Source organism: Beta vulgaris, chromosome 7, assembly GCF_026745355.1.
Source record: "Beta vulgaris subsp. vulgaris cultivar EL10 chromosome 7, EL10.2, whole genome shotgun sequence".
NCBI lineage: Eukaryota > Viridiplantae > Streptophyta > Magnoliopsida > Caryophyllales > Amaranthaceae > Beta > Beta vulgaris.
In genome coordinates this window covers 43,111,907-43,248,914 of record NC_079208.1, presented here as the reverse complement: position 1 = coordinate 43,248,914, position 137,008 = coordinate 43,111,907, and the positions used below count along the sequence as shown (strand labels likewise).

The window sequence follows — 137,008 nt, the reverse complement described above, 5'->3', positions numbered from 1 at the left end:
TAGTGAACACAATTTTTTTTTTTTAAAAATTAATAATTAAAAACAATAACATGACATGTTTAGATGGAGCTCTCTATAATATTCTAAGTTTGTTTTTTAAAATCAAACTCTAATTTTTTCATCATCCAAAATTCTAATATATATGTAACTTTATCGCTATGGATTTTAGTTTTTGTTGTAAATATAATTCTACTTAATAAATTTTGATGTAATACTAAATTGTTTTGGTTTAGTGAAGCAATTAAGGCTGCAGTTTTGAAAGATAATATGTCTAATACTGTAAATTGAACCTATTATAAAATGCTATAATCACATGTTGTACACTATATTTATAGCTTTATGATTATTATATTTATCAAAAAAGAAACACTAAAAAATGTCTTACCATTCATTTAACTAAATATATTTCATGAGTTGTAAAACTATATTGTAGATGTTGCTCATTTTGAAGCAAATTTCAAGCACTCTCCAATGTTAAAAAATGATAATGTTTTTAATTAGGTAGCAAAAGTTATATTCAATTTACATAATATAATAATTTAGGTTGTTTATTCAAAACTAAACGTAAAATTCCTACTTATTCAAAACTCCTATTATATATATTTAAATATGTGTAGAACTCTTTTTTTTTATATTTAAAATAAAAATTAATGACATGACAATCCTACGCGTGGTACTCTCTATTCATGAGTTGTAGAACTATATTGTATATAGATCTTATTTCGAAGCATATTTCGAGCACTATCCAATAGTACAAAAATTATAATATTTCGAATTACGTAGCAAAAGTTATACACAAGTTATATAATACAATAATTTAAGTTGTCCATTCAACACAAAACTCTATTTCGCTTATTCAAAGCTCCTTATTATATGTATTTAAATCTCTGTATAACTCTATTTTTGTAAAAAAAAAAAAACAAAAAAAACTTATGACATGGCAATCCTATGTGGTGCTCTATTCATAAGTTGTAGAACTATATCGTATATGAATCTTATTTTGAAGCATATTTCGAGCACTATCCAATGGTACAAAAATTGTAATATTCTGAATTACGTAGCAAAAGTTATACACAAACTACATAATATAATAATTTAAGTTGTTCATTCAACACAAAACTCTAATTTTCGCTTATCCAAGCTCGTTATATGTATTTAAATCTATGAAGATTCTATTTTTGTAAAAAAGAAAAAAAAAATTGAGTACATGACAATCCAATGTGGCGCGCTCTATATATGCTCTCGAAAAGTTCCTCCTTTATATATATATATATATATATATAAATATATTATAATAATATAATTATATATATATATATAATATATATATATATATTGAGCCGCAAACACAATACTAATTATATACTAGTATGTATCATCTACGTGTTGGGTGTTAGCTTAATTTATATTGGCACACGACCTATGTCGAGGCATACTCATACATATAGGTGGCCATCGGTTTGTTCTTGTCGGATCACTTAAGATCGAGACTGTTTGGATCTTATTTTGAGTCGGGTTTAGGATGGATAAATTTTTGATACAACTTAGGTCTGTTTCATTTTTATGTAATCATGTTGGTTTCAAGATAGATCTGTTTGAGGTCAATTTACTATTTGAATTATACATACATAATGATAATAAAAATGAAATATATAAAGTCATACTTACAAATAGCATATACTTCCTCCATCCTAAAATATAGTTCATGTATTCTATTTTGCACAATACTCTTAATGTAACCGGGTCCACGCAAGTTGGATTGTCTATTTTGATGTCCAAATCGTTCTTCTCATTTACTTTATTTTCTTTTTAAAACATCACTTTTTTCTCTTTCCCTCCTCCTTTTCACATTGATTTTTAATGATCCCTCAATCTAATTGGTTATGTATGTGGGGTAGGTGTAGCATTATCCGTCTACCATGGTCAATCATAAATTCATTCCAAAAACCTTTACTGCGGAAAATGGGAATAACAGAGTAACACCTGTGTAAGTTACCCTTAACCGTCATTTGTTTTTGACATTGGGACTGGTTGTCGTAATTGTAATGTGTAAACTGTAAAGCATCCATCTTTTTACAAAAATCTACTCAATATAAGCTTTGATGGGTTTGAATTCTGATGCCTAGAAAGCATAAGAAAGGTAAAGGAAATTGAGGAATTATCAAGAAATGGGCGAGAGCTGCAAGGAGAATTCGGTCAAGTCAAACAACAAACGTCAAAGTAAGTTATCGCATTTTCTCTCTCCATAAACTATCCTATTCCTTTTTGGGTCCACTACTGATTCTTTCATATATACTCCCTCTGTCCCATAATATAGTATTGAAGTTCATCAACTGATCATAGTTTTGAACTTCATGTTAAAAGAATAAATTGATTTGTTTTCAGACATATTTGCATAAAATGGAAATATGAATGAAGGAGATTGAACATAGAGAGAGAAAGAGAATTGGACATTATGTAATATTTCTGAATAGTGAATTATTACATTATAAGGAACTATTTACACTGAGTAAACATTTCCTCTATTACAAGCTAGAAAGAGAGAAAACTGTTATAACAACCTCAACAAACTTTCTAACTAACCATGCTGAGCTGTAATAGTTTAGCTAAGCTGATCTTCATGTAGCTTGGGCCTCTTCTGTAACTTGCTGCTGACTTGGACCTGATGCTGAAGGTGAGTAAACACCAACACCCCCCGCAAGCCAGGAGGTGTCAAGTTTGACATGCCTAGCTTGGAAAGAATATAGTTATGTTGTGGAGAGGAAAGAGCTTTAGTGAACACATCTGCTAAATGTTGTGCAGTAGGTTTGTAAGTGAGTTTAATCAAAACTTCCAAGATTTTCTCCCTTGTAAAGTGACAATCAAGTTCTATATGTTTTGTCCTCTCATGGAAGACAGGATTCTTGCAGATTTGGATGGCACTTTGATCATCACAATTCAAGACAATGGGCTTAAGATTAGTGACATGAACATTAACAAGTAATCTAACCATCAAAGTGATTTCTGAGGCAGTGGCAACCATCACTCTGTATTCAGCTTCACTTGAAGCCTTGGAAATTGTACCTTGCTTTTAGATTTCCAAGAAACTAGAGAATTTCCTAGTAATAATACATAACCTGTAATTGATCTTTTGGTGTTGGGACAAGAACTCCAATCAGAATCAGAGTAGGCCTGAAGGATGAGAGTATCAGTAGCTTAAGAATGCCTTAACCATTAGTGTGAGCTATGTATCTTAGAACATGAATGAGAGCTTGTAAATGAGGGAGCCTGGGCTTGTGCATAAACAGACTCAAGGTTTGTGTAGTAAAAGAGATATCAGGTCTTGTATGGGTTAGGAAATTTTAGTTTGCCAATTAAACACCTATATTGAAATGGATTGGTGAACTCTCCCTCATTTGTGAGAAGTTTCTGATTGACATGTAAAGGAGTCTTAACAGACCTTGAAATATCTAGGCAATAATCTTGAATCAACTCCTTAGTAAACTTCTTTTGGGTTAAAATGATGCCTCCATTGATGTGTGTGACATCAATGCCGAAAAAATAGTTCAATGTCCCTAAGTCCTTAATACTGAACACAAGATGCAAGTGAAACTTGAGATGTTAAATAGTAGGAAGATCATGACCATCCAAAATAATATCATCCACATATATATATGGCTGCTATTGTAAGATGTAGAATAATCATGAGCAATCAATTCAACTTGCAGTCTAGCAAACCATTGTCTAGATGTTTGCTTGAGACCATAGAGGGATCTCTTAAGTCTGCAAACATAATTATCTGGATTGTGGTACCCTTCAGGAGCTTTCATATAGACTTCTTCCTCTAATGTGCCATGGAGGAAGACATTATTGATGTCAAGCTGATGGATGTACCATTTTCTTAATGCTGCAACAACTAGTAAGTACCTGACAATAACCATTTGCACTACCGGTGAAAATGTTACAGCATAGTCTATACCATACTTCTGTGTACAAACCCTTAGCCACCAGCCTTGCTTTTAATCTTTCTAAAGTACCATCAACCTTCAATTTAACCTTGAACACCCCATTTGCACCTAATAGCTTTCTTTCCTTTTGCATTGCTTGAACCTAACCAGCATCCTGAGAGGCTTCTAAGTAGCTAGCTTGTAGGTTCAACCAAAGAGCATGTTTTACTGATAAGAGCTTTAATGGATTGAGGAAGATGATCATACAGAACAATGTTGCACCAAGGAGAAGTGATATTTTGTGCTGCACAAACATATGAATCGAGATATTTTAGGAGTGTGTTTAGGTCTTGTAGAGATTCTTGTTAGTGGTGGAGGGTCAGGGGCAGGATCATTAGGTACAGTAGGAATAGATGTAGAAGATATGTTGTTATGTGAAGAAACAAAGGTAGGAATATGATCTGAAACAGAAGTAGAAGAAATAAAAGAAGATGTATTTGATGAAGTAGAGAGTATGAAAGGGTCGGGGATATCAAAGAATGCTTCCATTTCAAATGTTATGTTAGCAGGTAGGAAAATAGGTGGAGAAATAGGTTTGAAAGAGTGATCAAAATTTTGATAAGAAGGTGTAGAGAAAAAGTGATATGGAAGATGTTTCTCATGAAATATGACATCCTTAGAAGTGATAAATTTATGATTTTCTAAATCATATACCTCGTATGCTTTTTGTCCTGAAGGATATCCTAAAAATATACAAGATATGACCTTAGGTTCAAATTTGGATCTATGGGCTTTGATAGTGGAAACATAACAAAGGCAACCAAAGACTTTTAAATGGTTAAAAAAAGGTTTATGACCATGTAAAAGCTCATAGGGTGAATGGAAATGAACATTGTTGAGTCGCATCCTGTTTATGAGGTGTGCTGCACAAAGTAAACATTGTCCCCAAAACCTTGTAGGAACTCTTGACTGAAAAAACAATGCCCTTGCTGTCTCTAAAAGGTGTCTGTATTTTCTCTCCACAAAACCATTTTGTTGTGGGGGAGTCAGTACAACTCCTTTGATGTAGGATACCCTTAACTGTATAAAGCTGCAAAATATTCCCTTCACATAGCTCTTTAGCATTGTTAGTCCTTATGCAAAGAACATGAGCATTAAACTGAGTTTCAATGAGAGCAATAAGCATGGAAAGAATAGTAACTTAATCACTCTTTTGTTTCATTAGGAACACCCAAGTGTGTCTTGTAAAATCATCTACAATAGTTAAAAACATGTTATATCCATCATGAGTTTTGGCCTTAATTATAAGACCACCATACATCAACATGCAACAATTCAAATGGTTTAACAGTTGTAGAAGAAGAAGCTTTAGTAAAAGAAACTCTAGGTTGTCTACCTCTTGGACAGATTTGACAAATAGTGTCATAAGCAACATTATTTGCAAATAATCATTAACAAGATGAATTTTATTGAAAGGCATATGCCATAATCTCAAGTGCCACAACTTGGTATCTTCAAGAGCTGATGTACATGCTGCACCATCTTGAATATTACTCAGCTTAGAACACTTATTCTCCACTGCATACAAACCAGAATGTAGTTCACCAAGAACTTCGGAAGGACTCATGTTGGGACCTTGAATTATGCATTTATTGTGAGAAAATATAACTTCACATGATAAATCTTTGCATAAGTTGTGCGTGGATATAAGATTAAACTTAAATCCTGGAACATGGAGAACATAGTAAAGTTTAATGCCATTATCAAGAAGGACAATGCCAATATATTTAACTATTGATGTCTTGCTATCAGCTATACTAATAGTATTAGGTGTGGGTGAATATGTTTCAAATAGTTCTAGACTAGAACATATACGGTCACTAGGACCACTGTCAACTATTCATTTTGAATGAGAACAAGAAACTAAGCAAGTACTTGCTACATGAGCACTTGCACCTTGTAATTCATAAGTAGTTAAGTGTTGTCTCTAAACATCAGAGGCTTGTTTATTGATAAGCTGAAGCAGGTGATTATATTGACTGATAGAATAGGAGCATCTTCTTCATCATCAATGTTCTCGATTTCAGTATCACCATGAGCAACATCAGCTACTCTTTTCCTTTTACCTTTTTCTTAATAGCCCTTTCCTGAACCATAACCTGGTGGAAATCCTTGAAGCCTATAGCTTTTTTCTTTAGTATGTCCTGCCATATGACAGAAGTCACAAGAAAAACTTCAGTAGAAGAAAAACTCTTATTGTTTGATGAGAGTTTATGTGCTTTATGAGTTTGATTTCTTTCTTTCTATGATGTGAAAGCCATATGTCCTATGCTCTCAGAAGTTAATGCACTAGTGTGTCTTTGCTTCTCTTCTTGATTGAGTAGCCTGTAAGCCAGTTGAACATTAGGAAGTGGCTGCATCATTAAAAGACTACTTCTAACATTGTTGTATTGGCCATCAATTTTCATCAGCGATTGGATCAACCTCTCTTCTTGTTGTTGCTTTAAAATCTTCCTTGTGATTCCACATGTGCATCCAGTACATGTACAAATAGGAATAGGATTTGCAGCACTTAACTCATCCCAAATACTCTTAATCTTAATGAAGAATTCAGCTATTAAAGTAGATGGATCTTGAGTAACATCATGAAGACTTTGTTTGTAAAGAATACAATTGAGGACCTGAACTCTGAGAAAATCTTTCCTCTAAATCTTGCCAAATTTCTCTTGCAGTAGTACGGTATATGACACTTCTTGCAATACTAGTATCAAGAGACCTCAAAACGTATGATATTATAACATTGTTATATCTCTCCCAAGCACCTATCAGTTTCAAGTGGTTTTTCTAATGATCTATCAACAAATGCCATTTTATTCTTAGCAGAGAGAGCAATAATCATGCTTCTCTTCCATTCTTCATATCCTACTCCATTAAAATGTTCAGATACAAGAGGAACAATAGGATTTTCAGATGGATAAATGAAGTAAATGCTAGTTGAATCTTGTGTAGAAGATAAAGAAGAAGAGGTTGAATTGTTTGAAGAACTGTTTTCAGGAATGTCGATCATTTTTCAATTGAAATAATGAAGGTTGACAAAACCATTTCAAGAAAATTTGAACAATCTAACACAGAAATAATCAATTAAATGATCAATCAAAGAAAATCTGATTATCAAGTCAATACCACTTGATTTCCAAAATCTACAAAACTTTCAAGTCAATACCACTTGAAACAAGATTTAACAAACAATTTCAAGTCAATACCACTTGAAATTTAAAGAATTGGTTCAAGATACCTAGAACTTGAACAAAACAATAAGAATTTGCTAGATAATGAAGAAATTTAGAAGAAATTTGAGGTAAAAAAAAGGAAGAACAAACCTAAAATTGTGATCATAAATGATCTAATTTTGTCTGGAAACCTCAGGATGCAATTCAATCTTTCTACTGAAAATATATATGAAGAAAAATCAAAGAGTTTTACGCGAAATTTGCTATGATACCATATTGAAGTTCATTAACTGATCATAGTTTTGAACTTCATGTTCAAAGAATAAACTGATTTATTTTCAGACATATTTGCATAAAATGGAAATATGAATGAAGGAGATTGAATGTAGAGAGAGAGAATAGGATTTTGTGTAATATTTCTGAATAGTGAATTATAACATCATAAGGAACTGTTTATACTGAGTAAACATTTCCTCTATTACAAGCTAGAAAGAGTGAAAACTGTTATAACAATCTTAACAAACTTTCTAACTAACAACACTGAGCTGTAATTAATAGTTTAGCTGAGCTGATCTTTATGTAGCTTGGGCCTCTTCTGTAACTTGCTGCTAACTTGGGCCTTTTCTGTTACTTGCTGCTAACTTGGGCCTTTTCTGTAACTTGCTGCTAACTTGGGCTTGATGCTGAATGTGAGTAAACACCAACATATAACGCTCACTTATATATTTTCCACAAGAATTAAGAAAATGGAAGGAGTTTTAGGATTTCACAAAAACATATATTTAAGTAAATGTTTATTTCCTCTAAAAAAAAAAGTAATTATTTATTGGATATTTTTGTCTTGGAACTATTTTTTTCTTCTTTTTCCTTTAAAATAAAATGAAGAGCAATAAATGGTGTAAAATAATAAATAGGGCAAATATTTAAAAGAAAGGTAGGGTATTTCGGAAAGTTTTATGTAGAAATGAAGGATAATTTAGTCCAAACAAATTGATATAAAAGAAATAGGCACAACATTTTGAGATACCCAAAAAGGTATGCAAGGACTATATTACGGGACCGAAGTAGTACTCTTTAGACATCGTTTTTAGAAGCTTACAAGTTCTAGCAGTAGGTTGAGATTAATTGTGTTGTTCTCAAGCTGTTTTAAATAGTATTTGGTAGAGTGTAAAATGCTTTACATGAAAGTGAGTTTTTTTTTTAATCATATTCTGTTGTAAAACAAGTTTTTCATTAGGGTAAGAAAAGCTCGTGAAAATCATTTTCCTTTCAAAAAAAAGGACAAATCCATTTTTCTTTCTCCTCGTTAGGGACTTTTTACTCTCTGCTTATCCATCATATCCATTCCCCTTTCATTTCTCTTTTTCCGATACCTTTCTTTACATTGAACTAAACAAAGAAAAATTAGCTTTGTAATTGTATTTTTTATTATAAAATGTTTTATATAAAAAATTATTTTATATTAAAAGTATTTTATATCCAACCAAACGAAGCCTTAATATAGAGTATTTTAATAAATATTTGCTTATCTCAACTTATCTGATCTTATGCTTATCTTTATTGAACTGAATTTATTAGACTTTATTCAAACTTATTTTTTCTTATATAAAGAATGAAAATAAAGTGAATAGAAAGTTTTTATGTTGCCTTGTCAGCTTGTCTACAACAAGGTGGAGGATTGGACTTTGATTGTCGTGTTGGTAATTCTTTGCTGACAACCTTGTGCAACTTTTTCTAAGAACTTCTAGTTTTTTTTATTTTTCACTTGCATGTGACTAATTATTATAATTTAATTTTTTGAATTTATTTTTAACTTATTTAAACTTTAATGTAGTTCTAGAGTGATCAAATGGACTTGGGTAGTGCTTATTGCAAGTTTGCAACTTAATATGAACTTGTTGAACTTGAAATAAATATAAATTATATTTTGAGGTGAAGAACTGACAATAAACCATTTATGGTCGGATCTAAACAAAGTATTTGTGGGGGTACATCAAATAGGCCAATAGTAAATTTTACAAATAATTGTTAGGAACTCCTATAAGGAAATATTTGAAGACTGTAAAATTATTTATTAGTTGAAGTTCCCTCACCTTATGCTAAATCCGCCAGTGAATTCTTTGTTAAAGATTCTCAATCTATTAACTGGTTTGTTTTATCATGGATGCATACGGTTCTTTAGTTCAACTTTCTAGTGGTACACTGGACACTTGTTTTATAAGAAGTTACGTATATTTTTCCTTTTCCTCATTGTTAAGTTGGCAAAGACTATGCTTCACCTTATTGATGAAGGTGAAGCTGTTATGACTCTATATATGATATGTATTAGGAATAGGATTGCTATTCCTACTAGGACTCTTTTTAACTAAGTTGTATAAATATATCCTGATGATGAATGAGAAACGGGATGAGAATTGCAACCTCTTCCCTCGGCAAGAAGGCCTTGGGGAGTAAGTGGGTTTATATAGAAAAATATGATGGGTAGTAGAAATTGCAGAGATTGAAGGCCAGATTGGTTAAATCTGGTCATCATCAGGTGGAATGAATTGATTATAGTGAAACATTTTCTCTTGTAGCAAAAATGACTACCGTTCGCACTTTCCTGGCCGTTACAGCGGTGACATTCATCAGAAGGATGTCCATAAAGCCTTTTTACATGATGATTTGGAGGAGGAAGTGTATATGAAAATTCAGCCTGGTTTTCAGGGAGGAAATACTAATGTGGTGTGCAGGATGAAGAAATCATTGTATGGCTTGAAGCAAGCGCCTATATGTTAATTTGCTAAATTAGCCACTACGCTGAAAGCATGTGGTTTTAAGCAGTCGTATTATGATTATTCCTTGCTCACTTTGACTAGGAGGAACGTTCTTATTTATGTTGATGATATGATTATCGCAGGGAATGATCAGGAAGCTTTACTAAACTTCAAACCTTACCTTGAAAAATGTTTTAGAATGAAGGATTTGGGTGCTTTGAAGTATTTCCTAGGCCTTGAAATTGTCAGGGGCTGTAGGGAATTTTTATGTGTCGATGCAAATATGCCTTGGATATCATATCTAGGGGTGATAATGAGCCTAACAAGCTCGCAAGCAGATCGGGATCGGCTCGGTCAAAGCTCGGCTTGTTGAAGCTCGACTCGAGACTTAAACGAGGCGAGCCGAGCCGAGCTAGCTAGGCAAAGCTCGACTCGTAAAGCTCGTGAACAGCTCGATTATTATTTTATACTAAAAGAAATATTTTATATTAAAAAATTATTATATATTAAAAAATTGTTTATATATTAAAAAATTATTTTTATATATTAAAAATTATATTTAGTATTTCTTTTAAGATATTAACTAAGATATATAATAGAAGAAAGATAAAAAAAAGCTAAAAACAATTAAAAAGGGTATTTTCATTAAGGTGTTATTTTTTGATCATTCTCACACTTGAAATAGAAAGAGGGGAGAGAAAGAGAAAGTGGGAATAATCACTGAAGAGAATTCACGCATGGACAATGGGGAGCAATGTTGCAAGATGGAAGCAAGTGAGAAAGAAATTTGGCATTCTAGAGTCCCACATCGGTGGAATAGGATGAGGGTGTGAGTTAGAGGTTTTATAAAAGAAATATTTCACTCTCTAACTCTTTACCATTGGCCTGCTACTACTTGCTTGGGTATGCAATAACAAGTGTTAGTTATTGGGCCTTCGAACTACTAAACGTTCGGGCCTAATGGACCTATGACTTTAGACTTGCTTAGGGTTGAACCTTGAAGTTATATTCGAGCTCGAGCCGAGTTTTAAAAATTATATTAAGTATTTCTTTTAAGATATTAACTAAAGTATATAATAGAAGAAAGATAAAACGAAAAGGTAAAAATAATTAAAAAGGGTATTTTCATTAAGGTCTGATTGTTTGATCATTCTCACACTTGAAATAGAAAGAGGAGAGAGAAAGAGAAAGTGAAATAATTACCAAAGAGAATTCACGCATGGACAATGGGGAGCAATGTTGCAAGATGGAAGCAAGTGAGAAAGAAATTTGGCTTTCTAAAGTCCCACATCAGTGGAATTATAGGATGAGGGTGTGAGTTAGAGGCTTTATAAAAGAAACGTTTCACTCCCTAACTCTCTACCATAGGCCTGCTACTACTTACTTGGGTATGCAATAACAAGTGTTAGTTATTGGGCCTTCGAACTACTAAACGTTCGGGCCTATGAACTATGACCTTAGACTTGCTTAGGGTTGAACCTTGAAGTTATATTCGAATTCGAGCCGAGTTGCAATTTTTGGACTCGAGCTCGATCCTAGTTAAGTTCGGTTTCAATTTGGCTCGTTAACACCCCTAGCCGAGCCTAAACGAGCTCACGAGCCGAGCCTAAACGAGCGCACAAGCCGAGCCTAAACGAGCTCACGAGCTGAGCTCGAGTCGCAAGTTCTAATCACGAGCTCGAGCCAAGCTCGGCTCCCACATGCTCGACGAGCTAATGAGCCGAGCCGAGCCCATGAAAAGATCAAGGAGCTCGAGCCGAGCCCAGTGCTATTCGGGCTCGACTCGCTCAATAAGCACCCCTAATCATATCTAAGGTTGACCTATTGGGTGCCAAGCCGGTAGAATTTCCTATGGAGCAGCACCATCAGCTCGCTTTGGCTGATGGTCCTTTATTTGAGGATGCAGAAAAATTTCACAGATTGATGGGCCGCATTGATTTATCTAGCTGTTACTAGACCCGATTCGACATATTCTGTTGATATTTTGTCATAGTTTATGCAGGCTCCTAAAGTTGCCTATTGGGAGGCCTCTCTACGAGTGGTTCGATATTTGACGAAAAATTCAGCACATGGTGTATTATTTCGTTCTGATAGCGATCTCCGCCTGGAAGGGTGGTGTGATTCTGATTGGGCAAGTTGTCCTCTTACTAGGCACTCTTTGAGTGGTTGGTTCGTATTATTGTTCGGCTATTCTCCTGTTTCCTGGAAGACTATGAAGCAGCCTACAATGTCTCGTTATCGATCTATGGTTGCCATTGTTTGTGAATTAAAGTGGTTAAAGCAGCTCCTTGGTGATCTTGGAGTTCAGCATCCTGCAGGGATGCGATAATATTGCGACAATCAATCTACGTTGTATATTGCCAAGAATTTAGTGTTTCATGACATACTAAACACATTGAGGCTGATTGTCATTTTGTTCGTGATGCTATCACCGAAGGCTTAGTGAGTCCGTTATATGTTGCTACTAAGTTTCAGTTTGGTAGGACTCAGTTTCGAATTTTTGTTTTCCAAGTTGGGCGTACGCAATTTGCATGCTCCAACTTGAGGGAGGGTGTTAGGACTTTATATATGATACATATTAGGAATAGGATTGTTATTCCTAATAAGACTCTTTAACTAAGTTGTATAAATATATTTGGATGATAAATGAGAAAGGGGATGGTAATTAATCCTAATTTGACATAAGCTGATAACCTCAATAATTTTGAAGAATTGCGGTTTCACATACATGTAAGATCTTTTCATCTTACTATAATATCAAAAATTAGGAATGGTTTTACTTAGTTTATACACACAACTAATACTTTCTCTAGGGGCACAGAGAACACCTTGTGGGAAGCTTAATTGGTAGATTCACGAGGTGACTTGTAAGCATGCTCGTAGAAGGCAACGTTGCTGATTTTAAATATAAAATGAAGTCATTATTTCTCCGTCGCTCTAATTACCCTTGTTTGAATATAACATGGAGAAGGGAAGGGAATGACATGGGATGATTCATTTTCCTTCCCTTGTTGATAAACCAAATAGGCAAATACTTCAATGATGGAAAGCTTTCGTAAGAAAAAGGCAAACTCACTCTTCCCCTTCCCTCCCCTATCTTTTTCAACATGATTATTATTTTGCTATCTGAACTCTGAAGAAAGCATTTCAGCTCTTTTGCCTCTTATCTACCAACCATTGGTCACCTTTGACTTGTAAATTGGATTTGGCCCCCTCTGGCACCATAAAATATGAGACAAGTTGTTATTTATCCATAGAAACACCATAACTTTTGGCCGAAAACTGATCCTCATTCCCATATGGACATAACTGCAAGCTGTGAACTGGTTTCACTAGCTAGGAATCATAGTTGTCTCTCTCTTGCATGCAAACATAATTTCAAATTCTAGCAATACTAGTATGATGTTTTTCAAATGTTCCTTCCTAGCTAGTTTGATGCTTTGCTAACTCTTAGTATTTTTTTTATCTTTTCATCGAGACAGAAACTCGATTCAATGACTATGATTATTGTTTCGGTATCGAAAAAGGTGTTAGACTTTTAGGAGTGTCCGACAAGAGAGTGAATGTCCGTGAGGGATGATCTGCACAGATAACAAACGTGAGCTACCCTCGGGGGTGTTTCGAGGAAACCCCCTCCGACGCTCAAGTCAGCTAATGCACAGGAGGATTTTAGAGAGAGAGAGAAAGCTTAGAGAGAGAGAGATAAGCTATTTTTAGTATGAGAGAATGTACCTGCAGGAATAGTACTGATTGGCTATTTATTGGGGTACTATTCACCTGACAGGGTGCGTAATCCTGTGACACTTGTACTGCTGTGATTAACTGGTCAGAGGGAAGATTCTCTTTGCTTTGTCATTTTCTGAGGCCGCAACGGCAGTCTCGGCCAATGATCAGAAGGTATGTGCTTTGTCTTTTATGAGTTCACGTCTTCATAGTTTGCTTTCAGCCCGTATAGGTGTCCGCTAGCAAACTTTGGTAGGACCCATACAACTAGCCCCCCAACATTTTTGACGGTCGGGGCCGTCATGGATGTTGTGATGACGTGGACGAATTTGACATGCTCTCTGGTTGGGGTTTTATTGCCTCCACGTGTCAACCCGGGGAAAGTCCTTGATTTTCGAAAAGTGTAATCCGCTCGTTTTTTCTTATGTTTTTTTTAGGGTATGCTGTGCAGGTGATATTTGTCATCAATCTGTGAGAGTAGCTGGTTCGTTTTTAATCTCAACCTCTCGTTTTAGCATTTAAAAGCGAAATCCCTTTTTCTTCTCACTTTTCTCAACTTCTTCTCTTTCCCTCAGACTCTTTCTCTGGTTTTTTTCACTTTCCTACGAACTTCAAACTCGCTGTTCCTTGGTTCCAAATTATATCTTTTGCTTCAAAATTGCCAAAGCTTGTTACTTTTCTTCATCCCCTTCACAATATCCGAAAAAGTTCTTTCATCTTTTGGTGCTTTTTCTGGGTTTGCTTTTGGAAGTTTCTTCGGCTCTATTGCGACATTTTTTCCGACGAGCATTTGCTTGAAGGGCGCTTTTTGGGGCACTTTTTCGGGACTCTTAACTTTCGCATGTGTTTCCACTCAGGTACCCTTTCTCATAACTTTTAGTTTTTCTTGCCGTTTTTTTTCTTCCTTGAGATCATGTCGGACCAGTCAGATAGTCAAAACTCTCTAGGCACTAATTTCATGACTGAGAGTGAACCCTCTTCACCTTCTTTTCATGGCAGACCTAGTTCGTCGGATTCTAGCCCCCAGATGGGAGAACTCGCCTTTTAGCTGATCTTTCTCTTACCGCTGACAGGGATAGAGAACTTAGATCTAAATTTTTGAATGACCGTTCTTCCCCTGAGCGAGCCAACTTGACTACTCAGTTCTTGACCGCTAGGATGAGTGGGGATAATCAAACACTTAAGGAACTGAGACACCAAATTCTGGCCCGTAGGACCCTTAGGCACCCTTCCCCTGATGCTGTTCCCGGTCTGGATGTTCAACCCTTGAGAGAGCATGCATGGTTAGAAAGTTTGGCCGATGCTGGGGTCGTTACTGACCCTAGTGTTTTTGACCGTCTTGCCCGGGACTCAACTCCTTCTCACCCCTCTCACCCTCCTGTTGTCAATTTAGGTTCCGATAGTGACTCTATCGCCAGCATGGAGACTGATGCTTCCCCTTCATTCTCTGGCCGTGACCATGATTCCCGTCCCCGTCAAATTGACATAGGCGAGAGCTCTGCCATGCCTTCCTCTTCTCGGCCCGACGTCATCCCGGCCCGAACTGATGCTCTCCATTCTGGGAGATGGCTGCCCTTGGACTGTAGTGACGCCCCAAGAAGACCGTCATCTACAAAAACTGGCGGGCAGCAGCTTTGGAGCTGAACTATTGTGAGGTTGCTAGGAAGTTGTATGGGTTTCCGCCCGAGTATAGTCTAGTGATCCCGACTGAGGGAGCAAAGGTGATCGACTGTCCTGCCGGTCATGTAGCTGTGTATGCCCATCACTTTGAGTTTGGGCTACGATTTCCGCTAGACCTGGTGTTGGTGAAGATCCTTCAGGCCTTCAATGCCTGCCTTGCTCAGCTGACACCCTTGGCCGTGAGGAATATAGTTGCTTACGTCTGGGTTTGCCGCTATTTGGGCTTTCCTAAGACCTTGAACTTGTTCCGACATTTGCACTGGTTGAGGCGGAACAGCTCCGCCGAGAAAGGTTGGTGGTCTCTGATGACATACAAGGACAAAATGACTGTTTATCCGAAGATGAGTGGTCTAAAGAGTTGGCAGGGAGCTTTCTACTAGCTTAAGGTCCCGGATGATTTTCCTCTTCGCCACCACTTTACCAAGCCTTAACCAAGGATGGAGGATATTCCTAAGTATGATTTGTCTGAGGCCGAGAAAGAAGCTTTTAAATACTTTGGCTCAGTGGACGTGGCCGTGGAGGGGGAGGAGACTGAGATGAGAATTCCTTGTACTTGGCTTCCCCATGCCAAGTATATTCTTGGTAACGAGCCTTTGTCTGTCGTTTTTCTATGCCGGACTCATCCAGAAGGTGTGTAACATGAATTCTGGTCCGACAAGATCCTTTGGAATTTATGCATGTTTATAGATATATATTTTCTTGATACACTGACGTACTAATTGACTTGCGCTTCACTTGTGATTTCCTTTTCAGGTGACGTCAACTTGGATTTGGAAGATTTGGGCTTAGACGACCAATTGCATCCAATGACTCAAGCTCCAGAAGAGCCTATCTTTGACTACGACACCATCCATGGGCTTATTGGCGGCCCACGTGGTGCTGACCGGAATCCTGGTCGCGGTGGCCGAGCTGGGAGAACGGTTCGTCGTGCCGGACGAACTCAAGGTCGGGCTCCCGGTCGAGGGGAGCCAACTCCAACTTGCTCCACCATCCAAGTCCCTATTAACAGGGGTGGTGGTAGCACTTCCCGCCGGCGCGCCAGGGATCCTGAGGTTGAGACCCCTAACAAGCGTCAGTCCGTAGAAGTTGATTCTATGGACGTGACCATCAATGAAAATCAGGGGCTCTCTATCTCCCCTATCCGGGATCCTGTGCCGGAAGTTCAGCGGTCCTCGAATTCTTTGGCTCGCAGCAAGGAAGCTGCCTTGGGGTCTAGCTCTTCCATCCGTCAGAGGTTGTACGAGATGCTCAGCAGGCCAAGCTTTCTCTCGGACCTAGGTCCGGGAATTTACTGCCGGGCCCAGGAGTGGATTGAGATGAACATTGTCCCTCTTTGCGCCTCTGTCAAAGCTGCCCTCTTTCATCCTCCTTCTAGTGCCGGCCAGCCGTTCAGACCAGCTCTGGATGTGAGGGAAGATGAATCTATCTTCGTTGATATCCCTGCTAATGGCGGTACTCTGGGGTACCGTCTTCTAAAGGGGCTCCAGCTGCCATTCGACCGCCCTGCCGATAAGTTGGTGGCGCCTGCTACTCAATTGGCTCACGACCTTGTTGTGGTAAGTGCATATACATATATATATATATATATATATATATATATATATATATATATATATATATCGTTTTTTATTTAACCCTTTCTCTTGTTGTGTTTTATAGGCCGGGAACTCTACTGTTGAGCTTATAGCTCAGTACCTGGAGTACCAGCGCGTAGTTGAGAGCGCCAGTGGGGTCATCAAGGGCTTGGAGGCTGACCGGGACGATCTTCATTCTCAGATCACTCAGCTGAAGACCGACCTGGAGTCTGAAAAGCGGGCCAAAACTGAGGCCGACAAGGAGCTGGAGGGATTGCGGCAGAAGGCTAAGGACTTGGAGGATCTCAGAGTCAAGCATTCTAACTTGGAAACTGCTCTCCAAGCTGCCAAGGACGAGACAAATAGTGCAGTGGAGGCTGTTGTGGCTGAAGCCCGCCACACTGCTGTGGCCGGTTTCAAGAAGTCTGATGAATTCGTCGGACTTCTGGGCGAGCGATATGATTGCGGATGGGAGGCCGCCAAGAGGTGTGTCTGCCATTCTTATCCTGATTTCGATTGGGAGCGAATGGAGACCGCTTTTGGTGAAGGCGTCCATCAGCGTCCCTTGGTGGATGAGCCCTACATCTGCCCTAAAGACGTTATTGCCAACATCCTGCCTGCTATTGAAGATGAGGTGCCTCCTTCCTGAAGACTTTGGCGGTCATCTTCAACCTCTTCTGTAGCGTCCAATAGTTTGTAATAGTTTATAGCTGTCAGCCTTTAAATGGCATGTAAACTTTTGAACTAATTTTTGCTACTGAATTCATAAATGCCGTGTTTTGAGTGGCTGCCTAATTTTGTTTGTAGTTGGCCGCCATGCCAGTAATTTATGATTCACCTTTTGTGTTTGAAGTACATCGCCTTTTGACATTTATGAACTTGCTTAATTTCTTCAACTTTTTCTTGTTCAGGGCCTGTTATATGGCCATTAGTAATTATTTTGCTCTCGTTTGTTTTGCCTGTCATTTGACTGTTGATATTTGTTTTGCCTGTCATATGGCCGTTAACGATTATTTTGCCTGTCATATGGCCGTTAACGATTATTGCCTGTCATATGGCCGTTAACCTTTATTGCGCCTGTCATATGGCAGTTAACAATTATTTTGCCTGTCATATGGCCGTTAACGTTTATGTTGCCTATTATTTGGCCGTTAACAATTATTTAGCATGTCATATGGCTGTTAACAATTGTTATGCCTGTCATATGGCGTTGTTTGTTTTGCTTGTTATGTGGCCGTTAACCGATTACTATTTTTCAAATAAGATGTGGGGAACAATGGAAAGTAAAAAGCAAAATATATTAGAATGCTGACAGAGTCTTATTTATATATAATGCAATCAGAGGCTCTCGGCCCATTACATCATTTCTTGACTACACATAATACTTTTTAAGGACATCAGCATTCCAGCACTTCTCGAGTTCCTTCCCATCCATTCCCTTGAGGATGAAGGATCCGAGACCTATCTTCCGAGCTAGGATATATGGGCCCTCCCAGTTAGCAGTTAGCTTACGCTCAGCATGCGCTTTTCCGGTAGCAGCCGTCCTTTGCAGAACCAATTCACCCTCAGCTAGCGGCCTTTCCATGACCCTCTTGTTATATGCTTTGCTGATTCGGTCTTTGTACATTCCTGCTCTCAGTTCTGCCTTCAGTCTTATCTCGGGCAAGAAATCCGGGTCCTCCCTTAGTGCCTGATCATTCTTCTCTAAGACTTGATGCTTTACTCGGTAAGTGGGCAGACCTACCTCTACTAGCAGCACTGCTTCTGCCCCAAAGGCTAACCTAAAAGGACTTTCTCCTGTTGATTCTTTTTCAGTTGTCCTATTTGCCCATAAAAGGGCCGGCACCATTTCAGCCCACTTTTCTTTGAACTCATCTAACTTCTTCTTCAAGGCGTTCAGGATCTGTTTGTTCGCAGCCTCTGCTTGGCCATTGCTTTGGGGATGACATACTGCTGAGTATGCAAATTTGACCCTAAAGTCCGAGAGGAAAGCTTGGATGGGCCGGCAATCAAATTGAACTCCGTGATCAAACACGATTGCGGTCGGGATGCCAAACCTAGTCATGATATTCTGCCAGATAAATTTTTTTACTTGGTTTGCCTTTATCTTTGCGGTCGGCTCCGCTTCTATCCATTTTGTAAAATAATCGATTCCTACAATTAGGAAACGTCTTCCTCCTGATGCGGTAGTGAATGGTCCCAAGATATCCATCCCCCATTGTGCAACCGGTATCAGACACAGGATTGGCTGCAAATCATTTGCGGGCCTATTTATAACCGGAGCGAACCTCTGGCACTTATCGCATCTTTTCACATAATTCTGCGCATCTGCTAGCATACTAGGCCAATAGAATCCAGCTCTGAGTGCTTTTAAGGCCAATGCTTTCCCTCCAATGTGATTCCCACAAATTCCTTCGTGAATTTCTTCCATTATCTTCATGGCCTCAGCGGCCGTTGCGCATTTTAGTAACGGCAAACTGAACGACTTCTTGTACAGCTCATTTTGGTAAATTACATACCAACTAGCCTGTATTTGCAGTTTCTTAGCAGACATGGGATCCGCCGGGAGTGCTCCTGTCAGCTTGTAATCCACCATTTCTGTGAACCATTCTCCTTGCTGATCAATGTTGTTTATTACGGCCACCCTCCGAGCTATGCTCTTTTCTTTAAGTATGTCAATAACTACGATCCCCTCAATATGGACGGATTCTGAGCTGGCAAGCTTGGATAACGCATCCGCCTTCATATTCTTGGCCCTAGGGATTGCCTCAACCTCAAACTATTCCAGCTGGGCTATTACCTCTTTGGCTTTCTCTACATACTTGATCATATTGGCCTCTCGGACTTCGAACTCTCCTCTGAGTTGACCGCTGACTAGCTGTGAATCTGTTTTTAAGAGGACGTTCTTGGCTCCTGTCGCGATGCACATTCTCAGTCCGGCAACGGCCGCCTCATATTCTGATTCGTTGTTTGAGGCTGGGAATGCAAACTTAATCGCATATTCAAAGACATTTCCCTCTGGGCTGGTTATCACAATCCCGGCCCCTGCTCCACTCGCGGCAGAAGATCCATCGACTTCCAACAACCATGACTCCTCTTCTTTTACCTCATTCTCTTCGTATGCCTCGGTTATGAAGTCGGCTAATGCCTGGGCTTTTTTGGCTGTTCGCGACTTATACTGGATATCATATTCCGACAATTCCACGGCCACTTCAGCAGACGTCCGGAAGTGTCCATTCTTTGCAGTGCTTTTTCCAATGGCTGATTCGTTAACACTTGTATTGGATGACAATCGAAGTAAGGCATGAGCTTTCTGGCCGCTATGATGACTGCTAGGGCCATTTTTTCAATTAGCTGGTAACAGTTTTCAGGGCCGTTGAGGATGTGACTAACAAAATATACTGGATGCTGCTGCTTCTCCTTCTCTGTTACCAGTACCACGGCCACGGTTTTGGGAAAGGCCGAGATATACAATTGCAACGTATCTCCAGCTTCCGGCCTCGATATTGTTGGCAGTCTTGCAAGGTGCTCTTTAACGGCCGAGAAAGCCTTACTCTGTTCCTCTCCCCATTCAAATTTCTTGTTCCCTCTTAGCAGCGCAAAAAATAGAAGGGCCTTATCGACCGATTTTGAGATGAATCTTGTTAAGGCAGCCATCCTTCCTATCAATCTCTGGATGTCCTTGACTCCTCTCGGCTCGGGGAGGTTCAAAATTGCTTGGACTTTGTCCGGGTTCGCATCAATGCCTCTTTTACTCACCATAAATCCAAAGAATTTTCCTGCTCTCACGCAAAAGACACACTTTTTTGGGTTTAACTTCATGTTGTATTCTCTCAGCGTATTGAACGTTTCTTCCAAGTCCGCCAAGTGCTCCCGGTCAGTTTTACTTTTCACGATGGAGTCGTCCACATATACTTCTATATTGCGACCTTTCTAGTCCGCAAAGACTTTGTCGACCAACTTTTGATAGGTCGCGCCAGCGTTTCTCAAACCAAAAGGCATTGCCTTGTAGTTGTACACACCTCCATCCGTAATAAATGTTGTTTTCTTCCGGTCCTCTTTTAACAAACTGATATGATGATATCCCGAGAATGCGTCCATGAAACTCAGTAGAGCATGTCCACCAGTGGAGTCTACTAGCTGGTCTATCCTTGGCAGAGGATAGCAATCCTTAGGGCATGCCCTATTCAGATTTGTGAAGTCTACGCACATGCGCCATTGGCCATTAGCCTTCTTCAACATCACTACATTTGCTAGCCATTCTGGATAGTCACAAGGTTCGCTGAAATCGGCCGCTATTAGCTTTTCTACTTCCTCTTTGATGGCCTTATTCTTCTCGGCTGAAAAAGCCCTTTTCTTCTGCTTTACTGGCCGGACTGCGCTGTCGACGTTTAAACGATGGACCATCACGGCCGGGTCTATTCCCGACATCTCATCCGCCGAGAATGCAAATATGTCAGCATTTTCTCTTAGGAGAGTCACCAGGTTGACCCTGACCTCTGGGTCCATGTCCATCCCGACAGTGACCGACCTGGCAAGATCATCCGCTAATGCTTCTTGCCTGGTTTCTCTGTCTGGTTTTGGTCTCGGCTCATCCTCTGGCCGGGACTCTAATTCTTCCAGTGGTACTTCCTTACTCTTTCGGACAATATGTACCTCCTCTGCTTCATTATCCTCATTTCCTTCAATTTGGGCTCTCCTCTGGGCCCTCCTCTGCTTTCTTGATGGCGGGTCATGATTCTCTATTGGGAATCTTTTGGCAGGTTGCTTTAGTGTTGTCAAGCAACATGACCTTGCCATCTCTTGGTTACCCTTTAACCTTGATGTTGATCCGCCATTGGAAACATACAACATTGTCAGATGGTAAGTTGAGACGACACCTTGGGCGTCATGAATGAAAGAGCGTCCGATGATGGCGTTATATGCTCCCGGAACATCCACCACTAGGAACTCAGTCATGACATCTCTGGCTATATCATCTTCCCCTATACGCACTGGGAGGGAAATCACTCCTTCTGGTACCACTGATGCCCCCGTGAATCCGATGACAGGATATCTGACCGGCTTAAGGTACTCTCGGCCAATCATGAGTTTTTCAAATGTTGACAAGTATAGAATGTTTGCAAAACTGCCCCCATCCACTAAAATTCTGTGAACCAGGCAGTTTGAGATTTTCAGTGTTACTACCAATGGATCGTCATGAGGGTAAACGACATGTTTAGCGTCCTCAAGCGTGAATGACATCGCTGGCATTGCTGGCGGACTTTTCCATGACAGGCTTGCATTGAAATTGACATGATGCCTGAACTCCTTCAAGCTTGCCTTCGCACCATTAACACTTCCTCCGTGGATGGGACCTCCGCTAATAACATGAATCTCGCTGATCCGAAACTGATCATTTCGATTCGCTGGCTTTACCAAATCGCCCTCTTTGGTTTGAGCCTTATACTGACTGAAGTAACCCCTTCTTATCAAATCCTCCAGGTTATCCTTCAAGTGCCGGCAATCTTCAGTTAGATGGCCGTGATCCCCATGGAAATCACACCACTTGCTCTTGTCACGGTTTTTATGAAACATCTGCTTTGGACGCTGCCACTTGTCACTATCTTTGTTCATCAGAAAAATCTGGCTTCTTGAGGTGGTAAGCTAGATGTACGCATCAAATCTTTCCTTGCGTTCACCTCCCTCTCGGCTGCTTTTTTCACGATCTCTGCGGTCGCGATCATACTTCTCATTCTCCCTTTCCCCGTCATTTCCTATTTTGACCATGTTTGATTCTTGCTTTCTTTCATCTCGGACTCGATCCGTTTCACGGCCTTTCTCCTTTTTCTGCTTGTCATCCTTTCTTTCTGACTCTCGGCTGCTTACGGCCTTATCAAACTCTTCCCCTCTTATATAGTCATTGGCCTTGCCAAGGACGGGACCCAGAGATGTATAGGATTTTCGACCCAAGTAGTTCTGGAAGGGTGATCCCTCCTTCAGTCCTGTCATTAAAGCTAAAACGGCCACATCCTGCTGCAATCGAGGTATCAAGACCGCCTCGACATTGAAACGGCCAATATAATCCCTCAAGCTTTCATTGGCACCTTGCTTGACCGAGAGCAATTCCCCAGTAGTGCGCTCACGGCGCCTGTTACTTACAAAATATGTACTAAACATAAACTATAGCTGAGAGAAACTGGAGATGCTACCTGGTTTGAGGCTTTTAAACCACGTCTGAGCTATTCCCGTCAGAGTTGATGGAAAGACTTTGCACCATATGGCGTCCACCTGAGTATAAAGGAACATGTGTCCCTCATAGGCTGCAACATGATCGTCAGGGTCTGAAGTGCCATCGTACTTGGAGGACGGCATCTTGATCCTCATCATAGGATGATTTAGTATCTCCAAAGTGAAGGGGGAGAGCTTGGGCTTGATCAAGAGGTGACCCCCGGCCGAATAGTTACTAGCACCAGCGGTGCTGTACTCACGGCGAGAGTAACCCTGTGTTTCTTCTTCAGAGTGGTATAGCTCCTCCGTTTCTAGAACCTCTTCCTCATAGTCAGATCGATCTATCTTCCTCTCCATCTCACGCCCCTCCCTTCCCAAGGATTGCATCTTTCGAAGCGGGGTACCGTCCGCGTTCCTACCAGCCGTAGCCAGTGGTCGCTTACGGGTGCCGCCAGATGTTGGGAGGAGCATTTTGTTGAGGATTACCTTTCAGCATCTGGATGAATGACGCTACAGTTTGTAATTGTTCGGGAGAGAATTGACTTAACTGAGCCAGATTGAATGGCACATTGCTGTTTGGGGTTTGTTCTTCGTTTCCTGGTGTCCGGTAATGGAACTGTGGATGTCCTATCGCCCCAGTGATAACTGGCTGCGAGGAAGTCTGACCCTGCTCGGGCTCGGGCTGACCGTGGGTAGTATTGTTTGCATCCTCCATGACAGATACCTTAGAAGGGTGAAAGTCCCCCTCCTTCTAGCGCCAGTTGTTTCGGTATCGAAAACGGTGTCAGACTTTTAGGAGTGTCCGACAAGAGAGTGAATGTCCGTGAGGGATGATCTGCACAGATAACAAACGTGAGCTACTCTCGGGGGTGTTTCGAGGAAACCCCCTCTGACGCTGAAGTCAGCTAATGCCCAGGAGGATTTTAGAGAGAGAGAAAGCTTAGAGAGAGATAAGCTATTTTTAGTATGAGAGAATGTACCTGCAGGAATAGTACTGATTGGCTATTTATAGGCGTACTATTCACCTGACAGGGTGCGTAATCCTGTGACACTTGTACTGCTGTAATTAACTGGTCAGAGGGAAGATTCCCTTCGCTTTGTCGTTTTCTGAGGCCGCGACGGCAGTCTCGGCCAATGATCAGAAGGTATGTGCTTTGTCTTTTATGAGTTCACGTCTTCATAGTTTGCTTTCGGCTCGTATAGGTGTCCGCTAGCAAACTTTGGTAGGACCCATACAATTATGATCTGGTATAGCCAATCCCTTTAGGTCATAGTAATTCAGGCAATGAGAGGGATTCTCATGTTGGTGCCCAACCAATAAATCCATCTACTTCAAAGGCTGCCCTATGTGTTCACCAATCTTCCACCAAAGAGGATGAGTGTGCTCCTACATGTTCTAGACGTGTAAGTGGTCCTTGCGAGATTGATGAGATGCATGATAATGCTCCTAAGCGAGAGCAGATATATGTTCCTGATTGGAAAGTCTATGTTAGAAATTATGGGCGGATGTGTTTGATGAGTTTTGAGTAATATGATTATTGTAAGTAAATATAATGCTTGAATATGAGAGTTGAGGGAGAGAATATAGATTTGAGAAGTTGATTGCTTTTATTGATGATTTTGAGTAATATGATTATTGTAAGTAAATATAATGCTTGAATATGAGAGTTGAGGGAGAGAATATAGATTTGAGAAGTTGATTGCTTTTATTGATGATTTGGCTTGACACTCATCATGCATGCTTCATTACATATTTATACTTGGGTATGTCGGTGGTGTTGCAACTTGCAAACACATCAATACACTTGCATGTTCTAGAGTACTCTAGGCTAATTCCATAAGTGTCTTAGGTTAGATTTTTCTAGGTACTTACTTGTCTAGATATTTCTAGGATATTGTCACTTAGTATTTTCCTAGGATTAATCTAGAATACATAGATATGTAGAATTTTCTAGATTAATTATCTAATACTCCCCCTTAATCTGAAAATTCTTGTACTTTGAGTTGTCTTCTAAATTGGATAAACTTCTCAGTTGGAATTGCTTTTGTGAATATGTCTGCAAGCTGCTCCCCCGTTTTGCAGAATTGAAGCTCGATTTTGTTTGTCGACCAACTCTCGGATGAAATGATGTCGTATCTCGATGTGCTTCGTGCGACTGTGAAAGACTGGATTCTTTGTCATGGCTATTGCAGACATGTTGTCGCAGTAGATAGTTGTTGGTTCTTCTGATGTCTGTTGTAGATCATCGAGAATTCTTCTAAGCCATACTGCTTCACATGCTGCACTTGTTGCTGCTACATACTCTGCTTCCGCTGATGACAGAGCTATTGTAGCTTGTTTCTTTGATGACCAAGAAATAGTCTTGGTTCCCAACTGGAAGACGTATCCACTTGTACTCTTCCGATCGTCAATGCTTCCGGCCCATCGCTGTCTGTGTATCCTGTAAGCTTGTGATTCTCCTCTGTTTCGTACAGAATTCCATAACTTTTTGTTCCTTTGACATACCTGAGAATCCTTTTTGTTGCTGCTAAGTGAGCCTTACTTGGCTCACTCATAAATCTGGATACTATGCTGACAGCATTTACTATGTCGGGCCTAGTATGTGTGAGGTAGATGAGAGAGCCGACCAAACTTCGATATATTGATGCATCGACCTTCTCTTTGCCATCGTTTTTAGATAGCCTTTCATTAAGTGCCATTGGTGTAGCCAATGGCTTGCATTCACTCATGTTAAATTTCTTAAGAAGGTCGTCTGCATATTTCTCTTGTGAGAGAAATATTTTCCTGGGCTTTGCTTGACTTGCATGCCAAGGAATATTTCATGGCTCCAAGGTCGGTCATTTCATATTCCGACATCATTGCCTTCTTAAATTCCTTAATCATTTTTGAATTAGTGCCTGTGTAGATTAGATCATCTACATAAAGACACAATATGAGAAAATCTTGTGATCCTTGGGCCTTGATATATAGTGATGGCTCACTTGGGCTTTTTGTAAACCCATTTTGAAGTAGGTAGCCATCTATTTTGCTATTCCAGGCCCTAGGTGCTTGCTTAAGCCCATAAAGGGCTTTACGAAGGCGGTATACTTTGTCTTCTTTGCCTTCGATGAGATATCCTTGGTTGCTCAACATATACTTCTTCTTCAAGCTCCCCATTTAAAATGCTGACTTGACATCTAATTGAAAGACTGGTAATTTAAGTTGAGAGCAAGAGCAAGGACTGACCTGATAGTCTCCATGCGGACAACAGGAGCATATGTCTCGTTAAAGTCAATCCCTGGTTGTTGGGAGTAACCTTTTGCGACGAGACGAGCCTTGTATTTCTGGATGGAGCCATCTTCGTTATACTTGACCTTGTAGACCCATTTGAGACCGATGACTTCTTTGTCTTCAGGTTTCTCAACAAGCTCCCATGTGTTGTTTTTTCGATCATCTTGATTTCTTCATTCATGGCCTCGATCCATTTCTCTTCTGTATGCGTCTTGAAAGCTTTGTGGTTCGCTAGTGAAGAGAGCCATGATAGCTTGATTGCACTGGAAATCCTCCAAGTAGCTTGGTGGTCGCCGATCTCTTTGCGAACGTCGCACTACTGGAGCCGAGCTTTGAGAACTTGATCCTGATGTTGGACTCACCGATCTCGAGGATGTTGTTGGAGATCTCGGTGATGATGGACTGGAGGATGACTGTGTTGCTAGATGATTTGGGCCTTCATCTTCACTTGGGCTTGGTGGAAGAAAATCTCCTTCACGTGGCTGAGATTCATTCTCCATCCACGTCCATTGAGCTCCTTCATCGAATATGACATCTCTTGAGATTATTAGCTTCTTAGATTCGGGCTGATAGAGACGGTATCCTTTGGACTCGTCACTGTATCCAATGAAAATACATTTTTCTCCTTTTCCATCGAGTTTTTCCCGATTTTCTTTCGGGATGTGGGCATATGCGATGCACCCGAATACTTTGAGGTGCTCCACTCTTGGCTTTCTTTTATGCCAAGCTTCATAGGGTGTCATACCCATGACGACCTTCGTGGGAGATCGATTGAGAATGTAGATAGCCGTATGTACGGCTTCGGCCCAAAAACATTTGGGCAAGTTTTTGCCTTGCATCATGCTTCGGGCCATCTCAGCAATGGTCCGATTTCTTCTCTCCGCAACACCATTTTGCTGAGGTGTGCATCTGACAGTTAATTCTCTTTTGATACCATGCTCCTTACAGAAGCTGTTGAATTCTTTACTTGTAAATTCCCCCACGATCTGTTATTAGAATTTTTATTGAATGCCCACTTTGTTTTTCTGTGAGGGCTTTAAATTGCATGAAGTGGGAAAATGCTTCTGATTTTTGCTCCAAGAAATAAACCCACATCATGCGAGTGAAATCATCGACAAATAATGAAAATATCTTTTTCCGCCAAGAGACGGATTTCTGGTAGGGCCCCATATATCTGCATGAACAAGCTCTAATGGAACTCTGGCCCTCCAGGATGAAGTAGGGAATGACAATCTATGCATTTTGCCATATATACACCCCTCACATATTTTTCTTTCATTAGTTATAGGTGGAAGTCCTATCACCATTTCTTTTTGTTTTAACAGTTTTAAACTGTTAAAATTTAGATGCCCGAATCTTAAATGTCACAATGTGGACTCATCCAACATAGAACTTAAGGCAACATTATGCTTCAATTGCATTCTTAATGGAAATATTTTATTAGGAGCCATTTGAGTAATGGTAATTAATTGTCTTTTTTTCTTATCAAATATGAGGCATTTATTAGCATCAAATTTCACCATATAGCCTCTTTGAATTAGTTGGCCTACACTTAACAAATTTTGTGCAAGCCCGGGGACATAGAAAACATCATAAATAAATTTAGACGAGCCGTTTTTTGTTCTAACGGCTATTGTCCCCTTGCCAGCAACCTCTTGGTTGCTTCCATCACCAAGAGTAATTTGTGTTTTTATGTTTTCGTCCAGACTGACAAATGAATTTTTGTTGCCAGTCATGTGGTTAGAACAACCACTATCGATATACCATATATCATTTGACTCTTGGTGAGCATTTAAACATGTATAAAATAATTGATCTCTAGGCTCCTTATTTTCCATAAAATTGGCCTCTTCCTTTTGCCGGAACCAACAATCTTTTTCAAAATGAGCGTTGTTTTGCATTTTTACACTTATACCGGCAATCTTGTGTATTATGGCCTTTTTCTTACATAAATTGCAATAGGAGCCAGATTGGTTATTTTCTCGAGTTCCTTGATTTTTATAACTTCCTCTCCCCCTGCTACGGTTATATGAAGTACCCCCTTTTCGAAAATTTTTACCGTGGCCATTTTTATTTTATCCATTATTAGAGAATTTTAATTTAGCTTGAAATGCTTGTTCTAGTGGCTGCTCTATAAATCTCCGCATTCTATCTTCATGTGCTAGAAGGGAGCCCATTAATTCAGTTAAACTTAATTTAGATAAATCTTTGTTAGACTTTTCTATAGCAGCCACTATATGATCATAATTTTTGGGGAGACTTCTTAATATTTTCCGAACAACTTGGACATCTTCAATTTTATCTCCATTAGTTCGGATTTGATTTATAATATTTGTTACTCGACTAAAAAATTCTTCAATTGTTTCATTTTCCACCATTAATAAATTATCAAAGTCTCTCCACAAAGATTGGAGTTTGAAGAGTATTACCTTTTCGGAGCCCCTATATTTTGTCTCCAGGATACTCCAAGCCTCCTTGGCCGTTGTAGCAGCCATGATGGTAGGGAGAATAGTTTCATCTACTCCCCGATAGATCAAGGATAGGGCATAATTATCCCTTATCCGATTTTGTTTATATTGCTTGCGGCGTGCTTCATCCCAAGTAGCTTCTTGGGTAAAGTCATTTGGTTGTTCATAACCATTTTGTACTAACTCCCACAAATCTTGTGAGATAAATATGGATTTCATTTGGATAGACCATTGTTGATATTTTTCTTCCTTAAATGTGGGTACCCAATTAACTTGAGGGTAGTTAAATGTGTTTGAGGTTGAAGTGTTTGGGGAAGTCATTTTAATTTATGTGGTGTTTGGTTTTTTTAAGGGAGTTGGATTATTTTGTGGTTAATTGTTGAAGGCTTTGGATTATAGTGGCTCTGATACCAAATGTTAGAAATTATGGGCGGATGTGTTTGATGAGTTTTGAGTAATATGATTATTGTAAGTAAATATAATGCTTGAATATGAGAGTTGAGGGAGAGAATATAGATTTGAGAAGTTGATTGCTTTTATTGATGATTTGGCTTGACACTCATCATGCATGCTTCATTACATATTTATACTTGGGTATGTCGGTGGTGTTGCAACTTGCAAACACATCAATACACTTGCATGTTCTAGAGTACTCTAGGCTAATTCCTTAAGTGTCTTAGGTTAGATTTTTCTAGGTACTTACTTGTCTAGATATTTCTAGGATATTGTCACTTAGTATTTTCCTAGGATTAATCTAGAATACATAGGATTAATCTAGAATACATAGATATTTAGAATTTTCTAGATTAATTATCTAATAGTCTATAAATATGACTCACGTCGTAAACTCGGTCGACCAACTCTTGAGTCGGAGATGATCCGTGGTTTGGTGCTTCCCAAGGACCGAGAATATCTTAAGAGTTTATCTAGTGAAGCTTTGGTAGCTCTAATACCTCCTCTATATTCTTATAAATGCATGGTGATATATGATTTTGATGTGTCCATCATATGGCAGGTGCTGGAGCTGGATGAACAAGTTTCTCCTGCAATTCACGACTGTTCTGATAAGACTAATGAATTGTTTATTCCTAATTGGAAAATCAGTGTGAACGACTCGATTTATGGCCCGAACGCCTCTTTTGTTGCTGAAGAGTTGTCGCGCGGTTGGAGGCTCCCTGCAGATGCACCTTTTCGTGGTCGTCACTCTTTTGTGATTGTTGAAGAAGCAATAACTAATATTATGCGGGTGAGTTGCTTAGCACTTGGCGGTTAGCACCCGCCTTCATCTCCCTCGTTCTGTTCTTTCCGACTTCTGTTTATTATAGTGTCGCTTTTGTATTCCAGCTTAAATGTTACATCCACTTCTTATTAATGTATGCACCGACTGATGGAATATAATGAGGAAAGCAAGAGGTTCAACGTGATAAAGAGTGTTTTAGAGACGCGTATAGAAGATCTTGAACAGCAGATCAAGAGTAAGGATAACAAGCTGAAAGCCACTAAGAAGCGCAAAGCTAAATACAGAGATTAGAAGTACCAAGCTGAATGCAAATTGCAGATGACCCAAGATGAGTTAAATGGTTTAAAAGCTGATTTTGACAAGACTACAGGGTAAAATCTGAACAAAATCTTTCAGGAAAAGATCCCTGAAGCAGTCCAAAATGCTGTTAATAGTTACAAGTCATCTAAGGAGATCGCAGAAGGGCGCTTGGAGGATGCTTATGCCTGAGGCTTTGGAGTTTATCGTCAACACTCAACAGCTTAAGAACAAATTTCATGAACTTGATATAACTTTCTTGAACTTCAAGTTTGTTCCTCGTAATTATAATCATTCGGAGGCATTACAGGAGTACAACAAAACTCTTTGTCCAGCGACACAGATGACATTCGTGGAGGGAGACCTGATCTGGATGGCTCTTCTGCTGCTTCAATCTTATGCAGCTAGGCCATCAGTAGACCGTAGACAATCTCGATTGTGTGAGATCTGACCCTGTTGCCCACCTTATTGAAGTCATTGCTGAACCTTTTATGTTCAAGTGCAGATAAAGCTTTAGTTTCTAACCCAAATGAAATATATCGTGCAAACATATGTTATTAATATTTTGTGAGCTAGCGAAGTCACCAGTTGAACTATTTAAACCATTACCTAACATCAACGGACAGTGCATATTTTGCCTCATCAGTTTTTGTTCTATGTATTACCCTGTTTGTTTTTCTTCTGTCCTCTATTAAATGACTTTAAACCTATTTGACGGACATGTTGTGCGTGGAAGTTGGAAACTTGAAACTATGAAAGAATTGGCAAAGTTGAGGTCACTGCATTCATATGAGTTCCATTTCTCTTTCATCGCTCCCAATTTTTGGACTGTATGTGGTTAAGAAATGCTTCAAGTCCCAAATCCAACTTGTTATCCCCGTTTCCCTCAAAAAAAACTTGTTATCCCCGTTGCTTGCTTTTGAATCACTCCCTTTTTTAAATTAACGGGTGTTTTTTAAGATTATGCATAAAATTTGATGAGATACTAGATACTAATTAAGACGTTTACCTCAAAAAAATATTACTAAATTTTAGGCTCAAACAAGTTTAAATGAGTTTCATCATATTTTTGTAATATTCAATGAGTTCATATAAAATCTAATAATTTCTATTAGTTTTAAATAAGTGTAACTTTCAACGAGTTCCAGGTGAAGAGAATGAAACTTTGATTGCATGATTGCATCCATTTTTTAAAAATCACAATATAATTGTTTTGAACTAATTGATAGTTATGGAATGAGAAAAGTTAACCACTTGGTTAGGTATTAAGAGTCAGATAGAGTATGTCATAATTAGTTGTAACTTCTCTTTGGGTGATTGTCTTAGGTTTGTGTAACTAATATTTACGTATTTGTTTGGTTTACTGGAAAATGTTTAATAAAATAGAAGAATCTACAAAATAGAACTATGTGAAGTTATTTGACAGGAGAACTTACAGAAAATTCTACTTTGAACAAAATAAAGGAAGTTACTTACTTTAAGTCTTGTAGGTAAGCTGTCGAAGGTAAGTAAAATTATTACAAATCCTATGAAATGAACATAACATGAGAGAAACAAATTCAAAGGAAATTATTATTTCCATGCTAATGAATCAAACGATCACTGGCTACTTATTGAATGGTCAAATCTTGTCTATTTAAAGTGACACAATAATGTCATAGTAAAGAGGAGTATCTTAATTTTTTGTGTATCTTAATTTTCAAAAATAAAAATTACATAATTATGTTTTGCTTGTACAACAAGATATTTAGCTCATTAGAGCCTTGGATTTTTGTGTTTCGATACAAGATGATGATAATGTTCAAGGTTCACTCATGTCCTCTTGCTCTGATGGAATTCCTTGATGATGAGAGCGATATAGTAAATCCAGAACAATGTCCAGTTACTGTAGATGTAACCAGCTTCAAACCACAATACAACTAAGAACACGGCATAAATGCGGCAGAACCTTCGTTGGTCAGAAACCAGCATGTAATTCAAGTATCAGCCTATGATCATTAACGATTAAATTTAAATAGTAAGTTACACTAAGACCAATTTGCATAACCTATGAGACTTGACAAGCACTCCGTCGTAAGAACAAAATTGGCTACCTCTACTTACCTGTCATCTCTACACCAAAGATCAACATTGATTTAACAGATAATTTACAGAAAAAAGAAGTGAAAATCGTATAAAGACGAAGGACTAGTTCGTGGATCCTAATTATCTCAAGTAAAACTGCCAAACTACAGCAATTAAAGCTACCAATAAAACCTTGAAAATTAACTTAGTATTAGTTGTTGAAGAAGAGGAGGTTTGATGCTGCTCCAATGGTTTTCCCCTCAATCTAGCAAACAACATTTGCGACAGCTGATGCAGCCTGCTACTCTTTCTCTTGGCTGTGATCATGTTCAGAAAATGAAGGGGGGTATTGTTAATAGCAGGACAAGCAAATCTATATTACCGTACTATGGGAGTTCAAAAAAACATCTGTCAAAGATCATGCTTAACAATTGGTATCTAAAGTATTGCAAAACATAACGTCTGAGGGCAAAAAAAAGAAGTAACCGCAAAAAGTAACCATATTCATGCGGTCTAGAGGATTTTGCGTGTCTTCAAGGAGAAAAGAAAATTTGACACGGGGAAAGAAGTAGGCTGATCTCCGGATAATGAGCACGGCATCAATTATCCACAATGAATTTAGAAGCAGACAAATATGTTACAGCTTCAATCATCCATTTTCTTTGACTAGGTTGATTTTGCGGAGATAGAGAGGGGAGAAAACGGATTTCAATGTTCACTTTCCAATTTAAATGACAGGGACCAGAAACAGATTGATTCTGAATTTCTCATGACATTCAATTTGAGGGGAAGTAAGATGAGAATGATCTACAGAGATCCTGATTATATATAACACTATAACAGGACACCTTCATCAAGTGAAAAAACAAGAGTAAAATGTTGAAATTAAGAGCATGAAAGATGTAATCAAACTATATGGTTCATTCTAATTTTATGTTGAGATTCTCACCTTCTACGAGGCACTAGAACGTGCAAACTTTCTAAATACTTTCATTGTTCAGAGTGCCAGAGGGAGGATGGACCTCTTAGCAAATTTCTACCATTTAATTTTGAGTTTTACGTCACATATGCTGACAAGCCAGCCACATTTCATAAAGAAACTATGTTGATTTTGCTGTCTCAGAGATATGTCTATAAGCAAAAAAAAAAAGGAAAAAGGAAATTGCAAAGAGCCTTATGGGAAAATAGTGAAAGAAGTCAATTTGCAGCAGACAGCAACATACAGATAGATCAAGAGAGAGAATCAGCTTTCTTTATGTCAATCTTTATGTTTTCACTTCCCCAGAGAAAGGAAAAAAAAAAATTAAAACTGGGAATCGCTCTCGTGTCTTAAAGGAGGATAAGGTCTTCATTCGAAAGCGCTCGACCACTGAGCTAAGCTTCTTCTAAAGCATCAGATAGGCGCGAAATTCTTTTAAACTAAGTTGATTTGTGTGTTTTTTGCTAATTTTTCTATCTTTTTTTCCCAAAATCTTGTGGGTTCAGCTGAACCCACGCTAGATCCTCCCCTGGGGTAAGGTTATCTAAAAAGAAGTCTTAGCAACTGACAATTGCTTTTACATCACAGAAAATTACTTCATTATCTACAGAATAGTAAGAATGTATTTACCTCTTTCTTCCAATAGTCTTTCCTCCTCAGCAGCACGCTTTCTCAGTACATTAAGTAGCGACCCAAAATATAAAGCAAATACTGTACAAGTAATTGTGAGAACATTGTAAGGCATGCTGAAGTCTGGAGTAGTCAATGGCACGAGCAATACTTCTGTATAAGCCAGAGCAGGACTTCTCTTCTGCACTCAAAGAAAACCATCAGATGAAGCAACCAAAAAATGGAAAAAGGCATCCGAGTAAGAGAAGAGAGTACTAAAGAGATTAGTATTCCACATTACCTGGAATCTTGATAATATAGGAAACACATTTGAATCTTCTGCAAAGCTTAGACTTGAATGGAAATCAGGAAAGGTAATTAGAGCTGAAGGAATGTCGAAACCTTGATTGGCATCTGGCGGGTATTCATCTATGTGCAGGAAACCCTGGACACAAAGCATAGCATCATGAAGTATGCAACCATATATTTTAGTTATATAACAGAAGTACAGAACTGAGATGCCTAGATAACCAATACGGCACGTGCCACGCCCACAAACATTGCAACCTGTTGTTCATAAAATCTGACTTTTAATCCACTTTTTTTTTGGGGTGGGCGGGTTTGGGGTTGTTCTTTCTCATACCTAAAACTACAACACAGATATAGTGCCGCTTTAAAATGAAGAAACACATCTATGCCTCCATGGTAGTTTTATTGCTTTGTAACTATGTCACAGAAGCAAGAGATAGGTGAAAGACTTCACTTTATGACAGTGAGACATGAGAAACCTCCGTCACAAAATTTTTACATCAGAGAAGATGAGAGGGAAAAGTTTGAACAGTAGCCATTTCTGTGCTGCATGATGATGGATACTTAGTGAGCTTAAGTGTGCTGGAACACAACATGAATTCTTAAAAAAATCTCCATCTAAAGGCCATGTTGTTTCCCTTTTCAGAAGAAAATACAGGATTTGCATCATCAAGACACTAAGTAACCCCATCTTCTGGGACCAAATTCAGAGATTCAGTTCACTGCTTCTAGCCAAGCAAGAAGTCTAGCAAAGGTGATGCAATTTGGGTATTGCTACTTCACAATTAAGATAATGCTACAAGCCTACAAGTACTTTGAGTTCTATGCATCCCATAACTGTATGAAGGATCCATCCACAACTAGAAAACGAATTAAGCAAAGACATTATCCATTCACAGCAATTTCACCCCTCTGCTAAAGTGCCTCCAGAGGCTGAAAAAACTCAAGTCTTGATTTTATACCACAAGATACATATGAGTAGAGACTCCTTTTAGATTCCATGTATTAGTCTTGGTTCATGTAGATTATGATGTTTGCTTCAATTTGAATCAATAATAGAGTTGAGGCTATGCAAACTCTGTTTCAATTTACCCAGTAAAAATAGACTTATCAAAACAGAAACATATGTCAGGCATACCTTATCAAAGTCCAGAGAAAGCGCAGCTGACTTCATGCTGCAGGGAAATGTCAGCGCTAGCTCCAATGCTCCAGGTGAAACCTTGTCTTCAGAAGGAGAAACACGCATCTTTCTGGTGACATTAGTGGCAGGGTGAACTTCACCATTGATGTATATCTGTAATGTATGATAATACACCTTAACATACCAAGGGACAACCTGGAAAACATTAATGTGTAAAGAGCACCTCTCCCCAGAAACACCAGTGCCCAACAAATGCTGATGCTGACCAACCGCCTTTAAAGAAATAACTATAGCACCCCTTTCATTCCCACTTCCCATCAAGAATCTATTGGCAAGTAATGGTGCTTGAGAGCATGACCAAACGACAGGAAGTTTCCAAGTTAGTGCTAAATCAAATGGTTTAGAATCGGCATATTTCTCAATAATGAACAGATAAAGAATAGATGACTCCTCATCTTTTGACTTATCAACTTCCTTAATCACCTTATCAGGGGTAGGCGACAAGTCAAACACTGAATTAGTGATGGAACTTTCAGAAGTTGCAAAATCAGGGTCATTTCCGTTATTTTTCAGTTCAGCAACTAAACCTCTATCAAATTGAACGAACATATTGCTAGATTTGGCAAGAACACATTTTTTGTTGACCTTCCTTCCGAATATGGTGCTCAAGGACCAATTTGGTTGCATAGCAGAGCCACTGCTATAACTTTTGGCCCATCTTTGGCTTGTAGGCTGGAGAACAACAGTAAGGGTTTGCGCAAGTTTAATTTCTGAATCAGCAATATCTGAGCCAAAGCCAACGGAGACCAAGTGCAGCCTCTGAGAATGGTAAAATCCACGATAAACAGATGGCCTATCCATTAGTTCAGCAAGACCAGCCTTATCTCGACAAGGCAATAACTTTAGCCACGGAGTCAAGTTCTCAGTGCAAACAGCTTCACGAGGTAACGTACCATACCTCAAATTGCCTGGAGATGCCCGAAATCCCCAGTCAGGTGCAGAATAAGTAGTTGAAGACTCCAGGAAGTTGATAGAAGCACAAAACAGACCCGACAGAGTGTTAGTTAAATTTTTCCATAAAGTATCAACCTGAGATGGTGGAGCATCAAAATCCGCCCATAATTCAACTCCAGGAGGCTTTGCATTACTACTTGAAATAGGATCAAACCCACCCCAACGTTCATAATTCCACCGGCCCTGAGTGAAAGACAGTTCCATTTCCTTGATATGAAATTTGTGGACCTGGTCAAGCAGCTCAGATGTATCACTTAAGCAAATCATAAACATCAACAGATTATCCGCAAGGAACATATCATATATTCATAACAGTTTGATAATTCAAAGGACATCGCCACTAGAAGCACACTGCCAGATATATTAATTAGATGAAACACAAGCACTTAACTTCATAATACTATCCTTGTAGTTGTAACAATATGTGTTAAAAAATAGCTGAAACTGCCAACAAGAAACATCTATTGCTAAGTGAATCATCTCGCAACACCTCCATGAGCATAACTTCTACAAGAATTCGCATTATATTTGTGTATGCCATGTCATAGAGGTAGCCCAAACAACAGCATTCTCAGAGAGACACCTCTCTTGTAGAGAAGAGATAGAAAAGGATAAGATAGAGCTTTTCTATTTCAAGTAGGATTTCTGTCCAGCGGATGTAGATTACCAGGACACAATCATCTGGCAATGAAAGAAATATACCTGTACTAGTTTTGTTTAAATGCATGGATCATATATGAACAAACTCATTAAAGAGCACTATCTGAAGGACTCGAATATCATCATGCTACTAAGCAATACCTCAGTTGTGTCTAGTCTGAACATACAACATTATATCTGATAAATCACTCTTTGTCAAAACAATTTAAGGTGCTCAACCTCTCCAAACGACTATTATCAGCATAATTTTCCAAAACACTCTTGCATCAACCACTCAGTGCACCCTCCAAGAGGAAATAATGAATCTGCACTACCTTACTGATTTGACCCCATTCATAAAAGATATATACATGCGCACCAAGTCAATCATCACCTCTAGCAATCAGCCATTAGATATTTACAGATTCCTAACTCAAAATCTAGTGATACCTTTCAAGTTAACAGAATGCAAAATCTATACATACATTATAGATCGATATACAAATAACTTCACAGCTTTGATGAATTTCTGTTCACATTATAAAAGAACAGATTTGGAAACATACACATTAGCCATCCCAAACATGAAAAGTGAATCAACCCTTAAACCAAGAACAAGTAAACGACCCTCTCAGCGCCAATTAGCGATTGGATGATTCCCTAATAGACAATCTTTAGCATATGGCACAGTTGAGCTAATTGTGATGAATTAAAGTGATCTTATCAATAAGCCGACTGCAACTACATAGAACTACTTTCAATAGAAAGGTTACTAATTCATCGATAAACTTAGAATAATTTCACAACCAGCATTACAGTACTAGCTAATAATAATCACCAACCTTCATCTATATATACAGACAGATGCAATCATACAACAAATGGGACATTAAACATCAATGTTCATAAAATCATATATTTTCATAATTAAACACTTCACAAAAGTATAATTAAGTTGAAGCTATGATTATTTCTCTGAAAACCTAGAAAACACCAAAAGAAAAAGGTCATTTGAAAGGAGAGAATAAAGAAGAGCGAAGAAACATACGAGCTGATAAATAGCCTTAGGAAAGAGATGGAGATGATATCCGCCATTGTAGGAGGAAAAATTAGCTTTTGAATCGAAGTGAAAATGCGCTAGAACTTTCCGATCGGGCAACGGTTTCAGTAGCAGTTCTTCATTGAACTCTTCTTTTTGTGCTTGTTCACTGGCAGCAAAAAGTGAGGCGGGTGAGATGAAGAAGTAGAGTAATAGGAGAGAGAAAATCCATTTTGATTCCGCCATTGATGAGTTCTCGATAGGAGCTGTCAAGCGCAAGTAGAAGAAGACGACGATGAAGCCATCGAAGTTCTACTGCGATGCCGTCAACAGTGTGGAAATATTAAAAAATACCCCGTCCGTCCCAAAAATATAGTTCCTGATTTCTTTTTTTTTTTCACGGGAAATAAAATAAGTAGAATCTAAGAAGGATGGTACACCAGGGTGTACCATGCTCATGGTACACCCAGGGTTATTTTTGTAATAAATTAGAACTTCAGTGCTCATTTGACACCAAATTTGCTCATATGGACATTTTGATCATTTACTCATTTGCTCATTTTGTAATAAAAATGTTTGCTCATTTTCCTAAATGAATAGAAATGTTTGCTCATTTGCTAATTTGTTCATTTGTTCATTTTGCTCATTTGCTCATTCGCTCATTTTGCTCATTTTGCTCATTTAGTTTTGGTGTACTATGAGCATGGTACACCCAGGTATACTATAAATATTCTCCAGTAAAGATTTTTTGTTTATTTAAATAAATGTTGTATGGGAAAAGTTGGTTTTGGAGAGAAAATGGAGTTTAATTGGTAAAATAGCATTAATTGTAACACTTGGTTTGAATAAATAAAGCAAAAAAACTAATTTCAAGAAGCAAATAAATGATAGGGACACGGTTTTTTCTAGGCATATTACGGAAAAATGTGGAACTAGATATAGAAACAAAATCTATATTTTGGGACACCCAAAAGAAAATAGGAACTATATTTTGGAACAGAGTGAGTATTATTTTATAAGTTATTTGAATATAAAAATCTTACGTGCTCTATTTTTTTGAATTTTTTCCTTGAATAATGCAAAAGTGGGTTTTAATTCCCAAAATATGCCCAAAAAAATCAAAATTCCCTGCGTACCGTCCACGTAGGACGGCACGCGAGAAAATTCTTTGTTTTGTGTTTTAACCCACGAAAACCACTACTCAAAGTAGCGGTTTAATTTTAAAATAAACCGCTACTCTGAGTAGCAGTGTATAAATATAAACCGCTACTCTGAGTAGTGGTTTACCTGCGCAAAATATGGTCAGCACATATCAGTTTGCATAGTAAACCGCTACTCGGAGTAGCGGTTTACAAAAAAAAAAAAAAAATTTTTTTTTTTTATAAACCGCTAGTCCGAGTAGCGGTTTTACCTAAATTGAAAAAAAAAAATTCTCGGCACTTGTAAACCGCTACTGCAAGTACCGGTTTTACTAAAAAAAAAAATCTCGCGTGCCGTCCTATGTGGACGGTGCGCAGGGAATTTTAATTTTTTTGAACATATTTTGGGAATTAAAACCCACTTTTGCATTATCCAAGGAAAAAATTCCTATTTTTTTTTAATCTTGACATTATTCTAGAGAATGTTCTAAAAATTTCAGGGTCTTGTTTAATTCATCTCAATAAATAGTTAGAGGACGTTTGGTTTAGTGGCTTCAAGAAAGGGTAGGAGAATGAAAGGTCTTGATTCTATTTCATGGTGTTTGTTTAGTCACTTTAATAATTCCCTTTACCCCTTTCTTTTCCCCAAAGTCCTCTACATCCATTCCCTTCTCCCTCTAAAGTTTCACAAACCCTTTCCATCCTTTACTCCATGGTATCTTAGACCTATCATTGACCACCACATAGCCTATCGCACACTACCTAACACCACCAATGCTTCCCCATATCCCACCAACCATCTCATAAACCACCACCAACATCGCCCCATAGTGTATCAATTACCTAGAAAACCACCAACAACCACAAAAGCCACCCACCATCAACCTCAAAACCCAGCTACCACCCACGAAAAACTAGCCACCACCTCCGGAAATTAAACCATCCACCAACCCCGAAAAACTAGCCACCACCTTTGGAAACCATCCACCAACCTCTAAAACCCATCCACCACCCACGAAACATACTCTTCACCCTTAAAATACAACCACCACCAGCGAAAAACAACCAAACCACCCACAAAACCCTAAAATTTCATAAATAAGAAAAACAAGAGTAGGAAGGGGAAATACTTCTTCATTTAATCAATAATAGCTTTATATGGTCGAATCCAACCTTTAGAGCCTACTCGAATTCGATCGACAAATATGCGGCTCATGTGGAGGAAGTTGAAAGGCGAGGTCACAGGGATGGAGGAAGTGGAAAGGCGAGGGTCGGAAGCCATGGAGGAAGTAGAAAGGCGAGGGCGGCGTCGATGGAGGAAGTAGAGGGAGAAGCAGCTGCACATCTAGAGTGAGAAATAGTGGTGGAGCAATAGTAAGAGGTGGTTTGGGTTGGATTGGACTTTGTCAAATTCAAATCCAGGCCAAAGTTTTTTGGACTCGAGAAATTGAGTCCAAGTTCGATCCAAAAAATTTTTTAGTCCAGTCCAGTTCTGTCCGATTAATATATTTTTTTCTCCGATTTAGATGCAATGATTCACAATGTTTTCTCATAATTGAATTTGAAAAATTAAGCTCATTATATCCATTCCATAAAATACGTCACATACATCTTTTATATTACATATATAAATATTGAATATATAAATATTTTTGGACTGGACTGAACTTATTGGGTTCCAACGGGGTGAGTCCAAAATTCAGTCCGAAATATTTGGACACGAAAATTTGAGTCCGAGTCTAGTCCAAAAAAGTTTTGAGTTCAATCCAGTCTGACAAGTTTGGACTGGATTAGATTTAGACTATTGACTTTTCGCAGTCCGCTTACACCCCTAGGTGAATGGCTATATACCAACCAAACAACCCTTTTCATCTAAGGGTTTTAGTTTTCTTTCCCCCTCTACCCCTTTCTTGATTCTATTCCCTCTACCCCTTACTACTTTCTCTGTTTTATTAGTTGTTCCATTTGACATTATTCATCTAATGTATTTTGTCCATCTTTTGTTTTTTTATGAAGAAAGAAATAGTCAAGTGTGATCTTATTAGATTTATCTCACTATTTACTTCCCAAATATCAACTTTTTATAACTTTTACTTATGCATAATTAGAATACTACTAAAAGTACAAGTTGTGCGTTGGCTCGCGTGTAAAGGAGAAATGGAACAACTAATAAAAACGGAGGAAATAATATTCAATCGTTTCAAATTTTACGAATATGCAATGAAAGATATTTAATATCAAAGAAGTGCATTGACAAACACGCACAAAAGAGGTGGGTAAAGTAAAAACATACAAACGGAGTAATATTTACAAAACCCTAATTAACAATCGTGTTGTAGAGATTCGGCCTGTTTAATTCACTTTATCATAAACTCTTATAGAAAAAATAAGTTCAGATAAGGTCTAATAGCACTAATAAGTTCATATAAGTTCAACTGAACAAAATTAAGGTGTGACACTCTCACAAAATAAGTTCTGATAAGATCTAATAAACACTAATAAGGTTTAAGATTTCCAGATAAGTAAAAATAAGCTGAATCGAACGATATCATATGACTTTTTCTATGAATGAATTATAATCGGAAAAAAAATGCTTTTAATGCATGTCAAGGGTTAATTTTGAATGAGGGAGAGGTGGTAGCTTAGTGGAGTACCACCTCGAATTCCATGGCATTGTCCAGGTTTCGAATCCTTATCCCAACAATATGTTGGGCATTTAATTCTGGGTTGGTACCCAGCGTTTGAACTGGTGTGCCTGCAGGCTAGTAGCCTAATAGGGGTTGGTATTCGGATCAATTATCTTTCCTAATAAAAAAGGGATTATTTTTCAATTTTCAGATGGTTAATTTTTATTTTTATAGTAAAACCAATTTTTTTAATACAAAATCATATGAATCTAGAAGAGAATTTTGAACTAACAAATACATGAGATTATTGAAATAACTAAAGACTTTCTTAAACAAAGAACTAACAAATGCATGAGATTATTGAAATAACTAAAGACTTTTTCAATCAAAGTTACAATAGTTGAGTAGATCTTGCAAGACGATCTCTCGTATATATTGCTAGAGCATGCAACCTTTTCAAAGAGAAATTTTAACGATTTGTTTTAACAGCGAAGATAACTTTCATATGATTTTCCCAAAAGTTTCCAAAAGAAAGATTATTATTACTATCTAGGCCGACTATTAGCAGGAGCACCCTGAGCGACAGCTCAAGGCCCCTGAATTTATGGCCCCAAACTACTATAAAAAGATGTTGGAATATTTTTAGTAATTGTGGGGCGAGAGGATTTTTAAACATCACCTTGAAATTACTTAAAATTGCCCAAAATATATTTTTATAGACAATTTTATCCTTTTTTCTTTTCCACCACCCACCACCCCCACCACTATCCTTTTACCCTCTCCTCTTTTCTACGCCACCTACCACCCCAACCACCACCACCACCTACAACCACCCACGCAAAAGAAAACTGAATTTTTTTAAAAAAATGCGAACATCTGGGTCATTCTTATATAGCTTGTTATCTAATATTTTGAACATTCTTTTTGTTAAGCAATGTCTTTCACTACAGCCTCATCACCCTCAAGCTTTAATGAACCTTGGAAGCATTTATATGGAGTGGTAAATATTCAAGTCTATATTTTCCATTAATGAGTAAAATATGTCACTTTCTATGCTTGGATATGCGTGGTACTTTGCTTGAAAATATATCTTGTCGACATGCTCGTCATGGCAGTGGCAAGAAAACTGAAATCTTTTTAAAAGCGCAAACGTCTGGCCAGGACGTTCGCCCCATGGTTCGAACGTCCGGCCAGGACGATCGCCCCATGGTTCGAACGTATGGCCAGGACGTTCTGGCCATGGGGAGATCGTCCTGGCCGGACGTTCGAACCATGGGGCGAACGTCCTGGCCGGACGTTTGCGTTTTTAAAAAAATTTCAGTTTTCTGTGCAATGGTTCTGTGCGAAGGTGGTGGTGGTTCTGTGCGACGAAGGAAGTGGTGGAGTGAGAGTGGTTGGTGGAGTGAGGTGGTAATTTCAATGGAGGTCACATGCAGTCGTGGTTGTAGGAAGAGCTAGTTGGGTAATCTGAGAAGCAACAGACTCTAGAATATTTGAATTTAGACTTGGATTTGTGGCATCTCTTTCATCCTTATCCTCATCCACTGAATGTTTCGAGTTCGTAGCCCTTTCAAGGGCAACTGTCAAGGTTAATGATAACTAATTAACCTTCTAATAAAAATCAATACAGTGGCCTAGATGTTATACTTAGATGTCAGGACAATAATCACCCATAAACTACACTACAAAAAACTAACAAGTAATAACCAACAAATAGCATATACACGGTGAAGGTGGTGGCAGCCAGGCAAGGGAGGGGATGGTGGTGATTTAAGGAAAAAAAAAGAAAGGTTATAAATGTAATTTTAATTTTTTTGGGGGCGATTTTTAGTAATTGTGGAGCGATGTATTGAAGTTGAGTAAAATATTTAGCAGAGTTCTACAACGCAATGGCAGAAACAAGATCTCCTTGAGCAGAGGACCAAGGTTTGACTCTTGTGCTCTTTTTTATTTGAAACAAAATTGCTTGTATGTCAATACGATTTTCATTTACAAGAAGCATTCAATACTAAGCAAATTAATTTCAGCTATTGATATTCGGTAGTTTCAATTTTCAATGATTCAAATCCCTTTACTCTTTATTTCCATCTTCATTATTCATACCCTTTATTTACCTCTTTCTGTTAAGTCTTACCTTCAAGTAATCAATCACTAAGATTTCTCATCTCCGAAAAATACAGCTTTTAGATTTTCTTCTCTACATACTATGTAATTTGAAGATTGAGAAGTTGACAAATCTCCCTTGTTCCCTTAAAAATGGGGGATACTCCTCATTTAAACCCCTTTTATATTGAAGAATGAAGAATAGATAAATTTAAAAAGTTGGAGAAAATAAAAGGAAATCAGAGAGAGATAATATGCAAAAGCTTTGAAGGAGACCCGTAATACATTATTTAAAACAATTTGTATTAGTTTATACTTCCTCCGTTTCACAATAAATGAAATATTTCTTTATTTGAAATAATCACAATAGGTGAAACCAAACTCTAAATGGTAAAAAAAAGTTCACTTTTATTACAAATATACCACTAAAAAAGTAAGAGGGAACCATAACTTCAATACTTCTTCACTCTACTTTATTGTGGTGCCAACTTTCTCTCTCTAAATTCCTTAGTAACTCCCCATTTTCTCTATGTTTCACTTATTGTGAAAGGGAGGAATTATATGGTTGATTTCATCATGAACTAATTGTATCCCTTACTAATTCTATAGTTAACTTTGGCAACATCACCTTATAGAAGTTATAGTTCAATTTTATGCCATAATTTATATAGCGCGGTACTATTTTTATCCCAATAATGACAATGTTTGTTTAACACCACATACCTAGGACGGCAAAAGAAAATTTTACATTGATAGAAGACAGAGGGCCCAATTTATTTTATTCGCTCAAGGTTTCAATTTCTTCGAAACGACACTGTTACTGTCTCACGTTATTCTTTACCAACAAACTTATTCAAGTGATGGAGACCGTTACATATTTCAATTATACACACACAAAATAATGCAATGCGCAACATATGCTTCTTATTGATTTTTTTTTCTTTTTTATACTTGCATATTATTTTATTTATTTTTATTTATTTAAAAAGGAAAGAAAGAACTAAGGAGGATCCCAGAACTAAGGGTTTTTTTTATACTTATTGAGTTAATAATGTATTTTTATTATGAATTATATGTTCTTTTAATTAACAAATGATAATGATATATGTGCATGCTCTCGAGACTAGGATAATTCAGCACGTAGGATGTCATTTGGGCTGCAAACACCTTTTCTAATAATGTATGGCTCATGTGAGATCCTTTCTTTTATTGAGCTTGAAAAAAGAAAGGACAAATGCATAACAAATAATCTATTGCGATTCAGTAATATATAATGCTCTCTACAGACTACAAGTACAACCACTAGCTTATTAGTAGATCACGTCAAAAAGAGAGAGAACATATTAGTATATGAGAAGTGAGAACTATACTCTATCTTAGCTTAACTTGTAGTCAACTTTATATCTAGGGTGTAACTGTGTAAGGTTTAAGACTAACTGTAAAATTTAAGAAGCTCCTAACAATAATTATTGCTGAGAGCATTCAGTAGGAGGAACAGGATGCCTAGTCTTATCAACACAATAGTCGTAAGTAAGATAATGATGCTTAACAATTTTGTAGGCTTTTTGTTCAGTCGGGTTAAGCTCCCAATATCTTTTGCTGTTCCACCAAAATTGATCATAGTTGCATGGATCAATACTCCCACCATTACTAACTGAGCATCCATTAACGTTGAAACCCTTAAAATAAGCCCTAAATGGTGCATGTTCCCATATAATCTTGGTCTGCCCTCCATCAGTTGCCCAACTAGATCCATCCCATATGCTTGCATCTATCTTCATTGGCTTAGATGGATAGCTCACGCCCAGCCGTGTGTTGTTTTTGAAGTATCTTATGGGTATGTTGTCAACAAAAAATCTAGTTCAGAAGACAGAAATTATACATATCAAATAAATTTGATTTTTCCTTGAATTTATATGTTATGCTTAAATCATAATCATCCATCATATTCAAAATCTTAATAAACAGCTAAAAAAGAATCCAAATTTAGCTAGTATACCAAGAATGCTCGTACAACATGACCACCTAATTAACCTTTTTGTAATTATTGGTTGGAATGGATATTATTGGTCCCATCTCAAGTCCCACCAGGTCATATTGATCATGTCCTTGTCCTAATTGGTTTGTACTTGTCCTCAGCTAACTTTTTCGTTTTCTTAAGCTCTACTATATTAGCTTTTTTTTAGGTCGAAGTTAAAAAAGTTTGATCAAATTTAATAACTTAATTATATATAAGAAAATTTATTGTAATTGATGCAGGTAGTTGGAGATATAATAAGTCAAGTTATATGTTGGAGAATGGAGACATGTAAATTCCAATGAGTAAAGCTTAAAATAATAGAGAATATGTATATGTTGTCTTGTTTAGCTAATAATAATACATATATTCGAAATTAAAGTGACTGTTTGTATTTGTACACATATATAATGTTTCAATTGTAAGGTTATATCTAGGGCTTGTCCTCGAAAAAGTCTGAACATACTAAAACGTTCGTGAAGATAGCAACCTTGATAAATATTTATCCCACAAATGTAACCTTTTGTTTTTTACAACGTTAATGTACATCTTTAATCACTGCTATCTTATATTTTTCATTTTAGTATAAGTTTAAAAAGTTGATGTTTTATATATAAACTTTAATAATAAGTTAACAAGATTACATATAACTATGTTTAAAATTATTTCTTTTTGATGAAAGAGAGGGGCACATCCTAACACAAAAATAACCCAAAAGCAACATAAACAATCGAAACAAAAACAAAGCGAAACGAAATAGCAAAAAGAAACAAAACTAAACTAGAACAAGGCTAAAACTAAAATAACTATTAACTACAATGCCACATGCAGGTAGGGATGAAAGTTTGGTATGCGGTTTGGATTAGGGCCTAATCTAATAATTCGATCCGAATAAAATTCGGATTTCAAATTTTCAACCCGAATCCAAACCAATTAGGGTTTGAATCCGATCCAATCCAATCCGAATTTTCATACTCTAGATTGGATCCGATTCGAAAATCCGATTTTTTTAAAACTCCTGTTGTTCGATGAAATAATTAAGCACAACAGCAACCTAGTAGATTTAAGAAATGAGGAATTAAGTGCAGTTAGTGTTTTAGGGGAAGGGCTGAAGTGGTATGTGTATTGGGTTATGGAGTAGTTTTTTTATAAAAAAAAATTTAGTTAAACACTTGAGCCCAATCCAGATACACGATACAAGGCATATTACTACTGGTTATATTGGATTTCTGGATCCAATTACCCTCAATCCAATCCGATCCGAAAATCCAAAATTTAAAAAAATCTCAATCTGAACACAGTTTAAATATCCGAATTACTAATTCAGATTGGATTTTGTATTTTATCCGAATAACTTTCACCCCTACACGTAGATGTGATCATGGGTCGGGCCGAGCCTAAAGAAATTGCCCATTGGTCGGGTCTGGCCAAAATTTTGGGCCCCAAGGCTTTCTATTTCGGACAAAAACGAACGGGCTTTTCGGGCCACAATTGGAAAGGCCAAAAAATAGACTAGAAAATATTTTTTGACGTGCCCATAACCTGGCCCAAAGAGAAAAAAAGGGCCGTACGGGTCCGACTGCGGGCAAAAAAAATCAACCCAAAACCCAAAAAAAAATAAGATCGCCCCGCGGGCAGGGCTGTTTTGATCAGGTCTACCTACACGCAGGTACCATCCTATAGCTAGAGGCCTAGAGCCACACTACTCCAGTCCCCCAATACAAGAGCACGAAGACTCATTGGGGTCCCCTGAAGAAGGACCAACTTAGGGAACTTAAATTTGAACATCAGAATGCATGTGTCGGCATATCGCAGTTATAACGAATTTACCGTAGCTATTGTCCATTAGATTGCATGCGAAGCACATGTATATTGTGGTTTTATTAATTTATTGTAACCATTCAAAAATCATGAGTTTAAAGCCCGCAACGATTTTGGGAAGCAACATTATCATGCATGTTTAATGTTTAATTACCTCCCCCTAAACTCCTATTCTAAATAATAAAATGGTTATTAAGAAATTTATTTTAAAAATATAGAATTTTTTGTCAAATAAGACTAAAAAATGTCTTTTATACAAGGAACTAAAGTTTTTTTTTTTTTTTTCATGAAAAGACATATAAAGTACAAAATAAAATCAACTTTTTAGGATCGAATTCTTAATTTCTCTTCTTTTGTAAAAAAAAATTATTAGAATTGGCGGCTAATTTTCTCCTAACAAACTCATTCTATTTCTAGCTCTAACTCAAACCTAACATTACATCTCGCAATAATCTAACCGTCTCTTCTATTCTCTTTCGTTTGTTTTCCTTTGAATCTCAAACTACAATATACAATTTTAAAATAATCAGGCAGTCTTACTAAATGGTTTAAATTAGTCACACTTCTTTTGTTTTCCTTCGAATCTCAAACTACATCAAATAATTCTAAAAAATAACCCGACATTCTTACTGAATGGATTAAACTTTACTCATTGATATGTTTTTTATCCATATGAGCCACGAAAGCAATACAAAGTACAAATAAGGGGAGGGGGGATTCAAACATGTGACCTATCGTTCACATCATGCACTTCAATCTTAACCACTAGGCCAATACATCCTTGGTTGGGAGGCAATTAATTGTGATTTTAATCCAAAATTAAAGTATCAGGAGTTTCCAAAATAAGAGAATATACATGCAGTGACGGAACCACATTAGACCAAGTGGGGTCCCTTGACCCGACTTGAATATGGAAAAATGGAAAATTTTCTTTATTAAATTTTGGTTTTTGCAAGTTGTTCTTTATAAAACTGATTACTTGACTCTAATAAAACTTATCAAAATGTTTTTGAACCCACTAATAAATATTATTATTTTTGGATCCGCCACTAATTTATACATGTACGTGGATCAGGAGTTTCCAAATTGTGTATGCCTAACGTACGTGAATTGATATCAAGTTGAACCAAAATTAATAAAGCAAGGAAGAAATAAAAGTTAATATAGTTAATCAGATAATTCTAGAATTAAACTTACACAATGTGATGTTGGTTCCAAAGGATCTTGTAAGTGTGAAAATCAGCCGTGGGATCAAACCAAAGACGAATCCGGTGCTCCCTATCTCCTTGTCCATGCGCAAAAACATTAGTCTGCAATGTGTAAGGTTTCCCTTCTCTGTTACCCAAGAACTCAAAGTCTAGTTCATCACGATTACCATCGTCCATTGATGTCAACTGCAAAGTTTATAATTTATACCACTTAAATATCGACTTGTGCATGCACTAATGTATATATTATCTTTTTGTCAACTCAAGTTTAACAAATTTACAATATAATATGAATTAAAAGCAAGCACTGCAAACAGCGTATTTACATAAAATGCTGTAACAACTCCTCCAGAGTCGTTTGATGGTAATTTTATTTTCATGGTAAAGAACCCTGATCCATAGTCAAGTTTTGATTCGAATCTTGCACCTGCATAAACTAAATAGTTAGTAGTTCGTTCTAGTATAGCTTAAACGCAGTTATATTTTCGCATATAAGTATATAGTTGGAAAATATACCACTCCGTTTTACATTTCTAGGGTGTTGAACTAGCTAGAATTAGCTGTCTTAATATCATATGGTCTCTCCCTTTTAACAGCTTTCTTCTTATACTTACTCCCTTCGTTTTTATGCAACATTTGCCTTTTTAGTGATCGGTTTAAAATCTTTAAATAATCAAATATTGCATCTAAATGGAGACTGAGGTAGTATTTCATCAAGTGTTCGTTTGGTTGACAGTAATTTATGCGGGCAATGAAAATTTCCATGATTTTCTCATTTGGAAAGTTGTTTGGTTGACATTAAGTTGAGAAAATGGGTGCAATGGAAATTCCTTTTGAAATTGAAATTCCCAAATTTGTGGGAATTTAATTACCCAACCCTCCCTAAGTCAATCAGAATTCATGGGAATTACAAATTTCTTGATTTCAACCAAACAAATTTAAGCCATTTTCTAGAAATTACATAAAGGAAGTAATTTCCTAAGAAATTAAATTTACTACAGGAATTAAATTCCCATATATACCAAACGAACACTAAAGTTAAAAGAACTATCTAAAATGAAGTGAACTAAAATTACGCTCAAAGGACAAAGCCTAAGAGTATATATTGCTTTAAAATACCAATACAACATTATATAGTCCTTTGAAAAACAAAAAATAAATAAAGCAAATTATAATTAAAATGTTATGAACTTCTCATGCATGCTTAGTAATCCTTTCTAAGACAAGAGGCATCTAACTTTGTAATTCCTCCATTCTGAAATAAATGAAACGTCTCTATCTTTTTATGTGAGAGCTTTTTGAGTAAAGCGTTTTAATTATTTCACAACAGAGGAAATATTTTTTTTATAGAAAAAACCCAAATCATAGTAGCACTTAGTGTTAAACAATAATGTCTATATTCTAAGGATGAATGCATGAATACTTAGCATTGGATAGAGAAAGAAATTAACCCGATGAATAATCTAAGTAAATCTGAACTTCCGATGCTTCATTTTGAACATGGTTATACCCCCAAACAACATGATAATTCTCATCAAAAGTAGGCTCACTAGTACTAATAGATATTCCACCAATATAAAGTATGACCAACACTAGATTATCAATTATAGAATATGACGCCATTATTAAAAAAAGAAAAGAAGAAGCAAGCAACTGATTATCTTTAAGCTAAGAAATTAGTAATGATATTGAAGATTAACGAATTTTGTATGTTGGTAGTGGTTAACTAGTTGCATATATATATGAGAAAATTGTGGAAAATCACATGGGTGTCGTCGTAAAGCAAAGAGAGTGTGAGCCCTAATTATATGTTTGCCATCCTCTAATTTTCCCACACGTAAAACACTACACCCATGCCTTCGTTCCCCATACTACTAGTTGGCAGTTGCATCAAATTACCCAAAAAATAGCTTGGAAAATAATCAAAGAGTAAAGATTCTTGTTTCTTTTCACCTCTATATATGTTCAATTATGTGATGGAGAAGTTAGCACTTTGCATAAAAGATATAGTAAAAGACATTTTGTCAAGAGTCAGTAAGAAATTTTACCTATTGCTATATATTTGTGTAGTCAATTTCTGCTGTTTTGGTGTCTGAAACAAAAAGTCAAAATATTGGGCCCAAGATTTGATGTTTTAAGGTTACCATGATGGCTTTTGACTTAGAGGCAAGCAACTTGCGTCACACAATTTATTTTCGAGTGCATTTTGGATGTAACATGTTACAATTACACATGTTTGACGACCTTTTAAGGAAGGACAAGACATGGCAATGTCGAGTATGTCGAGTATGTCGGTTGTGATTTATCTAGGTTGTCGGTGTACCTGCACAATGGACAAGGATGACTGACCTCAGGGGGTTGCCGAGGAAATCCACTCCAATGCCTAAGTCAGACAAAGTACGACAAAGTATGTGCAAGTAAAAGTAGGTAGGTGAACAGTGATTACGTACCTTGGAATCAGTGCAAGTGGGCTATCTATAGTAAGCTATTAGTAGGTCGGTTTCCTAATAAGGAATCTCGGATAGACAAGCGTACTTAATCATTCAGGCCCGTACACGTACGCGTCATACCCCAGGCAGAGTGTTAGGCCGGCAAGTAGCCACGCGATTTGTCAGACCGCCAAGTGAACTATGTCGGTCTTCTTTGCCGCATCCCATTGGTCGTGACTCGTATGGTGCCCACTAGTAGAATAAATGCTTATTGCTGCGGTCTTTAAGTGGCCTATTGTGGCGGTTTTGGCCGCACAACAATTAAGGGGGCAGCAATAGGTAATTAATATATTGCTGCGGTTTTAAACCGCAGCAATATCTGAACATATTGCTGCGGTTTCTAGGTATAACCGCAACAATATATTTATGTTATATCAGATTCATAAAGCATATTGCTGCGGTTTCTAGTGAAAATTGCAGCAATATGTTATATTTAATAATAAAAAAAACATATTGTTGCGGTTGTTGCACAAAACCGCACCAATATGTCTGTGGTACAGGTAAAAAAAAAAAATTTTTGAAATTAAATTCGAAAAATTAAAACCGCGTAGATAACCCTTCCATTATCCACCAAATTCACATGACAAATGAGCATCAGATTTTTTAGGAGAAATTAACACCACATTCATTCACAATCAGAACAATACCTAAAATGACAAATTAAGAGAAACAAAGATGATTAAAATTATAATAGTACCTACAATGAAGCAATATCACCGCAGCAATAAGCAATTATTCTACTAGTGGCCGACAAGTTCCTTGCCGGTATGTTCTTGTCAACCAACAAGTATGAGGGAGTTGTCTACTCCCGTACAACTAGCCCCCCCCCCCAAACAAAAGTGATGTCGGTGGGCCACCATTGCTTTGTCGAAATTCTGTCAGAATTTTCATTTCAAAAAAGTGGCGCTGCAACTTCACGTGGGGTCTTGCCACGTGTTTTGATCTGTGCGCGGTTGTTGGGTTGTGTGCAATCTGGGCCGTTCTTTTTTTGCCTTAATGGTACAATTATTTCCCATTCTCTCTCTCTCCTTCATTTCTCGTTCTTCTCCAAACGACTCTTCCCCTTCTCTGGTAATTCTCCCTTTCTTCTCTCTTAGCATATTTCCTTCCTTCTCCAAAATTTCGGTTCCATTTTTCTCCTTTATTCTTCTCTTCTTTTCATTTTGTATGCTTCTTTAACACTTCCTAACTGGGTTTACTTTGGTGGGTTTCAGTTTTCTCGTAAGAGCTCGAGTGGAATTTCGCACATCTTTGGGTTATGGTTTTTCCTTTTTAAGGTAAAGCTTCAAACTTTCTTCAGGTTTTTGTCTTTTTTTAGGTTTTCTTTTTACTCCTGCTTTAAATCTGTTCTTCGACGGTGTAATTATGTCTGAGGATAGTAAAAATGATCCCGAAGATTATACCATGGCTCTTTTTGGACCCGATCAGAATCTCCGAAAGTTTCTTCTAAAGAAACTTCCATTCACTTAGAGGACGGCGGTGGTGGCCTTTCCACTCCCGAGGATAGTAGTAGTCGGCCTGTTTCAACCACCTATACAGAGTCGTGTACTTTTTCGGTGACGCGTGAGGAGGTACAATAATGTTTATCGGATCTCCAGGCCAAGGATGTAAAAGGGAAGCCTCCGGGAGAGGTGGGACTCTCTCCTGAGATTCTCAAAAAGATTCGTCATGAGACTCTCGACGAATTAATTCCTACGCGGCCATATGATCCTTCCAACGCGGTGGAAATCGAGCCTATCAGTCGTGAATATCGGTTGGTGACCGACGGACAAGCCATATACGAGTATGGTACTAAGTTGGGGAGGGCTGAAGTTACTGTGGCGGTTCCCCCTCGATTGAGGATGATACCGACATTTCTCATAAGCCGACTGATTGGAATGATGCTCTGAGTAGAGGTGAATTAAGCCGAGACGAGAGATATTGGTGGAGGAAACTAGGCGGTCGGTCTAGGGTTGTTACCAAGCTTGTATTAAGGAGGACTAAGCCCCCTAAGTTTGTCGACCTAGGGTCGTCCCATTTTGAGAAGATGCCTTTGGAAAAGGCTAGAGTAAATATGACTACTCGGGTTGTAGGGAGCTCGAGTAAGGCACCCGCGTTTGCTAGTTCGACCGCCAAATCTGATGATAGCGAAGATGGTGATAATGAAAGACAAAGCGGATGTGATGATGATGACGGTGAGGATGATGTCGGTCTTGAGGATGAAAACTTACCAGAGGGTAAGTGTGAGGGCCCTTCTAAGATGACATGGGAGGCTGCTTGATTGAGGGATGCTAAGTAGTATAATTACTGCTCCGCTGCTGCCAAGTTGTATAAGCTGTCGTCGGCCGAATATGAGTTGATTCTTCCGTGACCTGATGACGTTGTAATTCGTCCCCCTGAAGGGTGTGTGGAGGTGTATAGTTACCAATTGGAGTTTAGGCTACATTTTCCCATGGACCGACATCTTGTAGATTTACTTGTCGACCTTAACGTTTGTTTAGCTCAATTTACGTACCCCCTAGCCATATGTCATCATATTTGTTATATATGGACTTGCCGGTTTTATAATTTCTCCCTGGCCTTTAACTTGTTTAAACACCTTCACAACCTTAAGTGTGATGAGTCAAACCATGGTGCTAAGGCAGATGATGTTAAGGCCGACAAGAACAAGGGGTGGTACTCCTTGTAAACCACCAAGGGTAAATTGACTATACATTTTTCGTCGCATGACCTCGTTGAAGGGTTAGCGGCAGAGGTGGTTTAGGCTGTGAGTTCTTGACTCTCATCCTTTACGTTGTTGGTTTACCAAAACCAGGTGTAATTTGGAGCAAATTGCTATTGCTCCTTTGAGTCAAAAGGAAGAGAAATCTTTTTCTCATTTTGATATCGTAACTAGCCCTGACAGGAGGAAAGGTAGGCCCTTCCGAAGGTTTGGTTGCCACATCCTCCGTATATTTTAAGGAACATTCCTTTGTCCGCTGTCGGGATGTGTTGAACTCATTTATCCGGTGAGGATGATAAGGGCCGACAACATATGTCTGTTTTTTATAATTGTTTTTTTTTACTTACTCTTGTTCCTTGTATTGTTTCTTCATCTCTAAAATCTCTTGACCACAAGTGTTTGGGTGCAAATCAACGTTAAGTCCCTACAACAACTATGCCTGAGATGCCTCCTCATGGGAAAGAAGCTGAGACCATTGCTGCTTTCGCCAAGGCCCAACATGTCGGTCATTCTGGGGCTAAAAAGGACGGCAAGCCTCCTTCTTGCTGACAAGCAGCAAAGAAGGATGTTGTAGGTAAGGCCTTTAACGTACTGTCGGTTGGGGGGGTCTTACTAAAAGAGGAGACGTCAAACCTCTGACAAAACTATCTCTCTTATGGAGACCGCTAAGCCTGTTGACGTCGATTATGTCTCTGCCGACATATCTAGCTCTTCTCATAATAGCAAGAGGAAACTGTTTACTTCCCAATCAGACCTGATGTTTGCTGAAATCTCTGCCAGCAAGCGTCTTGTCTTGCCTATTGAAGAGAGGATGAAATTCTTTCCAAAATACGTGTCGGCATATCCTTCAAAGGTGATAATTTCATAGAGCCTGGGCAAATAATGATGATTCCTTCTGGTCATCCCTTTTTCAAGCATGACGTCGTTCCATCTCATCCCGTTAGTGCTTGGCAGCCATTTATGGATGTCGAGACTAATGAGTCTCTCCAGTTCAATTTTCTAGAACTTGGTGGCAACCTGGGGTGGCGTATTTAGAAAAATTTGCAACTTCCCTTGGATAGGTCTGTAGAGGTTATCCACACTCTTGTCGCTGTTGCTTCTCATAAATTCACGAAGGTAAGAATGTTTTCTTTTGCTGTTTGTTTGCTTTTCAGTTATCTCTCTCGCTTAACCCTTTTTATTTTTCTTCCTTGTAGTTCGCCAATGCTTTGAACAACTTTACTTAGTCCTACCAATTGGTGTGTGAACAGAATGACGCTTTTGCTGACACTTGCAATTAGGGGTGAAACTTATTCGGATAAAATAGAAAATCCAATCCAATCCAATCCGAATTAGTAATTCGGATCGGATTCGAGCTGTGTTCGGATTGGATTCGGATTGACTTTTTTGAAAAATTGGATTTTCGGATCGGATTGGATTGAGGGTAATTGGATCCAAAAATCCAATATAACCAAATAGTATTATGTCTTGTATTATGTATTTGGATTGGGCTTAAGTGCTTAACTGATTTTTTTAATAAAAAAGCTACTCCATAGCCCAATATACATAGCACTTCAACCATTCCCCTAAAACACCACCTGTACTTAATTCATCATTTTCTAATTTTACTAGGTTGTTGTTGAGCTTCATTCATTTCATCGAAAAACTAGAGTTTTGAAAAATCGGATTTTCGGATCGGATCCAATCTAGAGTATGAAAATTTGGATTATTGGATCGGATTCAAACCTTAATTGGTTTGGATTCGGATTGAAAAATTGAAATCCAAATTTTATTCGGATCGGATTGGATTAGGCACTAATCCAAACCGCACACCGAACTTTCACCCCTACTTGCAATGGCCTTAAACGCTAGTTGGAGGCTCAGGATAAGGCTAGGGAGGACTACAAGGAGAAGATTAATGCCGCCGCCATGGAGAGGACAAAGAAGGAGGTAGACAAGTTCAAGAAAGAACAAGCAAAGAATGTTGAGTTGTTCGCCAAGCTTGCTACTGCTGAAAAGGAGCTTGTTAATGCCAAGCAGATAGCTTTGAGGAGTATCGAGACTATGGTGAGTTCGTAAATTATCTCGTTCAACAACATGTTGGTGGGTGGTCTGCTACTATGCATTGTGTTCTGCAGCATCCTGATTTTGATTGGGATTTGGTTGAGACAGCTTATGGTGTCGGTAATCATAAGCACCCCTTACATGAAGAGAAGAAGCTGGTTGTTGAGTTTCATATTTGTAATGCTGACCCGTGCGATGATATGGAGATTGATGAAGGAGATGATGCCAACTCAAAGAATGATCAGATGTCGATTGATGATGTTGTCATTGACTGCAAGTAGGAGTTTTGGCGGTATCACCTATTTCATCCGTTTCTTCAAACAGTTTATGAACTTTGTGCTTTAAATGTTAGGAAACTTTTTACGATGACAGTCTTTTATTAACTCCATTGTATGAACATGTTTTTATCTTTTTATTTTGTTGTCGACAAGTTATCTTATGTTTTGGGTGTGTACCACCAAGCAATGATATGTTTACTTATTGACTAACTTTGTGTCTTAGTTACTTTATGATAAGTGCCTATTTATACACATTTTTACCCTCTAATATAATACTTTTAGTGTCGTCTGTTGAGATATAAGGGTTAAATATTATACTTTTAGAATATTTCGGTTTAATCACCTGGTAATTATTTTTAATGTTTAAAAGATAAAATTTGTGTCAATGTTAATTATTTAGTGATAACCTATTTAATTAAGAGTTTGAAAAGATGCACTAAATTCGAGTATTACTAATTCTACAGGGCTGATATAGTATGTTGGTCATATCTCACTCATATGGAATCAAAACGAGACGATTCAAGTGACTATGGAAAGCTGAGATCGAGACCTACAACTTCTTAGAAGAAAGAAAGAGCTAATTCAGTTGTTTACTTGGTCGAAATTGTGTTACACACCTACAGTCCAAATATCTTACACTAGCGGAAAAAATGGAAGGGCTGCGATGCAAGGGCTGCGTTTTTTGAAAAACGCAGTCCTTAATAGTGAAGGGTTGCGGTTAGCCGAAAACCACAACCCTATAAGTAATAAAGGGTTGCGGTCAACGTGAAAACCGCAGCCCTTTTAGTGAAGGGTTGCGGACTGCAGCCCTTTAAGTAATAAAGGGTTGCGTTTTTTAAAAAAACGCAGCCCTATAAGTAATAAAGGGCTGCGTTTTTTTTTTAAAACGCAGCCCTTTAAGGGTTTTTTTTAAATAACTTTAATTTAAAAAGAATGGCTGGGCTAAGGGTTTCTCACCATTTAAACTCCCTCGTCTCTCTCACCCTCCCTCTTCCCTCTCACCCTCCCTCTTCTCTCTCTCCTGCTTCTTCCCCCATTTCTGAAACGTCTTACTAAATAGAGAAGCAGCAATCCAAAAACTTCCAGCAATTTCCTTAAAATCCTTTTTATTACCACCACTATTTTTGTTATTACCTTCAAATTCAAGATCTATAAACTCTTTCATAGTCTTACCTTCCTCGATCAAACTCATCCACATTTCCAAAATCAGAAACCCTAGCTTCAACTTCAAATCCTTCATCAATTGTTATCTCATCCTCCTCAACAACAGTACAAGTACCTTTACTCAAAAACCTCGATTCCACCGAAACGACGTCATCTTCCTCCTCCTCAACATCATCGTCAATGTCGAACAAAGAGGAGAGAGATTTACGACCCCGCACATCGCAAGATCTCCGACGAGATTCCATTCCGAAAACAATGTCGCAGTTTTTCGCCAAAAAAGTCTTGCATCGTCGGAGCTCCGGCAAAACTCCGGCAGAAGAAGTCGAGGTTTCTAAAGCGAGAAGGCTAAATTGTTCTGGAATCAAATTTCCTGAACAACCAAACAAACAAAAATATCTGACGGGTCCTTCTCCGTTCGTCCCTTCTCCGTTCGTCATTCGCCCTTCTCCATTCGTCATTCGCCCTTCTCCATTCGTCATTCGTCCTTCTCTGGGTCGAACTCCGGCCATTTTTTTCGTCGTCGAACCCCGGCAACGACAGCAACAAGTGATTTTTCGTTTTTCAGATCTATAATTTTTTTATCTTTGTTTTGATGAATGTTCATGTAATTTCATATTTATAATTTTTCTCTTTTGTATTTTCCTTCGTCTTTTTTTCATTTTTGTTCATTTTCGTTCATATTTTTTCATTTTCGTTCATTTTCGTTCATTTTTTTCATTTTTGTTCATTTTCGTTCATTTTTTTTTTCATTTTCGTTCCTTTTTTTCATTTCCGTTCGTTTTTTTAATTTTCGTTCACATATTTATTTTAGTTCAATTCCATCTGGGGCTTTCTCCTTGGCCTTTTCCTTCTGAATTATCTGATTTCTGCAAGTTTGGTTAGTATTTATGCTAGTAATGCTAACATTGAAGGTGAAATTCCTGATTTTTTTGACACTCTTCCTGGATTGCAAGATTTGAGATTGAATTATAATGGTTTAAATGGTTCTTTACCAAGGTCTTTTAATGGGTCTGCTATTCAGAAGTTGTGGCTAACTAATAAAAAATCTGGTTGTTTTGGTACAATTGATGTTGTTTTTGGTATGACTGCGTTAACTCAAGACTGTGTTGAATGTGAGTTTAGGGAATAAGAATACTAATAAAAAATCTATGTATCCAAAGATGTATATGTTTTTTAGTAAAAAAATGCAAAAAAGAAAATTTTATTTTTTTTTGGGTCAAAAGGGTTGTGGTTATGGTCAAAACCGCAACCATTTGTGAAGGGCTGCGGTTTTAAAACGAAGCCCTTCAGTTTTAGTGAAGGGCTGCTACGGAAAGAGTTGTTGGCCAAAAACGCATCCCTTAGGGTTGTTTTAACCGCAGCCCTTCCGTTTTTTTTCACTAGTGTTAAGTGCATTTATAATTTGAGACATAAATGGGGTAGGCCCACTTGTACTAACTAACAAGCAGCATCCTGATTCATTGAAGAACTCACGCAGCAAAGGAAAAGGGGCTAAAGGCCCAAGTATTCACAACAAAAGAAACGAAGAGCCGAAGGAGGAAAAGGGGGGTTCATATACCCTAAGTCTACGCATCAAAATTGGGAGCGGGAATAGTACGAAGTAGTAGACGAGGAGAGGGGAGTGTGAAGGAAGACAGAGGACGGCGAAGATGTAGACGACGAAAATTCGTCCCTAATGAGTTTTCTCTACTCTCTTCTATCTCTTTTCTTTGTTTTCGTGTCTAATTTAGAATAGTTCTACACTAATAGGAACATGTTCTTCAATCTTGTTATGGGTTTATGAGATTATGTTTTTTGTTTGCTTAATTGATTAGTTTGATTGGGTATTCAGACGAAATTCATTATCTGAGTTTATAATTTGTGAATGTTAATTTTAGATTGATCACCTAAGGTTTTCTTCATGGTTGTTTGCTTGGATTCACAGTAATATTATTAGGTTGAAGCTTTCTTGTTTGATATTATTGCTGGAATTTTATGTGATGTTAATTTTAATTTAGTTGCAGCTTTCTGGGTTGATTAAAGTTAAGTGATTGGTGTTCTTAAAGCGGTCAAGTTTGTTAATTTAATACATGATTTCATTGTCAAATTGATATATTTGATTAGGACTAAACTTGCGTGCGTTCACTGGGTTTAGTTAGTATGAATGATAAAGCAACTAATTTTCTTGTGTTCAAGGGATTATTTGTTAACCAATCTATGGACTAGTTTAATGATTCAATGATTAAACCTTATCTCAAGAGAAAATTACGTGTCACCTATTAGCTTTTTAGTTATATTTTAAAACCGAATTTATTTCCTCCAATTTATATATTCATATTTCAGTTCAACAATTTTAGTATAGAAGTGATATTCAAAACCCCCATCTTTATATAATAATAATAGTCATTTATATAAGTAAACAATTAGTTTAAGATAATAACGCAGTCTCTGTAGGTCCGACCCTTATTTTTCTATCTATTTGTTAGAGTTAGTGAGTGATTTATAAATTTAATTTTGTTATGGAAGCGACACGTATCAAATTTTGGCGCCGTTACCGGGGACTGTATATAATTTATTATTTTAGACTATTGTTTTGTATTAGTATTTATTGTTTTGTATTAGTATTTATCTAGTTATTTGTTTAATTCTAGTTTGTTGCTTGATCTAATATTTATTTTTATATTTTCTGTGTGACTATTAGCTAGTGAAATGGCAGGAGAAGGTGAAAAGAGCTTGAAAGAACATATGTTCAATGCATATGAGACACCCATGAGTATTATTTTTCCCGCCTTAGAGAAACAATTCAAACTTGATCCACGTTTTATCGGAATTCTCCCTAAATTATATGGTATGATAAGGAAGATGCTCATAGACATTTATAAGAATTTTCTCTTGCTTGCTCTACTTTGTCGTTAAATGGTAAAGATGATGATGGTATTAAACTTCGTGTTTTCCTTTTTACTTTACATGATTTAGCTAAAGATTGGTTACTTTATCTTCCGTTGGATCCATTACTTCTTGGGATAGCCTTCGGGGAGCTTTTCTTGAAAAATACCAACCTGCTAACATAACTAGATTAATAAGGAGACAAATATGCAGTATTGAGCAAGATAAAGATGAACAATAGCATGAGTATTGAAAAAGATTTGGTAAGCTTTGCATTTCATGTCCACCACATCAACTGAGTGAGCAATTTCTAATTGAATGTTTTTATCATGGTTTGTTAGATGATCAGAAATGTTTAATAGATATCGCTAGTGGTGGAACGTTAGTGAATAAAACTCCTGGTGAAGCTAGGGAGTTAATAACTACTATGGCCCTTAACAGTGAACAATATGGGACGAAAAATGATTCTGAACTGAAAATCCAAAGACAACTAAAGTAGCAAACTGAACAAATTACTGAATTTAAAGTTGCAGTTGCTAATATTAGTAACCAAGTTTCCAGTTTTAGTACCCAACATGAGTCTTTGGAAAATTTAGTTCAGCAACTAGCTCTTCAAATAGGGCAAGTTCACTCTCGTGAATCTAGTAGTTATGAACAAACTGAGAACCATCTCCACCATCTAGACTTCCAAATTGAACGCTTGTGTGCCACACTTAGAAGCATAGAGAATAAATTAGATGGACAAGTCTTAGAGAAACCTCCAACTTACTTTTTAGGTGAAACTAATGCCATGATTTTGAACATTGATAAGGACTTTAGTTGTATAATTGAGGTGGATAATAAATTTAAGGTTACCCATGAGAAGTCCAAAGAAACCGATAAGAGAATATGGGATGAGTTTGAAGATTCCAATGATGAGGATGATGAACAGTGGCTAGTGGATTATCACACTAAAGACTCTCAGATTTGACCTTGTTCTTTTGAGAATAATATGGAAACAAAATTGGATGGACTTGTAGAAAAACCTTATGAAGAATCTAAAGAAATTGAAGATGTCGGGCATAAGTTATATTACTTTAATGAGGTTGCATTGGTAGAAATTGAGAATTTAGAGCGGCTATTAGGTATTGAGACCAAACCTAATTCTGATTTTCTAATTAATTCTATGGGAGATACTTCACAAATTGAGCTTGATGGTTTAATTGAAATGCTTGAGAATGACTCACCTTCACCACTTGAAATAGAAGAGGACACCACACTTTCTCCTATAGTTGAAGTCAATGATAGCTATTCTGAACAAGACTTTTCTTATGCTCTTGAACCATCCATGCCATTATCTAAATCACTAAGTTTATCTTTTGCACCTAATTATGAGGCTTATAAGTCTATGTTTGAATTGGTAAACTTGCTGCATTTTTGTAACCAAACCAAATGGAAAGAGTCTTTATGTTCTAAAAACGATTTGCACGTTCAATTTTGCTTTAATATGATAGTTTGGTTTGTAGGAAGGCTTTTACTACATTGTGTTTGGGGTGCACGAGAGATAGCTTTGCAGCGGGTGTTTGATTGCGGCATGCAATGTACAATTGTCGAGCCAACGACAAGAAACAAAGGCGCTGCTTGGAGGCAACCCAAGGATTTATTATTTTCTATTTTTTCTATTTTATTTTATTTTTCTTCAGTACAATAAACTACTCTAACTACTCTGTGTATTGTTGATCTAGGATGCTCTTCTACTGATGTTGCTGAATCTCTTAGTCTATAGTATATACACATTGCTGCTGCAAACCACTGCTCATCTCTTTCCTCATCCAATTGAAATTTTCAGGACACCAGTTACTATATGGAGAATAATTCTGCATTCTAAATACACCATGTTGCCTCCTTCATTGTTTCCCCTGTTCTATTTTTCTCCTCTTCTCCCCACTTTTATTTTTAGTTTGATTTTATAACATTGAGGACAATGTTGGTTTTAAGTGTGGGGGAATTTTGGAGTTATTTTGAGCTGGATGATGAAGTTCTGTTGGATTGATATTTGTTGGATTACGGGTGTTGTGATTGAAATACAAAAAAAAAATCATTATGGATCGTTACATTTTAGGGGAGGTGTTGCCGAAAATTTTCTTGAGCTTGATTATATTTTTGCATCTGCATAGTGGTTGTATTCACGTGGATTCATAAAAACAAAATAAAGCAAAAAATATATATAATGTGCTTTTGTTTGCATTAGTTTAGGATCGGTCTGCATTATTTAGAATTTCACCTCTTAATTTCCTAAGGAATTTCTCTTTGTAAGTTTGATAAGAAACTCTAATCTAACTTGTTTTTGGAACTAATATGTTTTTGAAATAAAAGATTTTGGTAATGTCTATATAATTCAAAAAGATTGGTTGAACTTGAGAGATTCATAATATAATTGGAAAAACTATCTTGTTTCTCTTAGATAAGTTGGCTAGATAGATAGATCAAAACTTATAAGTTTTTGAGCCTATTAGACTGACACATCTGAATCAGTCTGTATTTTTTTCTTGTGCGATAGTTCCTCAATGAAGTGTGGCTCTTAAGCTTGACTTAGTACTCTTTGAGACTTTTGTGACAAATGCTATGAAGAAATGATTTAGGCGTTCTTTTTATTTTTGTTTTTTAGCCTCAGATATTTTATTTCATATAATACTTTCCTTTGTTTTACCCTTTTGAGCCTTGAAAATCCACGTTTATTTGCTAACCATACATTACAAAACCTGTGGCCGCCTACATATTATACCCAAGCTTGGCTAAGGGGAGTTATTATATTGAGTTTGTATTGTAAGTTTGCTTTATAGTGGAGACATATTGAAAGACAAAAAAAAAAGCAAGGGTTATGAAATTGAGAAAATTATTATTGGAAAAAAAATATATATTTGAAAATCATAGAAAGGTGAAAATGCTATGAAATACCCATATAAGTGTTGAAATTGCATTACTTGTGCTAGATATGGTGAATAATATGAAATAGAAAAAGAATTGGAGTTTAATGTTTATTGTATAAATGGAGTTTGTTGTGACTGAAACATTACAAGTCATGTATATTTTTTGCTCCCTTTAACTTGGTTTTTTTTTTTAAACTCCACATTTCTAAATATTATCCCTACCCTTTAACCTTAGCCACGTTACAAACTTTTATAAACTCTTTTGATCTTTATGCATCTTGTCGCTCTTAAAGTGGAGAATTGAGACGATAGTCAAGTTTAAAGAAAAAAACTTCGTTTAGAGTCGACTTGGTTACATGTTTGAGTGAATATTATTTAACCCTAAACACATGAGAGTAGAGTGTTAAAATTATATTTGTGAGGGTCCATCTACTGAACTTGATATATTCACAAGGGTGAACTCATGCTAGCTATCTTTGAGTTGCAAAGAAAATCATTTGTCCATGAAGTATTATGAGTTTTGATAGTATGACACTTTCAATGTTAAGAGTATAACATTCCTACTAACGTTTTTTCAATGTTTTTGTGACTAACTTAAAATATTTTTGTTTCTTGTCTTATACTTGTCAAATTTAGTTATTTCTAATAGAGAAATTTGAGGGTGGCGAATTAGATCTTGCATTTAGTTGGTAAATTGCATTTAGTTTACGTTTAGTGGTATTTTGATCGAGGACGACCAAAATCTAAGTGTGGGAAAAATTGATAAGTGTCTATTTATACACTTTTTTACCCTCGCTATAATATAATACTTTTAGTGTCGTATGTTGAGTTATATGGGTTAAATATTATACTTTTAGAATATTTCGGTTTAATGACTTGATAATTATTTTTAGTGTTTAAAAGATAAATTTGTGTCTATGTTAATTATTTAGTGATAACCTATTTAATTAAGAGTTTGAAAAGATGCACTAAATTCGAGTATTACTACTTCTACAGGGTTCATATAGTATTTTGGTCATATCTCACTCATATGGAATCAAAACGAGACGATTCAAGTGGCTACGGAAAGCTGAGATCGAGACCTACAAATTCTTAGAAGAAAGAAAGAGCTAATTCAACTGTTTACTTGGTCGAAATTGTGTTACACAATTAATCAAATTAAGGCGCATAGGAGTTAGTAAAAACAATTATTTTGATAAGAATAAAAACAATTTTTAATTCCACAAATTAAGAAGCTTATCAACTAAAGAAGAAATAGCGGGGCAGCAAAATCTTCGGTCTTTTTTTCTACATTTTTTTTTTGTTTGGAAGAATATCCATTAACATGTTGTCATTGTTTGGAGTTTCGTGCTACACATTTTCCTTCATTCATTTTCTCTCTCCAATCAAACATCTCAACATACATTTTCTCAAATGTTGTTTCTCAGATTATATTTTTCTTTTATCATAAAGCAAGTAACTTGTTCAACATAATTTCAGGTAAAATAAATATAACAATAAACATTTCTTTTCGATATCCAACTTTTTTCAAAATTATGCGTTCTTATTAGATACGGATTACATTTACACTTTTTCACATGTTTATAAGAATATAATATGTGCAAGATATTCGTTATTCTTATTGTTGTTGGTCCACATATATATATTAGAAGTTTTTCATATCAATTCATAATTTATCAAAATTAAAAAGTATGTGAATTATGAATTTGTTTGGTTTTGGTGTATGATTTTTTCTGGGTGTGTGTAGATAAGAAGAAGAAATGGAGTATGATGTAAGCGATCTCTACCCTTTGACAAGTCTGCAAATTGGGTAAAGTCTCTCCTATCATCATCATCATCATCTGCTTCATTATGATTTATGAATGTTTACATGTTTTTTATTTATTTTTTTGGATTTTTGATTTGTAAATGGTTATACACTTATACTAGCTTAATTATTGCATATTTGTATAATTGAATTATCATTATTATGCTATGCTAGTGGTCTAAATAGCTATGAATTTGTTCTCATGAATGATGAATTACATGAGATTATTTGTATAATTGAATTACATTTATTGGAAGATTGAGGTTTTGGGTGAATCTTAGAGTTCTTAATTCATCACAAAATAATACTAAAAAAGATATTGAAGAAAATTATAGCCTTTTGCATGGAGAAAAAACTTTTGTGTAATTTTATGTTAATAAAACTATAGCAAGAATGTCTTTTTGCATGTGGTATCAACCATTGTCCAATTTCAGGTGATCATGTCATCATCATATACCCAGAACACACTGATGGCTCGTTTGGTAATTGGTTAAATTGTGGTAAACTGGCAATGATGATAAAAGTATATATAATTTTGTATATAATGTATTATGTTCGTCTCTATTATATAAGGGAAGGGGGGAGCAACGGTGTCCTCTTTTGAAACGCCTATTTTGCCCCCCTTCCCTTTCTAAATTACAAAAGGAATGTCAAATCACGTTATAAAAATCATGCAAATCACTCAAATAATCAGGAAACTTTATTAAAACTTAAAATTAACATACAAACTAAAACTAGCTAATAACCTAGAACGTCAATACATACAAAAACATTTACAAAAATTTACTTACAAATCACTATTCTCAAAAACCATTCACAATCAATGGTGGGTCATGATAAAAAATAGAGGTGTATTTGTAGTGAAATTAGAATTTAGAAGTTAGACAAGGAAAAAAATTATTTACTTTTTTATAGTGTTTTCTATATATAATGAAACTTTCACATATATTTGGACCTATTTTTTTTATTATATGATAGCAATTAATTATCAAGGTAAAAAGGTTTATGTAAAATATCATTCAAGAATTAAAGTACAACATATGTCTATTATATAAGGGAAGGGGGAAGCTATGGTGTCCCCGAATGAAGAGACTATGTTACCCCCTTCCCATTCTAAATTACAAATTCACTTACAAATCAAAGGGGGCTTCAAACAAAAATATCAAAAATATAATTATAACAATCACTCACAAGTCAACTAAAATCATAAAATTGCATAATTACGTTATGCAAATCACTAAAATGAGGAAACTTTACAAAAACTTAAAAATTCACTTACAAACTACGACCTATGAAAAAATTGACTTGAAATCAAAGTGTCTACTTTCTTTACAATTTATGAAGTACTGTACTTAATTCAAAAATCAACTAAAAAATTATAATATTAGAAATCATATATAAATTCAATAAAATTTCTATTTTGTTCATAGAATTTAACTTTGAAAAGTAAAAAAAAAAAACAAAACAAAAAGAATGGTGAGAGACTTAAGTGACAGAAATAAACCAATCAAATTTTGCAACTAAAAACAATTATACTTCGTATATCTAATGTTCGAATTTTGACTCTTATGCCGAAGAAAATCGAGTTTATGTTTCGAAAAAAAATTCAAGCACGCATCGCGTGCAAAAAATTCTAGTATCCATATATGGTAATGCTTGTCCACCTTCGAACCTGGTGTTTTTTTTTTATATATATATCTTATTATAATCCATTACCTCTTTAGAGGCGGTATTAAGTGGGAGATGGAATTCGTAAAGAATATCACATGTTTAGACCTTAGGGATGGAATTAACATGGTAATAATTAGAGGATTTTCATTGCAAATTATATATAATTTCTTTACCATTACCACCATTTAGTTCCACTTGTCAAATGGGTCATTAGGTGCTTAATCTTCTTCATTTCTTACAGAGTTGATTGTTGTGGTTCTTTTGGTTTCTAAGGGAAACATATAATATTGTTAGATGGTTTATGTCAAACTAGTCTAAATATGATATAGATGTTTTGTGAAACTATATAGGAAGGAATGATAGATTTCTCTGAATACCTTAAATGATTAATTAAGAACTGATAATTAATCATGTCACTGCGACTTTTTAATATCTTTGGCAGGGATGTACAATCTTATCTTTCACAAGCATACCTCTTTTTTGCAACTTATAGTCATAAATTCTTGATCTTGGTCGATAATCATTCTTGGAGGATGAATAATAATCACTCAAAATCTACCCATCTGCGGGAGCTGTTCGCCACTAAGGTCATTGCTTGCTCCACTTTTTCCATTATGTCTTGCCTAACTAAGAGTATATACTCTGAGTATATGTTACTCATTGTGGTTTTTGCATTAACACAGTACAGAACGTCACCCTTCAAAAACTCTAGGGTTTTGTTAAGACGTGTTAGTGCACGATACAAAGATAATTCAATTTCATCAAATGATGAGAGGAAGAAATTGTATAGGTGGGTGTCTGTTGTCAATTCTCAAAGACGGAGAGCAACATCCTTCTTCTCCTTGGTGGATTTACATGTAGCTTTACATGGGTTCATTGTGTTCGAAGTTTGTTGGGATGATATACGTGGTATCAACTACTTCAGTGAGCTTCAGGTACATGGATCGTCCTACCCTTTTCGCTGTGTAGTTGCATATTATCTCTTTATTAACACAAAGTTTTCGTCATCTTTAACTATTGCTAACAGACAGATATATCAATGGCTTTTGAAGTGAAATCAATGAGGAAGTGGGATTTCCACAGCATTGACCAGGCTTCTAGTTGTATCAAAACATGGTTCTTAGGGTCATCATCAGAGATTGAATCATTATGGAAATGTCTAATGTTTCTCAATGATAAAGTTCCTTCACAATCTCCCCGAAAAGTAAGAGTCTCTTTTAATGATTTGCTATTAAAAAATGATGGAAAGCACACCAAGAGGCTGTCGAGTGATGATTTTTTTGATGTCAGAGAATGCATTCATCACGCAAGTGATGATTGCTGTGAGAGATTACTCCGAGAGAAACAAACCGAGCAGAAGACACCAAGAAGACAACAGGATACAGATATTGATTCTTTGCACTATGAAGATACTCTACTGAAATTCTACTTTGATGACAGGGATCTTCCTTTTACATTCAAAAGAATAATAACATCTGATCTAAAACTTCTAACTTTACTTGAGTCGGGCCTTCCTTCTTGGGTTATCTTCCTTCAATCATATCCTTTATTCTGCAAAGTGTATCGACCTTGGATGCGACCTCTAGTGAGAACACTTTATGTAATCATCTCTCTTGTTACTTGCATGATCGGATTCTATGATCTCTATAAGAATGTTCCATTGTTGAAGGCAACTGCATCGCATATCTGTGGGCCATTCTTCAGCTGGATAGAGGACTGGAATATGATCTCCCGAGTTAGATATTTAGGAACAATGTTGTTTATTCAGAATTTCGAGAAGGCAATGCGATGGTCTCTCAAAATTGGCCGAGTCTTCAAATTGTTGCTGTTGCTACTAACAAAACCATTAATGGAACCCCTTCAAGACCTAATGGAGTATACTTCACCCGTATGGCTTCTTTTCTGTGAAGCAGGATCAGATTTGTACAGTTTGGTGTCATTTGCTTTGATATCTATGTATGGCCTAGTTGTTGACCTATTTGTGCTTCTATTCTCACCATTCCAGCTTCTGTTCTCGTACATAACAACAATAGGTGTGGTATCACTCTTATCAAATCGTGTTTTCTACATTACTTTTGCTAAGGCTGTTATTACTAAAAAAATTTGCTTGAACAATAATGATATAGTGTAACACGTCGATTATGTATTCTTCGACTTCTCAACTTCTTTTGGTATGCAGTTTCCTTCTTCGGACCTATATTTGCTTCCTTGTGGGAACTTTGCCGTGTTCCACTCCAGATGTGTTCTACGGTGACCAATCATGCCGCCTCCTTCTGTGGTAGCATATACAAGGTTTTTCAAGAGATAGTGATGCTCATTGTAAACAGAGCAACTGAGGTTGGTCATTTGGCTACAAATTTATCTAAAGCAAAGCCAACCACAACAGAAGTTTCCATGTGGAGTTCTCTATGGCAAGATCTATTTTCAAAGGTAGGCTAATTACTTGCCTATATATATATATAATGTTGAGTCTCTGTCTAGTTTTAATCATGGAAATGGCTAGGGTCTGATTATGACTCCAATTCGCAGGTGTTTCGTTCTCTTCGGAGTATTTCGTATGGGTTAATAGCATTCTTGGATACATGTAACCGGCATAGGCTTAGGTGTGTTCTTTCTCTTCTTTCATTTTTTTCCTCACTTTTCCCTACATATGATACTGAAGTTTGATCAACTAACAGAAAAATATCCAAGCATTTGATGTGTATTCTTAAATAAATTCAATATTTATCTGACTTTTCCATCTTACCAACTTCTCTGATAGCCCATATTCAACATTTATATGTTTGTGTACATAAGTATTATCGGTTTTCAAGCTGTTTTGAATTTCCTGCTTCAGTCTTATATTAACTGCATGTAAACTCATTGGAAATGCAGCACATCCAACCATCTCAGTGAATACATAAGGCGCATGTCTGAACTATTATCATCAGGATTAGAAGCTTCTCAACGAGCACTTCCAGCATCAGGACTGGAGGGTTCTCAGCGAGCACTTCCGGCATCGGGATTAGAGGGTTCTCACCAAACCCTTCCTGAGGAAAGTTGTCAGCAGGTATTTGCTCTTGTGCTTTTTTAGAATCAATCTATGATAGTTAGGCTTTCTTTCCTTCACTGATTTTCACTTATTTCAAGAAATATAAGTATAAATAAGTTTAAATAAAATTAAGTTCGGGCCTAATAAATTCAAATTAGTTTATGGCCAATAAAGTTTACCTGCTAAAAGTTCAAATCACAATTGTAATAAGTTCTGATAAGTTAAGTTCAAAGTTAATTTTAGAGCTGATAAGTTCAAATTAGTTCACTTAAGTATAAGGATAATAAGTTGTAAGTTCAGATAAGTATAGGGCTAATAACTATGTTACTCAGACACGGATTGAGTGTCTACTCAAATACGGGTGTCCAAGTGTCCGACTCGGCTATTTTGTAGAGAATCAAGTTTTTAGTTTAAAATGAAGTAAAGTGTCGTGTCGGACACGACATGACACGACACCCCGTTTTTGAGGTAAATGAAGGTGTCGGAGTAACACTAGCTAATAATAAATATGACAAGTTCAGATAAGTGAAGTCAAGTGAAGATAATGCATCCTTTGGAAAGTTGTTTATGTACGATGCTGTTCATTATGCATTAATATGTACTTTAACATATGCACAAACTCAAGATTTTAGCGACCTTATGATATGGAGAACAATACCCTAGTTCCATAACTAAGCCTCTTCATATCCTCATGCACACACATCATCACCTTATATCAATCAACTCAATTCTTGCTTAAAAGGCCGAAAGAATGAGAGGCCAACTATGATTGAAGGGCAGACTTTGGTTTCTTGACTTGAATCATTATCGTCAATTTTAACTTGCGGTGTCATATTGATTCTACTTTCAAGAGTATCACAAGATTAAGATTATGTAAGAATTCTCTAAATGAAGTTTAGAGAACCATGCTGGATAATTCAATTGAGTGAAATTGGCATCATATAGTGAATTATAATTGTATTTTTCATATTTCTGTTGATTCCACTTCACAAATGTAATTGACATTTTCCTAACACCTTATGTCTTACAGCAAAACCCAGAAAATCACAAACACCTTGATTGAACAACAAATTAGTCGTCACTTCAGCACAATTACAAATGTAGACAAACTCGCATCTCAACTACCAAGAACTAACTCGAGTTTATTGTCACTAATAGTTTGTCTAGCCGCTAATTCCATTTTTGTGTCTGTGGATACTGATAATTGGTTTCCATTGAGCTAATCTGTAACTGGTACATCTTAGCATTTTTAATTCACAATTTTGTAAATTTTGTGCTTGGCAAATTTCTACTTACTCCAAGTTATATGACTGACTCATTTTATAGGTTGTATCTCAACATGTAAGTAATAAAGTTGATCAGAGAACTGGTATTCTGCACTCTGGTTTTAGTAATACATTGGCAAAAAATGTTTTTGAGAAGTGTAAATTTTGGTTAGTTCTATTGACTTATATTTCCACCGAAATATTTGAATATTTTATCATCTTCCTAAGCATATAACTCTGTAGTACTCCTCCCTATAGCATACAGGCAGCAATGGAAAATAAGGACCTTTAAAGTTTATACACATAACTAAGTGGTCTTGGCATAGTGGTTGCTCATTTTGTCCCTTAACCAATTGGTCGGGGGTTCGATCCTCAACCTTTGGGAATGGAAAGTGATTTTTGCCCAGCCTTTTACCCTTAAGTGGAGCACCCGGGGAGAGGGGGTTAGTCATTGCTATCAGCGATGGATATCCTGGTTGTTAAAAAAAAAGTATAAACATATGAATGACTTAAGGTTCTTGAAGACACTTTACAATTATTAGCCCAATTAGTATAAAAAGAATATGCACACATGACGCCTCACATATTGGTATAAAATCAAAGACAATAGTGCCAGTTGAGAAATGATAAAACACTAGTGACTAGTGGTTCCATAACCTCTAGCAGGGGCTAAGTAGCAAAAATATAAAGTTGGCGGGTTTGGAAGCAAAGGAAAAAGCTATCATCAAAAGTGTGAAACCGACATGAGGCATAGTACTGCAAAAAGTTAATAAAAAGACTATTATTCGTTAGGTTGCTGATCAAAATAAACTTGTTGTTGTACGGATGGTACGTGTTGAAGTAGAAGTGAAAAGATTATGTATGAAAAGTTAAAAGGTGTATTATTAAAATTGAAAATGAAGAACATAGTTGTTGTGTAACATCTTCATAAACCCTAGACAAGAAAATTATTCCATTACAATACGCCACGTGGGAAGCACGAGAGAAAAATGGCGAAAATGACGAAATTTCGACCTTCACAACGCCACTGAAGAATGGTTATGAGGTAAGTTTTAAAGTAGTTAAATATGATTAGGTGGTATTTAATGAAAATAATAATATTTATGAGTTTTTTGTGGTGTTCAGTTGAATTAAATGTATTTATGCAATAAATGAGATGTATGATTGTCAGAGTGATGATGCATTTAATTTGAATGTTTTGTAGCAAAGGAAATAAAAGCGAAAATGGGCATAAATGAGAACAGAATTTGTACATAATTTGTAAAGTTTGGGAAATGTTGTTTGTGCAATTAATGTCATGTATTAAAGGAAAGAAAATCGTGTAATTGTTTTTTTGAGAACAGTAGGAATACTATTTGTGCAATTAATATAGAATTGTTTGTGCGTATAATAACAAGTAACTATATGTCAGAATTTGGAAACTGGAATAGTGATCGGTGTAGAAATCAGTAATTAGGTAGTTAGTATTCGAAAAATATTTTTATTTGAATTGCAGTATAGACGCGAAGAAACGTTGAATATTGACTTGAACGAGGTATTTTATGAAGATTTAAATGAGAATGTTGTTGTGGACTTAGATTCGGGGAGTTATGAATCAAGTACTAAAGGAGTTGTACCAAGAGTCGGAATGGTGTTTGGTTCTTGGGAAGAAGTGGATGAATGCTTTGTTAAGTATGGTAAACAGGAAGGTTTTGGTGTATTTAGGGAAGCATGTACTAAAAGTAGAAAGCATACCAAAGACACATCTAATGGATGGCGGAATTATACATGGAAGTGTGAATGTGCGGGCTAATCGAACAATCGACGAACAATTGATGGAAAGAGGGTATGTGTTGGTAGCAAAGGGGTTATAGTCTCTAGTAGGAAGACAAAGAAATGTTAGTGCATAGTGGTAATGTATGCAAGTGTGAATGAAGATGGTTCATGGGAAATTAAGAAACTTATATTGAAGCATGAAAATCATAATCTACTCCTAGCAAGGCAAAGCACATAAGCAAGGTCCGACAGGTTGAAGTAAGTTGCACAGTTAGGCAGAAGTTGTTTAATGATCACGCAGCTGGTGTGAAAATATCTTAGATTCACAAGAGCATAGAAACATATAGGAATGGGTTGGAGAATATGGTGATCACAGAGAGGGATTTGCGTAACATAGTGGCAAAGGAGCAGAGATTGAAAATCAAGGGTGGTGATGCGAATGCTATGTTGGCTTATTTTGATAAAATGACCGATGATAATCAAAAGTTCTTTCACATGCATCGGTTGGATGAGGAAGGTCATATGAAAGATGTGTTGTGGGTCGATGCACGTAGTTGAGCAGCTTACGACTATTTCAGTGATGTTGTTTGTTCTGATGCAACGTACTTAACTAATGAATATGAACTCACTTTTGCAAATTTTGTAGGGGTAAACCACCATGGGAAAACCATTTAACTTGGATGTGCCTTAGTATCGCATGAGGATGCGGAAACATATACTTGGGTGTTTAATACGTGGTTGAAGTGCATGTGTGGGAAAGCCCCAAAGTGTTTCCTTACTGATCAAGATGCCGCCATGCGGAAGGCTTTGGGTAATGTCATGGTAGGAACTTGTCATCGTTGGTGTCTGTGGCATATATTTGCAAAGTTCAGTAAGAAGTTAGGTATAAGGATGAGGAGCTAGCTCATGTGGTAGAGACTCCCCTCTGATCCTTGAGGTCAGGGGTTCGATCCTTACCCCTAACATTATGTTGGGGTATTTCCTTAGCATGCTTTGCATGCTTTACCAGCCAATGTGCTGGTAGTTCCTACAAGGCTAGTAGCCTTGGTAGGGGTTAGCCCTTGGGCTGACTTAATTTCCCAATAAAAAAAAAAAAAAGTAAGAAGTTAGGTATGTATAAGTTGTATAAAGAGTTGAAAGTGGATCTGCATGATGCTACGTATGACAGTGTATCGGAAGAAGAATTTGACCGTAAATGGTGTGATGCGATTGCGATACATGGCTCGAAGGTACGCATTCTCCTACGTTAAAATTAGTTAATAATAAAATTGATTTTACTTATAAGTATGGTAATGTATGTCTAATAGAATAAAGTATTAATTTGAACGACATTGCGAAGGCAAGTTTTAAAACTAACGTTTATACATTACTGTCATTGTCATATTTTTATGGCAGAATGACTTTCTCATACAATAAGTATTATAGAGAAGCATGTATAAGTGAAGAAACACAAGTCAATGGTATTCTAATATATGCAGTAAGTGACCATATTGGGATGGCATAATATGTGTTCAATAATCAAAAGTATTTATTGGCTTGATGTATTCAGTAACGACATTTTGGGATAAATTCTTTTAAATTTGTGACCATGTTGAATATTTGTTGGCTTCATAGGGTAGTGTAACATGAAGTTTTGTTAAGATATTTGTTGTAGGTCTTTACAAAGAAAGAAGTATGTGGGCTCCTACATATTTGAGACACTTATTTTGGGCTGGCATGAAGACCATGCAACGGTCAGAAAGTATCAATAGTTTTTTAAATGGATATGTGCATAAGAGTACAAAGTTGTGTGACATTGCAGAATAATACTGCAATGTGATGGAGAGTAGGGCCAATTCTGAGAAAGCTGCAGATGCAAATAGTTGTCGATATGTAAGACAACGTGCTACAAATTTTGCAGCTAAGGTTGTGTTTCAACGAGCTTATACCAATGGTAAGTTCAAATAATTTCAAGATGAGTGTTTAAAGATGTTATATGTACACTGGAAAAAAGTTGAAAAATAAGACTCTAATATTGAGGAGCATACATTTGGGGATAGGATATGGGTTGTAAGTAAAGAAACTAAGAAAGAAATACCTACATGTAAGAGGAGGAGCTATCGAGTGAAGATTGACATGTCGAGTTTGTTGGCATGTTGTGAATGTAAGTTGTTCGAGAGCCATGGAATAATGTGTAGGCACCTAATTAATCTGTACGATAATTTAAACATCAAAGATATTCCCTAACAATACATATTAGTTCATTGGCGCAAGGATGTTATACGGAAGCATACTATGATTAAAGTTGCATATCATGATTCGTCGAAGACCGAAGAGGTAGTGGATTATGATAAGATGATGGTTATATTTGACCCCGTTTGTTTAAAAGCGGCACATTATAGGAGTATTGGTATTGTTGTAGAAGCACTACAATTGTTAGACATTCGTATTGACGAAGATTTTGCAATGAAGAATACAACCACAACACTGGTGAATAATAAAGGGAAGGCCACTAGCACTCCATCTTCTGTTGGGAACAACATTGTTGGCCATGTTACACCCGGTTCTGTTTGCGAAAATGGTAAGTCACCTGCTGATGAAGGTACATTGATGAAGGTAGTTAGTAGGTCTGTGAAGGACCCTCTGAAGAAGAAACGTAAAGGGTCTCGATCAGTTCGTTTTCGCTCTTATGTTGAGAAGGGGAAGACAAAGAAAAACCAGTTAGTGTTGTGTGCTGGCCCGGTAATATATTCAACGTGTTATTAACACATGTTCCTTTCGTTTAATTGTTGAAACTAATTGTATCTTTATGAATTCGTTTTATGTAGGTTGGTGATGATAATTGCTTAGAATCAGATAGTGATGGTGTTCACGAGCATTTTGGAGCAGAACCTCAGTTGAACATTTGGCCTCAATCTGGTGGGCAACAGTTATGGAGTTTGTGATGTTTATATGAAACAAGTGGCCTCAATGAACTATGGAGTTGTATTTGGATAGTCATTGTGTGAAAGGAACATGTGTCTTCAATATGTTGGGCCCAATATCTACTTAATGGCCAATTCGCAACTTGTTAAGGAAAATCGTTTTTGTAATCGTTTTGGATAGTCATTGTGTGAAAGGAACATGTTTGCAATTTGCAATTGGTGTTTCTTTTTGAATTGTAGTCATTGTTGGAAATATAATAATAGGGTAAACATACTATAAGCTAAATAACTTGTTAAAGAAATTATTGAACATAACATGGAAAAAAATTGTTAAAGAAATTGAACATAACATGGAAAAATAATTGTTAAAGATAATGAACAAAATATGGAAAACAACATATAATTATTAAAGAAAATGAACAAAATATGGAAAACAACATATAAATTGAAGCAAAGGGAAAGAAAATAATAGGAAAGACAACAAAATAATAGGGATAACAACATAATAGCATACATTTTGGTACATAAAATGAACATAATAGGGAAGACAACATTAAAGTGTGAAAAAAAAGATTTTAAACCATTTAGGCTTAGGGTTTAGGATTTGAACCATTGAGGCCGATTGAGGAACAACCCCACATGTTATTATATCAAAACTGCAATTTAAAGTTGGGAGATAGGGTGAGAAAATGGTCTTGAAGTATCGAATTTTTTCCTCACCAATTGTTTCGAACCCCAAAAAAAACGATTAGATATGCAGTTTGCCCATGCAAGACGTAATGCTAGTGTAATATATCGACTTGAACTTGATAGTGCAATGTTGTTCGTTGTGAATAGTCGGTCATCTTGTGCATCACGTACATCATTCGTCACAACAATAGCAACATTATATGTATGTGCTATTTGTTTTAGTTTGCTTGATATGGTGAAGAGGAGTTTTGACCTTGCAGACATCTCCCTAATGCTATGTTTGGATAGCAAGATTTCATTTCAAATCCTGGATTTGGATGAAATCTATTGTTTGGATGGGATGGAATTTGAAATTATGGAATTTGTCCAAATTCTTATCAAAAGCCTATATTAGTAGAATTTGAAATTCAAGCTATTACCTTGTCATTTGAAATTCTCTCCTCATACATATTCCAACTCCATGAGTATTTATATCCCAACTTCACTCATTCTCTTTCTAATATTTATTTCTCTCTCCTTTAGTAAACTCACACTTTTTCTCTTTCTCCATTAAACCTCTATTTCTCTCTCCTCTATCAAACCCCCTTTACAAAACAATGATTAGGAATTGAAATACAAACTTTAAATTCCAGATTTCAATTCCATTATTTGAAATGAAATACAAGTTTCCAAACACTACCTAAGGTTGTTGTTAAAATCGCATTGAAAAATAGAAGCAATTGAATCAATTATAAGGAGGCGATCATGTCGAGAAGTGTTAGGGTCATTATTCAACATTGATTTAAATTGTTGTAATAACGTGTGGAGACAGTTTGAAGGAAAGACGTTGTTACTATGTATGAAAATGCAGGAACCATAAACACGTCCACTATTTGGCGGTAATTGAGTTGATAACGCTAGTTGTAGGCACATTGTAGTTTTACCTGAACCGATTTCCCCGCATATCTAGGAGATCATGTCTGTTGGAAACCCACCACCTAACAACTCGTCAATGGAGTTGCAATGTATCGAAATTTTTTGTTGCATACGGAGGTTTATGGCTAAAGTGGGCTGGGGGCATCATTTATGTGTTTGTCGTAAAGTATATGGGCTAAAAAAATTTGAAGGGAGTTGTGTAGTTGTAGGTGGGCCGAGAATATTTTGAAGGAGAAGTTTGTGATTTGCTCTTAGTTTTATAAATCTGATTTTATAAGATAGTTTGTAAAGTACACAATGTAATAAAATAATCCAACACAAATCAGTTCCCAATAACAAGTGACACACCACCTGCATGCCTATACTATTTATCCACTGATGCACGCCACTAGGCTTGAAAAAAATCTACAAAAGCCTAGTCTAATAATATATGATTTCTTCTCCAAACAAATTATCTCCAAAAGTGTGCAGTAGAAAATTTCAGAAATGAAACAATATTTTAAAGCAGAATGAAAGATTGACATCTCTATGTATAGTACATATTGTATACATTATTTTATTTGTGAAATCACATATGTTTCATTTTTAACGAGGGTTTGACACGTTTCACATATGTTGGGTGTCTAAGTTTGTAAATAATTTTATTATGGAATGAGGAGATTAAAAAAAAGTGGCCTGTTTTCTGAATATATTTGAAAAACGAATTAAAACTTTGTTATGTTGCAAGGGATACCTAATAATATGTTCTTATATTATAGTATATTATAGCCTAGTTGACACGTACAAATCGTTTATTTGCATGATAAGTATATACTTTAATTTATCATTATGATCAGTAATTAATACAATATGTAATATTTGTATTGTCTAATCATATATTATCCACATATTACCTCTTTCTATAAGCTTATAATATAAATATAATAACATATCACCTCTTTGTTTAAGCTTATAATATAAATATAAAATCAACACGACTACATATTCTTATCCAAATTAGAGTTAGCATCAAAACATAGCTTACATTGTCATCTACCCAACCTTGGGGTCGCACAACGGATGCACACGTGGAAACTGATGCATAATTACCATTGAACTGTAAGAGGATCTCATCCTTATGTATGCCTCGATAATTGTCTTTAACAAATTTAGCAAGTCTAACCTTGTATTGTTTGTATTGCATGGGGCGCCATGTTTCACTATACCCCTCCATCCTTTTGATCGACCATTTAGTCTTCCTTGGTCGACGACTACAATCTCCTTTGTTTTCTTCACTATCCACTACATTTAACTCATTGACCGGGGAATTACACCCTCCATGTTCAGCACTAATAACAACATCACCACCATCCCCAGCCACACCTGCTAATTTGTTGGTCTTATCACCATAACCATAATCCTTCACTACACTACTCACAACACCATCAACAAACATAGCATCTGCAACAAATTTACCATGAACTCATAAACTAATACCATTAACTCATACACTAATGTTTGTTTAGTACTATATACTAATATCATAAACTAATAGCAAAAACTAATACCATAAACTAACCATTACAATGTTCCCATAGGTTTCCTTCATCATGCTCGCTTCTACACTCATGCTCCTCCAGCTCACTTCTAACCTCCTCCTGCTCACTTCTACCTTCCACCTCAGGCTCCCGAACCTCCACATCAGGCTCTTGTTCATGCACCTCGGACTCCCGTTCATGCACATCCTCTTTATGCACCTGCACAACATCTTCATGCACCTGCTCATCATCTTAATGCACCCCAGCACAATTTGTAACTCAATATAAGAATGTATGTAATTCACATACAACCAATCTTGAAATAACAATCATTTACTATCAAAAAATATAAACATTTATTATGAAAATAAGTCATATTTTGCGGTTCACCTGAAGCTCTCACTCGCCGTAGATGGACCCTTCTTCTTTTTTGTTTCAATTTCGGGCGACAACCATACATTGACTGCTAAGGGCGGCATTACATCTCTTGCCTGAAGAGGATGTGACCCTCCATAAGCAACATCAATGCACTAAACAAATAGACATAAACGGGCTTTAAAAACAATAAACAAATACATTTCACTATTATAAATTCTATCAACCAACTCAACTTGCACCAATATTGCCATAGTCACCCGTCGATACACAATCTTCCTTCTTTGCCCTATGTACTTCTATATTACTCCACACCCGGACCCTTGGAAAAGCTCCTCACTCAACAGGTGGTTGACTCAACCGATTAAGGTAAAATATTTGGTAATAATACGACACCGTTAATTCTTCATGGATAAGATAAGACATCTACAAATTGTAATTACTAATAAGTACACATGAATTTAACTATTACTGCTAAAAAGAGTGTGCAACCACCACAACCTTTAGCAAACCCATCTAAATAGAACCATTTCGCAAAGGTCTTAATAGAGTGCATAAGATGATCAAGCAATAATGTACACCAATCATACTCCTTAGCTTCTTCAGCAACAACCACGGCAGGAAGTAAATTAACGGACATCCTCTGACAAGTTGTCGGACATGGCCAACATCAAAAAGGCCTTCTAATTCAGCCTTACAGGTCAATACTCCTTCTACTATTTCCTTTATTGAACTATGTTTAATCCCTCGAACTCCAGAAGAAGTGGTAAACCCATACGTGTCCCACAATCTCATCACCTCGCTATCACTACCATCGTCTTCACCATCACCGTACAATGGAACAATTTTCCTCAACTGGGATACCCAACACCCAATGTACCTGTGTCTTACTTAGGGGGTACTCCTTCCCATCCCAAGCCAAAAAAAAACCTTGTTCTTCACATCAACACGTGTGCATAACCAATAACAAAAGCTTCTTGGCAACCGTTTACCTACTAAGAATAATAGACCTCCAAATCCCATTTCATTCACCTAAGCTTTCTTCCGGTCATCAAACTCCTTCACTTCCTTGCCAAAAGACTCCACTCGACATATCACAATACTTTCTTACATATGAAAAAAAATCTAAATTATATGCCAAAATAAACAACATCGCTTATATGTATAACCGAAAGCTACTTACCTTATTATTATTCATAGCATACTTGATTTTTACAACATCGCGAATTTCTTTCAATCACCTCCCTTTGCTTAAATTATTTTCCTAACAACCACATAATCAAACAAATTTCAATATATCATCCTACTATACTACTGCTATTAAAAACTATTATTATATTCTACAACCTTACCTTGTATAATCGATAATTTATTTCTTTATGCTGACTTGAACTACCCTATAAGTGTATATAATATTACATTCTGCAAATTTGCTAATCAAATTCATTTAAAAACATTTCCGGTTTATAACAATACCAATCCTTCATCCAACTCTTCATCATCATCCAATGGCTGCCCATCATTAACAACAACCTAATAAACACAAAATTACTTCAATTACAATCATGCACTTACCAATTTATAAATATGAAACCAACTACATATCTTTTTTACCTTCTTTTGCTTCCTTGAACATCCTTGATTACCCATCTTGAAGTAACTATAATCATGAACTTCAACTTCAAAAATATGAAACAAACATTCTTACACTGCACTTTCATACTCTTCAACTACAAACATTCTTAGTATTCACTTTTCTTAACTCTCAATTTGTATACATCATCTAATTACTATCCACAATCATGCGTCAATTCACATTATCTAATTACTAAACTTTTCTACCCTAAACAATACACAAATTCCTACCAAACGAATATTCAAACTTCATTTCATACGGCAATTCACATTATATACATCAAATTTCACATTTTCACCTCAATTTTCACATTTTCAAACATATTATTTAATCATTTACATTAAACATCTATTATTTTATCCAATATTTCGGATTTTCAACCATTTTCCTTACTTATAATTTCACAAATTCGAATTTATCCTGCCTTTTTTACAAATATGTAAAGTGCAAGAATAGAAACAAGAATTATACTTTTTTCACATCAATTCAAACTTCAATTCACATTGTTCACATCAATTTCAACATTTTCAACTCAATTTTTGCATTTTCAGACATATTTGATCATTTCATACTTCAATTCGCATTTTCGCATTTTCATACATATTTAATGAATTTTCGAGTTTCCAGCCTATTACTTGTTCCTATTCTTCCACAATTTTTAGGTCCAACTTTTCCATTTCATCAGGAATTTTCATGCATTTCTAAAGAAAAATTAAAGAAAACAAGGAACAATTTCACAAATCCGAAATTTGATTGCATTTTTACATATATAATAGATCACAAAGGGAAGAACTTACCAAATTATGATAAAATTTCTCCTTCACAGTTCGCTCGATTTATCTCCCGCAAAGATCCCCTTCAATCAATTTAGCCGTCTCGACTTCTCTCCCAAAATGTTTTCCTTCAATCAATTTTTCTAATGGAATGATTTTCTCTCCGACGGGTTATGTTTCCCTTCAATCAATTTTTCTACAGATAAATTAAAGAAAACAAGGAAGAATTTCACTCTCCTCAATTTTTCTCTTACTAAATATTCAAATGTTCAGTTTTTCGTGTAATAGTCTTTACAACAGTGCAACTGTATAATAGTCTTTTTATTAACTTTTTGCAGTACTTTGCCTCATGTCAGTTTCACACTTTTGATGATAGCTTTTTCCTTTGCTTCCAAACCCACCAACTTTATATTTTTGCTACTTCGCCCCTGCTAGTGGTTATGAAACCACTAGTCACTAGTGTTTTATCATTTCTCAGTGCGAGTTGGGCATAAGCTCTTTCTTTTCTTATTTTTATTCTTTTTAATTTGAAAGCACAACTTTAGAGCCAATATTTGAGGATTGGGGCAAAATGTCTATATAAGTACATAAAGTGAAACTTTTAAAAGGTATAAGCTTTTGAAATATGGATTTCTTTGACGAATAATTGTCTATTGGTTTTTATCCCATTTTCAGTATTTGTACCTCTGCGTGATGGCAGAGTAGTTTCTTACTTATTTTCCCTCAACTTTTTCCAACTTTAGACGTTGTAACATCCACATTCCTAATTTCTTATCCAAGGAAAATCTATTCACATAATTCCTTCATCATTTTTTTTGACTCTACTCACCGTTGAAAGCTTCAACCTTCTAAATGCATCCAAGAATTGAAGATAATGTATATGTTAGGGGTTAATAGAAGTCAAATTAAGGTTGTTAGAGTCTTAGGGCTTGTTCTCATCGACATGAAACAACTAAACTAAACTGAATTCAATTATATTAAACTGGTTGCAACTGAACTGAATTGAACTGAACTGAATTAAATTATAACTAATAGAAATTATAATTGGAGTTGAACTAAACTCAACTGAATTGAACTGAACTGATTGCAATTAAACTAGACTGAATTGAACTGAAAATAAGTTGGGGAGAACAGGCCCTTAGAGGTGATTATGAAGGGGAAGAATTGGTGATAAAGAGGATAAACTAATGTAAGAAAAGGGAATGAATGAGGAAATTGTTACCCTCATTATGACGGTAATAGTTACACACCATCCCTCTAGCGTAATAGTTACTCACCACCCTCTTAAGATAATTGTTACCTTCATTTGGGGGGGGGGGGGGGGGTAATAGCTTGTTTTTCCCTCCCTTTGCATCAAATAAATACTACATCTCCCTTACAACCATCTCAATTCATCTTCAATTTCCCTTTATTAAGGTGATTTGACTTTAATTACTCTTTTAATCCGTCACCTCCAATCCAGACATACCCTAAGAAAGAAATATTAAGTAACTTACATAAAAACAGTCCTATAAAGTTTTCTCTTTATCAATTAATTCAAATATTATATATGTAACACCCAACCCATACAGAACCAATTCTATTATCACCAAAAAAAAGATGCATCTTGTTGAATTTGTAGCCTAATAAATCCCTTTAAAGCAAGCATGAGGGTATTATATACACCCTCACTTGAGGATAATAATGCCCTCATTGCGTCTGAGGACTTCACATATTTGGCCACACCGACATGTGGGTCCCCTCAAGCTGGAAACTCTTCACATGCATATATTCGACCGCAGTCGGTAATGTATCCCCAGAATTCTCCTCCATTTGGCAACTAACCTTGGATTAATTATCCACACGATCAGCATGCGGTCGCAGAATACTCTTGACACTTATCAAGGCACGTCGTTTTAGGTGATAAATTGTTATTTGGTTATCAATTGTTATTTTATTGAAAAGTAGATGTCACATGCGTTAGTAGTTAATAAAAGTAGTATTATTTTATTTTAAGAAGAAAGAATGTGGGACAAGGTTAGAGTTAGTAGGTAATAAAAGTTGTATTATTTTATTTGGAGGAGAGAGAGTGAGCCAATAGTTAAAAGGTGGAATGATTAAAATAATTGTGGGTCATATCCCAAAATAGAAGTGTAAAGGTATCTTTGGACAGATAATAAAGAAAAGTGTAAAGAATATTATGGGGCAAAGGGAGTGTATATTATTTGATGATAATTTTTTCCTTAAAATTGTTTTAAAAGTAACTAATATGACAACTTTTCGGGTCGGGTGCGAATTCGAGTCATCATTATTGGGTCAATTTCGGATCAGGTCACTTCTGAGTCGGGTGGATTCAGGTTCAGGTCGTATTCAGGTCTATTTTACTTTTGGGTCGAGCTGAGTTATTTCGGATTTCGGTTCTATTTTGGATCATTATTTGTAGGTGGAAAATGGGTCCATGTCGGGTATTTCGAGTCGGGTCAACGGGTACGAATTTATTTTGCCAACTATAGTCGCAAGGTTGATCTGATACTATTTGTAACACCCGCCCATACAAAGTCAAGTGTATTGTCACCAATGCGCATCCGGAGCCAACAAATGTCCTCAATAAGCAACACAAGTTCTTTCGACGCCTTTTGTCTTAGCTCATGTGCAGCTTGAGAAACTTCTCATAAGGTCACTCATCCCTATACTACTCCCAGCCAAGCATGTTTAACTGTGAGGTAACTAAGAAAATGAGCTTTTTAAAAAAAAGATGCATCTTGTTAAAATGATGAGTAGCCTGATAAATCCCTTTAAAGCAATTATGAGAGTATTACAATATCTTTAATCAAGATGCTCTAAACCAAAAATCTCAAAGTCTGATTGTATTCCTTGTGAATCTTTCTCCAAAATGTATGTGATATACTTGGGCTTACCATATATCCAAAACTTTGCTCATTACTAACTTTTTGCTCATTCGAAACTCTGCAGATGAGCAATGAACAAAGAAATAACTTTGAGTGTAATTTATTACACCTATAATATAAATTTAATCTTCTACGCACCGTGGAGACAAAGGGTCGAAATCCTGGGGACTACAAAGGGGATAAGAGGGGAGGGGGATCAAGAGTGGTCCAGTTAGGCCTAAAATGGTTCTGTGAGATAGAGCCAACCCAACATCTTATGCCTGCCAAAAAAAAAAGGGTTTTTCTATAAGATACCCCTATGTGTTTTGGAGTTTTCTAAGTTGTACCCTTAAGGCCTAATGTTTTAGTATTCCATGTTGTATACTTTTATTTATTTATTCTATATTGTACCCCTTCATTAAGCTAACATTAATTTTTTTCATTTATTTTCTCATATTCAGTTCTTCATACTTGTATCAGGAGGAGAAATTTTCCCATGGAAACTTCACCCTATTGCTTCCTCGCGTCCAATCCTTTTAGGGGGCGTTTGGTATGATTAGCGTAAACGAAATGGAATGGATTTTGATAAGATGGGGAAAGGGTAACAATAAGTGTTACTTTTATTAGTTGTTTGGTATAATAATGGAATGGAAACAATTAAAATTTATTACGTTTCTTTTTGTTTGGTATGATTAATAATGGTATGGAATGAAAACATCAATTATATATATATATATATATATATATATATATATATATATATATATATATATAATTAAAAAAAGAAAAAATATAAATATATAGTGGGAGTGTGGACTTCTTCATTCTCTCTCCTCTCTCTCACATTTCCTCGAGTACAAGCAAGCAAAATCTCTTTTGTTTTGTTTATCATCATCGCATATCTTCACTCATTATCATCTTCACATCATCATCTTCAATCATCATCGCCAAATCACGGCTCATCATTATGAACATCGATTTAGAATCATCACAATAATCTAATCATCGTGAATTCGTGATTGATAATGAGAGTTGATGATGCAAATTAGTAGGGGTGTAAGCGGACTACGAAAAGTCCAGAGTCCAATCCAGTCCAGTCCAAACTTGTCGGACTGGACTGGACTGAAAATTTTTCGGACTGGACTCGGACTCAAATTTTCGAGTCCAAATATTTTTGGACTGGATTTGGACTCGTCCCTTTGGAGTCCAATAAGTCCAGTCCAGTCCAAAAATATTTTTATATATAATATATTTAATACATATATAATGTATATATTAAAAAAATTGATACTATTTTTAAAATTTTGGAATTTTCAACCTTCCCTCTCTAAATATTTCAACTGGCGCCAGACAATTTTACTTGGCGCCAGACTATTGCACTTAACTCCATTTGTTAAATAAGTAAATTATACTAGCAATATTGCAGTAGTAGGCTAGTCGACTAATTCTATCTCACTTCACTCCTTAGTCCTTACTATTCACTTCCTCTTACTCTTCATTTCTTTCTACCTCGCTGTCTCGACTCTCGCATTCTCTATTTCTCCCTCATATTAATTCTCAGTCTCTCTGCTTCCTCTCAACTTAGATCAAGGTAAGCATCTAATTCAACTTTTTATTCATAGTATTTTACTTTAATTTAAACTTTCAATCTAAATTTTGGATATTGATAATTGAATCAGATGTCAAATGCTCAATCATCTCAAAAAACGTTGTGAATCATTGAATCTAAATCGGAAAAAAGATATAATAATCGGACTGGACTGGACTGGATTTGGACTCAAGAAAAAATTATCGGACTGGATTGGACTGGACTCAAAAAATATTTGGATCGGACTTGGACTCAATTTCTCGAGTCCAAAAAACTTTGGACTGGATTTGGATTTGGCAAAGTCCAATCCAGTCCAATCCACTTACACCCCTACAAATTAGACCCTCTGATTGGGGTTGATGATGATCGTTGATGTCGAATTGATGATAGCGAGGTTGATGATGTTGCTTTGTTTGAGCAGCGGAAACGGTTTTTGTTACCGTAGGTTCTTGACCGGAAACAATTCGGTGGAAAGCGTTTCACGTAGGTAACGGTAATTGTTACCGGTGTCCTCTAACCAAACAAACTGTAATGGAAAGGATTATGTGAATCCGTTTCCAAGCCATCAAAAAACCATACCAAACACCCCCTTAAACCCAAAGTATTTCTCACTTTAATATAACTCTAAAGAACTGAAAATAAGAAAGGCGGATGCAGACGGATCTTTTTTGTGAAAATTAAAACCCGAACAAGAAGACTTAAGAAAGAACTGAAGCTGGAACTAGGAGAAAGATGATATGCTCATCTCCTTGAGTAATTGCAAGCTGTAACTGGGAGGAAGAAGAGAGAGAAAGAAGAATTGGGGATTTTCACTGTAATTGCAAGCCACATAGATATAGGTAATTGCAAGCCACGTAGATATAGGTAAAGCCAATAAATTTATCTTGTTTAATGATCTTAGAACTTGTTTGGTTGACATTGTTTAATATGGAAAGTTAAAATTCCTAGGAATTAGAATTTTTTGATGTTGTTTGGTTTAGGAAGTTTCACTTTCCACAAAATGGAGGAATAAAATTATCTAGGGTACCTTGATAAGTGGAAATTCCCATAGGAATTTTTATTTTCCATTAATCACCAAACAATATTTTGCAAATCCTAGGAAATACAATTACATGGGAAAATAAACTTCCAAGGGATTCATACTTCCTACATTCAACCAAACGAGCACTTAGCTCATCATGATTCATCACCCACAAATGCAAAAGGATAGAATTACTATCCAGTTAGATCATCAAATCCCTGATACTTTCTTGGGTTATTAATCTGACTTCAAATGGACTACTTATTATTGGTTATTAATTTGATTTCAAATGGACTATTTATTAGATAATGATTAGTGGTTCTTTTTGGAGAAGTATTTTAATTACCTTAAGTGATAAGGTGTTAATATATTTTAGGTGATAAAACGATAGTGTTAATATTGCCAAACAGAGCTAGTTTATTTTTTTTTTGGGTATAGAAAATGATATATACTATGGATCAAAAAATTAAAGGGACAACAAACTCGATCTTCGACAATTTGTGTAATTTACTTACTTCATCCGTTCCAAATTAGATGTTACACTTTCTATCTTAAGAAGTTTCAAATTAGATGTTACACTTTCATTTTGGGTAATAATTTCTCTCTATCTCTCTCCTATCACAGGGGACTCTTTTTTTTCTTTCTCTATCTCTCTCCTCTCCAAAAATTGTCTAGGAGTCCGTGATTTTAAAAGTGTAACATCTAAAAAGAAACGGAAGAAGTATTTATTTTCATATTTTGAAATTTATAACATTAAATATTGAACAATATTTTTGATTGTAACATATATCATATATGAAGTTAAATATCGAGACCAAAGTTTATTTAAGTAATCACAGTACCTACGATTTGAAAATTCTTGATCCGCCATTATAAGAAAGTAACTGAAAAAACATACAAAAGGAATACAATACAGAGCGAATAAATTTTTTACAGACACAACTTGGATACAATTTTTATCATACACCGAGGGGTACAATTAGCCTGGTCCATCCAAGGTCCCTCAAGTTACACGGTTACTTACTTACACGGTTACACCCCACACTCTCTCACTCAGCAGTGCACGTGACAAAATCTGGGTACAATAAACTACGATAGTCCCATTCAAGTCTAATCCCGCGAGTGAACTATTTTCGTCTTTTCATAATTGGGGAAAGGAATTTCGTGGGTTTAGGAAAGGGTATAAAAAAGGAGGGAACTCTTTCGCTTACTTGCTCCTTCTGCAAATTTCGTGATCGTCTGAAACAAAAAAAAAAAACCCTAGGAGAGAGAAACTGACTGAAATTTCAAGTTTCAAAGCGAAGAAATTACGATGACAGGAGCAACTGACACCAACAATGAAGGAACCAACGCTTCTACGGAGGATAAGAAGCCAGATCAAATTACTCATCTCAATTTGAAGGTCAAGGGTCAGGTATGGAGGATTTTTTTCATTATTTTCTTTGTAATGGAGGAATTCCTTGTGTTCTGTTTTATTGTGTGATGAATTTTTGCAACTTTTTCTTTTACGCGAATATCGTGTGCTTTTTGCGATTCTGTTAATTTATTTTATGATTTTCTGGTGCAATGGACAAAAGAGAAATGGTGTTTTTTGCGATTCTGTTAATTTATTTTATGATTTTCTGGTGCAATGGACAAAAGAGAAATGGTGGTGTTGTTTTTGCTGTTTTGGATGATTTGAATGAAATCATGAGTTTTTTGTTTTTGTTGAATTTGTAACACGAGGAAAGGATATAGAATCCTCTGTTTTGAATGATCAGGCGATTTTATTGTTTTGCTACTCCCTCCATTTCATATTAATCTACACACTTTGACATTTTACACTATTCACAAATTACACTTTGACTCTCGTTTGTGATTTATACGTGAATAAAAATATACTCATGTGGGATCTTGTTAGATTCGTCTTAGTATGTATTTTATTAATATGTACTTTTTATAATTTTTACAAATACAAAACTAAAGATATATGTCTTCAAAGTTTTACATTGGCATGCGTGAAAAGTGTAAGTTTGTTGATTATGCATGCTAAACAATTTACTCGGATTTTGAATTATGAATTTATGTAATTTTGTCTGAATTGCTTTGATTTTGTTTTCTTAAAATGGTTATATGTGGTTCTTTGATTTAATTTAGAGCTTCAATTAATCAAATCGCTGAGCAGAATCTAGGAGTATTTACTTATTTTGAACTGCGTAGAATTCCATAGGCATTCGTCTATAGTTATCAGTTGAACTACTTTAGATTGAGATTTGATTATGTGTAATATTCAGCGAATGAGTTTTTTGTCAAACTCAGTAGATGTGTGACAAATCAAAACATTGATGTCTTCCTTTCGTTTTTTTTCGACTTATTTAGCATTTTTAGAGCATACTTTTTTGGTGTGACAATAAGATGAGTTAATTTATGATGTTTTAGCAGTTCAATATTGATTATTTTTTGCAATTTGACCATTATTAGTAATAATTACTTCTTTCATGGAACTATTCGAGTGTCACTAACACTTACGAATTCAATAATATCTTTATGAGAAGTGAGCCTTTGAGGGTAGCTTTGAGTTAAACATCTTTCAGTGACTGAGTTTAATGGTAAAAAGTTATTACAGTGGTTCTTGTCGAGAAAATCTCACATGTAGTATTGACTATTGAGTATAAGCTTAATGTGGCTGTTCGCCTGTTCCTGGCTTGGTATGTTCTCAAAATTAATACATTACTATGTTTTTGCGTTAGGCTAGTGGTGGATGAGGATTTATTACCAAATAGGCTGCTCTAGAGAGTACTAGCCTTCTATGCACGCGAGGCGTGCGTCGATTATTTGGGTTTGTTCTTAATAAATTTAATCTAAATATAATTTTAGAAGTGTGATTTATAATCATTGTTGTACAAACGAATGTAAAGTGCTTAGAAATTGTAATGAAAATTAAATAACCATTTTTCTCATTGTGTCAAGTTACTTTGTTGTTGCTTATTTACTTTAATTTATCATTAGAATTTTGACCCCATCTTTAAATTAGGTAATGATATATTGTAGAAAATTTGAATATCCAATTATATATTTAGCTAAGATTTGCTATATTAGCTAATAATAGAATTTTACCCTAGTTTTTCACTTTCTAAATTGACAGTTCCTGGCATTCGCAATCTGGTTAAAGAGAACAGAGCTTGTCAAAAGTTAGCTCCAGTTATTCCAACCTTCCTCTTTGATCTTGCCTCTCTTGCTGCTTTTTCCTCCTTCCCTTGTGTTTTGTTTCTCCCACACTCTGATCTGTAAAAAATTTATATAACCTCGCAAATTCGATTAGGGTTTGTCACTGTGAAGGTGTTAGAAGACGGAACTTAGTGCAACTCTTCAATATGGGTGCTTTAGTATTGAACCAGGAGTTCTAAAGTATCTAAATATCAATGTAGTTTGGCAGTTGACATTGTAACCATGAACAAAATTGAATTGTGGAGGGAGGAAGGGAAGAAAGCTGAGGAGAGAGCATATTGTGCCTCTATAGATTTCTGAAGAAACAGCAAAAGAGCAAGTCATTTGTATTTGGCTATGGGAAGTACTTTTGCCAATTGGTTGCTTCGGAAATTATGCATGGTGTACGAAATGTAGTTGGCTGGGTAGAATAAAGGGGATAGGAGAAAGAGGATTGATGCAGCTTTCTGCCTGGATAGAGCGCTCTACAAAGAAAAGTAATGGAACTTGGACTGCGGTCTACGGACGGGATGGACAGATTAAGAATACTTTTAAATCGTAATAACACTACACAGTCAAAATCTTTGTATGCTGTGGATATATTTGTTGTGTTAGTGTGCAAAGTGATCTAGTTTCCTTTTCTATTGTTATTGTGGTCTGTTTCTTTTGGCTTAATTAACATGTTTTCTTTTGCCCTTGAAGGATGGGAGTGAGGTATTCTTTAGGACCAAACGTACCACACCTTTGAAGAAGCTTATGAATGCTTACTGTGACCGGCAATCTGTGGACATGCAATCCATAGCTTTCTTGTTTGATGGTCGGCGACTTCAAGGAGATCAGACTCCTGAAGCGGTGAATGCTTTTTTTTTTTCAATATACTTGGTTTTTGTTTATTTTTCTTACCATTTTCTCTTTGGAACTGCATATCATCATAGGAGCCTAAAGGGGTTACCTTCGCAACCTGTGATTGCAAATTCGTTTTCTAAAACCTTACGAAAATTTGGGATTAAGGTGAAAGTTACATGAAAGATGCACTTCCCTAAAAGTAAAGTTGGACAAGAGGAATCTAAATTTGTAGTAGGGGGCTTGTATATCTGGATGCTTCAATGAAAACGATTTGTTCTCGGTGTGATAGTAGTGGGCCTGATAGGCAATTTGTAACTTTTATCTTTGTGGAAACCTTGTGTTATTTATTTTCATTTGTTTTCTACTTTCTGTTGCTGATTGTTTCAGCTGGAGATGGAAGATGGTGATGAAATTGACGCAATGTTGCACCAGACTGGTGGTTATTAGCTGAGCTGCATTGCCGATGATGGATCTATTATCATTAGTATAGTATTATTAGCTTGTTCCAGGGAAAATTGGGTCAGCTGCCAACTTCTGTTTTGCTGTGAGTCTGTGACTGAGCATATAGACAACAGTGATCACTGCCTTGTTTCCATTTTTACAGGATATGCACTTTTTGGACTGAAGAAGTTAAAGGTCGCTGTTACTTCAGACCCTGTTAGGTTGTTAATAACTTTTTTTTATCCAGAGTACTTGGTAGTTAAGTCGAATTCACTGTATTTCTCGTACAATGGATTCTGAATTACAGTATAATGGTTATATGACATTTTAAGTATGTCAAGCTTGACGTTTATGGGAGTCATTCAAGCATGGAGCACCTCAGAAGTTTGATACACTCATTGTGTGTGCATTGCCTCTCAGAACTCAGAAGGCAGACTACTATTCATGGTTTCTTTTTATTTTTTGGCAATGGCTTTTCATGGTTTGTACTTTGTAGTGCACACATTTCACCATTTATAGCTTCAAGTTACATATCAAAAATATATGAAAAATTAAAATCTCAGATACACGTTGGAATCAATTTAATACTTATAATTCTAAAAGGCACATACAAGATTTGAGGTCAAATTTTAATCATCAATTATGAGATTGTACAAAATCAGTCACTCAAGCGCTTATTTAGAAGGCATGTTACTATTCCACTTGAGTATGTTTTTTCTTATATAATGGCAAGAAAATTTACTTCCAAGTTGGTCAATATATAATACCCAAAATGAAATGATACAACTAAAAATATGAAGGAAGTATTTGGAAACGAATAGAGTACTTGTTAGAAGATGGGTCCCAATTCAAATAAAAGTTCCCCTCATACTGTTGATTTTGGGAACTTAGAATTCGTTCAAGTGTAAAAAGCAACTAACGTGTTTGGCTTAACACAGAATTGGATACTGACAAGTGATCTTTAATTACCTTTGCGAGCCTTTTTTTTCAATTTTCTGACTAGATCCACCATCTTATCTTAAGAACGCCACGATTTTGGGTATCAAATGTTTTAAAGTTGATTACTAAATGAACAATTAGCCTTCACCACAGAAATCTCCCAAGATGAGATTGTACAAAATCAGTCACTCAACATAAATAACTGTACGAGACATCGAACAGAGGAAGATTTCTCCAGACTCCAATAGACAGATGAGAAACTGGGCAGAGTATATACAAGTAATCTCCAGATAAAACATTTCATGGATTCTTTAAGGTTCAGTCAGTGTCGCTATTAGAGAGAAAAAAATGAACTTTCTTGACAGAAAATAAATCTAAGATTCTGAGTGTATACAGATGTTCTGAGAGTAGCAAAAACCCAATAAATTCAGGGTGATAACCAGATATGGTGAAAAATAAAGCTAGGCTAAACTGATAACCATGTTCATAAATCACACATCACGGGAATTGCATGAATTGTCAGCCTTTTTTTTTTAAGTACCACGACGAACAACATCCCAGACGAGCTACTGAAGAGCTTAAGCAGGTAACTGGAGCTTTCTGTTGTTTTTCCAGCTGCAATGGAGAAACTATATTGTCAAATAACATTAACAAAAAGAGCTAGGAAAAATACGTGCAATAAACGAGCATTTTACCTTTGGAAGTAATAATAAAAGAAGTCAGCATACAGCAATGTCTGAATAGTTCCAGCTAACCATGCTGCAAAATTAGGAAAATAACAATAATCAACGCATGGAAGAAAACAAGGATGCATATCTTCCCTTTACAGTTATGAGAAAATTGCAGAAACATAGAATGTTGATAGATTGAAGACGCAGATATGCCCCGTTATCCAGTGTGTTTCAATGACGGTTACCTTTTTAATGAGACAAAACGGGACAGGCCATGTGGGTTGCAGGTCGATAACAGGCAAGACAATAAAGGAGTAGAGAGAGAAAGAACAGTTAGCATGCATAAAACTGAACCATACTTTTCTTACCATATCTTTGGCCAATTGACCAATTTGGTAAAAAAAGTATAACCTTGTGCGACAATTTGGTAAAAAAAAAAAAAAAAAGTCCGGCAACATCTGGGAAATAGAAACTACACATAAGACTGTTAAGCCAAAAATTGTCCCAAAAGCCGATCAAAGCTATCCGTCAGATGCACTGTACAATTTTTTTTTATTTTTCTCCTTGGTTTCTTATTTTCCTCCTATTTTCTCTCATAGAATTTCTTAATAAAATCTCTCACCACCCTTTCTATCTTACTCCGTTTCTCTCTCTCCAATACTGACATGCCTTCCACTTTATGTTACTTCATTTTCTCTTAACTCTATTAATACTAACACCTATGCAGTAGTACTCGATGAAGCCATAATCAAATTAGGCTCTTTCAGAGAAGACAAATTTGTAAAATCCTAGGTTTCCTAGCTTTTTAAGAAGAGCAGTAGAGTAAAGGGGAAGAGAAGAAGGTGCTAATGGAGGAAGACAAAAAAAAAGGGGGTAATAACTAACAAGGTGGCTGAGATACTTTATTAAGAAATCTAATGGGAAGAAACAAGGGTGGAAAAATAAGAACATAAAGATAAACATCAAGCTTTCATACTTTCACGCGTTGCTTTGACAATTGGATTTTCGGACATTTTTTTGGCTTAAATGTCGCTTGGGCAGTTTTTTATTACCAAAGTGACACACAAGGTTTTTCTTTACCAAATTGGTCAGCTGTCCTCATACCTTTGACTTTTGAAAAATTATAAGCCTGAAATTGTGGCCATATGTTGACCATGCCCACTAAAGGTTAAGACCCTCTCCATGAAAGCCCTTTTATCCATATGCCCATTGGACTATGCTATCCATAACAAGGTCTACAGAGACGCAATGCTGAGATCATTACATGACCCAAAAGGGTTTGAACATGAAATAGATCAGAACCTTACCTAGCAAAGGGCAATAGCAGCTGGAATGCTGGATACTCTTCACCACTTTTCCATAGACCACAGACAATGATACATTTTCCATTATCCGTATATGTCTGTCCCAAATATATCATCCATTTCCTTATTTTGACTCGGTTCACTTAATTAAAAATATTATTTTCCTTTTACATATTGTTCTATTCTCTCTCTCATTATTTCTGGTGACATCACAAAGTAACCAACTCTTCCAATTTTAATTTTAAGTATAATGTGAGTCAAAACCCAGCCAAACCATATTCCTAAAACTATGCTCCCAAAAGAAATGAGAATTGCATTGAGAGACGGAGGGAGTATAAGGAAATTCAGCAAAACCTTACAGCATAATACAGAGAAGTATACCTATTTCCCATTATATAAAAATGAAAGACCCTAATAAATGTGCAAACCAAAGGTCAAACACCCACATCAGAGGAGCGGGTTGTATGCGATACGCTGCTAGAGAAGCAGATTCAAAAGGTTGAATGCAAAAGAAGGATTAGAAAATTAAGTTAAAGTTTGTCCCGCAACATGTTTAATATTAATATTATGTCCAATCCAGGTCAAAGTAAAGCTCACAAGTCAAAAGCATTAATTAAACATAAGATTACAGAAGAAAAAAATTGTTTATCGAGCCGGGGGAAAGTAGAAATGTGCAAGGTCTGACAGATACAGCTAACAGAGTATGTGCTACAAAAAAAATCATGCTGAAGTACTCTTATAAGTAAATCGAACACGATTATATTCAGTAAAAGCATAAATCAACCAGTGCGATGGGGGCAGTAGAAAAAGAAAGCATACGTATCCAGTGGACATAGTGAGGCTCAGTGAAGTAGCGATAAATCCAGTTGAGGATGTACAACGAACGGTAAGCCCTGCAAGAGAGATGGTAATTGGTTAAAACCAGATTAAAAGCAAAGAGTTTTAAAAGAAGAGGAGACAAAGACAGTGAAAAGACGACAAGAAGTTGAGTGAAAAGTCCTTGAGGTTTGTGCAAATTGTAGACATTTCATTAAGATATAAGCTTTTCATATGCAGCACAGTCCAACCAATCAAGCAGACAAAATTGTAAGTCTGTGATTGAGATAATTAGACCCTTCCAACAAATCACCTTTCAGTAGATTCTCATTCATATATAATTTTCACTTCCATTTTCTAAAAGGGTGCTCCAAGTTCAGTCTGCATACACATCTAAAACAATTCTTTTCAAAAAAAAAAAAAAAGAATCTGTTGCTCAGTTAATAATAACTGATTTACAAACTTAAACCAGCCAGTTGCAAACCCATATCTTGTTTGACTTTGTCATAACTTATAAAGAGCATTAGCCAAATACAATACCCACTGCTCCATGTCATTTGCTCATATGGAATTACCATGAGTTACTAATAAACTCAACCACAACAAGAAAGCCACAACCAGGTTAAAAGACACACTAATCACAAGCGGGATTCATAGGTACCAAAGAGAATAAGATATCCCTAAATAAATAATTAGACATAGGTAAAGGGTAAATCCCCCCCCCCCAATCCACCAGTCATTAAAAGGATTTGTCAAGTCATCTAAGGTTAAAGTCACCACTATTCACTAACCAGCCAGCTTCCAGCAAGACCACTAGCTACATTTAACGCCCACCAATTAAGTGATTAACTAATGTCGACAGCAACAAAAATTACCATTAAATACATATTCCACTTTTTCACTTTTCTCAAGTCTCTGTCATAGCCATAGAGAAGCCCAAATGTTCCCAGAAATTATTTTACCTATATATATGTCTTCTCACTATAACCTCATGTTACTTAGAGAGAGGAAAAGGTGGAAACACAGACAAGGCTGTCAACCTATGAACAGCTTGGTTCTTGTACAGGAGAGGAAAAGACATCAAGAAAGCAAGTGACATTTGTAATGGGTTCAAATGGAAACTAGACCCACCCTTAACCAACTGCTTCCTTCACCACCATTCCCCTTAACACCCACCCTTAACCTGCTTCCTTCACCACAACTCCCCCCAAGTCGCAACCACTCTTGCCCCCACCTCCTTCACCTCTGTCCTCCTCTCTAAAAAGCGAATTCAAATTATTTTATATATATTACGTGTCTTATCTTATGTCCTTAGTTTAAAAAAGCAAGCCTTATTTAGTGGCTACATTGACTACCTCCAAAAACAATGACAACTATCTAGAACTAATCCTTTCCCTCTCCCCACCAACCCCCTCCTCCCCTAAATTCCAAAATTTTGATTTTCTGTTAAAGCACCCCACATAAACACTTCCCCGAGAAGGGAGGTCATTTGGGTACACAGAAAGCACTCAATCACCTTTTCCTAATCTGAATGACCCCAATTAAACGCGTACATAGACTTAGTCTGCACAAAGATCTAGTTCAGTCACTGATAGTACACTTTTCCATGCAGTAATTTTCTACAGATATCTGATGCCCGCACAACTGAGGGTGCAAACATACAAGTTTCCTTTGAAGACATTAAAAACACATGCAAATCAGAGCCAACATCTATCAAAAACTGTGAAAACTCATTTGCTCAAGATCAAGCATCACCACCGCTCCCCCCCCCCCCAACACCTCACCCAATTCATTAACTTTTGGGGAAAACAGTAGGAAGCTAAAGGAAAAGGGTAACGTATCATCACTAGTATGAACAGATGCATACCCTAGAAGGAATATATATTGTCCGGTCAGGTTGTCAATGTTTCTAGTTCTCTGCAACAGCACCAACTGGGGAAGGATGGCGACTGCTTCCAAGTACAAGGAAAATGTCCACATGACCTGAAATTATGTAACAGAACTAGTGAGAAAAAAGAAAGAAACAGCTTCTACCTTTCTCATGCATACCACCAAATAGCTATAAAGCATAAGCAATGGCCAAGGGCTATAAGAACATCACCTCTTTAAAAGTAAATTTCTCATTGAGAAGGCAAGCCAAGGCTAAGCAAGGCAGTACAAGGAACCAGTGTCTAAAGGTATCTTGGTCCTTGTCATATGACCTTCTGACAATCTTGTGCCTTCTCATGTACCAGACAATTGAAAAGGAGCTGGTGAGAAATATTAGCTTCATGACAGTGTTATACAGCGATATGAAGTCCGTAAACATATCCAGGTAGCGAGTAGCAAAGACAATAGCATAGAGTTCTTGAGTCTTCAAAGAAACACCTAGACATAGCGAAGAAGTATAATTCTTAAATTGCAATGTCAACTAGATTTAAAACAGTCGGATTGAAATTTGCAGAGAGAATAAGGCAAGGGAGGTATACACCTAATAACATCTTAATTCCTTCAATATAATTAAGACACAAGGATACATAGGAAAGGGAATCTCATGCACCTCATGTGAGAATGCAGAGGTATATGGGAATATACACTGAGCTATTTAAGCAGCACCTGTAGAATAAGTTGCATCTAGGTTGTCAGGGGACTGAGGGCCACCACAGGCACCAAAATGATAGATGGCAGTGATCTCAATGGAGTATCTAACTAACAGCAGAAAGATCTTTTCCCACAAAGGTGCATGATGAGCTTTAGATATAGGGAAAACTATTACACTGTACATACAACAGCAGAATAGCATGAACATCACCAAATGCCCACTTGACTTAGATAACATATATTAGTTGATTGGCTAACACATGACCAAACATATATTCCTCAATAACAAAGATTTTTTGCTGAAAACAGATTAGACCTCGAGAAAGTGCAAAAAGCCTGATATTTACCTCAATATACCGATTTTCAGAAATGTTAAGAGCTGAAAGTGGAACCAGATGTTAGGTAACTATGTTTGTTGACTTCATAAGTCATATTCAACAAACTGCTTCACTAGACATCAACATGGTATGACCATGAATCACCATAGCCTTCAAAAGAAAGGCGATAACTGAACCCATATTCAGTAACGTAAGGACCTACAGATTTACAACTAATCAGCCTTCACAACCAGTCCCTTTTCGGTTTCCTACCTATTACTACTAGGCATCAAGCAAAAGTACCTAAGGTTCACGACTAAGACCTCACTAAAAGTTTGAGCATGAAAATAATATCATGTAGCACCAAATCGCCAAAGTCAAGACACTTCCACTATTTTATTTTTTTTCCTGAAAGGAACTCCCACTGAATTTTGATTCAGTCAGAGCCTAGGTGAGGCTTATTTTACCATGTCAAGTAACAACCATCAATAGCATAGTTTTTAATAATCACAAATTTTTTGTAAAATCACAATCACCCAGCCATAATTAGAAAGCTGTTGGAAGTTGGAAGGTGCATTACCAGTCAATAAATATCAGCAATTCTTGGCCTTTTTCAACAGCTAAAATTCAACATTACCATTTCCATTTCAAAGCAATAACCACAATATTTCCTCAATAAGTTACACATACACATACACTTCAACAAATCTACACTCATTTCAACTACCCATAACGTAAAAGCTACTGAAATCCATTCTTAACCCCAAAAACAATGAACAAATATAACAAAAGTGCAAAGCATATACAAGTACCCATAAAATAAAAAATTTCACAGAAATTACTAGTTATTGAGCTACATTAAAATGAGTGCAATATGAACAAAAAAATTAGGGATTGAAGAAAAAGTACCAGCACATGATTTGATGGTATGGATCTTGAGAAGCAAGACAAGAACACTAGCCAAATGGGTCATATCACCAGCTAATCTGAATATATTCATCTTGTATATATTCGATTAACAAGAGTAAACCCTTTAAAATATCTATAATATAGAGATCGAACCAAAAATGTAAGTGTTATTTATGGTTTTGTAAGCTTAGATCTAAAGGGATATATGAAGGTTTGGAAATTGATTGTAGGGTTTCCCTCTTCTCTGTGCTATATATGTGAAATTATTTCAATTCCATTGATTGGTTTTTTTAGCTTATGAGCAAATGAGAGAATGTGAGGGATGGAGGAGAGAGAAAAGGACAAATTTGTTTGTTCAGACTAGATGATAATAGAGTCTAGAGACACTATAACAACATTTTTGCGTGTCTGATAAACTGAGACTGGGACTGTTTTAACATTATAAAATGAGATTAATTAACACTTCATGTATTTAGATTATTAAAAAAATTATACAGGAATTATATATGCTATTCTTTTATTAGTTACTTTTTGGTATGATACACATTAATATAATTGTCAACCGTGCTATCTTTACAATTTGATTATAAATTAGTTGTCGACCCATGCGATATCCCGACGATAATCTATATATTGCATTACATTTTAGTTATTCAACATGGTTGATGTTTTTTTTTTTTTTGCTTATTTCGTTAAACGGTTAAAGAATGTAACCGATTCATGAAATGTTATTGTTTACGGGTGTTATTCAGGTAACGCGGATATGCGGGTACCCGAAATCATTGAAAGCGTTGTGGAATAAGCTATTACTATGAGTGTCAGCTGTCAATCCATGTTGATTACAGTGTTACGGATCTATTACCAATCAACCATAACGTAAATATTCTTATAGACGATTGCATCACAACTAATTTTTTCATTACATGTTGATTCATCCGATCCATTTTTCAAAATGTCGATTCATCTAATCCAACTTCTGCTATAAAATGTTGATTCTTCTTATTATAAATCCGTTATTTTCCCTTTGAAAGCCACAAGCACAACAATGTGGTATTAGGTAGCTAATAAGTTAACTCAATACATTTTCACAATTGTTTCTTATAAGAGGATACTAAATTTACAGTGAAAAAAGAACGAGAAAAGAAATATATAAAGATGCATTCATCCGGAGTACACGTGTAACTTAAAAGCAAGTACATTGACCGACCTGATTATTGCATCTTTTTCCGATTAAAATGAAATTTCATATATAATACATTTTTCACGTTGACGGATCATACATATCGGGTCAAACATTTTGGGTATCCTGAACACCCCTGGTGTGGTTACAATTTGGTTCTTAAATTAAAGCAATGTAGTTTATAGCTATAAACTTTTCAGATATGTCAATCATATAATTTTTGTTTTTTTAAAAATTCAAATATTATGTTGTCTATAAATAATTTTTTCTCCCACGAAGACAAATATGATTTTGTTGATATGTTGGTTTAAATGCATTTGCATTTCAAATGGAAGGTCGTGTGTTTAGTTTTGAAACACTATATTTTTATATTATAGAGGGTGGGTTTTCTATTTGTTCAGGAATTAGCAATTCCTGAATTCAATAGTTGTGGGATTATTATCATGTTTTTAAATACTTTTTTTTGGATGTAAACTATCTTGACTTTAAATATTTTTTTCCACATCAAACCAATATGAGATTGTTTATAGTTTACTTTGTATCATTGTATTTCAAATGAGAAGTTTCATGTCAGAGTCTTTATATATATATATTTTTGTTGTTTACTTTGTATCATTGTTTGGGAGGGAGGGGGTACATTGTACATGTGAAATCATGGATATGCAAGTATGCAACACCTAAGTGGGGAAGGGGAGATAGATAGTTACTTCTTACTTCAATGAAAATGTTGAGTTTGATTAGTCACTCGAGTGTGTATTTGATGGTTGGTCTAGATCTTTTGATGGATATGGAGCAAGCAAATAAAGGAGAGACTATTAGCAATAGAAGTGTGCACTTTTGCTCCAACAACGTTTACATGGGCTGCCAGGTATTATGGACCATTAACTTTTGAGATAATTGAATGAAATGTTGGATCTCCTTAATAATTATGGGGTATATTGTGGGATGTAAGTTACCATATCTTTAAATGTTTTTCTTAAATGTATGTTATAGTTTTTTTTCACCCCATAAGATCTAAAAAAAGATTGTAGCTTAGTGGTTAGTATGCTTATTTTTGAAATAAGATATTATGTGTTCGAGTCTTCACACATAATTTTTTTTATTATTGATACTTCGCATTATTTGTTTGGAAAGGGAAGGTACATGTGACAGCATGTCATTTGTTAGCTTTGAGTTTTAGATATATATATATAGATATGTTACAAAATTGGAGTAATCTCTATTATATAAGTCGGGGGGAAGGTAGTAGCTCAGTGGAGTACCACTCCGAATCTCATGGCACGGCCTAGTGTCCGAATCCTCATCCCAACGACATGTTGGGCATTTACTTCTGGGCTCAAAAAATATAAGTCAAGGGGAGCAATGGTGTTCCTTTATCAAATTACTCAAAAGCCCTCATGATTTTTTAAAATATACCACTTAATATTTACAATACACATTAGGTAACCTAACAAAAATAAATCTAACCTTAAATTTTTCTACAAACCAATTCAAAAATGACTTTTATAAAAAAATTCGTCTTCATCATCCCATAATGCAACCAAGCATGTAAACAACCTTAATGTTTTGCTTCAACTAAGTAAGTCAACTACCTTACTCTCTTGAGTGAGCAAGTAAACTACCTATATGAGATTCGTACGCACCTCGATTGGACGGCCTGGAAGCATCTTTATTAGAACTAACAATCAATCAAAGAATAGGATAGAGAGGGCTACCAATCTCCTACTGCGACTTTGAATGCATCTTACAATCCCAGTGGAAAGTGATATTCTTTTGGCTATTTAGGGTTTGAGAAATAGCAAAAGGGGTCTAGCGATTTTAGTTTAATTATTGATGATGTTCTTGCTTTAGCTAGTTCTTTTGATAATATTGTTTGGATTTTTGTTAAACGTTTCGGGAATAAAATTGCTCATATGTTAATAAATCTCCAACCTTGGGAGATTGACAAACGTATATGGGTAGATGATGTTTCGGATGATGTTTTTTCTCTTGATTTGGATAATATAATTTACGAATTTCTCACCAGGTATCCCTGAGGTTTTACGAAATTCAAATTCATTGGGCATCCTTTAAGTTTGCATATAATGTACCAAACACCCTCAATAACATACGGGTGTTGATTATGCTAACTTAAATGATCCTAAATCAGTTGATGCCTATCCTAATTCCCGTAATATTTCATATTATGCCCAATAAAGTCTTTTAAAAGCAAAAAATTTTCTAATAGGTACTTAGGTCATTATTAAAACTATTTTGACTGCATGAAGAAAAGGGATTTATATCACTATAAAAGGACACTTTTGGCATAATGTGGTTTAGTAGGCGAATTAGGTTAGGGTTCGACGCATATATCACTTAGTATGTGCGACGCATATTTCCTTTTTGCGTCATATGCTGCTGGGGTGCGACGCATATTGTTGCATCCTGGTGGGAAGAAACTTAGGGCTATCTGCGTCGCACGAAGGGCCGGGTGCGGCGCAAAAGACCTATGTGCGTCGGACCCGTTAGCCTATCCGACGCAAATTACCTAGGCCCACATATTAGTTTTCCTAACGGCATTTTTTTTCGAGCCCTAACTCAATTCAAACTGCTGCACTCTCCTTTTCTCTCTCCTGCGACACGGTCTAACTCACCCCATCTCACACATTCGCCGGCGCTCCCTAACTCTCGCCGGCGCACCCTCACTCTCACCGACGACTTCCGCTTCTGGTGACCCTCGGTTTTCGTTTGCACTCTCTCTCTCTCTCTCTCTCTCTCTCTCTCTCTCTCTCTCTCTCTCTCTCTCTCTCTCTCTCTCTCCTTCTCTCTTATTCTCGGTCCTCACTCTTGCCGGTGCCCTCTTCGACATTCTCGTCGCCGGTGCCGACTCGCTGCACTGGTTCTCTCTTTTATTCTTGCCGCCGGTGCTCTCTTCACGTATCTCGGTCTACATTAGTTGAGTATTGCAACATTGGTTGAGTATTGCAACATTGGTTCAGTATTGAAACAGGTTATATATATATATGTAACTTTTTCCCAACGATTTCTTAGGTTATCCAAATTACAAAGGAGACTCTGCCGAATTTTCCCCTCACAATTGTTAATATAAATGCTTGTTTAGTTTTGAATCATCAGATTTTAGTAATATGTAAACAAACTCAATTCAAACATTTGCGTCGCACCATAGACAACGTGCGACGCACATTGCCCTTCCCAGCCCCAGCCTGGATGGCAGGGCAATGTGCGTCGCACCATAGGCAACGTGCGACGCACATTTCCCTTCCCAGCCCAGCCTGGATGGCAGGGCAATGTGCGTCGCATGTTGCCACTGTGCGACGCACATTGGTGATTTGCGTCGCACAGGGGAAAGGTGTGACGCACATTTCTCTAGGGGCTGGGGAGGGTATTGTGCGTCGCACATTGGTTCTCCTTTGATGAGCTGTACAGAGCCATCTGCGTCGCACCGTATACAGCGTGCGACGCAAATAGCTAATTAATTTGTGTCATTTTCGCATACGTCGCAGATTATTATTAGGTCATCTGCGTCGAGACCTGTGTCGTCGGACCAAAGTCCGACGCAAATAGGGGTCCAGGGTCCGACACAAATAGGGATCTAGGGTCCGACGCAAATTGACCTTTTTCTACTAGTGTTCCTTAATTAGCAACCACTTAAAGCAGTAATTCTAAAATCTGGTTTAATTAAAAAAGTATTCTAATTAATAAAACCAAAATAAAATTTTTTTACCAAAAAATATTATCTTTTAAAAATATTTTCCACAAAACCGAAAAGGATATTTATTAGCTTTATAAAAATAAAACCTTTTCTTTAAATCTTATTAAAATCAAATATTTACTAAAATAAAACGATTACCTAGAATCTAGGCATAAATTACTCAACAAACATAATTAAACCGTTGTACTGCTTCATCCTAAATCTAGTGCCTTTTAATAGTTAGTTCCTTTGATTTATTATGACAGCGCAGTTCGTCTGTTCCTTACAAAGGAACAAGCAACCATTCTCATTTCAAATTGTCACATTCCCTTACCATTCTTACTCGTTTACATTGGAATTAGAAACAAAAAACCTCGCTTTGGTCTTCTTGCTCCGGTGCTTCTCGAGTACTAAATCGTTGAACAACTTCACTTAGTCTTCAAATCCAAACTTGATTTCTTCTTTAACTTAGTATTATCTCAGTTTCTTTCATTGATACCTTGAAATTAATTAACTTAAACAACCTGTTAGTCTAATACTTAATTTGCATATTTGTTCCTTTGTCATCATCAAAATTAGGGTTCAACAACCGCTGTTGAACTTATCTCGGTGGCAATTCTTCGTCCTTACTTTGTAAGTGAGCCTCTTCATGTGAAAGGGGAAAAGTATTTGATTTAACTTTTAGAAACAGAAACATTTCAATTTGTGTTATATTGGTTTAGATAGCAAAGGTCTGCATATTTCTAACATGTACTAATTGTTTACAGCTTAATAGGAATCATTTTTATAATTATTGAAATCTACCTTTTCATATGGAGTCAAAGGGATGCTACCTACGACAATCTCGAGCAACTAGAACACGAGAGTGTGTTAGAGTGTCCGTGTAGAAATAGCAAAAATCATGACTTGGGATACTGTTTGAATATCTTTGATAATAATTGACATATGTGAGATTTCTTTTACTTTAAGATAGATAATTTAATTTTTAAATACATAGACAAACTTTTTGATTTCTTTTACTTTAAGGTAATAACATTCTCTTATCTATTTCTATTGAAATTGTTATTCTTATCCTCAATTCCTTAAAAGTTTTTTTTAAAATAACTTATCATGTCATAACGTCCAATTTCCAATTTAGCACTAGATAAAAAATTACGAGAAGCTATAAAATCAGTTCTGAAACTTATGAATAATAATATATTTGATAATTGTAACCGACGCGGGGCATTGTCTTGGCCAACAGGGCCGTTCCCAAACATTATTGGGCCCGGGGCAATATATATGAAAAAAGGCCCCTAATGCATAGTATACATTTAACAAAATATGCATGTTTATAGGATAAATACTATTTGAGAATCGACTAATTCATGTTTATCAACAACTATAAATTTTTATTTTTAGTTTTATATGATTAATATATATCTAATATTCACTCCGTCCTAGAAATGTACTTATTAGGTCATGTAATGTAAGAAATAAGTTCTAGTGTGATTATCAAATGTTATTTTTATTTTAAAAAATAGATGTATGTAATAGGAGTTGGTAGGTACTAATACTGAAAAGAGAGAAATCACATAATAATAGTGGGGCCATGCCAGAAATAAAAGTGTGTAAAACTGAAATGGAACAAACAAAAAACAAAGTGTTCAAACTATTGTGGGACGGATGAAGTAGCCTCTAATAAATTATATAAACTAATAACTAGACGAATAAAATCGAAAATATAAAACATATTTTATCACCCAACACCTATAAATAATGTTAAGAATCTAAGTATTGGCTTTAGGTTGTATACATTATTTTTTTAATAATTTACAATTTCAAGGTATATAAGATATAAAATCATACTGACTAAATAAATAAAATAATATAATATGGTGGTAAAAAGGAAATGAAGGTATAAGTTGGAAATATTCTAAGAAGAAAATATAAAAGAACATCTTTGCCATTGTAAAAGAAAAAAGAAAGAAAAAAAAAAGAAAAACAAAAAAAAAATTAGACAATTGCTCTAAAAAGGGTCGAACCGCTGAAGTCTTACTACGGACTAAACATTCCCACAGAAGCACACCAATACCATCTTTCCAATACACGATAAATGCAATTTTAGCGCTGGATTAATTAGTTAAGCTATTGTAGATTTCTGGGCCCTGGGCGGGTGCCCCGCCTGCCCTTCCCCAGGGCCGGGCCTGTTGGCCAAAATACTAATTATAATACTAAGCTAAGTAAGGTTAAAGGTGACATGGCTCCTTTCAACGCTAACCATTCTTGTATTTTCCTAGTTGTAATATGAATATTTAGTTCAATCTAACTGTATATAATATGTATACATACACAATTTCTAAACAATACATGTATAATTTATGTACAATACATGATGCAATATATAAATATGCAATAAAAAACCTAAACTTCCTTTTTGTTATCATCTCTTTTTATACTTTTAGCTAATTCTGCTTAATTAGATCCAATTTTGGCAAATTATATATGATACTTTAATTATCATTATTAGCTACATTCATATCTCTTCATGATCTATATCTCCATTGAAGTATAAATAAACCCATACTCTCTTATCTTCAATGGTCCATGCTTTGCGTTTTGCATGATTTTTTTGGATATACAATAAGTGAGTAAATAAATAAAAACAACAGAAGAGTACATGTCTAATGATAATCTTTTTTCCATTTTTTTTTGAAAGATTGAACAAAAAAGAAAATTTTAATATGTTAAGTTCAATATGAAGGCGATTACGGGTTCAGAGCTTTTTACGATTTTAACAACATGGTGCGGCGTCAAAAAAATGTTGGAATCTACCTTTTCGGTGGAAATTCTTAGTCCTTACTCTGTAAATGAGCCCTTTCATGTTGGAAGGTAAAAGTATTTGATTTTATTTTTAGAAAAAGAAAAATTTCCATTTGTGTTTTATTAGTTTAGGTAGCAGAGGTTTGCATATTTCAAACATATACTGATTATTTACAGCTTAATAGGAATAATTTGAATAATTATTGGAATCTACCTTTTCACATGGGGTCAAAGAGATTCTACCTACGGCAATCCAGCAACAGAACGCGAGAGTGTATCAGACTGTAAGTGTAGAAATAACAAATATCATAACTTGGTATACAGTTTTAATATCTTTGATTAAGATAGACATATGTGAGATTGCTTTTACTTAAAGATAGATAATTTAATTTTTAAAGACTTAGACAAACTTTTTGATAAGTGATACTTTTATTAAGTTAATAAAATTCTCTTACCCCAATTCTATTGAAATTGTTATTCTTATTCTCAATTCCTTAGAAGTTTTTTTTAAAACAACTTATCATGCTATAACGTCGAATTTTTAATTTAGCACTAGATGGAAAATTATGAAAAGCTATAAAAATCAGTTATGTAACTTATGAATAATAATATATTTGATGATTGTAACTGATGTGGAATATTGTCTGGGCCAAAACACTAGAACGAAGTTAAGTAAAGTTAAATGTGATATGTCTCTTTTCAACGTCATTCATTTTTTTTTCCTAGTTGTAATATGAATTTTCAGTTCAATCTAACTGTATACAATGTGTATACATACACAATGTTTCAACAATATATGTACAATATATGATGCAATATATATGTAATATATAGATATGCAATCAAAAACCTAAACCCGCTTTTTGTTATCATCACTTTTTATACTTTTACCCAATTCTGGTTAGCTCAAATTTTGGCAAATGATACATGATACTGCATGTATCGTTATTGGCTACATTCATATCTTTTCATGATCTATATCTCCATTGAAATATAAATAAACTCATATTCTCTGATCTCAAATGGTCCATCCTTTGCATTTTTCATGATTTTTTTGGATATATAATTAGTGAGTAAATCAATAAAAAACAGAGGGAGTACATGTCTAATGGTAAATTTTTTCTAACTTTTTTTATTGAAAGACTGAACAAAAACGAAAAATGTAATATGTTAAGTTTAATATGTAGGCAAATAGGGGTTCTGGGCTTTTTACGATTCTAACAACATGGTGTAGCATCAAAAAAAAGGTTGCATTTACGTTTTCGCATTTACTGCTGTTGAACTTATCTCGGTGGCAATTCTTAGTCCTACCCTGTAAATGAGCCCGTTCACGTTGGAAGGTAAAAGTATTTGATTAGAAAAAGAAACATTTTCGTTTTGTGTTATATTAGTTTAAGTAGCAGAGGCTTGCATATTTCACACGTGTACTTATTATTTATAGCTTAATAGGAATCATTTTAGTAATTATTGGGATCAAGGATGCTACCTACGACAATCCAACAACAGAACGCGAGAGTGTGTCAGACTGTAAGTGTAGAAATAGCAAATATCATAACTATAGGGATACAGTTTTAATATCTTTGATTACGATTAACATATGTGAGATTACTTTTACTTTAAGATATATAATTTAATTTTTATAGACTTAGGCAAACTTTTTGATAGGTGATACTTTAATTAAGGTAACAACATTCTCCTACCCCCAACTCTTTTGAAATAATTATTCTTATACTTAAATCTTCAGAAGTTTTTTTTTAAAACAACTTATTATGTCGTAACATCCAATTTTCAATTTAGCACTAGATAGAAAATTAGGAAAAACTATAAAAATAAGTTATCAAACTTATGAATGATAATATATTTGATAATTGTAACTGACGCAGAGTATTGTATGGACCAAAATACTAGTGCTAGAATGAAGCTAAGTAAGGTTACAAGTGATATGGCTCCTTTCAACGCCATTCATTTTTTCATTTTCCTAGTTGTAATATGAATATTTAATTCAATCTTACTATATGCAATGTGTATACATACACAATTTTTCACCAATATATGTACAACATATGATGAGATATATGTGTAATATATAAATATGCAATCAAAAACCTAAACCCGCTTTTTGTTATCATCACTTTTTATACTTTTACCCAATTCTGCTTAGCTCCTATTTTGGCTAATGATATATGATACTTTAATTTTCGTTATTGGCTACATTCATATCTCTTCATGATCTATTTCTCCATTGAAATATAAATAAACCCATACGCTCCAATCTCAAATGGTCCATCCTTTGCATTTGGCATGATTTTTTTGGATATACAATAAGTGAGTAAATCAATAAAAAATAGAGGGAGTACAAGTCTAATGATAAACTTTTTTCTATTTTTTTTAAATACTGAACAAAAAAGAAAAATTTAATATGTTAAGTTTAATATGTAGGCGATTACAGGTTCAGAGCTTTTTACGATTTTAACAACATGGTGCAGCGTCAAAAAAATGTTGCATTTTCGTTTCCGCATTTAACGCTGCTGAACTTATCTCGGTGGAAATTCTTAGTCCTTACTATGTAAATGAGCCCTTTAATGTTGGAAGGTAAAAGTAATTGATTTTATTTTTAGAAAAAGAAAAACTTCCATTTGTGTTATATTAGTTTAGGTAGCAGAGGTTTGCATATTTCACACGTGTACTGATTATTTACAGCTTAATAGGAATAATTTTAATAATTATTGGAATCTACCTTTTCATATGGAGTCAAAGAGATTCTACCTACGGCAATCCAGCAACAGAACTGTATCAGAGAAATAGCAAATATCATAACTTGGGATACAGTTTTAATATCTTTGATTAAGATAGACATATGTGAGATTACTTTTACTTTAAGATAGATAATTTAATTTTTAAAGACTTTGAAAAACTTTTTGATAAGTGATAATTTTATCAAGGTAATACTAGAATTTTTTAAAGCAACTTATCATGTCATAACGTCCAATTTTAATTTAGCACTAGATAGAAAATTATGAAAAGCTATAAGAATCACATACGGAACTTACGAATAATAATATATTTGATAATTGTAACTGATGTGGGATATTGTCTGGGCCAAAATACTAGAACGAAGCTAAGTAAAGTTAAATGTGATATGGCTCCTTTCAACGTCATTCATTTTTTTTCCCTAGTTGTAATATGAATTTTTAATTCAATCTAACTGTATACAATGTGTATACATACACAATGTTTCAACAATATATGTACAATATATGATGCAATATATATGTAATATATAGATATGCAATCAAAAACCTAAACCCGCTTTTTGTTATCATCACTTTTTATACTTTTACCCAATTCTGCATAGCTCAAATTTTGGCAAATGATACATGATACTTTATGTGTCGTTATTGGCTACATTCATATCTCTTCATGATCTATATCTCCATTGAAATATAAATAAACCCACTCTCTGATCTCAAATGGTCCATCCTTTGCATTTTTCATGATTTTTTTGGACATACAATTAGTGAGTAAAAAAAAAAACAGAGGGATTACATGTCTAATGATAATCTTTTTTCTAAATTGGTTTTTGAAAGTCTGAACAAAAATGAAAAATGTAATATGTTAAGTTTAATATGTAGGCGAATACGGGTTCGAGGCTTTTTACGATTCTAACAACATGGTGTAGCATAAAAAATAGGTTGCATTTCCGTTTCCTCATTTATTGTTGTTGAACTTATCTCGGTGGCAATTCTTAGTCCTACCCTGTAAATGAGCCCCTTCACTTTGGAAGGTAAAAGTATTTGATTAGAAAAAGAAACATTTTCGTTTTGTGTTATATTAGTTTAAGTAGCAGAGGATTGCATATTTCACACGTGTATTTATTATTTATAGCTTAATAGGAATCATTTTAATAATTATTGGGATCTACCTTTTCATATGGGGTCAAAGGGATGCTACCTACGACAATCCAACAACAGAACGCGAGAGTGTGTCAGACTGTAAGTGTAGTTTAAATAGCAAATATCATAACTTGGGATACAATTTTAATATCTTTGATTATGATTGACATATGTGAGATTGCTTTTACTTGAATATAGATAATTTAATTTTTAAAGTCTTGGACAAACTTTCTGATAAGTAACTCTTTTATTAAGGTAATACTAGAATTTTTTGCACGCGAAGCGTGATTGAATTTTTTTCGAAATAGAAACTCGATTTTCTTCGACATAAGAGTCAAAATTTGAACATTAGACATACGAAGTATAATTGTTTTTAGTTGCAAAATTTGATTGGTTTGGTTTATGTCACTTAAGTCTCTCAACATTCTTTTTGTTTTTTTTCTTATTTTTTAAAGTTAAATTCTATGAACAAAATTGAAACTTTATTGAATTTATTTATGATTTCTAATATTATAATTTTTTAGTTGATTTTTTGAATTAAGTACAATACTTCATAAATTGTGAAGAAAGTGTACACTTTGATTTCAAGTCACTTTTTTCATAGGTTGTAGTTTGTAAGTGAATTTTTAAGTTTTTGTAAAGTTTCCTCATTTTAGTGATTTGCATAAAGTAAATTGTGCAATTTTATGATTTTAGTTGACTTGTGAGTGATTGTTATAATTATATTTTTGGTATTTTTGTTTGAAGCCCCTTTGATTTGTAAGTGAATTTGTAATTTAGAATGGGAAGGGGGTAACATAGTCTCTTCATTCGGGGACACCATAGGTTCCCCCTTCCCTTATATAATAGAGATATGTTGTACTTTAATTCTTGAATGATATTTTACATAAATCTTTTTACCTTGATAATTAGTCGCTATTATATAATATAAAAAGAGAGGTCCAAATATATGTAAAAGTTTCATTATATATAGGAAACACTATAAAAAAGTAAATAATTTTTTTCCTTGTCTAACTTCTAAATTCTGATTTCACTACAAATACACCTCTATGTTTTTATCATGACCCACTATTAATTGTGAATGATTCTTGAGAATAGTGATTTGTAAGTAAATTTTTGTAAATGTTTTTGTATGTATTGACGTTCTAGGTCATTAGTTTTAGTTTGTATGTTAAATTTAAGTTTTAATAAAGTTTTCCGATTATATTTGCGTGATTTTTATAACGTGATTTTCTCAATTATATGAGTGACTTGTAACATTTATTCTTTTAAGTGATTTATGACTGGTTTGTGAGTGAGTGTTGTAAATTAATTTTCGATAGTTTTGTTTGACATTCCTTTTGTAATTTAGAAAGGGAAAGGGGCCAAAATAGGTGTTTCAAAAGAGGACACCATTGCTCCCTCTTCCCTTATATAATAGAGATCATTCTCTTACCCCAATTCTAAATTGTTATTCTTATCCTCAATTCCATAGAAGTTTTTCTTTTAAAGCAACTTATCATGTCATAACGTCCAATTTCCAATTTAGCACTAGATACAGTCACAATAATTAAGTTCATATAAGATATAATAAGTTCAAACTAGTATACATAAGCAAAATAAGTTGAACGATCCATAGTAGATTACGATGATGGTTTGTCCGTTTGCATTGTGATACCGAATGGCGAATAGTGAGAGGATGATATTATAATTATTTTTGACGTAGTGTGGATATTATTTGTTGAATGATTGTTGTGTATTTATTTAAGTCATATGATGTATGGTTTAATTTAGACATGAATAGTGTAATTTTTTGGGTGAAGACTGATTGTTAACAGAGGGGTCGAAGGAGTAGATGATAATTTTGGAGTGGATAGGGTATTTCTTTGAATTTGTGTAATTTTGAAAGTGGAGATTTTCCAAATTTGAAGAGATATGGTGTAAAACATAACATAATTAAGGCAGAGGAGTTTAGTACAAGATATGAAAAATGATTGAAATTGTTGGTTATCATTCTCAAATTAGTGTTTTCAGCATTTTGTTAGTAGAAAACAGATCATTGAAAAGTAGAAAAAGGAGTACTGAATGTTGTTCTGGCCAAGTTTCAAAAATAATATGATTGTTCCTATTATTTATGATGTACAGTTCATCATAATCAGCTTATAGCCTTAAACATCGTATAGACTCGTTCATCTTCTATCATTTCATTTTATTTTAATTATAAAGAAGTTTGAAGTAACTTTTTCCTCTAACATATTTATGTTTTCATATAATGTCAGGACCACTTATTTTGTTGTCTCCCAAATTATATGATTAAAAAGGAAGAAAATAAATATGTATGAATCTTTTGAAATCTCAAAAACCCAAAATTGGAAGTTGGATGTGATACCAACATACACATTTTTCTTTTTTCTTTTTTTCCGCAACATTATGATATGAGCTTTTCTGCTATTTTTATTCACAGGGGAGTAATTAATCATAATCTATCCGTGGTGGGTTTAGCACAAGCTTCAGCTACTGCGATAGCAGCCATATCGAACTTATTTCCTGTCGTTACTTTTATTCTGGCAATTATATTGAGGTAATATTACGATTTATCTAACGTTCATAGATTTTAATAACTGTATATTTAATTTATTGGATGTTTTGAGAGTTTCTCATTATAACATGGACTTGATGTAACTTGTTCGAGATAGTTTGTGTCCTTAATTCAAGGTGTGCTCGCCACTATAAAGTTTCCTCTAGCTCCCTACGAAGGAATATATATACCATGTTTTGAGTAAAGCTTCCTCCATCGCGAGATTTATTGAAATGCAAATACAAATTAAAAAAACAGTAATAGTTTCAAGGGTTTAGTCATAATTTTTGTTATAAAAAAGGATAAAATACTCTATAAAACTAAATGATTTTTGATTAAAAATCGAAGAATTCCCTCCAAAAAAAGTCGAAGAAATGAACATTGTTAAAATTTGTTTACGTTCTTACTCTCACACCGTAATTTCAGCAAATATGTCCAGACTTATTCTTTTTACCTTATTTTCTTGAAAAAAAAATAGGCGGGAGAGTTTCAACTTATATACTTGGACAAGGAGAGCCAAAGTGTTGGGAACAATCATATCAATTTCTGGGGCTATGATCTCTAGCTTTTACGAGGGTAAGGTTCTAGAGTTTGGACTTCATAAGGCGCAAACGACGAAGTCCAACTTTCCCCGCGATAAGCTTGATCGATCACATGTGCATAAACGCCACAAATATCTCGGTATTCTTGCAGCAGTTGGGAGCTGTATCTCTTCGGCTGCATCAATCATTATTGAGGTATACATTACTAGTTAAGTATTAAATACTTTACTCCGTATGATTAATAATAACATATCGTAATCTAGTTCATTATTCTATCCATTTGTATGTATTTGCAAGGATATCTTATTGAAGAAATATCCAAATTTTCTGAGAGCCACTGGCATAATAGTAGGATTAGGTGTAATCCAGTGTGTAATATATGCCGCTATTTTGGACCGAACGCCATATGATTGGAGGTTGGATTTTCCTAGGCCAGGGGTTATCTTACTCTATATGGTAAGTAATTTCTGTTCTATGTTTAGCTGTTTAATTAAGTTACAAAAATACATCATCTTATTTGATATTAGGGTGATCAAAATGGTTGAATCTAATGACTGAATTTTAATATTAGGCAATTATAGCTTCTGTGCTCCTTATGATTAGAGATGTAAATGGATCGGGTTCGGGGCGGGTGGAGCGTCACCCGCATCCATCACCCGCATCCACCCACTTCACCCGATCCATCCATCACCCGCATCCATCTCCACCCGAAATCCATCCATCCATTTGTAACCGGGTTAACAGATGGATCGGGTGTTAACGGGTGAAATCAAATATTAGGAGAAGAAGAAAAATTACTAACAAGAACCACTAATCCATTTATATAATTCTACTTACTATGTAAAATCGTCCAAATTAACTCTAATCCACATTATTAACATAAAAATATTTTTAAAAGCCAAAAATTAAAAAAATTATATACTTTTTACTTTAAACGGGTGACGGGTCGGGTGGTAAACGGATGATGGATCGGGTGATGGATGAAAAAATATCACCCGAACCCGACCCGCATCCATCACCCGATTATCCGTCACCCGGCTATCATCCATTTAAACCGGGTTTTTCACCCACTTAATAAATCGGGTGGAGCGGGTGGTCGGGTGATCCACTGGATATTGCCATCTCTACTTATGATACTAACAACATGGTGCATCACTAAAAAAGGATCATTTTTCATTTCCACATTCAACGGAATTAACCTTATTACGGTGGCCATTGTAAGCCCCTTCATTTTACACGATCCTCTTCACGTGGGAAGGTAATATCGAGTAGTCTTTGGCTATTTAAATTCCAGTTTGAATTACAGTTAATGAGAATAATTCACAAGTTTCTCAATTGTATTCTTTTAATTTGCAGCCTAATAGGAGCTATTGTTATCTTGATTGGAAGTTACCTTGTCATTTGGGGAAAAAAAGATGATAACAAGGAGAACCCGCCAGCAAGAGAAAACGACGGAGTCTAGGTAGCTAGCAAAAGCTACGTATTCGCATTGGTGTATTTTGGATTGCATGGATCGTCTTAGCCTGTTAGGCCTATTTGGTCTCTTGTAATTAGTGGTCCTAATATATATAGAAGTTTATTTATGGGTCTTAATCCTATATATGACAAGGAGAAAAAAATGTTCCAATTCCAACTCATAATTTATCAGTCTGACACGTCATTCATTTTTTTTCCTAGTTGTAATATGAATTTTCAATTCAATCTAACTGTATACAATGTGTATACGTACACAATGTTTCAACAATATGTGTACAATATATGACGCAATATATATGTAATATATAGATATGCAATCAAAAACCTAAACCCGCTTTTTGTTATCATCACTTTTTATACTTTTACCCAATTCTGGTTAGCTCAAATTTTGGCAAATGATACATGATACTTCCTGTATCGTTATTGGCTACATTCATATCTTTTCATGATCTATATCTCCATTGAAATATAAATAAACTCATACTCTCTGAGCTCAACACCGTAATTTCAGCAAATATGTCCAGACTTATTCTTTTTACCTTATTTTCTTGAAAAATAATAGGCGGGAGAGTTTCAACTTATATACTTAGACAGGGAGAGCCAAAGTGTTGGGAACAATCATAGCAATTTCTGGGGCTATGATCTCTCGCTTTTACGAGGGTAAGGTTCTAGAGTTTGGACTTCATAAGGCGCAAACGACGAAGTCCAGCTTTCCCCGCGATAAGCTTGATCGATCACATGTTTAGAAACGCCACTAATATCTCGACATTCTTGCAGCAGTTGGGAGCTGTATCTCTTTCGCTGTATCAATCGTTATTGAGGTATACATTACTAGTTAAGTATTAAATGCTTTACTTCGTATGATTAATAATAACATATCATAATCTAGTTCATTATTCTATCCATTTGTATGTTTTTGCAAGGATATCTTGTTGAAGAAATATCCAAATTTTCTGAGAGCCACTAGCATAATAGTAGGATTAGGTGTAATCCAGTGTGTAATATATGCCGCTATTCTGCACCGAACGCGATAGGATTGGAGGTTGGATTTTACTAGGCCGGGGTTTATCTTACTCTATATGGTAAGTAATTTCTATTCTATGTTTAGCTGTTTAATTAAGTTACACAAATACATCATCTTATTTGATATTAGGGTGATCAAAATGGTTTTATCTAATGACTGAGTTTTAATATTAGGCAATTATAGCATCCGTGCTCCTTATGATACTAACAACATGGCGCATCACTAAAAAAGGATCATTTTTCATTTCCAAATTCAACGGAATTACCCTTATTACGGTGGCCATTGTGAGCCCCTTCATTTTACACGATCCTCTTCACGTGGGAACGTAATATCGAGTAGTCTTTGGCTATTTAAATTCCAGTTTTAATTACAGTTAATGAGAATAATTCACAAGTTTCTCAATTGTATTCTTTTAATTTGCAGCCTAATAGGAGCTATTGTTATCTTGATCGGAAGTTACCTTGTCATTTGGGGGAAAAAAGATGATAACAAGGAGAACCCGCCAGCAAGAGAAAACGACGGAGTCTATGTAGCTAGCAAAAGCTACGTATTCGCATTGGTGTATTTCGGATTGCATGGATCGTCTTAGCCGTAGGCCATTTGGTCTCTTGTAATTAGTGGTCCTAATATAGATAGAATTTCTTTATGGTCTTAATCTATATATGACAAGGAGAAAAAAATGTTCCAATTCCAACTCATAATTTATCAGTCTGACACGTCATTCATTTTTTTTCCTAGTTGTAATATGAATTTTCGATTCAATCTAACTGTATACAATGTGTATATGTACACAATGTTTCAACAATGTATGTACAATATATGATGCAATATATATGTAATATATAGATATGCAATCAAAAACCTAACCCCGCTTTTTGTTATCATCACTTTTTATACTTTTACCCATTCTGGTTAGCTCAAATTTTGGCAAATGATACATGATACTTCCTGTATCATTATTGGCTACATTCATATCTTTTCATGATCTATATCTCCATTGAAATATAAATAAACTCATTCTCTCTGATCTCAACACCGTAATTTCAGCAAATATGTCCAGACTTATTCTTTTTACCTTATTTTCTTGGAAAAAAAAAATAGGCGGGAGAGTTTCAACTTATATTCTTGGACAGGGAGAGCCAAAGTGTTGGGAACAATCATAGCAATTTCTGGGGTTATGATCTCTAGCTTTTATGAGGGTAAGATTCTAGAGTTTTGATTTCATAAGGCGCAAACGACGAAGTTCAACTTTCCCCGCGATAAGCTTGATCGATCACATGTGCATAAACGCCATGAATATCTCGGCATTCTTACAGCAGTTGGGAGTTGTATCTCTTCGGCTGCATCAATCGTTATTGAGGTATACATTACTAGTTAAGTATTAAATACTTTGATTAATAAAAACATATCATAATCTAGTTCATTATTCTATCCATTCGTATGTATTTGCAAGGATATCTTGTTGAAGAAATATCCAAATTTTCTGAGAGCCACTGGCATAATAGAAGGATTAGGTGTAATCCAGTGTGTAATATATGCCGCTATTTTGGACCGAACGCCATATGATTGGAGGTTGGATTTTACTAGGTCGGGGGTTATCTTACTCTATATGGAAAGTAATTTCTATTCTATGTTTAGCTGTTTAATTAATGTTGACCCTTGAGTTTTAAAGATGACCTAACCACAAAAGACATAGTATATTTTATTTATGGTGTTGCAAGGTAATTCATGCTCGAGCTAAGAGAATACTTGATTGAAGATTAAAGCGGAGAATTAATCAAGATCGAAGTAAAGATGTTCGAGAAATGAAGAATCAAGCATGGAATGAAGATTAGAATAATTAGGGTATTTATTAATCTTCTTGTTAAGGTTGAGTAAAAGCTTTATTAAGTTCGTGGTGAATTCTCAAAGGAACTTGGTTCTGTTCCCATGAAAGGAACAACCTGGCACTATAAGGAACAAGACTTAATAATTAGGGAACAAGACTTAAAACTAATTTAGGAACTTCTAAGTGACTAATATTGTGCGCCTAAGATAATTGTGTGCCCAATATAGTTGTTAGAGTTTTTAGGGATAATTTGACTAAGATCCATTATTTTAGGAAGTTAGTTTAAGTTTGTTAGGAAAAGATTTTAAAAAGATTTTCTGATTTTAAAATAACTGATTTTCAAATCTTACTTTTTAAAATATATATTTTATCTTTTATATTTTATTTAAAAGATTTAGTTTTCGAAAAATATATTATTTCCGGTTTTCAAAATGTTTCGGATTTTTTTATAAAAACTGTTTTCCGGTTTTATAAAAGATTTTGAAAAAGATATTTTTCCTAAAAACTAGCTAAAGTATTTTATTTATTTATTTCCTAAAATCTAGATTACACGCCTAAGGTTTACTGCTACACGTTTATGTAGTTAGTGGATTTAGTGGCTTAAGTTAATTATCCTCCAAGTATTTAATTAAATTAAATAAGTTTAATTATTCTCCAAGTTTGCAAAAACCACGTAATGTGTTACTGCTTCTTTGAAGTGAAGTAGTGGATTAGTGGATGTTTACATGACATGGAATAATTAATTTAATTTAATTAATTAATTAACATCATGGAGAACATGTGATAATGGTCTAAGTTAGTGGAAATCATGTCTTGTCTTAAATTGTCTATAAATAGGCGCCTAATTCATTTGAGTAAAATGTGTCTGACTTAGTTAATTTGTCTAAGTTATCTAAAGTGTCAGTGCCTTTCCTTAAGAGAATTCATACTTACATTAATCGAGTTTTATTACTCTTCCATTGTTTTACAAAGTGTATTTTTGAGAAAAAGGGTTTGAGTGAACTCTTGTAAGTGTGAGAAAGCTTTGAGTGAAGCAGAGAAAGAGAAAGAGAAAGAGAAAGAGAAAGGAACTTCGAGTGAAGTTTGAGAGAAAACGTCAGTTGTTGGGAACTGTCGTTGGGAACTTGAGTTGAGTGACTTAAGTTGAGAATCGAGAGAAAAGTAATAGGTTGTAATCAGAGTTGTTTTGGCCTATTATAGTGGAAAGTTGTTTAAAATCCCTTGTGGTCGAGGTTGTTTCTTCCTACTAGGCCTAGGAAGTTTTTCCTCGTAAAATCTCTCGTGTTCCCATTGTTTGTTCCCAAGTTTACTTTTAATTCCGCAAAAAGTAGTGCTTATTCTCTCACTATAATTCACCCCCCTCTTATAGTGCTCATATTATACAACAATTGGTATCAGAGCGGGAACTCTAATATTCAGGAAACCCTGTTGAGTTTACACTACTACATTTAAAGCCTAATGCAACGCCTAAAATCCGTTGCATTAGGGCCAAATACTGTTGCAGTAGGCCTAAGGCAACGACTTCCAATCGTTGCATTTGAAGGCGTTGCTATAGGTCTAATGCAACGACCTTTTGGACCTATTGCAACGGCTACCGCAAAGCCGTTGCAATAGGTGTAAAGAGTCGTTGCGTCATCTGTAAGGTCTATTGCAACGCCTATAAATCTATTGCAACGCCATTCGATAGCTATTGCAACGACCCTAATATTCATATTGTGTCCCATTTTGGCTTCTATAGCAACGCCTCCCTATATATTGCAACACTATCATATAGCTATTGCAACGCCCTTATGACGGGATTTTTTTTCATTTTTTGTGGGGATACTGCAACGATTATTACTGTAACCTACCGAAAACTATAATATTACAACCCTGGATATATATTAGTAACGATGCAACAAATACAAAAATACTCTTGAAATGCCAAAAATAATTGTTATGTTTGTATTATAATTTCCAAAACTAATTAAATTAAGAGTATACATGAAAAATCCTAATTAACTAAAATTAATGTACTTAATCAAACCCAACTAATAATTATTTGTTTTAGTACCAACAAAAACTTCTAATAAGTACATATAGATCATTTTCCTTCTAACCACCAAAAACCGCATCACTATAATATAGCTAGCTAAATCTGGCTGATAGTGTGTATAGTGAGACGTCTACGTTTGATGATCTCCTCCAGTTGTTTCATTATTCACCTAAAAATTCAAACATTATAATAGTTAGTAGACGTAAACCATCAACACAAAAAAAGAGACAAAATTACAGTACCTTGCATTATTGCTATAATAAGAATAGTGTGGGATGGAGATGACAATATAAAAGAGACAAAATTACAGTACCTTACATTATTAATCAGAATAACATGGAGGCAACTCTTTCATATCATAAGAAAATGAATGAACAAGGGATTATCTGTTATTTGAAAACATATACGACTTTGATAGATGGAATTCTAAAGGAAGGTAAATTGCTTTTAGCTCTAGAAACCCGGTGGCACAAACCAGGCAAAACAATTGAATCCATCGGACAAGAATGCAAGGAAATAAGTTGTTCAAGGAGCTCAAATTTTCAGAAGCTTGCAGCATATATAGTGAAGGACTAGAGTATGATCCTTATAACTATGTGCTTCTATGTAATAGAGCAGCATGTCGGTCTAAGCTAGGCCAATTCGAGTGAAGCACTGGAAGATTGTACTTTAGCCCTCAGTCTATACAGCCTTCTTATAGTAAGGCTAGACTAAGGCGCGCGCATTGCAATGTGAAAATTGAAAGATGGGAAGCTTCCATACAAGATTATGAAAAAATAAGGGAATTTACCAACAAGACACTGTGGTTGTAATGATGTAATCTAACAGCTACTCAAAAGGTTATGCTAGTAAGCCAACCAAACAACCCAAACTACAACCATAATCTTCATTTGTTTACCTAGCTCGACCCCAGCATAGGCAAATCCATGGCATGTACATTGCACAATGCCTCATCCATGGTTCGGCATCTCATTACATGCGAACAACAGTCAATGTAAAAAAAAACACTCTAATAGTTTGGAAACACTTAATATAGAAAATAAAATAAAAAATAGAGTTGAAATAACAATAATTATAGCAAAATGTCTTTTGTTCTTTGTTTCTTACTCTCGTTTCCTTCTACTACTCCAATACTATTTTAGGTTGTGGAAGAGGGATATGTGTAGGGATGGATAGCCAATGAGTTAATAGAAATCATATTTTAACTAAATGAAACAAAAGGGCCACATGCATAAATTTGGTATAAGCACAATTGCTTATGTAATCATACAAAAGGCAGATAAATGAAATAAGCTTCAAATAAATGAAATACACAAAATCAAACCCAATCACCAAATCATTGAATTACTGGCAAAATAAAAAAGGCATTTAAAAAAGACAATTGACGAACGATAATACAGATCCAAAATAAATACGCAAAATCAAACCTAATTAACCCTTTTCTCTAATCCAACTCCAAGTCAAAAAACAATGGATACTTTCAAAGTCTCGCTCTTCAACATGGGATACAAACCTATGCTCTTGATGATCATCCTAATGAATTCAGCAAAAGTATTCCTAACCTCTATCACCTTTAAAAAAATTTATATAAAAACATCACAAGAAAGCTAATTCAATTTCATTACGTCTTCATCTTTTGTTTATTATTTGGTCCCTTTCATAAGTAATCAAAAAATTATATTAATTTGACAGCAGATGTCTCTTACATACAAAAGGAGGCTCATAAAACCAAAAAAGTTACCCTAACAGATTTCAGATAAATAAAAACAGAATAAAATAAAACCTCACATTCCCTAAAAAGAGTTTATGAATATGTAACTTCACCCTTCTAAGGATTAATACTTTTATTTGAGAGTTCATACTTCCAATTTGCCATTAATGAAGCTAAAAAAGATAGCTCGGCCTCACATCGCCAAATATCTAGCACCAATTAAGAGGGAAAATACCCATAAAAAAGAGAGAAAATGCAAGCTTACCGTCAAGGCTACTGCAAAGATGGATCCAAACAACAAATGTATGGATCATCAACAACAGATTAGCTCATGGTCGCCATTCTTCATCTATGCAACACCAGCACCATCAGTCCCTACAGCACCAACAACATCAGTCCCAACAGCACCAGCAGCATCAGTCCCTACAGCACCAGCAACATCAATCCCTGCAACACAAGCAACAATATTAGGTGATGTTCGAGCTTGATGCAGCAACAGTAGTTGATGCAGCACCAACAGCAGACGATGATGCACAACAACTCCTCCTCCATGAAGTTCCAGAAAGGGTCACAATTTTCTTCCAGCTAAGGTATGACAGTGTTTAGGCAAGATCCCTTCTGTGAGATCATGCCCTTGGCCTTCCCACCGGGGACTGATCCTAAGGTCATTGAGTGCTACAATCAGATGGATAGAGATGGTAACGGTGTCATCGATGACATGGAGCTGCAGTCTGTACTGTCTAACTGCCACCACAGCTTTGGCACTAAGACGGTCCACCTTCTCATGTATGAGTTCACCCGCTCCAACAGGAGGATAATTGGTACACAAGCCTCTAACTGTATTTTTGACTTATTTACCTTCAATTTTTTATATAGGCTAGATCAGATTACAATCCAATCTTTAAAGAATACACTACACAGGCTACAAGAATAGCCTAAAGGAACCTATATCGAATCTAGCACAAGAAGAAAATTTGGATCATTAAACTAGACCTGTTTAATGGATTTAATCAAGTTCTGAATTAATTTTGCATGTGTTCCAAGGTTAAGCTATATTCATACTATCTCAAATCAAACCTGTTTAATGAACATGTAGGCCAAAGGTGTAGGACTGCAGGTAAAATTGATATAGAATATTGCTCTCTTTATATAATTGTGTATACAAAAGGTAATTACCCCATTGTTGAACTTAAGCAAGAGGACATATAAACTAATAAATAATCTCTAAACTATGTTTTTGGGTATAGTTTACTGACATTAGCCATAAATAAGCATACTCTCCAAGGATAAAAAAATTATTTCCATTTTTCAAGATACAAACTTATGACAATTAACGTCATTAGCTTAGTTTATGTTGGTCACGGCACACGGCCCCAGACCAGACCCAACTTCCCCATGCCAGCATCCGAGTTCACCTTCACCCATCCCTCTTCAGGAGGCTGCCACACTTACGAGTGAACAGGCCAGCCCCCTTCCCCTTCGAACTCGCACAGCAAGCTACGTGGCGTACTTTTACACGTTGCCATCGTCCAGGTAAGTGGTCACGTACTTACACTCATGCCACATACTCGCATTCAGTTTTCTTTAAAAAGAAATACTAAAATGATCCAGAACAATGAAACATTATTTAATTTCATCAATGAGAAATAAAACATTATTAATGCATATCTAGTTAAACATTGACATAATCTTACTAATCTACATCCTTGATATTTTTACTCTTCCTTTTCTAAGAATCAACCCACAAGTAAAACAGTTAAAAATGATTTACTGAACAATGAAATAAGTCTGATTGGGTTAGTCCTTAAATAAAATAATGGCTATATAATCATAGTTCATTGCACGTATAATATAGACAATGTATTGTGTACATGTAGCGGAGAAATATATACATTAATATTGATATATATGAAAAAACGTTTTTGTAATCGTTCACATAACATTTTGGAGGAGCCAAAATCATCATAAACAATATTCTTTTATTTAGAGAGCATGATTGTGTTACAATAAACATTGATATGTGACACCTTCTACAAAATTAGTGAACTTAGTTATTACCAACATACTGATACAATTTATTTGGCATACTAAACAGATCATGAATGAAATACAAAAAAAAGGAGAAGAAAATGAAGATGAAACAAAGGATTCATGCATTTGTTTGCACTCGTATACCATGCTATCGAATGTACAATTGATCATAATGGGTAATTCATTGAACAACACAGGCAGCACTGTCGCAAGGAATAGTTCCGTTTGTGTTCGCAAAGGAGTACAATGTGCATCCTGACATTTTAAGCACAGGGTGAGCATATAAACTACTGTATTATCATTAATTTTATCTATAGTATTATATTTTCAACTTTGCTGAATTATCTACCCTCTTATATACTCATTTCTCTTCTTATTGCAGTGTCATATTTGGGATGCTAGCACCTTCGCACAAATCTTCTTCGCATAGTCGAGCGTGGACACCGGAGTCCTGAACTCTCCTTCCATTACCACATAGACTTAGCTCCCCAAGTAGCCTAGCAAATAGTTAGGAACAAAAAAGTTTCATCCTCATCCATTCTCCTGAAACAAAAGTCCCACCAATCTACCACCCTATACAACCTCAAGGAATAACACACTCAATCCCGCTGAACTCATAAACTCCTTTCGCCAGCCCTCATAGATGAAAGGCGTGAATTCCCGCCTCATGCGCAGCTCTGCACACCCCACAAAAAGTCTCCATAGCAACAACTCGACGGCTAAGCCCCATCCTAGTTGGGATACTCCAAATTTCTTGATTAGTTACAATACAAGTTTCAGTTAAGTGCAGTAATCCGAATTTCAAATATATATTTTCAAGTTCCAAGTCCAATATAATTTAGGCCAATATAAGTTTCAGTTAACTGCAGTAATCCAAATTTCGCCTCTGCTATGCATAATTCCAAGAAACCCCATGACTCATGGGCACTAAATCTCCCATAAAAATTGAAATTAAAGAACATACCTTTTAAAGCTCGATTGATAATCCGAATTTCGCCTCTTTTCTTCGGTTTTCTTGAAGAATTTCACCTGTTTGTTGCGTTTAAGACATGAATTGTGCAGATATTCATAAATTCAGGAAGAGTTTTGGAATAATATTGAAAGAAATTTCGTGAATTCTTCCTCTTCCTCTTAGCAATTGAAAGATTTGGGAATTTAGAATTTTTCGTGAACTCTTAGGGTTTTTCATTTTCAGTTACCTATACTGTGTATAGATCTTATTTTTTTCCCTTGTTTTAGGAAAAGTTAGGAGTATTGAAATCGGAAAAGATTTTGTAAAGGTTTTAAAATTTCATGAAAAAAAATAGAGGGAAAAAGATGATTGTGGGAATTTGGCGCACGTTGCCAAAAATAATTCTAATGCAACGACCCATATCAAAACATTGTTGTAATTTCACCTAATGCAACGACAATTATCAAATTGTTGCTATAAATCTATCTCTTGCAACGGTTATTGTAAAGCCGTTGCAATAGCTCAATTCACGAACCTAAATTGACATGATCCGTTGCAATAGATGCTCCTACTGCAACGGTATCAAAAACAACTGTCGCATTAGGTAATTTTAGTCGTTGCCTTTGATTAAAAATGTAGTAGTGTTAAGATCTTGAAAAATATGAGTACTAGAGAGAAACTGGAAGAAGGGTACTCTACGCAGAGGCCACCAATGTTCAATGGTAATTTTTACACTTACTGGAAGAATAGAATGGAGATCTTTATCAAAGCCGACAATTACCAGGTATGGAGAGTCATAGAGGTAGGTTATTTTGAAGTCACTACCACTAATGACAAAATGAGGTAATTCCTAAATCTATATCTGATTTTGATAAAGCTGATTTCGAAAAGATGGAAATTAATGCTCTTGCTATAAAATTGCTTCATTGTGGTCTTGGACCTCATGAACACAATCGTGTCATGGGATGTAAAACCGCAAAACAAATTTGGGATCTTCTTGAAGTCACTCATGAAGGTACGAGTGAAGTTAAGAGATCAAAAATAGATCTTTTGATGAACCAATATGAACTTTTTCAAATGAAATCAAAAGAGTCTATCCAAGACATGTTTACACGCTTTACTAATATAATTAATGAGCTAACATCTCTTGGTAAAGTGATTACATCTGAGGAACAGGTACGAAAGGTCCTAAGGAGCCTTCCTAGGGATCGTTGGATGGCTAAGGTAACTGCCTTACAGGAAACTAAGGACTTTACTAAGTTCAATTTGGAACAACTTGCTGGTTCCCTCATGACTCATGAGTTGCAATTGGACAATGAGAATGGAGACATGTCCAAGCAAAAATCGATTGCCTTAAAAGCTGATGAAAGTGAAGGCTCAGAAACAGATGAAGAAGAATCTGCTCTCATGGTCCGAAAATTCAAAAGAATGTTTAGGAACATGAAGAAAGGTGATTACAAAGGTAAGAATAAGAAATATTCTAACAAACTTGTTTGTCATAAGTGTGGCAGTTCTGAGCACTTCATCAAGGATTGTCCCCAATGGGAACAAGAAAAAGGCAAAGGAAGGGAACAGAGCAGAGATAGGAACAAAGAATACAAAAACTCCTATACTCGATCTGACATGAAGAAAGCTATGGTTGCTGCATGGGGAGACTCTGACTCTGAGGAAGAAGATGATCCTCAACCAAATGAGGAGACTGCAAACTTCTGTCTTATGGCTCTTGACAATTCCGAATCTGATGAAGAGATTGAATCTCTTGAGGCAAGTCTAGACACCATCAAAACTCGTCTTAATTCTTTAAGTAAAGAAAAATTATTTGAGTTTATTGTTGACGCTGTAAATGATTGCAAAGATGAAACATTAAACTAAAACAATGTCAACATGCTTTAATGTAGCAAAGGAACATACCTCTTGGCTTAAAAGTGTTCGATTGATATTGAGAAAAGATTTTTCGAATTGTTTGACAAAAATCTTAAATTAAAAGAGGATTTCGAAAATCTTAAAAATGAGAACTACTTGTTAAGTCTTGAGTTATCACAACTAAAAGAGTTTGTTCCTGAAGTAAGTTCATTTGACATTAAGTCAGTTCCCTTGCAAAGTTTCAAATCTGAAATAAACGAATTGAAAAATCATGTTTCATTTTTGGAAATTGAAAATAAGAACTTGTAGGGGAACTGCACCAAATGAGAAATGAAAAAAAATGCTACCTATTCCAAACTGGATTAAGAACCCTCAAACAAAACGAACTGAAGGTCTTGGTTTTAATCACAAAAAGAAATTTGAAAAACCTAAAAAGAGAGTTGATTTACCAAGTGATAAAGTTTGTATGTTTTGTGGGAACACTGGTCATTTTAGGAACTCTTGTCCTAAAAGACTTGGTCGCATCAATGAGAACTTGGAAACAAGTAAAGTAATTTGGAAAAAGAAATCTATTGTTCCTGAAGGAAAGGAACCCAAGAAAGATTGGGTTCCTAACTCTAACAATTAGTTTTCTTGCAGGTTGGAGTGAGGGGGAACAACACATGGTACCTAGACAGTGGTTGTTCTAAGCATATGACTGGAGATAAATCAAGATTTCTCTCACTCTCAGCCTACAATGGTGGAAGTGTGACTTTTGGTGACAACAAGAAAGGTAACATAGTTGCCATGGGCAAAGTTGGTAAGTCATCGTCACATTCCATAGAAAATGTGTTTCTAGTTGATGGATTAAAGCATAACTTGTTAAGTATTTCCCAATTCTGTGATAGAGGGAACTGTGTGAAGTTTAATAGTGAAAAATGTTTGATGTCAACAATAGCACAAAGGATATCATTTTGGAAGGAACAAGGAAAGGGAACACATATGTTGTGGATCTCAACCTTGTTCCCAAAAACAAATTCACATGCCTTAGTGTTATTGATGATGATTCATTTTATGGCACAAGCGTCTAGGTCATGCTAGCTTTTTCCTTTTGACAAACTGCGTTCTAAAGAACTAGTTTTAGGTTTACCCTCTACATACTAAGTTTCATTTAGATCATGTGTGTGATGCATGCGCAAAAGGCAAGCATGTTAGGTCCTCTTTCAAGTCCAAGAATGTGGTAAGTACCACAAGACCTTTAGAGTTAATACATATGGATTTATGTGGACCTATGAGGATACAAAGTAGGAGTGGAAAGAAATATGTGTTAGTAATTGTAGATGACTTCTCTAGATTTACTTGGGTTATTTTTCTTTCTAGCAAGGACGAGACTTATGATGAGTTCCTTGTCTTTGCAAAGAAAGTACAAAATTTGAGTGGTCATAAGTTACTTCACCTTAGATCCGACCATGGTAAAGAGTTTGAAAATTTTAAGTTCGATGACTTTAGCAGAGACAACGGATTAGATCACAATTTCTCAGCCCCTAGAACACCTCAACAAAATGGTGTTGTTGAAAGGAAGAATAGAACACTAGAAGAGATGGCTAGGACTATGTTGATAGCTAGTGGTCTTCCTAAAAACTTTTGGGCAGAACTGTGAATACTGCTTGTCACATTATAAATCGAGCCATGGTAAGACCTTTATTAAATAAAACGCCCTATGAGCTGTATTTTGGTAAAAAGCCCAATATTACATATTTCAGAACATTTGGATGTAAATGTTTTGTTCATAATAATGGGAAACAAAATATTGGAAAATTTGATGCTAGAAGTGAAGAAGCTGTATTTTTAGGATATTCTTCTAGTAGCAAAGCTTATAGAGTTTATAATAAAAGGTTTATGTGTGTAGAAGAAAGTGTGGATGTTATTTTTGATGAAACAGATAAATTTGATGCAAGCACACAGGTTGAAGATGACTTCGAAATACACTACAAGAAAAACTGCCAATTACGACCAGATTTCTGGTCGCAAAAGGCTCAAATCTGGTCGTAAAAAGCCTTTTACGACCAGAAACGCGTGTGGTCGTCAGTGGTCGTAAAAGGCTTGGTCGTAAATAACTTTACGACCAGTTTCACTTTCTCGTCGTAATTGTTCTTTTGCGACCAGATTTAGATCTCTTCGCAATTAGTTGTCATCTACGACGAGAAATCTGGTCGCAAATGACATTAAAAGAAATTAAAAAAAAAAAGAAACTAGCAACTAAACATAGTTGCTAATCTCAAGTAGTTACAATTTAATGTTAATCAAATAAACAACATTGTCATAAAAAAAATAAACAACATTAAATTAATAATATACTTTTATTAATAATTTTGATGAATTTTGGTACAAAAAATCAAAAGAAAAAATAAAATCTCAAAACTAAAATTTATACAAAAAAAAACTTAAATTAACTAAATTTATTGTTCATCAAAAAATAAAATCTAAAAACTAAAGCCCTTTTTTTCCACCGCCGCCACCACCGCCCAGCCACGCCCCTTCAGCCCTGATTGAAGGCAGTGAGTCTCCCTCGAGCCGCATTCCAGCTCCCTCGCCACGCGCACTCCTTCAGACCTGATTAAAAAAAAATTAGAACCAAATTTGGCAAACTAAACAAAACGAACAAAATTATACCAAATTTCATACAATTCAAGCCCTGAATTTCGCATAAACACAACACCAAATTCGCATAAACACATTCATAATTCAAGCCCAGAAATTTCATAATCACACCACCAAATTGCCGAAAATAATCCAACAAAATTGGACGAAAAACAACATAAAAAACGAAAAAATTAACCCAGAAAAATTCGAGATCGCAAAACCCCATTAAATTCAACCCAAAACCCCCAAAATTACAAACCCCAAACCCACATAATTCAAGCGCATAAAACACGTAAAATTCGAATCCAAACCTAGAAAAGTCGAAGAAAATTAAACAAAAAAAATTACCCACAAATTTTCGAACCCAAATTCCCAAATTCCAGATCTTTGCAAATTACCCATAAATTTTCGAACCCAGAAAATACAAAAAATCGAACAGATCTTGTGTGAAAACCCCAAATCTTCAAATGAAAGCTTGCGATTACTCCATTTCTACTTTGAAAGTTTGATATAGAAACACAAAACATCGATTTTTGGGTTTGAATCTTTGAGATTCAAACCAAAAAAACCAAATTTTGGGTTTACAAACTTGAGATACGATCTTGTGGGTTTAAATTTTGGAGACAATTGAAAGTGGAAACCCTAAATTGATTTGGGGAAAAAATAATTCACCCTAACAAATTGAAAATTACGAAAACAAATGAAGAAATAGGATGAAGAGAGAGAGAGAAGACGAATTTGAAGAGAGAAGAGGAACTGGAAGAGAGAGAAGAAGAATTTGAAGAGAAAAGAGGAACTGGAAGAGAGAAGAGGAACTGGAAGATAGAGAAAATAAATCTGGAAAGAGGAATTGAAGGATGACATTAGGGAAATGAATGAAATGAAGGAATAATAAGGAGGAATGAAGAGTGTTGAACGCGGTTAATCGAATTTTGAGTGAAATATTGTACGCGGTATTTGGGCCCTAGTATTTACAACCAGTTTACTAGATCTGGTCGTAAATGTTCATTATTTACGACGAGAAATGGATCTGGTTGTAGAAAATAAGCATTTACGACCACAATTCATCTCGTCGTAGATAATTTATCCTATTTACGACCAATTAGCATATCTGGTCGTAAATGCTCATTATTTACGACCAGAAACGCGTGTGGTCGTAATTTTTGGTCGTAATTGCAGCTTTTTCTTGTAGTGATAGGATTGGCAAAAGATCTAAGTCTTATTGATGAGACTTTGGAAGACGAAGTCATGGGAACAAAGCCAAGGGAACAACATCCTGTTCCTGTTCCCAATGAGGAAGAAGAGGAACTAAGTGATGATGCACTAGTGAATGAATCCACTATTGTTGAACCTGGTTCCCAAGTACAGGGAAATGAAGATGATCAAGGAAACCAAGTTTCCATCCAGGATTTCCAACCAAAGCCTTGGAAAACTCATCGTTCCCATCCTGTGGAACTAATAATCAGTGACATAAATAAGGGAACTCAAACGAGATCTCAATTGAAAAACTTTTGTGCTTTTCATGCTTTTCTTTCTATGTTGGAACCTAGGAATCATGAAGAAGCTCTCACTGATGCTGATTGGATCGTAGCAATGCAGGATGAACTTCATCAATTTGAAAGAAACAAAGTTTGGCACCTTGAACCTAAGCCTAAACATAACAAGGTTATTGGTTTAAAGTGGGTGTTTCGAAACAAATTAGATGAGTTCGGAACTATCATAAGAAACAAGGCCAGGTTAGTTGTGAAAGGATACAATCAACAGGAAGGCATTGATTATGAAGAAACTTTTGCTCCAGTTGCAAGACTGGAAGCAATTAGAATCTTCATAGCTTTTGCTGCCTTCATGGGTTTCAAATTGTATCAAATGGATGTAAAATGTGCTTTTCTAAATGGTTATCTTAATGAGGAGGTATTTGTAGAACAACCTCCAGGTTTTGAAAATAAAGAATTTCCTAATCATGTCTTTAAGCTTGACAAAGCTCTTTATGGGTTAAAGCAAGCTCCAAGAGCATGGTATGAAAGACTTTCTAAGTTCCTTCTTGAAAATGAGTTTAAAAGAGGAAAATTGGATCGAACCTTGTTTTTAAAATCAAAAGGAAAACATTTATTAGTTGTTCAAATATATGTTGATGATATTATATTTGGTGCCACTAATGAATCTTTGTGCAAGGACTTTGCTAATCTCATGAGTAAAGAATTTGAAATGAGTATGATGGGTGAGCTCAACTTCTTCTTGGGGTTGCAAATCAAGCAAACAGAAGAAGGAATCTACATCCATCAAAAAATACATAAAGGAACTATTGAAAAAGTATGGTTTGGAAGCATCCAAAGTAAATCATACACCTATGGGAATCTAACCAGATTGGATGAAGATTCTATAGGAATAAGTGTGGATCAAACCAAGTATCGAGGTATGATTGGCTCATTACTATATCTAACTGCAAGTCGTCCTGATATTGCTTTCAGTGTAGGGTTATGTGCAAGGTTTCAAGCCAATCCAAAGGAATCTCATCTCACAGCTGTGAAGAGAATCCTAAGATACCTCAAGGGAACAGATGATTTAAGCCTATTCTATTCGAGGAGTGATACCTTTGAATTGAAAGGATTTGCGGATGCTGACTATGCAGGAGATCTGGTCAATAGAAGAGTACATCAGGTATGGTTCAGTTCCTTAGTCATAGTTTAGTTTCTTGGAGCACCAAGAAGCAAAACACAGTTGCTTTATCTACAGCAGAGGCTGAATATGTTGCAGCAGCAGCATGTTGTTCCCAAATGCTATGGATAAAACAACAACTACGTGACTATGGAATCTACTTTGAATGTGTTCCCATCTATTGTGATAATACTAGTGCTATTAGTATTTCTAAAGATCCCGTACATCATTCAAGAGTCAAACACATCCATATTAGGCATCACTTTCTGAAAGATAATGTTGAAAGGGTCTTATTAAAATGGAATTCTGTGAGACTGAACGTCAAATTGCAGACATCTTGACAAAGCCCTTAAATAGAGATAGGTTTGAGAAATTGAGACTTGAACTTGGCTTAATAAGTTGAAATGATTGCTACATATTCCCCTTTGTGTTAATTCTTTGGCATTATGTCTGGATGTGCATTTTCGATGTTTTATTTGCTTAAATACATCACAATTCTTATATGATTATTTCATATGTATAAGTAAAAATGTCTGAAAACTGCTCACCAATGTCCAATAATATTCCCCTTATTGTTCATAAGACAATTCTATGCCTTAAGTGATGACAAAGGATTAAAAGAATTAATGGAGTTCCAAAGTAGCAAAATTTCATTGTTTCCATTCATTGTTCCCAAACGCTGTTCCCAATTCCCAGCGTATTGTTTAGTTTTTTTCAAAATTCGAAAAACCAAAAATATTCTGTTCAGATTTTATTTCCTAAAAATCTGATTTTTCCTTATATCTCTCAAGTTAGTTGAAGATATTTTTTATTTAGATAGAAGATTTTTTTTCTATAAAACGTGTAATACACGGTTTTATATTTATTCTTTCCTTAAACAAAACAAATTTTTTCCTTCCTTCTCATAAAACCGAAAATTCTCCACAAAACATGACTACCAAAAACACTTCTCACTCTCTCTCCTCCCACAAAGCCGAAAAACCCTCTCCTTCATCCTCTAAAATTGAATCACCAACACCCATGGATATTTCTCCCAATTCTTCATCAAGAATTCTAAGGAAAAGGAAGAAAGTAGAAGAATCGGTTGAAATGGAGGTTGAAGAAGCTCATGCAACTAGTGAGGGGGAATCAGATGTTCCCGAGAGAGGAACAACTGTGTTGTTCGAAAAAATTCCACGGCAACTAGGTATGTGCATGGACTTTTTATTGATGTTTCTTGGTGCAAAAGAGTAAACTTTCGTCAATTGCTTAATATGATTAAGTTTCAAGGTTGGGAAAATCTTTTTGTGAAATGTTATGGAAATAGTTTGATTCCTAAATTGATGGACGAATTTTGTGAAAACTTTTCCATGGATGAAGAAGGAAATTGTTCCACCTTGGTGAAAGGAACTCAAATAGATTTTAATGCTAAAATTTGGGTAAACTGCTTGGTGTTCCCGTGAGAGGAACAGAATTTATTTCAAGAAACAACGTGGTTCATATCCATTTTCGGACTTTCTTTTGATCAATTGATTGTTAAGTATGGTGGTCAAAAGGGAAAAACTTTCTTGATCATAATCTTCTTTCCCTTATCACAAAATTTTGTTTCACATCCTCAAGAAAGCTTTATTGCCTCGTCTTTCCAAACGTGCTCAAGTTAGCATGTTGGATTTAATTTACATTCATTGTTTAGCTCTCACAAACACATAAACTTTCCTCTTTAATGATTCAACATTTGAGTCATTGCATTGAAAATGGATTTGTTGTTGGATATGGAGCTTTAGTAACCGAAATTCTACTTAAGTTTAAAGTAAAAATTTCGGGAACTCGGTCCATTGAAGTATCTCACGGGAAATATGTTGAATGTGCGTGCCTTGAATAACTTGAAATGTTTGTGTTGTGAATGGAGAAGTTATTAAGGGAGTCTAATCTTGATGATGATGAGGATGATGATGTGATGATGAAGAAGAAGAAGAAGAAAAAAGAAGTTGAAGAGAAAAAAAACGAAAAAGAAAAAGAAAAGAAAAATCAAAAAGAAAAGAAAATTGAAAAAGAAAAAGAAGAAACTAAGAAGAAAGGGAAGAAGGTGGTTGATGAGGTGGTGAAACCGGTTATAAGAGCACTAGAGCTAGTCAAAGGGTTCAAAATATGAAAGTGCTTAATTTTCCTTTGCTTGATGCCGAAGAAAGTTGTGAGGAAGATGAAGTAAAGGTGATTGATAGGGAAGATTATGAATCTAACCTACCTCCTTCTAGGGAACCGACTCCTGTTCCCATGGAAACCAATCCTCCTTTTCCTCCATCTCCACAAAAATCTGCCTCACCCTCTACCCTAGCACCACAAATGATCTACCTCCCTCTACCTCAAAACCCTCCTGTTCTGTTCCTAAAGCAGAAACAGGTGTTCCCTTCTAGAGGAACAACCTGCTTTCCCAAACCTAAGGAACAAAAGCAACCCCAAGCCTTCTCAAGCTCCCTCGTCTTCTCAAAATCCTACCATTGGTTCTACATATACTCTAGCTCATGCTAGAAGGTTGGATTCTTTGTTTTCCTTGGTTATGGGTCATTCGGAAGCAATGATGGAGTTTGCTACGGAAGCTAAGGATTTAAATGGGTTGGTAAAAGGGGTTATGAGCTGACAAAGCCTTGGAGGACAACAAGAAATTATGGCTCGGCTTGGTGAACTTTCTTCCTCATTCAAGCATGAACTCTAGTTGTTGAAGTTGGAAGAATTGTGCTCAAGGGAAATGATACATTGGCCGAAAATCATCAAGAAGTGATGGCAAAGCTTCATGATGTGGTGGAAGAAGTAGAACAACCTCCCTCTCCAAAATCATAAACTTTTCTGTTTAGCTTGTTTTATTTTGTGTGGGAACATGAACTTTGTTTAATATTTGTCTTTTCTATCCTTCTCCTTTAATCATGCTACAATGGAACTTATTGGTTTGCTTAATTCTAAGTTTGATCTTTTTGCATGTGTGCGTCTAAATGAATGGCTAATATTCTTGGATTGCGGTTTTTGAGAGTTGAATGCTTTATTTGCTTATACTAACCAACTTATTTCTTACAAGTTTGGTGGTGTGATGTGTTTAGTGAATAATATTCATCTTTTTGAAATCGTGGACTATGTTTTTGAAGATGCCAAAGGGGAAAGATAAGGCAAATCAGAGTAAATTTTTTTTGTCATGGATTATGTTATATATTTCGACTTTACAAAATAAAATAACGAGTCTATAATATTAATTTAACTTGGTTACATACTTTGTTAAAATTATTTTTATATGACTTATGAGTATTATTTTTAGTATATATGCCTTTTGTTGCCATCTTCAAAAAGGGGGAAATTGTTGACCCTTGAGTTTTGAAGATGACCTAACCACAAAAGACATAGTATATTTTATTTATGTTGTTGCAAGGTAATTCATGCTCGAGCTAAGAGAATACTTGATTGAAGATTAAAGCGGAGAATTAATCAAGATCGAAGTAAAGATGTTCGAGAAATGAAGAATCAAGCATGGAATGAAGATTAGAATACATTAGGGTATTTATTAATCTTCTTGTTAAGGTTGAGTAAAAGCTTTATTAAGTTCGTGGTGAATTCTCAAAGGAACTTGGTTCTGTTCCCATGAAAGGAACAGACCTGGCACTATAGGAAACAAGACTTAATAATTAGGGAACAAGACTTAAAACTAATTTAGGAACTTCTAAGTGACTAATATTGTGCGCCTAAGATAATTGTGTGCCCAATATAGTTGTTAGAGTTTTTAGGGATAATTTGACTAAGATCACATTATTAGGAAGTTAGTTTAAGTTTGTTAGGAAAAGATTTTAAAAAGATTTTCTGATTTTAAAATAACTGATTTTCAAATCTATCTTTTTAAAATATATATTTTATCTTTTATATTTTATTTAAAAGATTTTTTTCGAAAATATATTATTTCCGGTTTTAAAATGTTTCGGATTTTTAAATTATAAAAACTGTTTTCCGGTTTTATAAAAAGATTTTGAAAAAGATATTTTTCCTAAAAACTAGCTAAAGTTTTTATTTATTTATTTCCTAAAATCTAGATTACACGCCTAAGTTTACTGCTACACGTTTATGTAGTTAGTGGATTTAGTGGCTTAAGTTATATTATCCTCCAAGTATTTAATTAAATTAAATAAGTTAATTATTCTCCAAGTTTGCAAAACCACGTAATGTGTTACTGCTTCTATGAAGTGAAGTAGTGGATTAGTGGATGCTTTACATGACATGGAATAATTGATTTAATTTAATTAATTAATTAAATCATGGAGAACATGTGATAATGGTCTAAGTTAGTGGAAATCATGTCTTGTCTTAAATTGTCTATAAATAGGCGCCTAATTCATTTGAGAAAATTGTGTCTGACTTAGTTAATTTGTCTAAGTTATCTAAAGTGTCAGTGCCTTTCCTTAAGAGAATTCATACTTACATTAATCGAGTTTTATTACTCTTCCATTGTTTTACAAAGTGTATTTTCGGGAAAAAAGGGTTTGAGTGAACTCTTGTAAGTGTGAGAAAGCTTTGAGTGAAGCAAGAGAAAGAGAAAAGAGAAAGAGAAAGGAACTTCGAGTGAAGTTTGAGAGAAAACGTCAGTTGTTGGGAACTGTCGTTGGGAACTTGAGTTGAGTGACTTAAGTTGAGAATCGAGAGAAAAGTAATAGGTTGTAATCAGAGTTGTTTTGGCCTATTATAGTGGAAAGTTGTTTAAAATCCCTTGTGGTCGAGGTTGTTTCTTCCTACTAGGCCTAGGAAGTTTTTCCTCGTAAAATCTCTCGTGTTCCCATTGT

At 35.7% G+C, this 137,008-nt stretch overlaps 7 protein-coding genes and 2 long non-coding RNA genes across 11 annotated transcripts; 3 read left to right on the top strand and 6 right to left on the bottom strand.

The window, feature by feature from the left end:
- Positions 1-25,128: 25,128 nt before the first annotated feature.
- LOC130589549 (secreted RxLR effector protein 161-like) lies at positions 25,129-25,829 on the bottom strand. The gene is made up of 2 exons (XM_057390831.1): positions 25,606-25,829; positions 25,129-25,561 (listed from the first exon to the last, which is right to left on the bottom strand). The coding sequence occupies exons 1-2, from the start codon at positions 25,827-25,829 to the stop codon at positions 25,129-25,131; spliced, it is 657 nt and encodes a 218-aa protein (XP_057246814.1).
- Positions 25,830-32,347: 6,518 nt separating this feature from the next.
- On the bottom strand, positions 32,348-38,533 carry LOC104899530 (uncharacterized). 2 transcript variants are annotated; one of them, XM_048648101.1, is made up of 6 exons: positions 38,179-38,533; positions 35,475-36,719; positions 34,329-34,472; positions 34,049-34,229; positions 32,645-32,756; positions 32,348-32,487 (listed from the first exon to the last, which is right to left on the bottom strand). In XM_048648101.1, the coding sequence occupies exons 1-6, from the start codon at positions 38,413-38,415 to the stop codon at positions 32,475-32,477; spliced, it is 1,932 nt and encodes a 643-aa protein (XP_048504058.1). In that variant the 5' UTR covers positions 38,416-38,533; the 3' UTR covers positions 32,348-32,474. The 2 variants fall into 2 exon arrangements, with proteins under 2 accessions (XP_048504058.1, XP_010685036.2); XM_010686734.4 differs by having other exon boundaries at positions 32,348-32,756.
- Positions 38,534-45,504: 6,971 nt separating this feature from the next.
- LOC104899529 (xyloglucan endotransglucosylase/hydrolase protein 2) lies at positions 45,505-50,707 on the bottom strand. The gene is made up of 4 exons (XM_010686733.4): positions 50,536-50,707; positions 49,411-49,511; positions 49,074-49,270; positions 45,505-45,895 (listed from the first exon to the last, which is right to left on the bottom strand). The coding sequence occupies exons 1-4, from the start codon at positions 50,705-50,707 to the stop codon at positions 45,505-45,507; spliced, it is 861 nt and encodes a 286-aa protein (XP_010685035.2).
- Positions 50,708-51,174: 467 nt separating this feature from the next.
- Positions 51,175-92,166, top strand: LOC104899526 (small ubiquitin-related modifier 2). 2 transcript variants are annotated; one of them, XM_057396089.1, is made up of 4 exons: positions 51,175-51,188; positions 88,603-88,761; positions 91,236-91,385; positions 91,767-92,166. In XM_057396089.1, the coding sequence occupies exons 2-4, from the start codon at positions 88,660-88,662 to the stop codon at positions 91,824-91,826; spliced, it is 312 nt and encodes a 103-aa protein (XP_057252072.1). In that variant the 5' UTR covers positions 51,175-51,188; positions 88,603-88,659; the 3' UTR covers positions 91,827-92,166. The 2 variants fall into 2 exon arrangements, with proteins under 2 accessions (XP_057252072.1, XP_010685033.1); XM_010686731.4 differs by lacking the exon at positions 51,175-51,188 and having other exon boundaries at positions 88,497-88,761.
- Positions 64,719-71,436, top strand: LOC104899528 (uncharacterized). Its single transcript, XM_010686732.4, has 9 exons — positions 64,719-65,012; positions 65,281-65,343; positions 67,454-67,598; positions 67,695-67,946; positions 68,039-69,044; positions 69,191-69,441; positions 69,541-69,614; positions 69,886-70,060; positions 71,073-71,436. Exons 2-9 carry the CDS (start codon positions 65,294-65,296, stop codon positions 71,103-71,105), a joined length of 1,986 nt encoding a protein of 661 aa, XP_010685034.2. The 5' UTR covers positions 64,719-65,012; positions 65,281-65,293; the 3' UTR covers positions 71,106-71,436.
- LOC125499396 (uncharacterized) lies at positions 71,627-76,221 on the top strand. The gene is made up of 2 exons (XM_048648150.2): positions 71,627-75,783; positions 75,870-76,221. Exons 1-2 carry the CDS (start codon positions 75,337-75,339, stop codon positions 75,984-75,986), a joined length of 564 nt encoding a protein of 187 aa, XP_048504107.1. The 5' UTR covers positions 71,627-75,336; the 3' UTR covers positions 75,987-76,221.
- An 844-nt stretch (positions 92,167-93,010) lies between the features above and the next one.
- On the bottom strand, positions 93,011-99,771 carry LOC104899525 (ER lumen protein-retaining receptor). Its single transcript, XM_010686730.4, has 6 exons — positions 99,357-99,771; positions 97,652-97,917; positions 97,418-97,533; positions 95,554-95,627; positions 93,455-93,518; positions 93,011-93,374 (listed from the first exon to the last, which is right to left on the bottom strand). The coding sequence occupies exons 1-6, from the start codon at positions 99,445-99,447 to the stop codon at positions 93,338-93,340; spliced, it is 648 nt and encodes a 215-aa protein (XP_010685032.1). The 5' UTR covers positions 99,448-99,771; the 3' UTR covers positions 93,011-93,337.
- Positions 99,772-120,270: 20,499 nt separating this feature from the next.
- On the bottom strand, positions 120,271-125,516 carry LOC109133639 (uncharacterized). Its single transcript, XR_002038771.3, has 3 exons — positions 125,091-125,516; positions 122,361-122,542; positions 120,271-120,553 (listed from the first exon to the last, which is right to left on the bottom strand). It is a non-coding gene; the product is annotated as an uncharacterized LOC109133639 (long non-coding RNA).
- Positions 125,517-129,261: 3,745 nt separating this feature from the next.
- Positions 129,262-130,631, bottom strand: LOC130592085 (uncharacterized). The gene is made up of 2 exons (XR_008970257.1): positions 129,912-130,631; positions 129,262-129,533 (listed from the first exon to the last, which is right to left on the bottom strand). It is a non-coding gene; the product is annotated as an uncharacterized LOC130592085 (long non-coding RNA).
- Between the last annotated feature and the right edge of the window lie 6,377 nt (positions 130,632-137,008).

Excerpts from the sequence above, each read along its gene's own strand:
- LOC104899526 (XM_057396089.1), top strand. The coding sequence starts at position 88,660 with ATGACAGGAGCAACTGACACCAACAATGAAGGAACCAACGCTTCTACG. Across the intron at positions 88,762-91,235 it reads ATTTGAAGGTCAAGGGTCAG|GATGGGAGTGAGGTATTCTT; the intron begins GTATGGAGGATT and ends TTGCCCTTGAAG. Across the intron at positions 91,386-91,766 it reads GAGATCAGACTCCTGAAGCG|CTGGAGATGGAAGATGGTGA; the intron begins GTGAATGCTTTT and ends TGATTGTTTCAG.
- LOC104899529 (XM_010686733.4), bottom strand. The coding sequence starts at position 50,707 with ATGGCGTCATATTCTATAATTGATAATCTAGTGTTGGTCATACTTTAT. Across the intron at positions 49,512-50,535 it reads TTACTTAGATTATTCATCGG|GTGCAAGATTCGAATCAAAA; the intron begins GTTAATTTCTTT and ends TAGTTTATGCAG. Across the intron at positions 49,271-49,410 it reads GAGTTGTTACAGCATTTTAT|TTGACATCAATGGACGATGG; the intron begins GTAAATACGCTG and ends TAAACTTTGCAG.
- LOC125499396 (XM_048648150.2), top strand. The coding sequence starts at position 75,337 with ATGATTAAAGTTGCATATCATGATTCGTCGAAGACCGAAGAGGTAGTG. Across the intron at positions 75,784-75,869 it reads TAGTGTTGTGTGCTGGCCCG|GTTGGTGATGATAATTGCTT; the intron begins GTAATATATTCA and ends CGTTTTATGTAG.
- LOC104899530 (XM_010686734.4), bottom strand. The coding sequence starts at position 38,415 with ATGGCGGAATCAAAATGGATTTTCTCTCTCCTATTACTCTACTTCTTC. Across the intron at positions 36,720-38,178 it reads CTAAGGCTATTTATCAGCTC|GTCCACAAATTTCATATCAA; the intron begins GTATGTTTCTTC and ends CTGCTTGACCAG. Across the intron at positions 34,230-34,328 it reads CTATATTATCAAGATTCCAG|AAGAGAAGTCCTGCTCTGGC; the intron begins GTAATGTGGAAT and ends CTTTGAGTGCAG.
- LOC130589549 (XM_057390831.1), bottom strand. The coding sequence starts at position 25,829 with ATGAGTGAATGCAAGCCATTGGCTACACCAATGGCACTTAATGAAAGG. Across the intron at positions 25,562-25,605 it reads GCAACAAAAAGGATTCTCAG|AGGAGAATCACAAGCTTACA; the intron begins GTATGTCAAAGG and ends TGTACGAAACAG.
- LOC104899525 (XM_010686730.4), bottom strand. The coding sequence starts at position 99,447 with ATGAATATATTCAGATTAGCTGGTGATATGACCCATTTGGCTAGTGTT. Across the intron at positions 97,918-99,356 it reads TACCATCAAATCATGTGCTG|GTGTTTCTTTGAAGACTCAA; the intron begins GTACTTTTTCTT and ends CGCTATGTCTAG. Across the intron at positions 93,375-93,454 it reads TTTTATTATTACTTCCAAAG|CTGGAAAAACAACAGAAAGC; the intron begins GTAAAATGCTCG and ends TCTCCATTGCAG.
- LOC104899528 (XM_010686732.4), top strand. The coding sequence starts at position 65,294 with ATGGAGTATGATGTAAGCGATCTCTACCCTTTGACAAGTCTGCAAATT. Across the intron at positions 67,599-67,694 it reads GGGAGCTGTTCGCCACTAAG|TACAGAACGTCACCCTTCAA; the intron begins GTCATTGCTTGC and ends GCATTAACACAG. Across the intron at positions 67,947-68,038 it reads ACTACTTCAGTGAGCTTCAG|ACAGATATATCAATGGCTTT; the intron begins GTACATGGATCG and ends TATTGCTAACAG.